The following is a 144179-nucleotide window of genomic DNA, read 5'->3' as shown; positions in this document are numbered from 1 at the left end:
ATTGCATGGGAAGATGGAAGGACAGAATCTTGGGAGCGACTGGCAGCCTCCTTATGCCTAGGAGGGACCACAGAATTATTTCAACATCAAAGTTACGGAACTGAGAAATGGAAAGGAAAACTGGGTCTCAGGCACAGCACTTGAACCGTGGATCAAGCCAACAACCATCCTGAACTCTGTTCAGTTACAAGAACCAACAATTTTCCTCCCTCCCTCCCTCTGTCCCTCCTTTCCTTCTTTCCTTCCTTTTTTTTTTTTTTTTTTGTTTAACCCAGTTTGGTTTGCACTTTTTGTCATTTGCAACTGAAAGAATCTTAAATGACACAGAGTCACTATAAAAAGGATGTTGGCAAGAAGTGCCTGAGGTCAAGAGAGTAGCCAGGATGGGCTACAGATAGAATAACAGAAGAGGCAGAAAAAGAACATCCTGCGCTCAGCCAGCTGTGCTCATGAGTAGAACAGTGTGACTGAAGGACAGCTCAGAGGGCAGAGGTGGGAAACGATTAAGGCTGATGCCAATTCAGTGAGTGGCTGATGCCAGTTCATTGAATGGCTGAATGATGAGTTTGGAATTTAACCTGTGGACCTTGAGGAGCCCTTGGATCTTTTGTGCTGAGAAATGACCTGATGAGGAGGAAATGTTTCCTTAAGGATCATCAATTTTGTCAATCAGCTCTTCAGGCCAGGCTGGCTTGAAAGGCAAGTGAATGCTTTGTTTGCTTAACCATCTTTTTTAGAGGCTTTTAGCACATCAGAGAATACTTTAAATTGTACTTGTTCCCTTTGGTGACAGAAGAGCAAACACAGCAAGGAACCCTGACCTTGCTCACTGAGGACAAAGAGCCAGGTGAATACACCATTAGCCCCCAAAGAAGATTGGCTGCAGCCTCTTAATAACCATCTAGGCTGCTTTGAAATTTTTCAGGTCTAACAACCAACCACTAGGCTGACTGTGTGTGAATCCTAGTCTTGAAAGTTTTTCTAGGACAAAGGGACATCAACCAGGGAAATGACCCAGATGGTAGCATCTTTAATAAGTTAAAGGATCCTTAAATAAGAGCTTCTCAATGCCTCTTTCCCAGAAGAACATAGAAGGTATGTTTTGGGCGCTTGTGGCTCAAACATACCTGATTAAAACCAGACCTACAACTTGTCTTTAGAACAGTCCTAAGTGAGTTGACTATCTCTACATAGTCCTGCTTATAAACTGGGGGCAGAAGTAGAAAAATCAAAGGGAATGTTTTAATTCCCTTTTAGAAGATCTGTAGACTCTCTGACTCCACCATTGGGGTAATTATCTTTCAACAGCAATTAATTTCAAAGTTATAAAACATATGAATAAGTGTTCTTTTTTCTGTGTAGTTTTCATTTTAATATACCATTACAAATAGTGAGAAAAAGGCCTGCTTGAAGATAAAATTCCAAAGAGGAGGAAGTTATTTCAGAGGGACTGTCTAAAATTTTGTAGGGTTTTAAGGACAACATGAGACTCACAATGGTATTATGTGAAAAAATGCCAGAACATCTGTTATGTTAAGAATAACAACAAAACCAAAATAAATCTCTAGTGAAGAAAAACCTCGTAATAGATTATTGTGGGGCTTCTGCCTTATTCAAAGGGAAACTGGCAAAAGCACTGCAGTGGGAATATGACAGGGAAAAAGTAATAATATGATATGAATGAAGTGATGCCAACTTTTAGGGTCTGCTAGCTCAGGCCTCTCATGCTTGGCATATTTGTTCAAGGAGTCCTCAGTTACCCCAGCCAGCTCCCAAGGAAACCCACTGTCAGTCACATACAACTTTGTTCTTCTGTGTTTTCTTCATTGTTTTCAATATAAGCATTTTTTTTCTATTAATAAGAAAAGCGTGATCTGATTGGTGACCAAAAAAAAAACAAAAAACCCACGTTGTCAAGTCAGTTTCCCTTCCTTCATTTTAATGCGTAGCCATGCTATTTGAGATGAAAAGACTTTAATCTGGCTAGATATTAAGAAATAAACAGACGAAATGCTAAAATCTTAGCAAATGTTTAAAATCCAGATTGGCTCAATTTGATTTATAAGGAAGTTTTTGAATAATTTTCAAAATGCAGCTAATACAAGCAAACTTTCATATCCTCAGGAAATAAAATGCCCCTGTTCTGGCTGAATCTGAGAAATCTTAGCAGCATTGCAATGCATTTAGAGTTTTGTGCAAATTTAAAACACTGTACTGTGGAGGGTATAAATCAGTCTAAAGAGTAACAAAGTGATACATTCCTTACATCTTTTTTTTTTAATTTATTTTATTTTATTTTTTTGACAGAGTCGCACTCTGTCACCCAGGCTGCAGTGCAGTGTCACGATCTCGGCTCACTGCAAGCTCCGCCTCCCGAGTTCATGCCATTCTCCTGCCTCAGCCTCCCGAGTAGCTGGGACTACAGGCGCCCACCACCACGCCTGGCTAATTTTTGTATGTATATTTTTCCTAGAGACGGGGTTTCACCGTGTTAGCCGGGATGGTCTCGATCTCCTGACCTCGTGATCTGCCCGCCTCGGCCTCCCAAAGTGCTGGGATTACAGCTTACATCTTAAAACACAAAAACCTCTTTAAATAATTGGTTACTGAGCATCGGGCAACTCTAAGTCAAATGTGAGGACGTGATGTTGTGCCACTTTTAATGTACAGATAGTATGTCCCTTTTGGAACAGAGTAGCTGCTATCTCAAAAATTTAGTAAATCTACATAAGAGAAGAATACCTAAAAGATCTCCAAAGAAATTTGTCACACATTATGAAAAGGAGGAGTCATAATGGGTTCTGTGTTTTTGATCTAGAGTATTCTGGCGATCTAACCCCGGCTGCTCTCTCCAAACTCATCTCAGTTCACGGGTGCCCCGGCTCCCTGGCTCCCCAACCTTTAAGACACACTGACTTTCTATTGGTTTCTTTTATGTGTCAAGTTTTCCTGCTACTCTCTCCGTCTGGAATGTTCCTTCCCACTCAACTCTTCATGACTGGCTTTTTCAAGACTTATGTTGTGTATGTCTTCTGGACATTTCTCCCCACTTCTTTTGATAACAAAAATACGAATCTTCATTGAGAGGACGAGCCTGCAACCCTCAGCCTCTGAGATTTTGAAGGAAAAGGCCGAACCCTTTCCCTGAAGCTGAAGGCACATGACTTAGCTACTGCCACAGTGATTGGTTCAAAGATTGACATGTGACTTATGACAGGCCAATCAGGGCCAGCCCCTGAAGTCACTCTGAAGCCAATGAGAAAGAGGCACTCCTTTACTTCCCTCCCTTCCTTCTTTCCTTTTTCTCTCCGTCTCCCTCCCTCTCTCTTCCTGTGTGTCTTTCTCAATTTCACCCTCTCTCCCTCTCCCTCCCTTCCTTTCTTTCTTTCTTTTAACTGGTTTGAATTTACTTTTTGTCACTTGCAAACTAAATATTATGGACTGATGAGCTTCCTCAAAGGGGACACTTCTGAGTACAATATCAAGCAATTGCCTGTCCCCTTCTCATTATTTTCTTAGCAGGCTGAGTTTTTAAAATAGCTCTAACCACAGTTTGAAATTACGTTGTAATTCTTACATGGATTTCAGAATTGTCATTTCTAGACACAGCCTAGGCAATTCCTTTACTGACCACCCTTTGAGAAATATTTTCACTATTGCTAAGGTATACGTTCATTTAGTATACAACGGGGAGTTTAAAGACATTTTCCTAAGAAAAGCCGAAGTCTGAGAGCGTAGAGAGGGCAGGCACCAGCATTTCCAATAAACAAGAGAAATCTTTTTCCTGTTTTCCCTTGACACAACTTCTTTCTGCCTCAGCTCTATCATTTCTCTAATGATCACTCTTAGAAATCCTTGGGTCCCTGGCTTTTTAAAAGTCCTTCCAGAGAAACTCAGAAATGCCAGGGTCATTTTCCTCTGTTATCCAAAAGAAGAAGGGGTAAAGAGTGCCTGAATTTATGAATGAGTGTCATGAAAACCAATAGAGATGTTTAACGTGAAGGATTAGTTTTTTCTAGTCCTTTCCCTAGCAGACATCACCAATCATGGCACCAGACATCACTAATCAATCACAACATTCATCTCCTCTGAGTCCAGGTATGGCCCCAGATCCCCTCTCATTCCAAGCAGCCAGCACCAATGAACTAGATTTGACAATGTGAGTGAAAACTATTTCCCAGGTATATCAACTGGGACAGGGACTGGGGAGCTGAGGTGAAGCAAGTGTAAGAGAGTTACTTTCTTCTAGATGAAGTAGAACCATTTAAAGGGTCACCCCTTTTAAGGATAACTTTACTTACCAGCTTGCCTGTGTTGAAAATAAACAGAAACCCAACACTTTCAGGGGAATGATATTATCACTGTCAGCTCCTTCCCTTGGGGTAGTTAAAACTCTGGGGCGCTAGAAGTAACTTGATGACTTTTGATAGGGAAAGTACTGGGTAACATTTATTAACATATTTAGCTCAATTTTACTAATGGTATGGGGGGCCTTTGTGAGCTGAGGGGGGCTTCTCCCTTTAGCTAAATTCATTAACTACTGTGGTTTCAAAGAAAATCAGGGAATTTGCATCCTTAAACAGGAGGTAGCTACTACATTACCTCTGAGATCAGGATCTCATTAAGATACAATAGCACATCTTGAAAATTGTCTCACCAAATTGACATTTCTCTGAACTCAGCTTTTGGCTCAAAAATGTCACACATGCTAAAACTCACTTGAAAGTATATTAAATTCCAAGACACTGCTGTTGGTTAGAGAGGTGGGTGCCTACGAGCCAGCTGATTCTGGGATCCAGAGCTCTGGTTCCAACCACAGCATTATTGAGCACTTCATCAGGGCACAGATAATTTCTCTCAAACACTAGCCGATCAGATAACTTTCTTATAACATGTTGGGAAGTGGGGGGTGGGCAGGGCTGGCAGTAAATCCAGCCCTTCCAGAGGCATGGACCACACTTTACAGTGTTAGTGTTTGAAATAGAAAAACAAATCCCCTGAACAGGCAAACAACAAAAGCCCCCTTGTCACTTTCTATAATGTTGTAAACATTGCATTAGGACGTTGCATTAGGATGTGTTTTCTGTTAAGAGCAAAGCTGGAGGGGGGATTACAACGACACTGATCAACCGTTTAGTAAATTTCAAGCAGGAAATGGCTCAAGTTGTGAAATCCATCACGTTTGTCTTTCAAAGAGAGACATTTTCCCCAATCAGCCACACCAAAAACCTGTGAGATGTGTGTACACACACACACACACACACAAATATATATAGAAGGCATGGAAGGAAACACAGTTCCTTCTGCCACACAAACACACAAATATTAAAGTGATCATCTTGTGGGTGGGGACCTGGATAGGAATGATGCCTGAAGAAGACTTTGGTCATTTTCATACTTCTGTTTTTCTCAAGGAAAACGGACACATTGTGAGTCGTGACATTAAAAATGTAAAAATATTCTCTATGATCTTCAGATGGACATGTTAGATCTAAACATACCCTTTTTGTGGCATCATCCTGGGTTTTACAGGAAATGGAAAAGATATTGCATCTACAAATTACATCACATGACAAAGAGAGGAGTGAGTGGCAGGAAGTCAGGCTGGCTGGGTGTGGTGAAGGCAGCTTGAAAACCAGGCAGAGAGTTGAACTCCTCTCTCTTAAGCTGTGCGGTTCCTGTGGAGAAGGAGAGAGGAGTATCTGGCAAGGGTGGTATATGAGACTGATCATTCTACAAGCAGCTGTGGGCTGTGGCTGGGATCAGAAAGCCCACATAGAGAGTCCTGGCAGGACTTGATGAGGGCCTGTGTCAAGCAGCAGGATAGAGGAGAGAGGAGAATGGATGGATGTGAGAGATATGTCCAGGTAGTTGTCTGGGTAAGACTCAAAGCTGACACCCTGGTTGTGAGTCTAAGAGACATGGAGACGGAGCGATGCCATCTAATCCAACCATGTGGGAAAGGGGAGCCTCTGGGAGTTTAGTAGGAAGGAAAGCCAGTGAGGAAACCAAACAGGGGCATTTAGGAAGCCCTTGGAAGAGTTATGGGTCTCACAGGCAGGAGTCTTGGAATGAGTGATTTGGGGAGGTTTATCAGCAGTTCCGTTCTACAGAGAGATCATGGAGAAAAGACAGAGACTTTTGTCTCCAAATACCAAGATCTAAACTCATGCTAGTAAGTCCCTGTTGCAGTAGCTAGGTAGTAGAAATGTTGACTTAATTTGTTGATATGCCAATTCCCCAAAGCTTAATGGGTCAATGCTTCAAAACTAAGATAGGACTAGCCTTCTCAAAAGTCTGCTAAAGTAGTGCTTCAGTCTATGACAAGAGTAAGCTGACAATTGGCTGAAGATGGGTGGGAATATATTTATGTGTATAAATACACACACATACATATACATATATTTTAAAATCAACACTGTATAGGTTAATCAAATACAGCTATAAAAATGCCCCATATTTTCTTCCCTCTGAAGTAATAATACAGCACATTTTATAGCATTAATCTTCAGGATTACTCAAACTTCATTAGATGCCATTTCCAGTTAGGAAGGGGAAGGAGGGTAAAAGCCAGACACATGACATTTCTGCTTGCTCAGTGAACAATTGAGATATCCGAGGTCTTATTCATATATTTTACTCTCATGAAATCAGTTGAGCTCATTGCTTAAACTGTCAAGTCTGTAGGTTATGTATGTATTTAAGAGACTTAAATATTTATCAGTATTTTTATTGAGTCATCTGAAAAATTGACTTGTACAGCTGAATATCCTTGGGGGACAGAGTCCTGCCCACCCCAAATGAACTAGGAATATTCCCCCATTTCCTCCTTTGCCCCATCTCTACCTTAACCCTTACCAAGAAGTACATGTTTCTGAAGAAAAAGCCTCAAGGATGTCAAATATGATATTATATTATCTCTGATGAGAAACATAAGGTGGGGGGAGTGGCACAGTGGCTCACGCCTGTAATCTCAGCATTTTGGGAGGCCCAGGCAGGAGGGTTGCTTGAACCAAGGAGTTCAAGACCAGCCTGGGCAACATGGTGAAACCCCATCTCTACCAAAAAAAAAAAAAAAAAAAAAAAAAATTAGCCAGGCGCAGTGGAGCACACCTGTGGTCCCAGCCACTTGGGAGGCCAAAGCAGGAGGTTCACTTGAGCCTAGGAGGTCGAGGCTGCAGTAAGCCATGATCATGCCATTGCACTCCAGCCTGGGCAGCAGAAAGAGACCCTGTCTCAAAACTAAAAAGCAAAACAAAACAAAAAATGAAGGTTGGTCGGGGGGGAGGGTGGTGGGGGGGTGCCTGAGGCAGACATTCTATGCTAAAGCTGAGGTAAAGCTGCTAAAAGCTGCTCTTTCTCCTTTCTCTCTCAAGCAGAATGATTCTAATTGTGAAGACAGCTCTATTTTCATATATATTTGCTTTGTAAACCTTTGGTAGATACAATATTATTTCAAATGATGTAATATACACTAGGTGATAAAACTAAATTAGCACCTATTCTATTTAGCCATCACTGCATTTAATACAAAGATTACGGTGACTCTATAGACCCACACCTTTGCGTCTGAGTACATCCATGCACTTAAGGCTAAGACATTAATGAAAAGCCTACAGCCCAGTAAGCATGCTCAGATAAAAATAGTTGTCATCTCTTAAGTGCCTACTATATGCCAGATATGTACAAGATATTTTATAGCCATTATCTCATTTTATAGCACAGCTATTTTAAGGTAGACGTCTCCCTTTTTTTTTCTTTTTTTTTCCATATGAGCTCCAACTGGTTAGCTGACTTACTCAAGATCACACAGCTGGTGAGTGTCAGGACAAAGATTCAATTCTGGGTCTAGGCAGAATAAGCCATGCTCTTTTTGTTTGTTTGCTTTTTTGAGACAGAGTCTTGCTCTGTCTCCCAGGCTGGAGTGTGCTGTGGCATGATCTCAGCTCACTGCAACCTCCACCTCCCAGGTCCAATTGATTCTCCTGCCTCAGCCTCAGCCTCCTGAGTAGCTGGGATTACAGGCATGCACCACCACGCCTGGCTAATTTTTGTATTTTTAGTAGAGACGGGGTTTCACCATGTTGGCCAGGCAGGTCTCGAACTCCTGACCTCGTGGTCCACACGCCTCAGCCTCCCAAAGTGCTGGGATTACAGGCGTGAGCCACTGCGCCCTGCCCATGCTCTTTTATCTCCCTTCCCCACCTCCCCACCACATTGTAAGGAGGAATTTCCCAAGCACCGATAAGCTTGTTACTACCTGCAGTTGACTGTCTAACATTTCCAGTTGCTTCCAGTGAGACCATGCCAAGAACGTAACACATCCTTGAACAATGGTTTTAGACCATATTTCCCAAAGTTTGTTCAGTAAGGTGACTTCCCCATCAACATACTCTTAACTGTTAGCAGAGTGAAGAGCCATTATCAGGTAAGGGAAGGTTTCTAGAGATTCCACCATCACAGATGCTCTTTGCCTTTCAGCTGATTCTCTAAGGCTACAGTGGTGGTCTCCATCCACAGTGACCGTCTCATTCTCCTTGTCTTTTTTCTTTTTTTTCCAGAAGAAATAGAACATACCCATTTCTAATGGGTGTTAACCTTTTCTAGACTTGAGCCTATTTGTAAAAGCACACAGCACCATGAGATGGCCAGAAACCAAGAAAAATCTCAGTCCTTTATTACATTTGCTTAGTGATCAAGGATTCCTAACTAGACGTTTCTTCCTGCATTGGTTGTTTGCATTGGATATGCAAATCTCTGTTCCCAGGCCAGTCTTGAATATATTTACAAGGTTATGGATGTCCATTATTCACTTAAGTATAGATTAGGAATACCGACAAATACTTTTATTCAAAGAGTTAGATCATTTTCAGATCACTCTTCATTCTAGGACTTAACCTTCCTCTACTCCCAACAACTTTCAAGTACGCATTCCCACAAACCCAGAGTTTCATAAAAATGTACTAAATAACCTTAAAGCCCTTTATGAATAATTATGAGTTTTTAAGTTTTTGTGAATCTGCATATTAATTCTGTCCCATAAATAAAACATGAAGCAAAAATCCAGCGTGTTGAGTGTCAGGGGGATAGAAGAAAAGAAGGAAGGATAATTATCAGTTTAATGTGGGAACATACTTAACCTAAAAGATTACCTCCAAAATTGGTGACATCCGAAGTATATAGAATGTACAAGGATGTTTTCATTTAAGTAAAAGGAGGAAAAGCTTTATATTAAGTTTCTGCCATTTCCAGAGCTCTCTCAACAGCCCATGTTTGAAAATGCAATTGTAAAAATTTGTATTTGCTAGGGATTAGGCTTTCTCACTTATTCAGTGTCTTTCATCTCTAAGCATTGTATGCCTTGTTGCCATATAATTCACATTTTCCTACTTGGTGTGTACGATTTGGTTATCTATCTATAATTACAGGTTTTCTTGGGGGGTGTTAATGAGATGTCATTGGTAACCAAATTAACTCCATTTTTCTCACTCTCAGACCTTATGCATGGAAAGGGCAGAAAGAAGCAGAGCTGGTGCCCAGAGAATTCCGTGTCACTCGTGCCAGCAGTTCCTGGGGTGGGCATATGGCAACCAAAGTGGAGCGGGTGGGGATCCATGAATGTCTCCTCTAGAACATGATGCCCATGGGTGGTGCCATTTTCATACCTTTAACCAGTTTGCAAATAAGGGAGCTGATGACTAACCCAAGGCTCTGTGGGCCCACCATGCCTGTTTGATCATTAAAACCAACCTGACTAAGGTATCTAACTCTGAAATGCATTTTTTCTATCCCTCTGAAGCTCATCATGTTTATAAATGTCATCTGTGAAGAGCTTGAAATCCTCCACAACTTGCACTAATCATGATTGCTTTCAGGCCTTTTTTTTTTTTTTTTTTTTTTTTTTTTTTTTGAGACAGTGTCTCCCTCTGTCACACCCAGGCTGAAGTGCAGTAGTGTGATCACAGCTCACTGCAACCTTGAACTCCTGGGCTAAAGGGATCCTCCTACCTCAGCCTCCCAAGTAGCTGGGATTACAGGTGTGTGTCACCACACCTGGCTAATTTTTAATTTTTCTGTAGAGACTGGGTCTCACTCTGTTGCCCAGGCTGGTCCTGAATTCCTGGACTCAAGAGATCCTCCTACCTCAGCCTCCCTTACTGCTGGGATTACAGGTGTGAGCTACCACCCTGGCCCTACCTCCATGCTTAATACTGGTTTTTGTCAAACAGGTGCTATCACCTGAGGTGGCTCCAAGCTGCCTGCCCCAGGACTTCTGATCCCCAGAGTCACATGGGGTGGAAATGGGTTTTGCCCAGGGCATTCTGCTGCTTGGTTGGTTGAAAACATTTCCAAAGATTTTTTGAAAGTTTGGAAAGGGCTAGCCAAGTGATGGTAATGGTACTATGGACCCCATAATTACTGAAAATGTTTCTTTAAAGGCATTTCTACTTAAAATGTCATTTTTATTTTCCATTTCCAGATTCCCACAGAACTGGTTGGGGCAGGTGCTAGGAAGGTCCTGTTGTAGGTGGGGACACCAAGACATGGAATTTGACACTCTATCACTAGTCTGTAGAGTGTAGAACACCTTTCTGTTCTCTTTGCTTTTTTCCCTCTCTTCCTCTCCTATGTTTTTCTTACCCAACTATGAGGAACTGGGATGCTTTAAAGTTTGTGGAAAGGATAGTTTCAAATAACACACAGACCAATGACTCAGTTTCACCAATTCTGCCTGCCCCCTGCAGAAAGACACATTCTCTATTCAGTTGAACAGCCAAGACAGAATCAATATAGAAATTCGTACCCACTGGGAATTTCTCACAAGAAACCATCAAAATGGTGATTTAATGTTAAAGCTCAACAAATTATACTCAAGGTTGACAAGAGGAGCATGAAGTTTGACCTGATTTCAAAATGGGTTCGATTCCCACCACTGCTCCATACTACCTGAGCACAGAGGGCATGTTACTTAACTTCTTGGAGCTTCAGTTTCTTTATCTGTCAAATGGGGATGTTTTGAAGAGCATTATGGGGACTAGAGGTTAAGTATGTAAGCATGTGACCTGTGTGTACCCCTGCCACCTCTCTGAAAGGGTTGTGTGTTCTCTGTTATGGTTACTTCTGGTGGAGTTCCCTAATGAGAGACAAGGCCTTTTCCTTAAAAACAGGATGATAGTTTAATTGTTCCATTTATTTATTTTTGAAGACTTAAATTCCTGGCATTGGGCTTGGTGTGTGAGAAGTTCAAAGTAGAATTAGACGAAGTTTCTTGCCTCTGTGAGCTTACAGGTTAGCCAAGGAGACAGAGACACACAGAATCCATACACGCCAGTGGCCAGAAGTTTAAACCCATTGAGACTAGAAATATAAGTTCTGCTTTGTGAGACTGGAGAAGGCTGGGTTGAAGACAGCACCTTCAATTGAGTCTTGAAGCCTGAGCCGGGTTTCCCAGGTGGGAGAAGGGGAGAGGGGAATTTGGCAAAGAACACAGAGGAGCAAAGTCGCCGAGGTGCACAAGTCCAGGCTCTGGAGGGAGCATCTCATGTTCCCTCATCCACACCTTCATTCTACAGACACAGACTGAGCCCCTATTGGGTACTGGGCCTTGCTCTGTCTCCTGGAATGCAGCAAGCAAGGTCTTTGTTCTCAGGGAGTTTAGGGTCCAGTGGAATGCCAGACAGTGAACAAGCACCAGGAGACACAACAAAGACAGGGAATGAACTAACCTTGGGTGATGAAGCAAGGGAGACTGGGGTCTGCCTCAGGTGACCGTGCAATCTGTGAAAAGTGTCATTTCAGCTGAGACCTACTTGGATGATAAGTAGGGGTAAGATCCAGGGAAAGGGGATTCCAGGAAGAAGTAATAGCAAAGAACAGAGAGAAGGATAAATATCTTCATCCGTTTCAAGACTGGGACCTAGGGAAATTCTGTGTAGAAGAAGGAAAAAAGGGTATCCCTGACTGATCCTGAAATCCAGAAGGAGTTAGAAGTTTGAAATTTGGGAGAAATCATCTTTCTGGCAACTCCTTACAACTGTCAAGCAACAACCAATAATTTTCACTACCTCCCTTCCACTAGTTAGAAAGTGGTAAACTGTTTGTCACTAATCTTGAAAGTTCATAGAATGCACAGCAGATTCAAACTACTCATAGGCACCAGTGAATTCTACCTGTTGAGAATATGAATATGCAAAAGTGGGATGAGCCAGGATATTGTCCAAATTCAGAGAATCTATTTTATAGAATGATAATTCCTTTGAATTTCACAATAGCCATTCTATACTTTTTTGTTTTTAAGCAAGGCTTTAGTATAGATCAATACTGGGCAACACCAGGTCTCTTCAGTGAGTGAGTTGCCAATTCATTAGCAAAAAGGAAGGTTTTTAAGGATCTGGGTTGAGAAGAGAGTTTGGAATTTTGACTAGAAGTACCTTTCCTACCCAGGTGAGGGGAATGACAGCAGGTGGAGTAAAGAAGCATGCATCTTAATAGAAACCTTTTTTAAAAATCATGCTTTTGTTTATAAAATCTGTCTATTAACAGCTAGAAATAGACAATAACATTTCTTCTTTGAGCTGTATTATTGTTTTCATTGCAGAAATCACCATTTTATTGACAGCACACAAATCGTACTTGGGCTGTTTTTTCTCTTTGTATTCTAAGATAAATCTTAGGTGATGAAACTTCGGTTTTGTAGACATTTTTAAGCTGTAATGAATTGCAAAGGCTATGCTCAGGACCCACCCCCCCAACCCAAAAGCAACATGCTTGCCACTGTCACATTAAAACAAAATCCGAAATGCATTACATAACTCAATCAACAAATATTGTGCTTCATTTGGAAGGATCTGAAGCCGTATTTCTCCCTCTGAATTGCGGTATTTTCAGCTAGACCTCGTGGTTAACAGCTTAAGTTAATTCTGCCATGTGTCAGACATACATAAACGCATGGACGTTATATTACAAACTCAGCTGCAGTTTAAATTATTGGGTAAACTCTTTTCACGGAGCTCCAACACAACAAAATCCACAACAAAAATAGCAGGCCAGCTGCCCACGCTACCAGAAGAGACCCTCATTAGATGTCATTTGCATTCCATTAACCACCAAGCAGTGGGTCAGTCATTGCCTGTCAGACGTTCAACTCATTCTTTTTGTGTTAATTAGCAGAGAAAGAAGGAGTTAATGAAGATCTTATGATCTGTGATGACTCATCTGGTTGTTTGAGCCGAATCACCACTCTGGGCCACTTCGTCGGACCCAGCTCGGGCGGCTCGGAGCAGGAGAGGGAGGCTGCTGAGGGGCGCTCTCAGGGGTCTTTGGCGTGGTGGGCTTTGTTAGCTCAAGATTAGAAGGAGTTAATTGCTTCAAGATTGCTGGGAGATTAGGTTACTGGGTAGGATGTATCTATGTAAGCATATGTCAGCGCTAGTTAGAAGATAGGAGACGCTTATTTTAATAAACTTATGAAAAGAAGAATTAATTTGTCATTACATTGAAAATCTTATTTTATTAACTTAATTTGAAAATGTAAAGCTGTCTGAAATGCCGGTTTTTCACTCACTTTCCTTCTGAATATGTATGAATCACAGATTAGTTGATGTGTAACACTGGTCATCCAGGTTTTTTTCCTGGACTTTTTCCCCCAAATCAGTTTGCTGGTGGTGTCTTACTCCAGGGGAGTGGGCTGGTTACCATGAGCCCTGGGTTCTTTCTCCGTAGTGAGTTGCATGTGGCCTCCAGGAGACTCCTTGGCAATTCTGCCAAGAGAAGAGAAGGACCTGCTTCTCTCTGCCTTGCTTCCTCCCCTCTGAGTGCTGTTCGTATACAAATGCTGTTTGTATTTGGGGCCCATGAACAGGATGGGGCAGAGACTGTGGGAGAAACCCCAAGGACCCTTCTCTGAACTGGCACCATCGAAGGTGTTTTCCAAATGCTCAGTTTACATTTCATAGTTGAGGCAAATGACCTCGCAAGGCAGGCTGTTCCAAATTGTCCTCATCTCCTAGAATCTTACAGGAGAATATAGGAGAAGGAGGCCTGTTTATTCAGCATTTACTATGTGCCAAGGACTATTCTAAGCACTTTGTTCTTAGTTCCCTTTTAAATCTTTACCACAAACATATACGATAAGGACTCTTAATTATGTCCATTTTTCAGGGGAAGAAACTGAGGCACAGGGAGATTCAGTAACTTGCCCAAGGGAACATAGTAAGAAGTGTCACCCATCCACCCCAGAGCCCTCCCTCACCAGTACACCGCTGTGTGTCTGTGACATAATTGAGGGAGCTTGGCTGTGTGACATCGGGAAGGGTGGGTGATGGCGGTAGTGACTCAGAGAGCTCATTCTCTGTCTAAACAGGGCAAGGGCTGTCCCAGCAGAACGTGGCCAGGTGGGGTGAATGTGGGCCTAGTGTCAAAAAAGCTTCTGAGGTTTTTGGTTTTATTTCTCCAACGAGGTTAAAAACCTGAAGTTTTCAATGAAATCTCCAGATTTTAAAATATTTTTCTGAATTAAAAAAACATACTGTGTAGGTCAAACAAGAAAGTTCTGGGGACAACTATTGGTGACCCTTGTGGAAGGTGGGAAGCCCTTTGAGATAAGTTTTCCCTCCAAAGTACCTTGTACGTAGGTACCCAGTAGTAACAGTCGGATACATCAGTGAATCCAGAAATAGGTCGCTGGCCCCATGGGCACATCAAACCACTGAGTTACAGAGAGTCGTCACCTCGTCACCCAGTGACTTCGACTCCCTGTACCCAGAATCCCTTTATCAGATCAGCCAAATGACCCATATCCAATCTGACCGTTCTTGCGGAAGACAGCGTGTTTGGATTATGGTGATTATGATTTCAGTAGAAAAAATTTGAACCCTCTTCCTGGACCACTTACAGGGTCCCCTTTCCTGACTGGGGTTAATATGAATTGGGCCAAAAATAATCTTTAAAATATTCAACAACTATATAGCCAAAGAAGTGGTAACACCTGGCTCAGCAGGGCCTCTGAGACCCTGCCACAACACGGCAGCCTCTCCGTTGGACAGTGCCCTGACATTCTGTTGTTAAATATTTTTAACATCATCTCTCCAAAACAGTTTTAAATACAAAGAAAAAAGGTGCATGATGATGACTTGGGGCCCTCTGTCGTCATTATAACTAAAGTTACAGCTCAAATTTTGAGAATCCTGTGATAAGGATGTATAAGCATTGTTTAATTTTGTAAACACTATAAAGTGGGTATTTTAATATTATTATCATGATCCCATTTTACAGTCGAGGGAACTGGGTTACTTCTCAAGATGACACATCTGGTACACTAATTTGAGAAAAAAAATCAACCTTGCCGCCTACAAAACCCAAGCAAGCCCCTATGCAACTTTTTCTATAAAAGGCCAGACACGTGGGCCATGGGGGTCTCTGTTGTGACTGCACGATTCTGCTGTGTAGTACAAAAACAGTGATAAACAATCTGTAAACAAATAGGCCTGGCTGTGCCCCAATAAAACTTTATTTTGGGTGTTTTTTTGTTTTGTTTTTATTTTGAGATGGGGTCTCACTCTGTTGCCCAGGCTAGAGTGCAATGGTGCAATCATGGCTCACTGCAGCCTCTATCTCCCAGGTTCAAGTGATTCTCCCACCTCAGCCTCCCAAGTAGCTGGGACCACAGGCACGTGCCACCATTCCCAGCTAATTTTATTATTTGTAGAGATAAGGTCTTGCTATGTTGCCCAGGCTGGTCTTGGACTCCTGGCCTCAAGCAATCCTCCTTTCTCAGCCTCCCAAGCTGCTGGGATAACAGGCATGAGCCACTGCACCCGGCCTAAAACTTTATGTATGCATGTATGTACTTATTTATTTATTTTTGAGATGGAGTCTAGCTCTATCACCCAGGCTGGAGTGCAGTGGTGCGATCTTGGCTCACTGCAACTTCCGCCTGCCAGGCTCAAGCAATTCTTCTGCCTCAGCATCCGGAGTAGCTGAGATTACAGGCACATGGCTAATTTTTGTATTTTAGTAGAAATGGGGTTTCACCATGTTGCCCAGGCTAGTCTCAAACTCCTGACCTCAGGTGATCCACCTGCGTCGGCCTCCCAAAGTGCTGGGATTACAGGCGTGAGCCACCATGCCAGGCCAAAACTTTATTTTTAAAAGCAGATAGTAGGCTGTATTTGGCCCACAGACCATACTTTGTCAAGCCTTGCACAAGGCTATTTCTCAATAATGGTTGAAGAAACTCCACCTGCTCAACCCTTCACCCTCCAGTGCCTTCAGCTTACCACAGGAGTTGTTCTAGAGTAGGTAGAATTGTGACTTTTCAATGCTTCTTTCCAAATTCTTAAACTTTCCCACGTGGTCCTATATGTCCTTACTCTGTCCTCATCAGGAACTCATGCCAGGGACTGATGCTTTTTGTCATATTGGATAAGCCACTGGGCATGTGCTGTTATGAAATCTCCATACTCAACATGTGGTCTGTGGACCAACATCATCAGCATCATCACCTGGGAGCTAGCTAGAGAGGTGGAATGTTGGCGTGGTCCCAGGCCTACTGTATCAGCCTGCATCTTAACAAGATTCCAGGTGATTCACATACACATTGAAGTTTGAGAAGCACTGGTGTAAAGAAAATTTAAAAATTGGACCTGCTGTGGCTTATTTGAATTTGGCTCCAAGTATGATACATGACATGTGACAATGAGACTCCTTTTCTTTTTTGAGACAAGGTCTTGCTCTGTTACCCAGGCTGGAGTGCAGTGGTGTGATGACAGCTCCCTACAGCCTCAACCTCCCCAGGCTCAGGTGATTCTCCCATCTCAGCCTCCCTAGTAGCTGGGACTACCACCACTTCTGGCTAATTTTTCTATTTTTTGTAGAGATGGGGTCTCTCTATGTTGCCCAGGCTGGTCTTGAATTCCTGGGCTCAAGCTAGTCACCCGCCTTGGGCTCCCAAAGTGCCAGGATTATAGGTGTGAGCCACTGTTCCCAGCCAAGAGTACTTTTAATAAGCTACAAATAGATGTTACAAAGTAGAGACTTCCCTTAACCTTATTAATAAGAGAACTGTTTCTGTTCGGTGACTGAAAAGGATACCTGTTATTGCCAATTCCTGATGCTACGTTAACTAAGGTTGTGTTCAGGCAATACATCAAAATGGACCATCTGTCTGGCTATATGGGACCCCTGCTGTGATTGCACTTTGTTCAAAATGGGCCTCTGCAAATATCAAGGAGAACCTGAGGCTGAGCTCTATGTCAGCTGGTGTCCGTTGTCCAGGTGGATGAGTTGAGCTCTGTACAGCAGCTGCCTCGTGATGGGACCCACGACCTGGGGGATGGAGGGGGGTTGAGGTGACTCTCATACCTCGGGATGAGAAAGGGATCCTCCTTTTAGAAAGAGACAGGCCCTTTTTCTGGTCAGTTTGTTTCCAGGGGATTTTGTGAACCACATTATCTTGACTATATTGTACAAAAACTGCAAAATCAAAATAGGTTTGAATTACAGTCCTTGCAAGGGGTTGGGGTTAATTTTAATCCCTCTCTCCCTCCCTCCCTTCCTTCCTTCCTTCCTCCCTCCCTCCCTCACTCCCTTCCTCCCTCCCTCCCTCCCTTCCTTCCTCCTTCCCTCCCTTCCTTCCTTCTTTCCTCCCTTCCTTCCTTCTTTCCTAGCAGAAATGCCATCAGGGTTTGAATCCCCACAGCTCCTCGCCAGATGCCAGTACCCAAGGTCACCCATCTTTCTCCATCAAGGGACTCTCTGAAGCTCTTGTCAAGTCCGTGTGTGGTAGGCAGCTGTGGGCAATGGCAACTTGCAGAGGGGATTAAATCAAGAGCGAACCTCGGCTTGGACTAGACCTTGCATCTGGCTGCTCTGGGAGAGCTACACAGGCTTTCTAAAACCTGCTTTCCTGGTGTTTTCCAACTCAGACAAAAACCGAGCATTTACTAATGTCAAAATTGCCTTGTCTTCATATTGGCAATATATTTAAAAATTCCAATTATCTCTGTAGCCTGCAGTCAAAAGGTTAGCAGAGGTGGGATGCAAGCTCTCTGCATTTCCAAAAAAAAAAAAAAAAAGAAAGAAAAAGAAAAATGAGTAGGAAAAGGAAAAGACTAAGACAGCCGCCCATCAACAGGGAGGGAACTTCCCGGAGGCTCCAGGACAGGGAATGCTGGCTGCTCATTTGCAAATAAACCCAATGGGAAGAGCTAATGTGGACATTGTGAACCGCTATTTTTTTCTTTTTCTTTTTGAGTTAGATAATAGGTCTCCTGGCAATTAAAATGTTCCAGTCATATTTAATCACTTTTCCATAAAATAACTGGCCCTGGACGTGATTTCTGAGATTCACTGATTTGTAAAGGACCATAAAATAAAATCACTGGGAGGTTAAGAGGCAGGGACTGAAGAGAGGTAAGATGTTATTTGCCACCTAAGGGAAGAGAATTGGCTTCCAGAATATCATCTATTTTCTTATTTCTTGACCTTTGTCAAGGAGGTAGAGACCAAAGGAGGCTATCAAAGGCTGAAAATAAATGATGCATGCATTTATTTGCACACAAACAACCATGGCTCAAGTGCTGGATGAGTTCTGGCAAAGTCATCATCCCCTCCCCAAACACATCTGTTTTAATGGACCATTTTGTAAAGTTCTGATGTCACTGTAGCTTGGTTTGCAGAGTCCTTGAAACAAAATTCTGAGAAGAAAATTGGTGTTTTTCACCTCCCTCCCCTAAAAATAAATCACTTAGTCCAAACAAACTAAGAAGGAACATTATTTGAGGACACTGGCTACTATCTTCGGAGAACTCATTCATTTATGGAGACATATTTTCTGCCCAAAACCCATGCAGAGTGCTGGGGATACACAATTGGCTAAAGATAGTCCCTGCTGTTGAGGAAGCCACAGCCGAATGGTGTGGAGAGACAAACATATAAATATTGATTTATTTATTCAATTAGACATTTATTTATTAAACATCTTCAAAGTGCTACTCCCTGGACAGGCAAGTTATAACAACCATACCACACCATAGTGTGGTTATTCTAGTGCACTGAGAGATATGTTTCTTGCCTATTACAGGTGGCACAGAGAAGGAAGCAAGAAAGGGAATTCAGTGTTTTGGAGGAGGTGACATGTTGCTGGAGGATGGGACATTTGGCAGACCGTCAGGAAAAATGACAGTTATCCGGTTGGGGAAGGGAGAAATGGACCTCCAGGTAGTAGGAATGGCAGGGAAGAAAAAGCACAAAAGAAAGAACCAGTGGCAAGCACTCAGGGTACTACAGACATGTCATAATTTTTAAGCCATAAATTACAAAGCAGAGGATGGGGAGGATGTTTCTGGGGCACTAGGGAAAGCCCAGTCCCCAAAGACTCCCTGAGCCTGCTGCCTTCAGGCCTGTTACTCTACCTGATGCCTGGTAGCCCTCACCACATGTGTGATTGTGCCTTTATTTCCATGATTCGGTGGTAAATATTTGTCTCCTCCATCAGCACAGGTCAGGCACATGCTCACATTTTACACCCAAGGCCTTCCACACTGCCCAGAACATGGTAAATGCTCAATAAATAATGCTGATCAAAGGAATGAGACAGTGATCAAAAACCAGGCAAAAGAAAGCTATTTAAAAAGTTAAGAAAAGGAGTCATGTGGTGAGATTTGTTTTTTAATAGATCATTCTGGCCGTAGCATGGAGAGAGGAAGCAAGGGACATAGATGGGGAGTGGGACAGTGGCTGAAAAGAGATGGTGGCCGCCAGAGGCAGTGTTGTAGGAAGGGAGGAGCTGACAGAGGAAGGGACATGTTTGACAACTATCTTGATGGCAGAATCACAGGACTTAGTCGGTGATTAACTACGTGGGGTTACTGAAGGAGGAGGCATCTGCAATGACTCCTAGGCTTGCAATTTGGGTGACTGAATGGATGATGGTGTCAATCTCGAAAACAGGACCTAAGGCACTGGCAAAGCAACAGCTTAGTTTTCAACAGGTTGAGTGTAAGGAGCCTACAAGACAAGCAGGTTGGGCTGACGGCTGAGGCATAGGGAAGGGGCTGGACCTGAGAGAAATACTGAGAGAAACTAGACTTGACCACGACTCATTGTGGCCAAGGAAACACTCTGTTCCAGCCTGCTCTTGGCTTCTCCTCTTGTGCTCTGCAAGTTTGTGTGATATTCTTCCATTGGCTTCTCCTCTTGTGCTCTGCAAGTTTGCATGATATTCTTCCATGGGCCTCATGGTGCTCTTCACCCAAACCCCGTGGGATGGAATTGGCTAATCTTCTACAGGGCGTGTGCCTCCAATTCTCATAACCACTCTGTAAGGTAGGTACACCACTATACCCATTTTAAGGATGAGGAAACTGAGGCTTTGAGAGGCTGAGGTACTTCCCATGACATGCAGCTAATAAGTGGTAGAGACAGGATTCAAGGCCCTTTCTTTCTGACTCCAGAGTCCAGGTTCTGTACCTCTGACTTCTTAAATACTCAACATTTAATTTGTAGGCTGTCCTTAGGCTGTGATGGTATGATCTGGAAGACTCCATTCATCCCCACTAAGTGCTGAAAATGCTGGCTGCCTGCTTTCTGGTCCCCTGGCTAGAGCACTTGCCCGTTACAGTAGCCGTGATCCAATGGCCCAGAGTCTGCTGTCTTAGTGTGCTGTGCAAGCCATGGTGATGAGCAGATCCATGCTGAATTTCTCTTTCAGTCTAAGCTAAAAGTGGATTTTCTCCCCATTTGGAATAACAGGAATGTTGTGTTGCTTCTCTGTGAAGAATCGGTACATTTTCCTGACCTGCCCACCCTTCACCCCTTTGCAGGAGCTCCTGAGGGGGTTTAGTTCACCTGCTTCAAGATCTAGTCTGTGTGAACTCCACTGTTTGTCCCAAGTGGCAAGACAAGATGTTGGAAAGAGCTTTGTGAGCAGCTCAAGTGGTGGTCAAGTGATTTTTTAAAATGTTTACTTGCTAGCAATCTACATTAAATCGTTCCTGTCTATAATGCAATTTATACAAAAGTTGCTGGATAGATTTTCTCCAAAATTGGAGGGTATATAAGGGATGTACGATGGGTAACAAAATAAAAACATGGCCGGGTGTGGTGGGTCACGCCTGTAATCCCAGCACTTAGGGAGGCCGAGGCAGGCGGATCACCTGAGGTCGGGAGTTCAAGACCAGCCTGATCAACATGCAGAAACTCCATCTCTACAAAAAATACAAAATTAGCAGGGAGTGGTGGAGCATGCCTGTAATCCCAGCTACTTGGGAGGCTAAGGCAGGAGAATCACTTGAGGCAGAGGTTGCGGTGAGCCAAGAGAGCGCCATTGCACTCCAGCCTAGGCAACAACAGTGAAATTCCATCTCAAATAATAATAATAATAAATAAAAACATTGTGGTATACAAAAATATGTTTTCTGGTTCCTGGGGGCACCTCAAATGAAGACACAGGAAGTTATCTTCCAGAGCACCAGAAACGGCCATCTACACCAAGGTGTCTGGGTGACCCATAGAGCCATATCAGACACGTTAAGATGCCATGGATAAAAAAACCAACAGGGTGTTCAAATATGAGCTGAAAACAGAAGGTCATGAGGATGCATGCTCTATAGGTGGAAATTCACAGCTTCTCATATGGGCAATTCTCTCTGTAGCAGCTTCCAGGGCACAGAGAAACAAGGATTTCTTGATGTATTTAGTGATGGTCAGTGGTTCTCCTAAGCAAACAGTGGGTGGAGAAGATAGCTGGCTACTACAATAAGTTTTTACTTTACTATGGAAGATGATACTTTTAGCTTTCATCTTAAGTAGCAATGTTGCTCCTTCAGGCTACATGATTGGAGTAGCTGTATAGAATGTTCTGGGTCCTGAGGTATGATTGACAGAAGATCATGTTAGGTCTTCCCATCACCCCTTTTCCTGGCCTTATGAGTGTGAGGATAAACAACCTCTGGAACTCTTCACCACCTTTTATTCTTAGGGTCACAGTATTAAATGCATTTATTTAGTCCCAGAGTTGGGTATAAAGTCATACACAGAGTTTCCTCCCTGAAATGAGATAAAAATCTCTCACTTCCCATTGAAGCAACATGCCAGAAACTCAGAACGGATGGTCCAGATTTAGGGGGAAGCCGATTATTCATGATGATGACTGCCTGGCAGCATCATGGATTGGTAATGAGGACGCCACTATCATGGAGGGATCAAGCCCAAAGCCCCGGGATAGCTGTGAAATACAGTATTGTGTTTACACACTGTAACCTCATCCCTCAGAAGTGAATGGAAAAGCAAGCCTTCAAATGTTGCTGCAGCTCAGAGTTCCTGTCTCCCAGCAGCACCCTGGCTCGCGTTGGCCATCCAAGGAGCGATGAGATAGGGCAGGAGGAAAAGACAGGCCAACCAAAACACTGCAAAGCAAGCTCTAGTGAAACTAGACTGTTAACATCTTACGAACTTTATGGCATAACGAACATGTAGTAAAAATCATTTGTATTCTCTGATTATATATGTCAGATTCCTAAATATCTTGATCATGTTACTTTGCTAAAGATATTCTGATGGTGGATCTGTATATGATTTACATAAATGAGGCATTTGCATAAATTAAATTAACAAATATAAAAACACATATAAAATGCTGATACCACTTACTACACTCATAAAAATAAATTATGAGGGATAGCATATGATAGGCCATGTGGTTTCTAGGCAATACTCGCATGTTCCTGTTGCATGCTTGGCATTTTGTTACTAGAAGGAGGAAACTCCAGCTCATGCATTTCTGAAGGTGTTGTTCTCCTAGGGAAGCTATGGAACAGACTTTTGAAAGGAGACGATGTTTTAAATGATTGAGAACTCAGTTCTGGGTAGTGACTAAACACATGAACACTAGAGCCAGATTGCCTGAGTTCAAATCCTGACCATCATTAAATCAATGTGAAGTTTTGGACAAGTCATCTAATCTGTGGCTCAATTTTCTCATCTGTAAACTGGGGATAGTAACAGTAACAACCTTGAAAGGTTGTTTTCAGAATGAAATGAGTTAAGCTCATGAAAGAGCTTAGAATAGTGCCTGGCATATGGAAAATGGGCAATAAGTATTAGCTCTGTTCATATTGCTGTTATGTTGTCACTTGACATGTTGGAAAAATCATTTTCCAAGGCCATATAGCTTCCTACGTACTCTATCTCTTGACCAGTGATGCTCAAACCAGTCTTGGAAGCCCTGGGATGAGAGAAGAAACATTCCCAAGGATCATGCCCTTTACCAATATTCAAATCACAGCCTAAATTGGGTGGCTGAGGTGACCCTCCAGGGTGTACTAGATCTAAGACATGGCCCGCAAATGATCAGCATTGCATCAGAGGCCCCAGTGGGCTGGTCTGGCTGGCAGATTACATGGAGAAGATCACTGATAATAGGTAGGTTACTCTCCCAGTTCTAATCAGGCCAGGGATGGGACAAGAGGAGGCAGGAGAACTTAATGCCCAGCCAAGCTCAGTCTTTGTCCCAACACAGCCAGACAGTTCACATTTAACCAGCTGCTACTGATGAAGTTTGCATCTGGGGCTGGATACTGATTCCCAGAAGGTTTTCCTGTAAACACAAAAGATTCACCAATGAGTTAACACTGCCCTCCTTGCCCATACCAATGGGAATGATTACTCCTGTGAAGGAAATTATTTTATTTTTTTCTAAATTAAGCTAGATTTTATTCAAAAAAATTTTTTTTACCAATTCTCAGAGATCAAATTACTCAGTCTTTTTATTGCTTTTTGGGTCACTGGAAAAAATAGTCTCCAGACTTTTCCTACTGAGCTGGGACTAATCAAAATATCCACTTCTGTTCATTAGCTGTTCTTCAGACCATAGAGTGCCTTCAGATGTTTATAAACCAACCTCGAACCTCTCTCTCAGGATTTTTTCCTATTTGAGAAGCCCAGTTCCCACAGTGCCCTTGTTGATTAGGGGAGGGCTGCATGTAGCCTTGCTGGGACCATAACCCCAGCTGTGGTGTCTGAGGGCACCAAAAGTCCCTCTGCCCTGCAATGATCACACTTGCTTTGCAATTTTGCCTCACACTGGCCTGGCTGGACTATCCCAGGGGGCAGTATACATGTTTCTGGGGTCAGAACGATAATTACCATAATAGCAGCTATCAGTAATCCAGCCTTTTCTATGGGTCAGGCCATATGCTTTACATATGCTATCTCAACCATCCTGGGAGGTAGCTTTGCATATTTGTGTTAGTAAAAATGGAATGCTGAGATGAAAGGCTGAGGTCCTATCACTGAGCAATGCACCATTTGCATTAATGGGAAAGTCTAACTCAACTTGATGGGCCCATTTATGTCCATCCACATTGAGCCTTAGTGTCTGGCAAGGGAACAGATCACACAATGTCTTAATCTCCTCAGGGTCACCCTAATATCCTAAAGTCCTGTTGCCCCCATCCTCCGCTCCCCAGAATCGCCATCAGAAACTCTGTCAGGGTACTCTTATCTGAAGACTGTGACACAACTTCTCATTAGACTGCCCTGGGCCTCAGCTCTCACATCTGTAGAATGGGAACATTGAGTTACTGCCCAGCATATTCAGAGAGTTATTGCAAAGATCAAATTTCCCCTTTCCAGTGTATTAAGAAATATACTTGTGTACTTTATTTCCCCTTTCTAGTGTATTAAGAAATACACTAGAAAGGGGAAATAAAGTACACAAGTCCAAGTCTAAAACTTTAGTACTTTTCCATGCAGATTTGTGCACATGTGAGAGGGTGTCCAGTTTGTCTAGTGATTGTTATTTAGAGAGTTGGACCACTATTGTGTGTTGCTAATCATTGACTGTAGTCCCAAAAAAGCCTTGTGAAAATGTTATGCCCTATGTAACAGCAGAGTAACATAAAATAAAATTACATTTTATAAATCATTTACTATGGCTTTGTAACAACTGCATACCCATATTTTAAGGGACAGGTGAATTTACTACTTTCTAAAGTTTATCGATACTTCCCTTCTATGTAAAATATAGTAGTGATACCTATATTTCTGCGTTGTGCATTGTGACACACTTGTCTAGGAATGCCTGGAAATGTATAAAATTGGACTGCATTTCTTAGAGTGTTTTACTATAGATCAGTCTCATGGGCCATCTCTTCCTCAGATGTAAATGATATCTGGTTAAGTGTTATATGGAATAAAGTGGACATTTCAAAACTAAAAAAAAAAAAAAAATTAGATCATGAGTGTGAGAAGCACCAGCACCAATGCTGGTTATTGGTATTATATTCCCATGCGGACAGATACACTCTCAGGCTTACATCTGAACAACTATTTTGTGGAAACTTACACACTGGAAGAAAATAACACATGATTGAAACTACTGCTTGAATTCTTCTAATTCAAGATTTCCAGCCCTAACCTTTCTCATAAGCTCCAGACTCAAATACTCAGCTGCAAGATGGAATGGCCCCTGGATGAAATGAATGACATTGGCAATGAAGTTTCATGTTGAAGGAGCACTAACTGAAGTGGCCCCAGTTTTCATGACCAGGAAGCAGGACATGAAAGCTTCCTCTTTCCCCTTCTCCAGTCCAAGACTGAGCCCAAGGTCTTCCCTGAAGATGTTAATCTCTTGCTGATCCCACATGGAAGTCCCAGCCTACGAAGAAGCTCTTGGTGGTTACAAAATAGTGCTAAGCTCTCAATACAGCAATAGTTCTTAATGAGTTGTCCCCCAACTGCCTGTATGAGAATCTCCAGGGATGCTTGACACAGCAGCAGATTCTTAAGTCTACCAAGTCAGAATCTAAGCATGGACCTAGGCACTTACATTTAAGAAGATTCTTAGGTGATTTTTTTAATGGCCTCTTTTCTACGTACACATAGAGACAGAAAAATCTCTGGTGTTGCTTCCTCTTCTTGTTCAGACAGCAGCCCTATAAAGATAGGCTCAAATACAGTCACCTTGGAAGTTAGAGCTTCAGTGTATTAATTTGGGGAGGACAAAATTTAGTCTGTAACAGTTACTGTAAAGATTCTTGAACATTTTTAATAGGTCTAATTATTTGTCTGTTCATTTTCTTAAGAGTTGAGAGCCACAGTGTTAAAATTACCACCCTCTTCTCTTCTGCACTGTTTCAAAATGACCCATAGTTATATTTTCACTAAACATTTATGAGAGAAGGTAAATGGTTTTTAAATTCAGTTTTACAACTTGCAGCATAAATTGTGGGACTTGAAGGCATTAGGAAATTGAAGGGCTATGAGAAAGGCTGTCAATTATGAAAAAATAAAATCTTCAAATCTATGATCATTTTATTGCCTTTGCTTCTAAGAGGAATTTTCCTTAAAAGAGCCCACAATGCTTACCTCCATTCATTCATTCATTCATTTATTCATTCACTTCGTACTTTTTTGTGTCAGATGCTAATGAAATAGATGAACAAGACACAATCCCTGTCTTTAAAAAGTTTTTATCTACTAGAGAAGAAAGATGACTACGTCAAAAAAGGCAATGCAGTACTCCAAGCACTGTCTCAAATTTTTCCTCCAAATATCCTGCCATCTAGCCAAACTGTTCCAGCCTTCACGTGGAACTGTGGGACAGTACCCATTTATAGCAATAATGACTTGAAACAAGCTTCTTCAATTTGTTTGATTCAACATAATGCTACAAATAGGGCCTGTACCTTATCCAAATAGTTTCGTCAAGTCATTGAATATAGCATATGCCAACCATTTCGGCAGCAGGTGTTTCATTTTAAAGCAGTCCCTGTGTTTTAAAGCTTACAACTATGACAATGAAGTGGTAAGACAAATATGTGGATGGGGTATCAGGCATGTGGCTGGGCTGGCGATGGGAGATGAAGATCAAGAATTCAGAGAGTGAGAGGAGAAAAGAGAAGAAAGATGATGAGAGGCAGAATGAAAGACAACAGCAGAAACAAAGGGGGGCGGGGAGACAGAGATATGTAGGGAATAGTTTTTAAAGGAGGGGCCAAGTGCTGACCCACAAGTGGGGCTGTCTCCCATTGCTACCCCCATCTCCTATTACAGGGTGTTCCCAGAGTAGAGTCTGCTGGTGACAATGACAGCAGTGCTGAGAAAGCCAGAGTGGGATGAGGCTGATCTTCCCCCCAGCCCCCGTGCTCTGTGACATCCATCAGAAAGGGCTAGCTTTTGAGCACTGAGAGAGGGGGGAAATAAGCAGAAGTAATTTATTCGGGATCTTTGAGAGGATAATAGCCAATTATTTGTTTATAACACTGGTTAAATTTTCATTAGGCAGATTAATGGAATATCATGTACTGTCAACATTGGACTGAGGGGTGGTCCGTAAGAGATAAACGGGCAAACAGGCGCCGTGTCTCTCTGAGTAAATTAGTTTTTGCTTTCCTGTTTTTCATATGAAAATGGGAAAGGTGGGCAAGGTGGTGCATTTTAAAACAGGTCTCGAGATGGGCCAAATTGGTTAAATATGAAAGCAATCCTGGTAATAAATACATTATAATAATTTAGCATCATGGCCATCATTTTGATTTCATGAAAGTCTGGGATAATGTCGATTTTTAACCTGCTCTCTTAATACACATTCCCTCTCCCTGAACTCAAACGCTGCTCACTGTGAGGTGAAAACATATTACTTTGGGGGGCCTGATTTGTCTGTGTAATGTGCTCAGCATTACAGCTGGTAAGTGCGAGAGGCTCCTTGGCTTTCTTCTGAGTTTGGGCATTGTTGTCGTGGATGGCAGGAGTGGCTCCCCCAGGGCTGTTATCAGGATCAGAATTCCCTGTGCTCAGCAAGCCAGGGGAAATCCCTTATCACTCTGGATGTAGACTGGAAGGTGCACACTCAACCGTTTCTTTGGTGCTACATCTCTGGTTAGGAGTGAAGCTCTAAATGGGCTGGGTTCAGAATCTTGACATTATCCCATGTACGAATCAGAAGGTTAAACTTTAGAATTGAAAATTCTGTTAGCAAGTTGGAAAGGACTCTCTCTCACTGAAATTGGCCATCTCCTAACAATTGATATTCTGCAGTTTTAAGAAAAGTAATTGGCAATAAAAATTTTTTAGTTAAATTAGTGTTGGAGAGTCGTTAAACTTCCCATATATAGAATGAAACTAAGAATACTCATTTGCAGCTCTACTCCGCATTTCTAAAAAAAGTCATTATTTAGAAGGCAGGTGGTAGAATATAATTTCTGTCATCATTTAAAAAAGGAGAGAGGAGAGGAAGGAGAGTTAGAGGAAGAGATGGAAGGAAGGGAGGGAGGGAGGAAGAAAAGAACATTTGTGGTATTGTGGAAAATCAACTAAATGGGACCTGTTGTTCTTTTTGTAAAATGCCAAAACTTGCCGCAAATGTCTGGTAAGATCTCTTTCAAAGAGGTAAGGCATTACTGTGAATTTCTTCAAACTGTTTTGCTGGTCTATATATTGATATATATAATCCTATGCCCCCAAAATACTTTCCAGTATGAACTGGTTAGAAAAGAATGTTTGTTTGCTTAAAAAAAAAAAAAAAGACATAGCACCAAAGATGCATCCCTACAGTTTACCCTGGTCCACACTGAGTGGCCCATCTGCAAAGTCCCATGACAACTCATCTGCTGCCCGCACAAGACTAGGGAGGTGGAGAAGATGGTAGATGAGGGAACTAGCTGTGTCTGTCCTGCTCCCCTTTCTTCTTGCTTGCTCTTCGTTGCCTCCCCTCTTTAGCAGCAGGAGAGTGGGATTGGATGAGCAGTTGCCTAAGAGCTTGGGTAGCTGGTGTGATTGGGTAACCAGAGGCTTCTAGGGAAAGCTGGTGTTTCCACCCTTCCTTCTGAGGAGTTCACATCCTTGCTTGGTTGTAGGTTCCAGGTCAAAGAACAAGGAAATGTGTTGTTATGGGATAAATTGCTCAGAAATGGGAAGAAGTGGTTGATGCCCTGAAGGTCACATTTGTCTGCAAGCTCTGTGAAGTGGCGAGGACCCTTTCCTGGCTGCCAGCCAGAACAATGACTTTTCAAAGCCTTTAGAGAGAGTCATGTCTTCAATATTCGACATCCAAGTGCTGCATATGGGCCTCCTTACTGGGGCATCTAGGCCACAGATGCGTCTGTTGCAAAACTTTGGGCAGAAATATTACAGCACATGTGACGAGTTCCATTGGAGGCGAAAGTAAGTGGGGAATCACTGTCAAGTCTCTGGGTACTCAGAACAAGCATAGTAAAATTGCCTTTAGATACAGTACCTGAGGACCTCAGGTCTCAGAGTCTGGGCTGCAAGAGGCCCTCTTAGGAAGGCCTTTTTGGTTATTCAAGAACTAAAACCCCTTTGGCTGGAGGGTCCCAACAGGCCCACCAAATGAAGGACATTATACTGCTTTGACTAGTGAGTTGAAGGGCAGTTGCCTGGAAAAACACAGAGCCTAGTTTTCCTAATTTGAAATATAAAAGATGTTCTCTGGGCTATTACATCCTTTCAGTGAATGCAATTCACATTCTTTTGGTGGTTTATCTTCCTTATAATGATCAAATCCTAGAATCAGAACTTCTAATGTAAACCACTTTTACAGCTGTAATTGGATCTAACGCAAATGCAACCACCAAGTGGCCTAAGACTCCTGGCAATGTTCAATCAGGATATGATATTGCTTATGAAAGTGATATCTTACTATTGATACTTCTCCCAAGAGCAGCACAAATTAGAGACATACTCAAATGATTCCAAAGCCTCACAGACAGCAGGAGAGTATGCCACTGGTAAAGTGGGAGTTCTCAAGTAGAGTATGACGCACATTTCATGTGGTCATTTAATGGAAACCCTATGAAAATGTTCTGCCGGGTCTGGGGGAAAAGAAGTTCTAACATTTAGAGAACCAGATGAAATGTGGTTCTTAAGAAAATTCAAGAACTGCTAATGCTAAAAGCATCTGAAAGCAGACTTTAGGGGACTGTGGGATACATGGTCTCAAAGTGAAAACACATGGACTTTCCCACCGTATCCACTTGGAGAGGACCCTGCTGTAAGCTCACGTGCACCCGTGCATAGGTGCACCCGTGCACACACACACACACACACAATTCAAGAGCTTGGAGAAGGCCTCTGAAGGTACAAAGGTATGAGCCCTATCAGAGGATGGCTTCAGCCCTCAGACATCTCAAATGCCAACATAATAAAAGCAGGTAAAAATCTCAGTCCACAAATTCAAGCATGTAGAAATATAATTGCTATGTTTATGTTTCATGTGTTTTAAACATCCATTTTATATATAATTTCTGATTTTAGCATACCCCTATTTGACCTCTAGCCTCCCCCATTACTGGATTATGCTACAATTTCAGGATCTTATGCAGTGAGGGGGGAGATGTGGAGCATCTGTTCTACCTGTCATCAGTCTACAAAGATTATAGCTGAGACATCAACTGTCCCTCCCTGGGTGGTTCCTTCAGGCCTGAGATATCACACTTGGAACGTGGGAAGTTTTGCCAGGTTGACTTTGGTCCTCTATGCCTAGACACACCCTACAACCCCTTCTCTCTGGGGTCTTGCTGTCTTCTAAGAGACATTGCCAGGAAGTGGGCCTCAGTCCCTGCTGCCACAGAAAGAAGCCCTGCCTGTTACGTAAACTCTTTAAATCTCAATTTCCCATGTGTACAATGGAAGAATAATAGCTATAGTAAGCACTCAATAAACATTAGCATTTAAAAATCATTATTAATAGATAAGTTTGAATGGCCATAAATGAAAGCAAAACATCCAGTCTCATAGGGCTTCCTGACTCATTAATGCTATAGGGTCACAACCTTCTAAATTCAATTACTTCACTGGCATTTCTAGAAACAACGTTGCTTGCTTACTATACATTCCTGGATGCTCCTATGGTATTTCTTCATGACTCTTTAGTTTTTTAAATTTTCTGTTGAATTATATATTACATTTAAAAGTACGAGTAGTCATTCAGCTCAAACATACTCCTGTAACCAGCACTGAGAACAAGAAACAGACATAACCACCTCCGCAGAAATCCCCCTCATTCTCTGTCCCAATCAGTATGCATCCTGCAAGGGGAAACGCTCTCTTGACTTTGACAGTGTAGCTGTCTTCTGCATCGGGTTTAGCTGTCTTTCTACCTTGTAGAAATGGAATCATTGGCTATGTGTTTTGTTTTTTGCATCTGGCTTCTTTCATTCTATTATGTTTGTGAGAGTCAACCATATTTTACAAGTATTTGTAAACATTCGGTGTCATTGCAGTGTAATACTCTATTATAGAGCTGATATGTCAGTTTACTTATTTTCATTTCAACACATTTACAAATGACAGCCTTGGAGCTTAGTGTCCCCACCTGAGTAAGTCTTGGGGCTACTAGGGGCCCCTGTATTTGAGATGCAGGAGCCTCTGCTTGCCTGGATGGCTCTGGGTGCCTGTGCCTTGGTGAGTTGAACTATTTCCTGTTAAGGAACACCTAAAGAATTGGCCAGCCTGGCACCAGGGCGGCTTTGGCTTGCCCCTTCTCTGTGTGCCACCTAACTCTTGGAAAAGGTCATCCTCTTCCAGCTTTTCCCAACCCATTAGCAGAGTATAGGGGCAGGACACAGGGAGAAAAAAACAGTCCCAAGAGGAAAGAAAACAGGGCAAGTGACAAGAGGGAGCCGAAGGAAGAACTGATGCAGGGCTGAACCTGAGGATTCACACGCCCCCTCCCTTCTCACCTTGAAAATCAGAAAGAGGCTGAGAATCCTAAAAGCCCATAATTGGAACTGAAGTTCCGTGGGATGCCACTTCAGATAAAATTGTAGAAACAGTAATGACAAATTCCTCGACATTATTTAGAACTAGAAATGGAAAAAGAGAAGGATGAGGTCTTGGATTGGATCAGCCTACCCACATATACTCTTTATTGTTTTTAATCTTCTGACTTTAGAAATAATCATGCTGCTCATCAGAAAGATGTCAAGCAATGTAGTAATGTGAAGAAAGTAAAAGTCCTCTAGAGTACACCTTCCACCCCAGAAATAACCACTGTTAACAATTTGGCATAGATTCAGAGTCATCCAGATCTTTCTCTATCTCTCTCTCTCTCTCTCTCTCTCTGTCTCTCTCTCTCTCTCTCTCTCTCTCTCTCTATATATATATATATATATATATATATATTCTCTCTCTCTCTCTCTGTCTCTTATAATATATATATAACGTCTTGGTCAACAAAGCAGAAAACCCATCCCGCGTGTATTTCAAACCACTGCATCTGAATCACAGAAAGCATGGAACTGCCAGTGGTCTCAACCCCCACAGGTGATGTCACGGAGATGATAATCTCCAAATTGCCTCTAATCCTATAATGGCTTCCAAACCACATATTACACCACACGTGACAACCCAATTACTAATACCACCATTTTCATGTATGCAAAGGACAGCTAGCTTTTCAGCTCCACGATTAGATGAAAGCACAGCTACAAATTAACTGGCAATTTCAGTGCAATATGAGGAAACAGCCATTCTTATCACATTCCAAAGAAAACCATAACCAAACAGCCATACTGAAAGCCGAGTGTCATCCAAGCATACTTGTCAATCAGCAAGGTAAATGTGTCTCCAGGGCCCCTGGCTGTGCCCTGAAGGAGGAAAACCCTCATGGTTCTTCATTTATTCAAGAGGCTAACAGGGACCCAAAGGCATCAAAATTCCAAGACTGCAAAATTGGGGAAGTGCAGAATTTCTCAATCAAATTGTGCCAACTCTGGGAAGTTGGAGGGAAAGAAATCAACCATTTGTGTCATTTTCAGAGCCAGGACTACGTAGTAAGTCTCTGATGGACCCTACAGGTCATCTAGTCTAGCCAAGACCCAGAGAGGCAAGAGTGCTCACATACGGCCAGGCAGCACTTGGCCTCTGCCGTGGCTCTGGACTTAGAGCAACAACCTGGGGCTGCCAAGACAGATTGAGAGCCAGTGAACAAATCTGGAAAAGAAAGGGAAGGGAATGATTCTCCCTAGAACAGCTCCTCCAAATCCTCCTCCGCCCATGAGTATCAGGAAGGTTCTCACCTGGCTTTTGACAACCTCCCCTTTGCCCGCCTGTTGGAATCAAGAATTTGTCAATAGATGCTCCAACTTACTTCTCCTTAGGCTTCCACAGCCTTTGAACCACTTTTCACCTTTATTTATTCTCACTTCTAAAGGTTCCTCCGTCAAGTGTCCCCTTTGTCATCCTCAGGGAAGGCTGACCATTTCTTCTCCTATACCCCTGCCTGCCCCAATATGGCACCTCCCACATAGTACACTTTAAAGAGATGGCTATCTCCCCTACAAGATGGTCAGCTCCCTAAGGCTAGGGGCTGTCTTGGACTTGCCTTTGTGTTCACACATCCCATGGCACATGGCAGGCACTTGATAAGTATTTGGTGGAAGGAAGGAAGAGGAAGGGAGGGAGGGAGGGAGGGAGGGAGGGAGGGAGGGAGGGAATGGGAAAAAGGGAAGGGGAAGAAAGGAAGGAACTAATCTCACATTCCATTTATGTGTGGCCTGGCATGATTCAGAATCAAGTGGAAATCACTATCTTTTCAAAATCATCTAATCTAGAACTTTCTTCTTCTAGAAATAGAAGAAGTATATAGATTTTAGACTTAAACATGTTCTTCTTCTTTAGGAAAATATGATGGCTCTCTGGCTGCTGTGAGGAGCTGTGTTCTCTGCACAGTGGATATATACAAATAAATTTAAACTAGAGATGGATGGTCCCAGATGGATGTGGTTGGGGTGTGGAAGAACATCTTGAACTATTTTTCAAACATTTCAGTTTCGGCAAAAACCAAAACATGTTTTGCCAATCACTTTCCCTTAATTTTAAAAACTCATGGATTTCAAAGGAAATTTAATCTGAATGTTTCTACTTCATTTACTTCATCTCTTCAAAATGTTCTCCTGAAAAAGTGAACTGATGTCCTGGACACTTAAAGGACCTTTTGTAGTTTGCTGGTTGCTTTTAAGCAAGAAGCCACTTAAAATTTTGGCCAGGATGGGGTGGGGGAAGGTCAAAAAGCCCTAAATCTTGAAGTTAAAGAAAAAAAATAGTGCGCATTGATTTGAATTTGTAGCTAGGAAGTGAGTGATATGTTTCTCATGCTGAAACAAAGAAAAAATGGTTAAAGTTAAAAATAAAAAGAAATACAATTATTTAAAAAGTGAATAAATTTTACTTGATCAATCAATAAAAATAAAGCTAGAAATTGGTACAAATTTTGGTTCATCTGCAGTACAAATGATTACAAGGATGATTACAGATATCGATTAATCTGTTCATTTAGGTTCATTTGTGATAGAGTCTGAACGTGTTTTGTCAATAACTCCTTAGTTGCAAGTACATATGACCACGATGCTGTGGCAGATGGATCATGACAAGGCTTTAAAGGGAAGGGAAATAGCAGAATGGTAGGTGCACAGCTCTCTCAAAACTCCTTATAATCTGACAATTGTCCCTCTGTCCATTACTCCATAACCCAATCCTTAGTGACACTTGGGCGGGATTTGTTTACAATCTGCTGCTCCCCATAGACCTTATCTGATATTCCTTTGTTCCACCAGATCCTTTCACTGTGTAAGTTACAAGCTGGGAACAGCTCAGGCCCCTGGGGCATGTATCTAATTCATTGGAGTCACTAGGGGAAATTTAGTGCACAGCAGAAATCCAGTCAACACCCTCATTCCCAATAGTTAATATACTGTTTGACACCACTGTGACCAACAGAAGAATTAGTCCATCTTTCGCAGACCACCCACGCTACTAATAGCTAATAACTAACACATGGGGAGACCATAGCTAATGATGTCCTTGGGTTCAGTGGTTCATTGTGTTTTTATTTTGTTTTTTCTCCCTCTTTATTAGCATTCACTCACTCAATTAACAATCGTGGAGTGTCCTCTGAATGTCAGGTGCTGTGCTGGGCATTTTGGAGGAGACACAAATGTGAAGGAACTATAGCCACTGCTCTCAAGGGTCCCATGGGCTCATGTTACCATCTTGGTGCTGTCCTTCATGCACTGCTGTGGCCAATGCAACATGCATTATAGAGGGTGCATTTTAAATTGGGCACTTCTACAATTGGAGAGAAGCCCATATAGGGAGACACATTTTGTCTCTCAAATCTCTTAGTCTCCAAGAACCCATCAATACTGACATCTTCATGCAAGGAGACCTCAGCAACACATACATTACGTGGATTTACTTGGGAAAATATAAAATAAAATGAAAATAAAACGAAAGCTAGAGGCATCCTCGAGGTACCTTCTGAAACATCACGGGAGTGCCAAAACAATGAAAAAGGCCAGTGTGAATAAGAAAAAGCATGCATCACGGATCTGCAACAAACTGATGAAGAATATCTCCAAATGAAAACTGCAATAGAATTTCGCCCATCAGCCAAGGCATCTGTCCTTAGACCAGAAGTCACTGACTGCTAAGAGCTTGCCAGTCCTAGTCCTGCCACGTTAACTTGCCTCCCAAACAAAGATTCCAAGAACCACACGTTTTTAATTATACAAAGTAAAGGTTGATGAATGATTCATACAACTAATCTAAACTTGGGCCAGGTTAAAATAATACTGTGTAATAACTTATATTTATACAGCTCATGAGAGCACTTTTCCTTCGAGCTTAAAGTAGATTTCAGATAGTATCTCGTCTCTTCTCATAATATCTTTGTGAAATAGGCATGGTGAAGGTGTCAGGGTGTCCTCTTTTCTTCCACAGACAGGGCAATAAAGGGCCAGAAAATTTCAGACCCAAGTCCAAGATCACACAGGATGGCAGACAGGAAGCCAGGACCATCTCTGCACTTAGGAGAGAAGTCATCTCAAGAATCTGGACACCATGGGACAGTGGCACTGGTCTTTGGAGCAGGCCTCCTCCTTCCTGAAGGCAACTGACCACAGTAACGCTAGAGTTTGGAATCACGACAGCTCCATGGCCATAACATTCCCTTTGTTTTGGTAGCTTTGGGGGATTAGAGGAAGATTTGAGGACCTAAGGACATAAGAAATGTCACTGTGAGTCAAACCTGTGGCTTGTCAACTCCTAGATTCTTCCTCCCAACTAGGAAATGATGATTGAATCAGCCTGGCTGTTGGAGTAGATGTCATCTCTTTCCCTGGCTCTCTCCGGCCTTCATCCTTCAGTCTGCCACTCTCTGTATCTTTGCCAGAGAGCTTTCTCTCCAGCCCTGGAAGTAAAGTGTCTTGCCCACTTCAAGCAGGCCAGGGTGCCTGAGCATTAACATCCCCCCGACTGGAGTAGTGTGTGAATGTCTGTGTTTCTCAGTGGGTGGAATAGTAACTGGTAAAGAGGTGAAATGGTGGGCGGCCCTAATGCTTCTCAGGCTCTCCCCATGGGATTAAATTCCAGGCACCCAGTGGTCGCTGGCTGGATAACACACACTTTACAGTAGCCTTCCCATGCCCATCTTATTTCCCAACAGACAGCCTGCCCAGAATTCTTGTCTCCAGTTCTGTTTCCGGGAGAACTCAAGCTATGACAACTGTCCTCTGATATAGTTTGCATGTGTGTCCCTGCCCAAATCTCATGTTGAAATGTAATCTCTAGTGTCGGAGGCAGGGCCTGGTGGGAGGCAGGGCCCATGATTGGCTCATGGGTACGGATTTCTCATGAGTGGTTTAGCTCCATCCCCCTTGGTACTATCTTCAAGATAGTCAGGAAGTTCTTGGGAGGTCTGGTTGTTTAAAAGTGTGTGGCACCTCTCCCAACTCTCTCTCTCTTGCTCCTGCTCTGGCCATGCGATGTGCCTAGTTTCCCTTTGCCTTCCACCATGATTGTCAGCTTCCCCAGGCCTCCTCAGAAGCTGAGCAGATACCAGCATCATGCTTCTTGTACAGCCTGCAGAACTGTGAACCAATTAACCCATTTTCTTTATAAATTACCCAGTCTCAGTATTTATTTATAGCAATGCAAGAACGGCCTAACACATCCTCTCTGACATCATCCTTGATGCCCTGATGAGTCATTGCAGAGCCACCATGCATGGACCAAGTCCCTATAAAAACCTGTATCTATGCTGCTGTCAGGCTGAGTTTCCCCCCAAGTTCCCTGCACACCGTGGGAAAAAGGAATATCATTAAGTCTGGGACGGAACCTGAGCAAAAAAGAATAAAAGTAGAACTGTGCTCTGAAAGCCTGAAAATCCTCTCAGACTTCATTTGGATTATTTTTTTTTTTCAGTGTCTGGTGAGGGATGCATCAGGAAGTTAGAAATGAATGGACTTTTGCAATTCATATCCTCATTTTTTTAATGTAGTTGAGATGAGTTTTTTATTCTACCTGTTGTATGGTCAGTGGCACATATGAGAGCTGAAATGTTGTTTGAATTCATTTTCTTAGGTATGTCAACCATATGTGGTACACTGGAGAAATGTATGTCCATGTGATGAGTATATTTGCCCTCTAGTGGCTTAGTGGTTGTTTGCAGAATGTAAATCCACTTCATTCATTCAGTCAGTCAATCAAGGTAGCCTAGAGCCCTTATTTTGTTCCAGACACAGTGTTGAAGGCTAGTGAAATAAACAGTGATAGTCCCTGGCTTCATGGAGCTTACAGTTTTGTGAGGGAGATGGGTGTGAAAGCAAGCTAACAGTAGGAATCAAAACACTGAAAAATGTGATTAGACCTATGAGGGAAGGCAGCATCGTGCTTTGAGAGAAAAGCAGAGCATATTTAATTTGAAGTAAGACAAGAGTCCGTGAAGGCTGTCTAAGAAGTGATGTTTGAACTAAAATCTGAAGGTGGAGTCATCGAGCAAAGGTTTTGGTGGGGGCAGGGGGACACTCTTAGCAGAGGGAACAGCATTTGCAAAGGTCCCAAGAATGGAAAGAGCTTGAAACACATTCTCAGAGGAAGGACCGCCTAGGGGTTAAAGGCATGTTGTGCAGAGCCTGGCAGGGTGGGTCCAAAAGGTCCTATCTCTATTATTAGCTCTGTGACACTGGGTAGGACACTTAACTTCTCTGTGCCTCATCTGTAAAATAGGGTTTTCAATAATAATATCTCATAGTGTGAGACTCAAATAATGGCTCACAGTCTGAGGAGTCAAACATGTTTACACTGCTTAGATTACTCATCAGAGCAAGTGAGCTGAGTTGGCAAAGAATGGGCCACGCCTTAGGAGGCCATTGGCACCACATGCACACATGCACGCACACATGCACACACATGCACGTACACACACACTATTCCTAATGTCCCAGCGCTTCCCTATCTTGAACGTCAACTCACTATTCTTCGGAGCCTTGCTGCTCAGAGTGCAGGCTGAGGACTGGCAGCATCGGTATCACCTGGGAGCTTGTTTGAATTGGTCCCATCTCAGACCATCTGAATTAGAATCTGCATTTCCCAAGCCCCGGGGGACTCTTTTACACATTCAAACCTGAGACGCACTTCTTTAGAGGCCTCCAACGCCAGGCGGCTCAGTGTCAAAACACCACCAACAACACACGTCCGTCCTATGGAAAGTGCTACCAGGTGACATCTCTTCCCTATTTTGGCTCCAACACTGTCCCCTTTAGCACACAGCTGGAATCTAAGATCCAAAGGAGAAGTTTCTTCTGTGGTTTACAAAGAGATTGAGAGGCTGGAGACAGGTACGTAGTTGCAAGATTTAGGTACTGAATTGTAGACTGTGAGAGAGGAAAATAATGATGTGAGGGGAGCTAATAATCCAGGAGTACAGCTTTTCTTTTTTTCATAGCCCCCAAATTGTACCCCATGTCTTTCTAAAAATGACTCTCTAAAAACTAACTGACAGTTCTCCCTTCCCTGATATGTTTGGGCACCACTAGAATGACCCACCCTCACCCATCCAAAACTTGTGAATGACACCACTATGTTGAGATGTGATCACATGTTTAATGATGCGGCTATGAACATATTTGTTTAAAGATGGTGAGCATATGAAAAAGTCATGCTGCCTTATGGAAAAAGACTAAAAAGTCTAACTTTATGTTTTTTAAACTCATTGACTTTTGATCTGTGTTTTATAAATAATCCATGACTTTGGGATGCTCCTAATATTATTTACAATGCAGATAAGTAAAACACAAAGGCTTATAAGCTGCTCATATTATCTGAACATCAAGCAAGAATTTTTAGCACCATTTTCCTCTTAAATGTACGATTTAGATTTTGTCGTATTTGTACTTACTTTGAACATTTCACACACACAACACAAAAGATTCTGATGCAACATTTCCTTTGATAGCCTATTATACTCAATGTGAATTCTAAATCAAATCTTGTTACCAAATAACACTGCACATTAAAGGTTTTCAGAGTTCATTTGCAAAATAAATAATAAGCCCACAATCATCTCAAATGGAAACAAATCAAGGATGTATTCCTCATAAATTTGCCTTATGTTTGATCATTTTTGTGATGAGATTTAGGTACCCTTAGCAGGGAGAAATTGGCTGAAAAATAGTTTATCAGCTGGACAGGCCAGTCTCTTCTTTAGTCTTTTAAACATGTCTTCTAAGTAACATCCATTTGATGATACGTCTCTACCTGTGTTTAAAGGCCACTCACTGAGAGTAATTGAAGGATTTCTATTAGGAGCTCTTGAGAAAGGATCTCTCCATCTCACCGGGAAACAAATCTATGTCTCTATGGCAGAAGATATAGGGAGGTTCTAACTTGTTTAAATATTGAATATACTTGACACTTTTCTTCCCTGGCCTCATGCTGGAGTCTTTTGAGACAGTGAAGATGTATGCACATGGAGGGGGCTTGAAGTTTGAGAATTCATTCATTCAAAAATGTGCATCATTCAATTCAGAGATCTGAAGCAAAAGGTGGGGATTGTATTAGAATGTAGCAACTAACCTGTACAATATTTTAAGTAACCTTAAATAATCAATACATGGAAATGTTGAGAAACTTCTCCCAAAGTCACACCATCCCATTTGTAAGGCCGCCCCTCTAACTGTACATTGCTATTGAATAGTTGCTGTTTTACCAGATTTGCAGTTTTGTGAATATGCCTACAGCTCTTTAAGGAAAAGATGCATTCTCTCATTCATCTTTGTTCTTTTCACATCTGGTTCCAAGTGAGTGCTCAATAGATACTGTGTGGGTACATGGATGGATAGATGGATGGATGGATGGATGGACGGATGGATGGATGGATGGATGGATGATGGATAAAAGGCAGGAATGATCATGAATGGCTAGATAGCATGCTGTCTCTCCAATTAGGTTTGAACTGTTGAAGAGCAGAGGTGAAGGGAAATGAAGTAGGATATTATTTTAGATTGTATTCTTTTGATCTTGTATAAAATTCATTCAAACTGCCACAGCAAAAAATAAAAACGTATGGGTCATGTAACTGAAAGGTGCAAAAAATAGATCCTGCTTCAAGCAGGGCTGGATCAATATGCTAGGATGACATCCTTGGGGGACTTGGTTGTTGCTGTTTTTTCTTTTTTGCCTCTGCGTCCCTCCACACTGGCTTCACTCTCGAGCATTTTTGGGTTTACATGGTCATTCAAGTACTTGCTGCTGGTTCTTTTCTTCCTCTGTTCCCCTCCTCCACTCCTCACTTCCATCCTAAACACACCACAGTCCCCTCATCAGTATAACATGATGTTTGGAGACAAGTATGGCAGCATCAACTTATGAGCAATAAACTGAAAAAATCATCTTAATATGTGTTCAACAATCAAAATATAGAATTTTCCCATGTAATCAAAGAGAAATTTCTATCTCAAGCATCTTTAACTATAATTTCACGTTTTTCCCATTTTAGAGAAATAACATTTTAGTGGTAATTGAAGCCCAGAGAGCCCAAACAACTAGCCTAGGGGCACACAGCTATTACGTGGCAGAGCTGCAGTGCAAACCTGGGGAGGCTGGTAAGCAAAGCTGAAGCTCTTATAACCTTTCTTCCCCTCTGCTAAGAGTATTTTGTCCTGTGTAAAATGGAGATAATAATAGTAACTACCTCTAGGGTTGTTGGGAGAATTCTATGAATTAATACATAGAAAACTCTTTTAATAGTGCTGAGCACATAGTAAGCACTCAATAAATGCCAAGTGTCTCATGCCCTCATATGCCTCCCTGGGCTGAGGATTGCAGAGAGGTGGGAGAGAAGATGTGCAACCAAAACTTAATTCTCTTAGAGTCTACTTAGTACATTTCTGGCTCACTGATATTAGATTACACAGTCATACTCCATTTTATTGTGCTCTGTTTTATTGTGTTTCACAGCTTTTGTGTCTTTTACAAGTTGAAGGTTTGCAGCCACTCTGCAGTAAGCAAATCTATTGGCATCATTTTTCCAACAGTATATGCTCACTTTAGGTCTCTGTGTCACATTTTGGTAATTCTCATAATATTTCAAACTTTGTCATTATTATTATGTCTGTTATGGTGATCTGTGATCAGTGACTTTTGATATTGCTATTTTAATTTTTTGGGGGCACCAAGAGCCATACCCATATAACACAGCAAACTTAATCCATAAATGTCAAATGCCTTCTAATTGCTCCGCCAACCAGCCATGACCTCCTCTTTCTCTCTCTCTCTTTGAGCCTCGCGACCCTTTGAGACACAATAATATTGAAATTAGGCCAATTAATAACCCTACAATGGCCTCTAAGTGTTTAAGTGAAAGGACGAGTCACATGTCTCTTACTTAATTAAAAGCTAGAAATGATTAAGCTTGGTGAAGAAGGCATGTCAAAACCCAAGATAGGCTGAAAGCTAGGCCTCTTGTTCCGATCAGCCAAACTGTGAATGCAAAATAAAAGTCCTTGAAGGAAATTGAAAGTGCTACTCCAGTGAACACAAGAATGATAAGAAAGCAAAACAGCCTTCTTGCTGATATGGAGAAAGTTTTAGTGGCCTGGATAGAAGATCAAACCAGCCAGAACATTCCTTTAAGCCAAAGCCTAATCCAGATCAAGGCCCTAACTCTCTTCAATTTTATGAAGGCTGAGAGAGGGTAGGAAATTGCCCAAGAAAAGTTTGAAGCTAGCAGACATTGGATTGTAAGGTTTAAGGAAATAAGCCATCTCCATAGTATAAAAGTTCAAGGTGAAGCCACAAGTGCTGATGTAGAAGCAGCAGCAAGTTATCCAGAAGATCTTGCTGAGATCATTGATGGAGGTGGCTATACTCAACAGCCTTTTACTGGAAGAAGATGCCATCTAGGACTTTCACAGCTAGGGAAGAGAAGTCAATGCCTGGCTTCAAAGCTCCAGAGGATAGGCTGACTAATGCCTTGTTAGGGGCTAATGCAGCTGGTGACTCTCAGTTGAAACCAATGCTCATTTACCATTCAGAAATTCTATGACACTTAGGAATTATGCTAAATCTACTCTGCCTATGCTCTATAAATGGAACAACAAAGCCCAGATGACAGTACATATGTTTTCAGGATGGTTTACTGAATATTTTAAGCCCACTGTTGAGAACTACTATCCAAAAAAATATTCTTTTCAAAATATTACTGCTTATTAACAATGCACCTTGTTACTCAAGAGCTCTGATGGAGAGGTGCAGGGAGATTAATGTTTTCATTAACACAATATCCATTCTGCAACCTCTGGATCAAAGAGTAATTTTGACATTCAAGTCTTGTTTTTCAGAAAATACATTAATAAAGCTCTAGCTACCATTGATCGTGATTCCTCTGATGGATCTGGGCAAAGTAAGTTGAAAACATTCTAGGAAGAATTCACCATTCTATATGCCATTAAGAACATTTGTGATTCATGGGAGGAGGTCAAAATATCAACATTAACAGGAGTTTGGAAAAAAAATTGATTCCAATCTTCATGGATGACTTGGAGGTGTTGAAGACTTCAGTGGAGGAAGTCACTGCAGATGTGGTGGAAACAGCAAAAGAACTAGAACTAGAAATGGAGCCTGAAGACGTGACTGAATTGCTGCAATCTCATGAGAAAATGTGATCGGATGAGGAGTTGCTTCTCATGGATGAGCAAAGAAAGTGGTTTCTTCAGATGGAATCTATTCCTGGTGAAAATGCTGTGAACATTGTTGAAATGACAACAAAGGATTTAGAATGTTTACAAACTTAGTTGATAAAGCAGCAAAAGGGGTTCAGAGGATTGACTCCAATGTTGAAAGAAGTTCTACTTGTGAGTAAAATGCTATCAGACAGCACTGCATGCTAAAAAACTACTTCATGAAAGGGTCAATAAACGGGGCAAGCTTCATTGTTATCTTAAGAAATTGCCACAGCCACCCCAACCTTCACCAGCCACCATCCTTGTCAGTCAGCAGCCATCATCATTGAGAAAATTGAGGCAAGACCCTTCACCAGCAAAAGATTACAGCTTGCTAAAGGCTCAGATGATCCTTAGCATTTTATAGCAAAGTATTCTTAGATTAAGGTATGTAGACTGTTTTTTCAGACATAATTCTATTGCACACTTAATAGACTACAGTATAGTGTAAACATCACTATTATATACGCTGAGAAACCAAAAGAAAATTTGCAAGTTGCTTTACTATGGTGGCCTGGAACTGAACCCACAATATCACTGAGGTATGCCTGCATTGAGTTGGTGAAAGTCAAAAATTCCCCTATCAGGCTTAATTCCGCACGTGTTTAAGGCAGCTCTGCTGTTGATGATTTTTACCCAGTGACTGAGCCTCATAGAGGGGGCTCCCTTGACAGAGACTGCCTTTTGGAGCCAATCACAATGGAAGTTTACTCTGCAGCTGAGGATAATTTTAATTCTGTTATGAAAATTGTATGAATACCATGCAATAGAAATCCAAATGTTTTACTTTGTAGTAGAAAAAAAACTAGTACCAGAAAATAAACATGTAGGCTTTTTAGGGAAAACTTCAGAAGCAAAAGAATGCAGAGCATTTAAACTTTGGACAAACAATAGTTTCCCCCTGTGTGCACCATACTCTCTTTCCCAGACCCAGGAACATGCCCCAGGGACATGCACCTGTCCTTTCTGTCTGGTGAGAAACTTGCTCCATAGCTGGCCATTAAAGACCCAGGCAATCAACGCAGCCACAGCTATCACACCTCTCCTCCAAAAGCCCCCGTTTCTCCTTCCACAAGAAAATGTTTCTAATGTCATCAAGTATTCTATCATAAATGATAGATTAATTCCTCACATGGGGACATAGGAGTCCCTAGCAATTCAGAATTACTAAAAACTTTGGGGCAACTCCCTAAAGAGGGGCACAAGCTCTTAACTGACATTGACATGTATTAGCAAAAAGGCCAAAGCAGGTGTCTTGCTTTGCCAATTCAGCACAAAAGAGAGGATCAGAGCATTATGATAAGGGGGCCATTCATGCTGCTGTAGGCTATAGTTGTGTGTTCACACTTCCATAATAAACCTATTTTCAGGGGCTTATAATTCAACCGTAAAAATCTGCTCCATGCTCAAACTTGGCAGAACAAAATCTCAGACTCTGAGCTCAAAATCCTTCCCTTACTTTAAAATATTTTTTAAAGATGTGTTTTGGATGAGTTTAAATTTACAGAGTGCCAAAAATATTAGGGATTTGAACAGCTATTTTTCTTTATTTGATATCTAGAGACAACTAATCCATGCCTGTGTAAAAGGAGTCTTGGCTTTTTTTGATCAGTTTTGCCTGAAAGGTTGTCAAGTTGAGAAAGAAGTTAAACGCCAATCTGAAATGAATTAGAGAGCATTAGACAATAATTAAACTGAAATTAGGGCATCATTTATTCATCAAGTCATCACTAAGAAAAGAATCCAATCCTCATAGATACTTTTAAAATATTTAGATCTTAATCTTAAACACCTTTGCAAGTAGGAAGAGAATGATGGAATTGTTTCTGCTCAAAGGGGTTTGCTGATGACAGTGACTGAATTTTAAATGCTGCTGAGCTCTATGGGCAAAGTGGAGAAATAAAGCTACCCTCCAAAAGCTGTCTTCCACTTGTGTTGACAAATGGAAATGATGGCTGATGGCAGGAAAACTCTCCCATCTCGATAAGATGTCCTTGATCACATCCCCGGGGTCATGTGGGGCAAAATTAGCAGGTGGGTGACATATTCCTCCTGCTTTATGCCTGAACTTTGGTTTTCCCATCTGAATAAAGCAGCGGTTTGTAAAGCTTGGATCCCGGGGTTTTGGAGAAAGCCTCCTGCACCATTCAACCTCTAATCCAAATGAACACTGAATAGATCCTAAAGGCCATTGATTTGGAAGAAATAAAATTTCGTCTTGTCCGTCTGTCTCCATCAGCCCTGTCCCCATCTCTCCATGGGGCTCAACCACTTCTCTTCTAGTGCCTCCCAACCCTAGGCCTCAGGAGGTCATCGCAGCTTGCACTGAACCCTACCCAGGTTGCCCTGTCCACTGAGTTGTACACTCACCTTTCAGCTCAGTCACCTCCTCCTTGAAGCCTTCCTGATACGCCCCTGTCTGAAAGAACTAACCGCCACCGCTTCTGTGCCCCTGTTCCCTGCCAAGACTTCCATCACAGCTTCCAGAGTCTTCTGTGACCTCTACCTCTACCAACACCTCCGAGGCAAGGACGAAATCTTCTTACCTTTTCACCAGGCCCTGCCTTTCTAGGCACTCAATACAAATGTGTCAGTCAATGAATGTGTGACTCCTCCACAAAGATGACCTGTTCCCTTTTCAAACTCGTCTGGGATAAATGCGTATTAGTACAAATGCAGAGCAGGGTAGGTCAAGAACGCAAGTATAATTCTGGAGCCCAAATAGCTAAGAGAGAATGCCGACTGAGGTTTCCCTGCAAGCCTTCCCTGCTGGTCAGCTTCTCTGTGGGACTCTAAACATTGTGAGCTCTCCCTCGTTAGGGACTTTGATTATTTTTTTTTATTTTTTTATTTTATTATTATTATACTTTAACTTTTAGGGTACATGCGCACAATGTGCAGGTTTGTTACATATGTATACATGTGCCATGTTGGTGTGCTGCACCCATTAACTCGTCATTTAGCATTAGGTATATCTCCTAATGCTATCCCTCCCCACTCCGCCCACCCCATAACAGTCCCCAGAGTGTGATGTTCCCCTTCCTGTGTCCATGTGTTCTCATTGTTCAATTCCCACCTATGAGTGAGAACATGCGGTGTTTGGTTTTTTGTCCTTGCGATAGTTTGCTGAGAATGATGGTTTCCAGTTTCATCCATGTCCCTACAAAGGACATGAACTCTTCATTTTTTATGGATGATTTTAACAGTGCTTCAGAGAGGGAAGGATAGAGGGGGCCCTGCAGAACTTTACAAAATCCCTCTTTTGTTTAAATGGAGAAACTGAGGCACATGAATGAGAAGGGAGTTGCTTCCAGCTTTCAGCCAACGAAGGTGGCAGGCTGCTCCGTGTTTGCTCATAGCCCATTATCTCTTCCTTCAAAATGATGCTGAATCCCACAGAAACCCAGGGTTGAAGAGGATTTTGAGTCATCCGGGCCTCTCTACTCAAAGTGTGGTTCCTGGACCAGCAGCAGTGGCCTCACTCTGGAGCTGCTTAGAAATGCAGAATCTCAGGCCCCACCCCAGTCTCACTGAACCAGAATCTGCATTTTTTTTTTTTTCGAGACAGGGTCTCACTCTGTTACCCAGGCTGGAGTACAGTGGTGTGGTCATGGCTCACTGCAGCCTCAGTCTCCCAGGGCTCAGGTAATCCTCCCACCTCAGCCTCCCAGGTAGCTGGGACTATAGATCCACCTCACCACACTCAGCTAATTTTTGCATTTTTTATAGGGTTGTGCCATGTGGCTGAGGCTGGTCTCGAACTCCTGGGCTCAAGCAATTCTCCTGCTTCAGCCTCCCAAAGTGCTGGGATTGCAGGCATCAGCCACTGCGCCCAGCCTAGAATCCACATTTTCACCACATGCCCTGGTGCTGTGTGTGCATCTTAAAGTCTGAAATGCACTGAGCAAGTCCACTGGGGCTCCCAAACATTCACCTAGCCCACAGGTGGCTGTAGTCAGCAGGAAATCCGTAAACATACTGATACCTGAGCCTCACCCCAGGCAGGTACAGCCAGGAAACAGGAATTGTTTTAAAGCTCCACCAGGAGAGTCTAATGGGCAACACAGTTTAAGAACTACTGATCTGGTCATGTCCATACTGGTCCACCAGCCTGGTCCATCTTTGGACAGTTAGAAGTTCTTCCTCCAATAGTAGAAAGCTCTTTCTCAGAGGTAATCTAACTGTCCAGAGTTCTCTGGCTGACTTCCTGGTCATTTGGTTCATGTCACTGCAGACTCGGCTGCTGATGACAAAACTGCACACCTGACACAGGTGTGCACGGGTCCAGTTTATCTTATATGACGTGCCTTAAATGCGTCATATTGTATTTAGAGTGGATGATCTCTCTGGTTGGAGTTACTATTTTCTCTTACAAAACAGTGGTCTCTGGGCCATTCCTAGGCATCTGGAATGGTCCTGTCCTAAGGGAACTAATTAGAATAATGGTGAGGAGGCTTTTTATCTATGGTTTTAAATTTAGTGCTGTTGATGGTTTCTTTTGCTTTTAAAAAATACTACATAAAGGAGATAAATTTCCTAAAAGAATCTTCAAATATTTTTGTGTAGAACCTTAATTCTTCGCATTATGTCATTTTGGTTTCCTGGCATTATATCATCTATATGACTAGAGGTTTCTGACTTACCTTGAAACGAACTCAAGAGCTTATATGCTGAAAAATATATACAGTGAGATTCAGTTAGAAGTGAAGGTGGGTAAAAATAGCTCTCTCTCTCTCTCCTCCTGCTGTTATTTTTTTCTTCATTTAGTGCTTTGATGACTGTATTTCCATCCTATCACTTCAGTTGCTGAATCGTATGCACTTGCAGTTGTGGGAATGTAGAGAAAGAAGACAGTCCCTTCTGGTGAGCTGTGAAAGTCCCCTCAGATGATTAACAGATGAGAGCTAGAAAGTGTAGCATTTCAAAGCTGCCAAAACTTTGCGGAATATTTTACATTTCAGTGGATTCATCTGTTTAACAGCCATTGCTGGCCTGGTGTGCTCCCCTTCAAGACATGTGCTTTTGGTTTGGGTCTTTATTGGTTTTGTCCTTTATTTCCACTCTTTCCTTTACATAGCCAGATAGGAAAGCATATTCATCAAGTGGTGTATGGCGTGAATCGAAACAAATATGCCTTTTCTTCTGAGGAAAAGACAGGTCTAAAAACAGTTTGAGGCGATTGATCCTCACACTGCTGGTGCTGCTTTTGATAGGCGTGGAGAAGGTGGTGGTGGGAGCAGAGTTGTGATTAAAGACCATCCTCCATTATGCTTCACGACACTAAAAGAGGTTCCAGAAAGTTTAAACCATGGTAATAGCCATGCAACGGCCATAAGGACCAAGTTGATAGATTTTTAAAAATTCAATCATAAATCCAAGGGAAAGTGTTCCCATTTCCTCCCCCCACTGAGAAATGTGGTAGGCATGTGGAAACTGGAGTCTTTAAACATATTCATTTGTGCCAAGGTTGGCATTTGTTTCAGTGGCTTCCATAGAAAAAGTCCAGATTCATTCTGCGGGTGTACATGACCTCCACAGATGCAGCCGGCATAGGGAACATGTAGGAATTTCTACTGAGGGACAAAGATGATACAGAGAACTTGGTGAGTGAGATCCCTGTTTATAGTAGGAGGATTTAAATAAAATGAATATCCTAAATATCAGAATGTGTGTCTGTGTATGAGAGAGAGTGGAAAAGAGAGAGAGGGAAGAGAGACTGTGGTAGACTGTGCACCAGTATGGAGTCCTGGACTTTTCATGAGCAGCAATGACAATCATTCTACTAAATTAACATCCTATCTTGACCAACTCATTTGGCAGCAACAAGAAGTTCACAGCCCAAAGCGGGTGCTGACCTCCCCATCCCCACTCCACCCACACTATATCTGTATAAAGTACAACGCTATACCTTGCTGCTCATAAGATGACCCGTCAACATTCCTTTTTCCCATTTTCCATGACCACGTTTACCTGGCCGGCTAGATTGTGTGGGGTGTGCTCCTAATTCTAAAGGCAGAAAGATTAGATGGTGAGGGAGGGGCACAAAGAGAGGGTAGGGTAGAGGCAGAGGTATTTACCTGAAGATATGGGGGCTCCTCTAAGATAAAATGCAATGCTTCATCCCTTCTCTTTATGGTGCCAGGTATTTCAACAGCTTCTCCCTCATCTTTACACCACCCCTAAACAGGGAAGATTATATTGAGTAATCATATACAAACAGAAGTGCACTAACAGTAAATGTTCAGCTCGATGACATTTCAGATTGTAACATAGAACATGTTCAACCCCTGAAAGTTTCTCTTATGCATCTTCCTCATAAATAGTCCCACTCAGAAAGAAAACATTATTGTGTCATCTGTCACTGCAAATTGACTTCAAAATGACAGAAAGTTAAATATTCTAGAGAGAGGCAACCAAAATAAATACATTCACTAATCATAATGATGGTAATAAAAACCATTTATGGATCATTTACCATGTGCAGGCACTAAGCCAAGTGCTTTCTTTTATCATCATAGTTTATCTTCATATCAACACTATGAGGAATACCTTATCCTCATTTAATAGGTGAGGATATTTCAGCCCAGAAAAATTATGTAATTTACCGTAGTTCACACAGCTAGTAGGAGGTGGAGCCAAGATTTGAACACGGGTTTGTTTTTGCAGGTCGTGAGCCCTGAATCACTGTGCTGTATCATCAAGAAGTTCACACTGGGTGGAGTTCAGATGATATTCTATCCAGGAAATAAAGGAAAATATTCTATCAAGCCACAGGCTTGGAATTTCTTATGGTCTTACCTCATTCCTTAACAAACGACAGATTTCATCAAGCTACATAACTAGCTTCAACTAACTAAAATGCTTGATTAACGTGGATTATTGCTAATCATTCATTTATTCATTCAACAAATATCTATTTGTCCCCTCCCCCCATCACATCAGACCCTGCGAGAGACATTAGGAATACAGCAGTAAACAAAACAATTTATAATCTAGTATATCCACTTTTAATAGTCTGGTCAAATGGAGAAAACACCTTTGTAAATCAGAATTTGTTTCTAAAAACCAAATCTTGTTTTCTACACCAAGACCATTTAAAATCTTATCATGATCAATATTCCAGCTGTCAGAGACTGAGCCTGTGATATTTGTTTTCCTGTATTTCTAAGGTAAGAGAAGTGATTAATACATTTTCCAAAGATTTGTCGCAAGTTCTTCAACAAAAATGCCCCATATGGTAAACCTTCTGGTTATTGGGGGTTTTGTTAAATAGTATAAACAGTAACTCAATGTTTTTTCAAATAGTGCTTGAATTCTTGACTCCAAACAATGGGTGCTGTTTGGCATATGATTTGCATATTGTTCCTATAATATCCAAATTAACTGACCTCGGTTTTCCCCACCCCACCACCTGCCTTGTACCCTTTGCTCTATCCCTTCCTTCCTTCCTTCTTTCCTTCCTTCCTTCCTTCCTTCCTTCCTTCCTTCCTTCCTTCCTTCCTTCCTTCCTTCCTTCCTTTCTTTCTTTCTTTCTTTCTTCCTTTCTTGCTTTTTCTTTTCTTTCTTTCTTTCTTTCACTTTAAGTTGTGGGATATATGTGCAGAACATGCAGGTTTGTTACATAGGTATACACGTGCCATGGTGGTTTGCTGTACCCATCAACCCGCCATCTACATTAGGTGTTTCTCCTAATGCTACCCCTCACCTAGCACCCCGCCCCCTGACAGGCCCTGGTATGAGATGTTCCCCTCCCTGTGTCCATGTGTTCTAATTATTCAATTCCCACTTATGAGTGAGAACATGCAGTGTTTGGTTTTCTGTTCCTGTGTTAGTTTGCTGAGAATGATGGTTTCCAGCTTCATCCATGTCTCTGCAAAGGACATGAACTCATCCTTTTTTATGGCTGCATAGTATTCCATGGTGTATATGTGCCACATTTTCTTTATCCAGTGTATCATTGATGGGCATTTGGGTTGGTTCCAAGTCTTTGCTAATGTGAATAGTGCTGCAATAAACATACATGTGCATGTGTCTTTATAGTAGAATGATTTATAATCCTTTGGGCATATACCCAGTAATGGGATCACTGGGTCAAATGGTATTTCTGGTTCTAGATCCTTGAGGAATTGCCACACTGACTTCCACAATGGTTGAACTAATTTACACTCCCACCAACAGTATAAAAGCATTCCTATTTCACCACATCCTCTCAAGCATCTGTTGTTTCCTGACTTTTTAATGATCACCATTCTAACTGGTGTGAGATGGTGTCTCATTGTGGTTTTGATTTGCATTTCTCTAATGACCAGTGATAATGAGCTTTTTTTCTTATGTTTGTTGGCCACATTAATGTTTCAGGTCTTCTCTGTGGTGGATCCCCTCGGTGGGCACTGATGTGGATCACAAAGATCTGCACATTATATGCTTACTCCCTTGGCCCATCCACATGCTTCTTCCCAAGACCTCTTTGTTTCTGATTTTCTAATCTTGTTCTTGTCAGATATTTGACCAACCAGGCAGACCATTTGCCACTTCCCTGGAGTCTATGTATATCCTTATTTCAGGTCACTTCTCCCTCCACACCAAGTTTGTGGCAAGGTATGCTTCTTGAATTTCTGCCCTTAATTTCAGGCCATCCCTTGAGTGACAGCATTCATTTTAGCATGCCATGATATATTGGGCTGACTTCTCTGTGAGCCCCAAACTGGGTTTTTCCTCCTCAATCAGCTGGTCCTTGGGAAAACTTCCCCTGTGTCCATAAGCATGAGCCAGGAGAGAGGTGAGGTAGCTGGGGGATTCTTTCCTCATCTCCCGACAGTCTCCTAGAACCTCTTAATTCCCTGGCACCTCAATGAGAATGTAAACCTGGGAACACTTAAGCAGAGAGGTTGCAGGAATTTGGGCCAGCAAAACAGAGCCTGCCACACTAGCCAAAACCAGTTATAAAATGGAAATTTTTTAAAAATCCTATTCACTATATTAACCAGGAATAAATTTAATAATAAAGGCATAGAACTTATATAAAGAAAGCCATAAAATCTTATTGAAGATCTTAAAATAAGACCCCCAAAATTGGATAGACATAGTATGTTCCTGGTATTGGAAAACTTTATACCATAAAACATCAGTCCTCAAATTAACTTAGAAATGAAATGCAATTCAAATTAGCGTCCAGTGCTTCTTTCGTGGACGTTGGGAGTGCATGAAACTATTTTAAAGTTTATATGTAGTAATACCTATCTGAGAATGACCAAGAGAAGTTTAAAAGGGAAAAATATTTGCGAGGTCCTCTTACAAAATTATGCAACTCACTATACTATTTTATGTATACGCATATATACATATACACACATATATATTATATATATATATACACACAATACTGAAGTACACTATAATCTAATACACCACTGACAGAGAAAAAGGTAATAGATCAAGAACAAAATAGGTTCAGAAATAGATTACAGTCTATATGGGAGCAAAATACATATAAAGGTGGCATTTTAATTCCATGTGAAGAGGACCATTCATATATGAAATGATGCAGGAATAACTGGCTGGCTATCAGGGCTGGATGGAATGCTATATCTCAAAACTCACATCATAAACAAAAATAAATTCCAGATGAAATACTCGAAAACTATGAGTTTGGAGAATGTTCAGTGCTACCCACACGAGAAGTAGGTGTGCTGGGCTCTGTCCTCAGGCAGGGAGTAATGCGAGCCTCATTGCTTCAAGCTTTGAACTTAAAAGCTTGAACTTGAAAGTTTCCCTGGCCAATGACTGGGATGATGAAGGGAACAGGTCCTGTGCCCTGAAGCACTTTTCAAAAATGAGCTTGTCCCCGCCCTGGGACAATGCATGTTTTGATCCCAGCTTGCCAAGATTAAGCTTTGTGTGCCTTGGAAAGTGACTTGACATCTCCAGACCTCCATTTCCTCACCCATGAAAGACTGTGGAGACTCAAAGAGAAGACAAAGGTAACACACTCAAAACAGTTCTTGGCACATAGTAAGCACCCGGTAAGTGCTACCCAATATTAGTTTTATTATTGTCATTAATATTGTTTCTGTTCTCCTCTGTTCAGCTGGCGAGTAAAATCAACTGGCTATTACCAGAAAACATCCTCCCTCAACATTCTGGGCATGAAGTGCTTCTCCTCTAATCATTAATACACAGGCAGCGGTCCTGACAGAAACAGTTAAACCAGAGTGGGTCACGACTGCATTTATTCCCATTAGCATCTGCTTTCTAATGCTTACTATAGTTATTATTATTATTGTTCTGCAGCCCCATGACTTTAACACATGGCTGTTTATTTTCCTTTATAATGTTTTTCAAAGGCTGTTATCCCACTCTTTGTGAAAGTCTCACCTAACTAGGTCTACTTGGAGCCTATCATTTGCTAATGTATTTTTTTTTCTGTTAAAGAAATTTTCCCTACTAACTTAGAAAAGGAAGAAACAGTGTCCAGCTTGACCTATCCAGTTAGACTAATCCCCATATCATGATTGTTCTGTTTTAATTAGACTTCCCAACAGTTTTCCCAGGTCCAAACGGAGACTCCTCAGGGATCCGTGAGATCTGAAAAAGATTTTCCATAAAGTAATCTTAGAAAAGCAGAAATCCTGAAACACATCTCCTTTTGCTCTATAACTGCAGAACTTGCCCTGGTGGGTGGCCCACTGTGGCCCCTCATACATCCCAGACTCCTCCCAGCCATGTCTAAGTGTTCATTTCCTAGGTGGTTTCAGATAGTGCCAATTCTTATACTGAATTAGGAATTAGAGATTCTCTTTGCTCACTTCAATGGATAATGGGCTTTCAGCAGAGGAGGCGAATGTTCATTAAACATGGCCAGGCATGGTGGCTTGCACCTGTAATCCCAGCTCTTTGGGAGGCTGAGGCAGGTGGATCACTTGAGGCCAGGAGTTGAAGACCAGCCTGGCCCACATGGTGAACTCCGTCTCTACTAAAAATGCAAAAACACCCAGCAAGCTAAATAAATGGTTATTGTTTTAAATTACTAAGTTTTCAGGGGCTGTTATGCAGCTATAGATAACTGATACAGACAATACCATGAAAATACTATAATAGTAAATACATAATTGGATTATGATGAGAATTAGTGAGATTATATATATGATACATTTAGCACCTAGCACAGAAGAAATCCTCTATAAATGTCTATTATCATTATCATCCTCCTCTTAATCATTCCATTCTACAAATGAGAAAACTGAGGTTTAGAAAAGTTTAGGAAATGCTCAGTAAACAGCTAAGTCTGGTTTCAAACACTATCTGCTTCTAAAGCTGTGAGCTATTCTCTGTGGAAAATTTCTTTCTGTTTGCTCTGTCTTCAAGTCATTGGTACACCCAAATGCTAAATGAATTCACCAGAATTCAAATAGGAAAATGGTTCTCACTCTACCCCTCTTCTCCTTTGAATCTGTAACAAACCTTTAAATAAAAGTTGATAACACAGATATTTTTGTATATCTATATATTCACACACGAAGAAAAGTGTTCGACATTTTCAGTTAATTGCTTAAAATGAAAACACTCAAATTAGAGTTTGGAAGGATACTCCAAGTTGTCTTCAAATTCTTATTTGTTAAAATATTCTAATAGAAACTGGTTCACATCTCAACGCAGAAACAGTCTCCAGTATGGTTATCTAGGCAGCAGTCCCCAACCTTTGTGGCACCAGGGAACGACTTTGCAGAAGACAATTTGTCCACAGACTGGAGGTGGTGGGGATGGTTTCAGGATGATTCAAGTGCATTACATGTATTGTGCACTTTATTTCTATTATTATTACATTGTAATATGTAATGAAATAATTATACACTTCACCATAATGTAGAATTAGTGGGAGCCCGGAGCTTGTTTTCCTGCAACTAGATGGTCCTGTCTGGGGGTGATGAGAGACAGTGGCAGATCATTAGGTATTAGATTCTCATAAGGAGACCGGGCACGGTGGCTCATGCCTGTAATCCCAACAGTTTGAGAGGCTGAGGTGGGCAGATCACTTGAGGTCAGGAGTTCGAGACCAGCCTGGTCAATATGGTGAAAGCTCTACTAAAAATACAAAAATTAGCTGGGCGTGGTGGCATGTGACTGTAATCTCAGCTACTTGGTAGGCTGGGGCAGGAGAATCGTGTGAACCTGGGAGACGGAAGTTGCAGTGAGCCGAGATCACGCCATTGCACTCCAGCCTGGGCGTCTGAGCAAGATTCCATCTCAAAAAAAAAAAAAAAAAAAAAAAAGATTCTCATAAGGGGCATACAACCTAGATCCCTTGCATGCACAGTCGTGAGAGGGCATTTGCACTCATATGAGAAGCTGATTCTGGTACTGGTCCATAGCCTGGGAGTTGGAGACCCCTGATCTATGGAATAGTCTTGTTGCTTAGAATGCTCGGCAGAAGTCAATCAAATGTTGCTGAGTAAAGTAATAAAAGGAAAGAAAATCTTAAAGGTTCTTAATAATTGTTAGTCCTACAACACCATATACTTTTTTTTTTTTCCAGGTAAGGGCCAAGGGTAAGGGTCATGAGCATGTGAGTAAGTTGACTTTGACATATTCACATGAATTAGTAGGCAGAATCCCATTGAAGACATGAATCGGCTACACTGCTGTGTACCTTTACCAGGAAGGCAGATGTGGTATGGGTGAAATGTTTGGGAAGGGGACACAGATGACTTGAATGTGTTTATCTTCCATTCTGATAAAAATCCAGTGATTTTTATACTGCCACGGATCAAATGGAATCATAGCTAAAAGGTGAAATTTACATCCTTGTGTTCATCTTCTTGTGATAATTCAATCATGTAACTAGGTTTATGGTCATTTTATAAATTACCACTCCCATTCCTAGAGGAGTGAGAAATACGTTCCTCATTATACCACATACACTGTGTGCCAGGGAAGGAACTGGAAGGCAAAAAGCCAGACTGATGGGTAAAGGATTCTTCAGCCACCATGGGAATTAATTAATGGAATTCTTTTCCAGAATGAACAACAATGTCATTCCTTATGGCAGAGACTGCAGGGATTCACCAGATATTCACTCTTTCTCTTTTCGTATCAACAGAACTGTATTTCCCAGCCTCCTGGCAGCCAGAAGTAGCCAGGTGACCAAGTGGTATCTAGGCAGAAGGCCTTTTGCTCTTCTGCTTCCTCCTGGAATGCAGATGTGATGGTTGGAACTATAGCAGCCAATTTGCAATTATTTCATACACAAGTGTTTTGAATCTCAGCTCAAGTTCCCTCACTTATGAGTTGAGCAATTAATCTCACTGTGCTATGCCTCAATGTCCTCACCTGTCAAATCCAGATAACAATAGTACCTGGTCATGGATAAGTTTAGCCACATAGAGGTCCTTGCAGAATGATTGTGTATAGTGAATGTTTGGTCAAAGACAGGTGCATTCTGTAGAAGTACCAAGAATAGAGGTAATAATGGTAGTCAGGGTAATTTTCTCAGTAGTAACAATTATAATAATAAAGTGAGCTGAGGGCCAAACTTAAAATAGCACTTAAAATGCTACTATGAAGAGTTTGGATTTTATTCCATGAAAAGAACATGTTGAATAATCTTAAACAGGAGAAAGACGTGACTCTATCCAAGATATAGGAAAGCCTTGGATGGATTCAATGTTGGAGATGGAATTAACTTCTCCTGATACCAACTGTTACATTGAAGGGTAAAGGGCATTAAATAAGAAGGATGCTTATTTGCTCAGAAATTAATTTGATGTCCTCAGTAACAATTACTGAAATGGTTGAATGGGGTGGGAGTTTTTTATCTAAATGACTCTGCTCTGCAGGGGTTGATTAAGCCACAGGTAGGAGTTTTGTCCTAGATATTCCTTTGTAGGGTGCTCTGGGCTTGACTGTTGGCAAAATTTCCTAAAGCAGTGTTTTCCTGCACTTTCAGCATAAGCACAGACACAGTAATTTTTTTGAAACTGTAGTTGGCCCCTAACTTACTTGAAGATTCTGAAACATTTTCAAATTCCAAGTGCAGCAACTGCAACTGATTGAGACATCAAATTACTTGGGTTCTTGGCATTAATGAGAAAAAAAGTATTATTTAAGTCATCTTTGGTTTCAAAACAGGGGACTATAATTTGCTCCCAAGTTTGAAACTGCTGTGTATTCCATCCCTCTTCAAGGAAACGGCGGGTATGTGATTTGCTATGGAAATGTTCTATGCAAAAACTGTAAGGCCTTAATGGACCATCCCGAGTTAAACTACATAAAAACCATTATTGAGCAGGATCCTATTTCTCTACTTATTTGGATATAACCAGAAATATAAAGTGACTATTATTATTCATTTAAAATCACTTCAGCTGGCTGGGCACATGGCTCACACCTATAATCCCAGCACTTCGGGAGGCTGAGGTGGGCAGATCACTTGAGGTCAGGAGTTCGAGAGCAGCCTGGCCAACACGGCTACTGAAAATACAAAAATTAGCCAGAAATCGATTGAACCTGGGAGGCGGAGTTTGCAGTGAGCCGAGATGGTGCCACTGTACTCCAGCCTGGGCAACAGAGTGAGACTTCGTCTCAATAAAACAAAACAAAATAAAAAAATAAAATCGCTTGAGCTGATAAAAAGCCTAATGAAAAATTTGAAATCATCAAATACCCCACTGCTGTTGCAAATTCATGTATTATCAGACATTTGTATTTGGACCACTTTCAGCCACTGGGATACCATATGCCCATTTCCCTCTTCCATTTAGGGGAAGACGAACACCTCCTTGTGCTCATCTTCTTGTGATAATTCAATCATGTAACCAGGTTTATGGCCATTTTATAAATTATCACTCCTAGTCCTAGAGGAGTAAGAAATACGCCCCTCGCTATACCACATACACTGTGTCCCAGGGAAGGAACTGGAAGGCAAAAAGCCAGGCTGATGGGTAAATGATTCTTCAGCCACCATGGCAATCAATTACTGGAATTCTTTTCAGAACGAACAACAAAGTCATTCCTCGGAGCAGAGACTGTGGGGATTCACCAAATATTCACTCTTTCTCTTTTCGTATCAACAAAACTGTGTTTCCTAGCCTCCTGGCAACCAGGAGTGGCCAGGTGACCAAGTGTTCACTAAGTGGTCTAGGCAGAAGGCCTAGATTCTACCTGATTCTACCTGGTGGCAGCTAAACTACTTAGGTGCATTCTGAAAGCTTGTTCCCAAGGCCTGTGATTATAGAAAACAGAAAAGGGGAAATGGGGTCCGGGAAGGGTTTACACGTGGATCATGATTGGCCAGCTGGTAGAGGCCTTCTGGAAGCCCATGCTGAAGATGCTGAGGCTGTGGATTCAGAGGCAAAACAGACGTGACTGATCAGTAGTGTCTACTGTGAGCCCAGGAGTGGGGAACAGCCCCATGAGGGCCAGGACTTACCATTCCTGAGGACCTTTATCTCAGGAAGGAGACATGGTGTGGAAAGGCTGTCAAATCAGCAGTCTCTTTTTAACTGGTCTTGGTTCAAAGAGGATTTAAGGCAACTTACAAATATATGCAATACATATGTGTGGAAATCCAAAACAGTTAGATCTGGGGCAGGCCATGCTTGGATTTTTACTATCCAAGAGTGTCCTTGGGGCAGTCATGTGACCTCTATGAGCCTCAGTTTCCTCATCTGTGAAATAGGGTGGAATGATCCAGACACCTTCTGAGGTCTCTTCTACCCCTAATCCATATGCTCTTCAAAATGTCCCACACAACCAAGGGAATGATCTTTTGTATGATCAAATAACTTCCAGAGAGCTTATGTGGAAGTCTCCCCGCTAACTATTGCTCCATTTAACCCTTAAGAACCCCTCTGAATGAGGTGGCTACTATTACCCCATTTTACAGATAAGAACACTGGGGATCCCAGAAAGTTAAGTAAATTGACCGAGATCACAGATATAGCAAGAACAAAGAAAAGGGAAGTGTATCACAAAGCTTGAGATAAATGAAAAGGCTGGGAGAAACAGCCCTAATTTCACAGATGATGTGGGTTATGATGAAGGAACAGGAACTTGAGTCCATGCCCCTGAGGCTGGTGGGGGTCTCCGCCCAGCTCTCCACTGAGGACGTCCAACAGTGGGAGCATCTCACCCTGGCCATGTCAGTTTCTCCTCAGGAAGTCCTCAGGCCTGGTCTCTACAGCAAAGTAAGACAAATTTGGAGTGATTGTGAAGGCAACAGAATTTGGCCAGGGATTTGGCCACATAATTTTCTAGTCCCTCCTTACTTTGTTTCTTTGGCTTCCAATATCACATGCATCCCTTTGCCAAATTTAGGCTTTCTGGTTTACCACAGAATGGCCAGGGTAACCACAGTACACCGATGGGGAGCCAGGAGGGGGCCTGAGGTCACACCAGCAAGCTGGCAGCTGCCTCTGGGGTGGAGATCCAGGCAGCCTTGGAGCTGGGGCAGCCACAGCCCTGCCTCTGCGTTCAGTTTGACCTTGAAAAGATGGTCTCTCCCCTCCAGAAAATCAGGGCACAGGCCCCTCAGCTAATACTGGGAGAGAAGCTGGGCTTTCTGCTAAGTACCTGGAAATCCTTTACAGGTAAGAGGCTTTAGGCATTGCTGCTTGAAATGTGGTACAAAGACCAACAGCAACAGCATCTCCAGGGAGCTGGTTAGACATGAAGAACCTCAGAACCTATAGAACCAGAGTCGGCGTTTGAGTAGGTCCCTGGGGGAACTTTCAGACACTCTGGAGTACCACGCAATTTATGGACATTGAAACAGTCTGATGTGTGTGCCCCAAACTAGGCCAATTAAATCAAAATCCCTAGGGAGGATGCCCAGGCTTGGGTAGTTTTTAAAGCTCCCCAGGTGATTTTAAGGTGCAGCCTAGGTTAAGAACCACTGATTTCTCATTCCTTGCAACCTCTCTCCTCAATCAAAAGCTGCACTAGCTGTTTCTAGACGACAGTTGGCAACTGAATCTTCAATGAAAAGAGTAAATGAAGGACAGTATGTTTTTTATAAACATAAACTGATTCCACTTAAAGGATTGGCTTTTCTATTGAAATTATGTCCTTACTGTTTTCTTTTGCATGTTTAAAAATGTTCCTTTTTAATGAAATGTTGGGGGGGCAGGTGTTGAATGTTATTCATTACAAAATAAAGAGCAACAAACCCTATTTAATACCCTATTTTTTTTTTCCAGAGATAGAATCTTGCCCTATTGCCCAGGCTGGAGTGCAGTGGTGCAATCCGGGCTCACTGTAACCTTGACCTCCTGGGCCCAAGGGATCCTCCAACCTTAGCATCCCAAGTAGCTGGGACTATAGGCACGCACCACCATGCTCTGTGCACCTGTAGTCCCAGCAATCCTATCACCTCAGCCACCGCACCCAGCCCTGAATTTTTGAAAAATCCAAAGCCTAAGAATCACAATTCTAGAAAATAGATTCAAATATTTCTGTGGATACAGTCTCCACCGCCCCCCTTCTCTATCCCAACTCCCACCTCCTCAAATTAAAACAAAAGTCGCTTCACTCAGCAAGGTACTACATCATGAGTCAGAACTCAGGAAATGATTCCAGCCTTGGACACAAGCATGTGATAAAAGGTAGAAAGACATGGAGTTAGGTTAAATAACACAGGGTGTCCCATTATGTAACACGCTAGATTTTTGAAACAAATGGTGATATTCATGATTAACATACACTGGCCATCTACAGAGGAGTTTCTTGGACACATGTGATTCTCAAATGTTAGCATGTCTCAGAATCACCTGGAAGGCTTGTTAAACCCTAGATGACCGTCTTACCCCTTGAGTGTTTGATTCACTGCGGCTGGGATGGGGCCCGAGAAATGTGCGTTTCTAACCAGCTCCCAGGTAAAGCTGATGTTGCTTATTCAGGATCACATGGTAAGAACCACTGCTTTAGATAGAGAGAAATTGCTAGAGAAAATGCATTTCTTGCAACAACAACAAAAATGTCTATTTTTCATTTAGTTTGTCTGTAGATTATGTGTATCTTCAGCAGGAATAAGTCAGTTGAAGAGAATGATTTGCAGTGATCTTATAAAATCAGTTGTTAAAACAGCATCATATTTGCTGAGAAGTCCTGGATGGGAAAGGGAATGTCTTGTGTTGGAGGTAGGTGAATAATCCCACGGAGCAGTGGTCTCCTTTGAGGCCTGAACTTCATGTCTTTCGGTGTCTCCCTGGACGTCTCGTCCTTCTCCCACTCCATCTGGGCCTCTGATTCCCAGAGCAGCTCTAATCAGATGCACCTTCCCGAAGGCGGGCTCCCTGTTGTCCAATGAGGACCACAGGCCCACTACATTTAGCGGAAGTGGGAAAAAAAAAACCCACGCAGCCCCACTTCGGGACACACCTGCAGCCCAGCGGACAGCCCACCAGCCTCCAAACAGTTCTGCGAAAAATTAGGCTATCTTTCATTAGCTATCTATCATGCGGCCTCCACCAGGCTGCAGGATGTGAGGGCCATTTAATTAGGCCCTGCACCACTCTCGGGTGTGAAAAGGCTCTCAAACGCTTTGATTCCCCGCTGCTTCGCAGCAGGAAGTTGTTGGCGATAATTGACATAGGATTTCCTTGTTAACCAGCAGCAGACACGCCGGATTAAAGCGACAGAGATCTCGAGAAGAAAGTGAAAGAGATAAAAAGCTCGGAAGACTTCTGCTTATTTGGCACTTGAGGATGGCAGGAAACAGCAATAACCTACTCAAGTGGAGACTCCAGAGTGGAAGGGCGTCCCCTTATCAGACCCATTTCAGCTTGGCTGATCAAAGATTGACTCCCCGCAAAATCACATAGGCCTGGGGTTTGTTAGTTTATTAAGCGGCAGGTTTTAGGAATTATCACAGGTTTAAAGATGGATTGCAGTTTATGTGAAGGGGGAGAGGATTATCGGGTTTTCATCTTAACAATTATAAAATATCACAGCTGAAAGCTTGCTTGCAAATGACATAATTTTCCACTGCCAACTAAACAGGTCATTGTGAGGCTGCCTGTGAGCGCACTCAACGAAGGAGGAAATACAGGCAAATTAACTCTGGGGAGGACCGGGGATGAGGGGCCTCCACGCCTTGTTCCACGTCGGAAGACGGTGCGATCTCATTTTGCCCTGTGCGATTCCTTAGGTAATTATATTTAATTTCTTACTGGGGCCATTAGGTCGGCTTGCATTAAAAGAGAGGGACGAGAGAAACAGCCCACTGAGATGATTCCTAAAATGCAGTTGTGAGAAATGATACTGAAATAGAGCCACAGGACTGGCGTGAAATAAATGTCCGCTTTGGAATACAGACAATTATTGTATATCACTTAATAACCTTACAGGAGTACATGTGGCATTAATAAAGGATGCGGAGCTGTAAAAGCATGTTATGGGACTTCCTTTTGACCACTCTATACAGGTCCTGGAATAGCGGAGCCGTGAGACAGGTTTGCAGTTCTGCTTGCCTGTGTATGGACTGTGGATCTGTGCTTCAGATAACTACATCAGCACAAGGGCTTGCATCCTTTCTGGTTTTTAAAAATAGCATTTGCTGGCTTTTGGGTTGATCTTTGTTTTTGTTTTTGTTTTTTGTTTTTTTTGTTTTTTTTTTTTTTTAGTTATCATAGAAATAGGTGATGGTGGCAGAAAATTTAGGAACTCCAGCAAAATATTTAGAATGAATAAAAAGACTACCCCTGTCCACCGAGTAGTAAGCGCTGGTAAAGCCCTCAGATTTTGTCGTTACACAAACACAAATACGTAATTTCTCATGAAATCGGGTTCAGTCCTTGTAATTTTTTGAAATGCAGTTTACTTAATAAGCCATGAATTTCTCCTATATTTAGGATATATTATTTGAAGGTATGATTTTGAGTTGTAGCATTACATATGATAATATAATTATTAACCTAAGTAACCCCCAATAGTTGGACATTCAGATTGTTGTCAATTTTTTGCTATTCAAAGCTAAAATGACCAGCTTTGAACACAACTTTTTATGTGTTTTACTGCTTCCTTGACAGAGTTGGAATTAAAAGTAGAATTTCTGGCTCAAAAAGCATGAGCATTTTTAAGGACACTGATACCCATTCACATTTGCAGATTCTCAGCATAACTTGGTGTTTTCCCGGTGTTGAAGTCAGAATCATTTTGTGTCTTCCATTGAAATGGGAGCATATGACAGCAGCTATTTTATTTAAAGATCAGTCATTCTATCTTGGGTTCTTTCATTCTGATCTGACCTTTCGCAGTTAAGCACTGTGACAATGACAATAAACAGTGGTTCAATAATCAAGTTAATAGGGCCAAACTCTGAAGATAATCATGTCAATGTTAACGACTTTAAACATCTTTTATCGGAGAAGTTCAAGTTCCTCTAAGAGCACCAATTCATTATCCTTCACAAGTGCAAAGGGAATTGGTTGAAAAAGCAACAAAAACAAAAACCTTTAAAGCAAACTGAAAGGGAGGCAGTGAGAGGGAGGAGGAGAGAAGTTGGTTCTGAATCAAGCTTCTTGTCTAAATAAAATAACTGTTAGGGCCTGATCTAGTATAGAAAAGATGGGTTTTTGGTTTTGTTTTTAAGTTTTGTTTTTAATTTGCTGCAAAAAGGCTGGAGCCTGTGAGCCATAGGTCTTTGAGAATCTACCTTGAAAACAGCAAAACAAAGGCATCTTTACGTTCTGTGCCCTTAACATCATTCCTGTTTGAACGTGGTTTCAGGTATAACATCCAATTGCTCCTCTTGGAAGGGACATTCTGCATGCAAATGGCAGAGATACTCTGGGTCACTCAAATATATTGTTCCTGAAAGAAAGGAAGTGGTCTGCAGAGGTAAAAGTTTATGCTGCTGAAGGATTTTTCTTCATAATTTTCTCCCAACGAGGATGTAAAAAAGATGCTTTTATTTAACCCATAATTCTTTGGAAAACATCTATCTATGAAAAAAGTACTCTTTTTAATATATCTATGTATGAAAAAATATGTATCTATGAATTGACCTATAGTTCTTTTTAAAATGTATACCTATAAAATTATTTTTGAAAAACTCAATGTAGGCATTATGTATCTGCTAGCATATTACAAGCAATATTTAATCATTCATTATTTTGAAGCCACTTATATTTTTCCATCTGCAGGTAAGGTTGGAAAATGGTTGTTTACCTGTCAGCACCAGAGTCTAAAGCTTACTACCTTGAAATTGCACCGAGCATGAACGCAGGGTACCATGCGCCAGAAATTAGCCTGTTTCTGATGGGGAAAAATAAACTGGCATGAAATTTATTTTTCCTAAATGTTCTCTTTTGTCCTTTTTATTTTGAGGTAACCCCTAATTATTTTATAAGGCAAAATGCAGTGAGGTCTTTATCCACAGTGCAACTTAGTAGAATGAAGGCATTTGTAAGTTCTGCTTCACGGTAACCCTGACTTTCAACACTTTTACTCATCTGAAGGGCTGAAGAGTAACCAGTCTCCTGTCCCCTGATCCTGCTGATGGAAGAGACTTAGAAATCATTTCATCAGCCAGGGCTGCTTTGCCCAGAGAAACATCTGTCCAAGAAGGCAGACAAACCAGGGGGGAGTATCAGTAACTGAAATAAAATACAGCAAGGACATCGCCTTCTCGATCTGTTCCTGGACTGTGCCTTGGGAAGGATTGTCCCTGGACCTCTTGTAATTTAGAGTAGAGAAATCAGAGTCAAAAGGGCCTTGATGTAATAGTTTTCTCATTACCATCTTGGAAAATTTCCAGCAAAGTTCTGGGAAAATAACATGATGCCCTGATGCTAGTAATATAGTCTGACTCGCAATTCCAGCTTCCACGGGACCGTACACATAAATGAAAACAAATTTCTAAGCTTGAGTTTAAGACTGTATCTATAAAGAATATCCACAGAGAAGGTCAGGGAGTTCTTTCTAAATACAGTAATCAACTCTGCTTTTTCAAATAAGGAAGAGTTTGTACTTCCAATCTTCTACAGAGAAGAGCCGCAATGCTCAAACTCTTGTAAGTTTTCTTTGGGGCCTAACAAAGCAAGGTTTGTTTTAAAAATCCTTTCATCAAGAAGACCCTCAGGACTGCTTTTATTTATTATTAAGTTGCAAATCCTTTATCCACAAGAGAAGGGACTTTATATTATATATGATCTATGATCTATCTAGAGAATCAATATTCAATATATGTGATGTATATTGAATATATATATTCCCATCAATATATATTAATATTCTATGTATATCATATATAGAATATATATATTCTCATCTATATGTAATCTAGATATATTCTATAGATCTATATATTTCATATAATTATATATTATAAAATTTTATAATACAATTATGTATACAATATATTATAGAATAATATATAATAAATATATATATAAATCATGACATGTTATAATGATAATATGTATAGCAAAGAAGAACAAAAAAGGACACATGGGCATTTTATAAATTGTCATTTCTGAATTTTTTTTCTTACATGTTTCTATAGAAGATACTCTGCTAGAAGATTCCTCTGTGAGGCTGCTAGTACTTCTCCAGCAGACCAAGCCAGGAGAGCTTTCTGAAAGGTGAGCTGATTTTCTCAACACCCGTAATGAAAGTCAGTCACTCACATACATCAGGGACTTCCTGTGTTATGTCAGGCATGGTTTTAAGTGCTTTGTTATATGATCTGATTTATTCCTCATACCACCCTATGTGCAAAACAAATTTCCAAAACTAGAAGTCTTCATTTACTCATTTCTTTAAAAATAAGCATTTATTAAGTGTCTCCTATTGGTCAGGCTCTGCACTGAGTGTTGAGGATTTGAAGGCAAAAAAGACACTGAGTACATGTGGAAAAATAGGCCTGTAAGTCAGTAGAGTAGAACACAGTCCAGAAGGAGGCAGGGTACTGAGTGGCTGGTGTACTGGTTTCTGATTCAGAGGAACTTGAATTGGGATCCCAGCTTCATTACTTCTATTGAATTTCCTTGGGCAAAATATGTGACTTCTCCAGGCCTTGGGTGTCTAATCCATAAAGTGGCAATAATAATACTGATTTTACCAGTTGCTTCAAGGATTAAAAGACACCCACATGTCACTCACATAGTAAGGAGCTGACATCTAGTATGTACTTAATAAATGGTACTACCTACTCATTATTACTGTTCATGCTGTAACCATTTAGTCAAGTATTTTAGTATTACAAAAAAATTTCAGAACATGAAGTTTTCATCTCTAACATCAATCTCTCTCCTTACAGATTTTACCAGATTTTCCAGGGATTCTCAAAGATTGTCTGCAGACCAGCACTGATAAATGATTGCAGCTTCTTGAGTCTATAGAGAGAGACCTTTATGCTCTCTCTACTAGGAAGTAATGCTTTTTTCCCTGAGATTATGTTCTTTTAAAAATTTTTATGTGCTTTTAAAATTTCATGTGTGTATTAACATGTCCTTTCTTTACAGAATGTTGAAGACAATATATAAATTTCTGAAAAGATTTGAATGATTTGATTTGGCAAAATAAAGAATTGCCAATCCTACATAGAGCTCCATACACCAATTTTTAAAAATCATTTTATTGCTTCACAAAATCTGGGAACCACTGGATATATGAAGTATCTCTTTTAGCTAAAGCCAAGTCAACTCTCATCCTAGAAAAACGTTCATTTTTTGATCTGTTTTTATTTTTCTGTGGCAAAAAGTGCTTTTGTGATGCCTCTTTGAATAAAAGACTCATTTTCCTAAGTGATGCATCTGCTTTTAATGTCTTAAATGCTGGGATAGAACAGACATATCTTCCCTGGTCTGGGTTTTCTTAAATAGCCAGAAGCCTTCGTGATGAAGACAAGCAAGCATCTAACAGAGAAATAACTCCAAGACAAAGTGCCGTGGCTGCACGGTGTCGCCTCCCTGACAACCTATAAATGGACCGTATTGATGAAGTGAACAGGACTCTCTCTGGTCATTTTCAACTAGAAACTAATAATCCCCGTCATGATATCAGGCATGCAATAACCTCGGTTAAAACTGGGTTCATCAAATAAATCACTCAGGAATTTCTCTATTTCTTTCTCTGGACACATTGCACATCTGCTCAATGAAAGGAAGAAAGAAGCAATATTTCTTTGATCAGGAATTTTTTTTTTAATATTCTTGTATCCATCCCTTGGGATACTATCTTTTCAAGTGGGTGCAGATAATACATCACTTTCTAATGAATGTGGAGAATTTATGAATTTAAGCTATAAAACCAAATATGAGGGATTTTAGTTTATCTCAATCTATATTTTACATTGTCATGAGAAAATAAGCTGGACCACAAAGCCGTATTGTGCCTAGTTCACTAAATCTCCTGATCTCTCATGACCTTTTCAATGTGTTCCATTTGTGGCCACATGTGGGAGGGGGATACAAACAGATGATCGCTTTGTACTTTTTCCCAATATGTCTAAATACATGTTACACTTTTCATATCCTCTCAGCCACAGACAGTAAGGGCTTGGCCAGAGCATCAGACATCAGCCTCAGCTAATATTGTTGTATGTTAACATCTTACTGACTCTGTTAATACAGGTATTGGGTGAATTTGGAAATTTGGGAAATGGATATGCTTGTCATTCTGTGTCCTGGAGATCTTAAAAGCCCTAGGTCAGTTCCCCGAGTCTTAAGGAATTATAGACAGAAGATGTTTTTTCTGCATGTAAAACAGAAAACTAAAAGCTGCACAGCTAGGTTAGCTAAGCTGTCCTGAGTGTAGAACAAAAAGTGAATGAAAAGGCAAGGCCTCCAGTCTGCTCTCACTAGCCTATTCTACCAGTCTTAAGTCAATTATGGTCGAGGGCACTAGGAGCCAAGTTCAAGTCCCAGCTGTGCCATCTGGCAGCTTTGCGGCAGGACAATCACATAAACCTTGAGTTCCTCATGGGTGAATTTGGGATAAAGATATTGATCTGTAAGGAGTTCAGTGAGTTAAGGTTGAGGAGATATTTGGCACCTGGACTGCTACATCAGTGGTCCCCAAACTTTTTGGCACCAGAGACTGGTTTTGTGGAAGACAATTTTTCCATGGACCAGGCAGTGGGGGGATGGTTTGGGGATGATTCAAGAGCATTACATTTATTGTGCACTTTATTTCCATTATTATTGCACTGTAATCTATAATGAAATATTTATACAATTCACCATAATGTAGAACCAGCAGGAGCCCTGAGCTTGTTTTCCTGCAACTAGATGGTCCCATGTGGGGGTGATGGGAGACAGATCATCATGCATTAGATTCTCATAAGGAGCACGAAACCTAGATCCCTCGTATGCACAGTTACAAAAGGGTTTGCATTCTTATGAGAATCTGATGCTGCTGCTGATCTTGACAGGAGGCGGAGCTTAGGCAGTAACACGAACAATGGGGAGTGGCTGTAAAGACAGATAAAACTTCACTCACTCATCCACTGCTTACCTCCTGCTGTGTGGTCAGGTCCCTAACAGGCCATGGTGGTCCATGACCTGGGATGGGGACCCCTGTGCTATGTGGTAGGTGCCCAATGAGTATTAGTTCCCTTTCTTTTCCTTGGTTCAAAGCCCAGACTTACGACTTGCTAGCTGTGTGATCCTGTGCATGTTACTTAACCTCTCTGACCTTCAGCTTCCCCCTTTGTAAAATAAAGACAATTATAAAATGTATCTTGTAGGGTTGTTATAAATCAGCACAAAGTTCCCAGGACAGTGCCTGAGATATAGTTGTTACTTGCTGTTGTTATGGTAACTTCTTAAAAACTCTTACTATTATTTCTGTTATGGCAACATTACTGTTATTTTTCCTCTTTTTGATTCTTTCTCTTGGACTTCTGTTTCTTTATCTAGAAAACGAGGGGATTGGGCCAGATAATACTTTCATCTTTTCTAGCTCTAAGCTGTTATGACTCAATATGTGAAATAATGTTGGCAGGAGCCATTTAACATCTTTGAATTGCTATGCAATGTAAGATGGAAGTTTTGTAATTTGCTTTTCCTACCAATGCTTTCTCCTCAAAAGAATAGTAATAATCATCATTTATTGAGTGCCTGCTATGCATCTGGCATGTTTATTTTTAAATAATTTTTTAGTTTGAAATGGGTATAGCAGCTGGGTGGAGTGGCTCACTCCTGTAATCCCAGTACTTTGGGAGGCAGAGGTGGAAGGAGTGCTTGAGCCTATTAGTTCAAGACCAGCCTGGGCAACATAGTGAGACTTTGTCTCTACAAAATATCAAAACAAATTAGCTGGGTATGGTGGTGTGCACCAGTGGTCCCAGCTACTCGGAAGGCTGGGATGGGGGGATCGCTTGAGCCCAGGAGGTCAAGGCTGAAGTGAGTTGTGATCATACCACTGCACTCCAGTGTGGGTAACAGAGCGAGGCCCTGTCTCAAAGCAACAAAAAAAGAAATAATTAAAGATTTACAAAATTTGCAAAGAATACAGAGTTCCTATAGACTCTTCACCTGGCTTCACGTTCTATTAATGTTACCATCGTACGTTACCATGACACATCTGTCTAAACTACGAAACCAATATTGATATATTATTCTCACCTAAATTCCAGACCTTGTTTGAATTCTGCCAGTTTCTTTTTTTTTTTTTTTCATGGATGTCCTTTCTTTGTTCCAGAAAATCTGTGACCATCTCTCAGTCTTTTCTCTTTTTTGTGGCCTTGACAGTTTTGAGGCACACTGGTCAGTATTTTGTAGAATGTCTCTCAATCTGCATGTGTTTGACATTTTCCTCAGTTAGAGTGAGGGTTCGGTGGGGAGAACGCCACAGAGGTGAGGTGCCCCCATTGCATTAGTGGGTATTTCCTGATATTCATGGGACATGATGAGTGATGTTATCTGGCGTACCTTTAATGTCATCACCCATTGTGTGGATCCTCCATTATCTATTCCACAGTTGAGGAATATCTGAGTTGTTTTCAGCTGTTTGTGATTATAAATAAAGCCTCTATAAATATTCGCATAGAGTTGTTGTGCGAACGTAAATTTTCCTCTCACTTGGGTAAATACCTAGGAGTGGGTAAGATCGTTGAGTCATCTGACAAGTGTGTGTTTAACATAACAAGAAACTACCAAACCGCTTTCCAAAGTGGATGTACCATTTTGTATGCCAACTAGCAATGTATGAGGGTTCCAGTTCTACCTATCTCTACCAAAACTTGGTATGTCCATTTTTGTTTTTTGTTTTTTTTTTTAGCCATTTTAAGAAGTATGGAGAGGTGTCTAAATTATGGTTTTAATTTACATTTCCCTAACGGCTAATACATATTTTTATAACTTTATTTGCATTGTGTATCTTCTTTGTTGTTATTTCTATTCAAATATTTTGTCCTTTTTTTTTGAGATGGAGTCTCACTCTGTCACCCAGGCTGGAGTACAGTGGCACAATCTCAGCTCAGTGCAACCTCTGCCTCTGGGTTCAAGCGATTCTTCTGCCTCAGTCTCCCGAGTAGCTGGGACTACAGGCACGCGCCACCACACCCAGCTAATTTTTGTATTTTTAGTAGAGACAGGGTTTCACCATGTTGGCCAGGCTGGTCTCAAACTCCTGACCTTGTTATCCGCCTGCCTCGATGTCCCAAAGCGCTGGGAATACAGGTGTGAGCCACCTCACCCAGCCCCATTTTTTAAAAATAGGCTTTTGTGTTCTCATTGAAATGTGAGAGTTCCTTATATGTATTCTCTGCATACAAGTATTTTATTAGATGTGTCATTTGTGAATATTTTTTTCTGATGTGTGGCGGTTTTATTTTTTATTTTTTTGTCTTTTGAAAAACACAAGTTTTTATTTTGATGAGATCAAATTTATTTTTTTCTTTGATGGATCATCCTTTTGACGTTGTACCTAAAAAATATTTTCTGCCCAATGAATAAAACCTTGATGGCTTTACGGCAAAGTGATGTTCTTTTGATGTCTTTTAACAGCCTTATAGTTGTATATTTTATATTTAGATCTGTAATTTGTTTTGAGTCAGTTTTGTGTGGAATGTGAGGCCTGGATTAAGCTTCATTTTTAGTACATGTATATTGAATTGCTCTAGCACCATTCATTAAAGAGACCATCCTCTCACCATGGAATTGCCTTTGTGCCTTTGTCAAAAAAATCAATCAACCATGTATGCGCGGGTCTGTTTCTGCACTCTATATTCTGTCCAATTGATCTATATCTCTGTCCTTTCTCTATCATTGTTTTTGTTTTGTTTTGCTTTGCCTCATTTGCATTTGGGCCAGTTTCACTGGCCCATCGACAGATAAGCAAACCTATCTATCTCTAAGCAAGCCAGCTTCCATTTGAAAGCCAGAACTCACAACTGAATCTCGTTTTATCGTTCTTGGCCAGTGAGGAAATCATTCTAAGTTTCAGTTAAACTAAGCAATCTCATCACGAAATTCCAAAAAACATAGGTTAAAAACAACAACAATAACACAACACACACACACAAACACACACACGAGTGTTTTTGAGAATGTGGTCCCATAATGGAGCAGAGTGGAGCCTGGAGTGTCTGTTTCCTCTGGCTTGCCTCTCCTGCCCTCTAAACACCGTAAAGGCAGAGGCCACATGTTCTCCCTCCAGTGAAACAGGGATGTCACAGCTGTGACCCTGTGAGGGTTATACCATTTCTTTTATAACTATCAAGAAAGACTCTTGAGCAAAACTTCACAAAGATAGTGTTGGAAAAAATACCTCCAAGGACCTCAAAACTCCTTTTGACATCATTATTGCATTCAGAATATTATGCCTTTTAAATGTAAATATAGTGACCAATGTAAATTCATTTGAATTAGTCTGGCCGAACCATGTATCAAAGCACTGAAGTTCATTATACGCTCACATTTTTAAAATAAGATTTTTAGGCATAGTTGTCTTTTTCTAAAGGTACTACAATGTTTTAAAATTCTATAATTTAACCAAAACTCCATATTCATATTTTTTCATGCAAAGCAGCTGCACCAGCTAACTTCTGGTAGGTGTTGAAAATATAATCTCAGACCTCAAAATCCAGTCTTTGGTTAAGAGCTTTCACTCAAACAAACCCATTCCAAAGGGGAATCTTGTCAAGTACAAAGAAATAACAGTTTTTAAAAATCATTAAACATTCAAACCTCTCCAATTTGAACTGATGTTAAAGAAAGATACATTTTATCCTTTTGAGTTCAGAAGAGGGCTGTAACAACATCTCTTTGCCTCATATGGTTTTGGCTATGGTGTGAGGCCAAGTGTGTTTTCTGAAATTTAAGCATTTTCAATAAGAACCTGATATGGCCTGACTGAGCTGTAAAACACCTGTTAGGCCTGTCCCCCAACACCAGACGACAAAGGAGGTCCGCCAAACACAGAGGGCCTTGAAACCATCCAATAGAACACACCTTTGTGGGGGCCCTCAGGGACTCTGGCTTAATGAATAAAAAGAAATGATTTATAATTAGCCCGGCAATTGTGCTGAATGGGTGTTTGCAACAGGATTGAAATGTGTGCCTAAACTAAGTTCAAAATTGCCTATAATTCTAGTTACATGGTTTCGTGGTTTTTTTTTCTGCTTGGAAAACTGTTTTCTATAGACAAAAAAAGCAGGGGTGGAAAATGTCTATTTCTTATGAATAATACCGGCATGTAGCACTCATCACTTCCTATTAGCCTCACAGAACCCTTGAGAAGTAGACTCTAAATTTCAAATGGGTAAGGCTCATAAATAAGGTTTCTATGTCCTCTAGAAAAATGACAGCATTCTCTAGCAACTCTATCTGCCCCACAGGTACGTGCTAGCCCATAGGAAGTGCTACTCAAGTGTTCAATTAGCAGACATACCTGGAATTTCAGCACTGTGAGTCTTCATCCGAGTTAGATAGCCCACTTGTCCCCACTCCTTGCAGCCCCTTGCTCTCTGATGGATGAGATCAAATGTTTTTATGATATTCTTACCACAACCTGGCCCAGTGCCCCTTACAAATGTGAAGTAGTTTCTGAAAACCACCTCCAGAGAGCAGCCAAATTCAGTTCCCATTGCCAGTGAGCAGCTGTACCTGCTCATTGATATCCATGTCATCCCTTACTTAAAATCCTGCTGTGGCTGCCCCAATCCCCACTGAGAATGACATGCAGGCGCTTTGCCGTGGCCTCTAGGGCCCTGCACGGCAGCTCCTGTTTCTGCCTCCGCCCTCTGTCTCTCAGTCTCCCCAGCACACCGACCCCTTCCCTGACCCAGGGCTGGGCTGGGCGGTTCTATTCCCTCACGTCAGTTCATCCTTTCTTCCCACCATGTGTCCTTTCTCATGCTTTAGCTCTCAGCTTCAATGTCACCGAGTCCCAGAGTCCTTCCCTGACTACTTCAATAGGTGCCCCTCCTCTTAGGGTGTTTCACTTTGTCTGTTTCCCTTGCAGCATTTATTACTATTTGCAATTATATAGTTATGTTTGTATACTTGTTTTGTGTGTGTGTGTGTGTCTGTGTGTGTTTGTGTGTGTGTGTGTGTGTGTGTGTCTCCCCACTAGATAGAAACCTCCAGTAGGGGCAGAATCTATATCTATTTTATTCCGTGGTTTATTTTTGTTACCTAGGATACATAGCAGACACCCAATAAACATTTGCTTAATGAACGAAAAAGAACAGACATGCAGACATTGCTATAGGATAAGGAGAGCAACCAGCACCAGAGAACAAGTATACTTTCCCTGGGAGTGATTGCTCTCCTCTTCATGGGTGTAACTGGAAATCATTCCAAGTTGAGTTATGTCACCTTTTTGCATCACTGCAGGCTCTGGCAGTAAGCATCTCTCCCTGGGGTGGGAGCTCCGTGGACCTGACAGCTGCAATTTCTCTATGATGGGGATTAGAGAGTCTCACCACCCAAGATGCAGCCCCTGTTTACTCTCAACTTTCTACATTTAGATCTGAAGAGTTCTGTGCCAAGCCATGGGCCCAGGGGTCTTTTATCATCTTCTTCCCACAGTCAGATGGTCAGCCATGGAAAGCCACCTGATGTCATGCTTGCTGCTCATAATGCCTAAGGAAGGACACCTTAGGGGCCTATTGAAACTTTTAACCGATCCAGGACAAAAAACGGGGAATGGAGTCTTCCAGCAAGGAGAAAGAGAAAATGGAGGAGGAGGAAGAGGAAGAGAAAATGGGAGGAGAGCCAGGGGTGAGGAGGAAAAAGACAGTAGCTAGCACACCAAGTGCTTTCTATGTGCAGTTTACCATGCCAGAAATTGACATATATATTTCGTGTATGTTTCCTAACCACGTAGGAGTTAAGAGGAAACTGAGGCTAATAGAAATAAGATGCCTGAAATTACCCAGTTACTAAATCAGAGCTAAGATCAGATTTATTTAAGATAATGCAATTTTTTAAAAATCAAATCCCTCCTGGCTGAGAAGCCAACACAACGGTTTGCATCTGTCTCCTGTCCTCTTAGCTCTGCTTTTGTACACACAGCCTTTTATGCAGCACACACAATCCACCCTACAATTCCAGAAGGGAGCTAAGAGAAGACTCAGACACAAAGGCGCTGTGAAGGTTAAAGATGCCCAGTGGAGGAAATCGAGGCTGGGATTTGTTCTATGGCAACTTAGCCTCCCTATTCCACCAGGAAGCTGGCTGCAGAAATGATAATGATGGGTAATGGTTATAATCTTTTGATTTAATCAACACTCACTATGTGCTAAGCCCTAGAAGTAGGGACTACTAATATTGGCCCCATTTTGCAGATGCAGAAACTGAGGTACAGAAAACCACATAGCTAGGAAGCCTCAGGACCTACTCAGTGTACCCATAGTGGGAGCCCCATGTCGCTACCCCACAGTGCTTGGGGGAGTTGTTGGAAGAAAGGCTTGTGACACTGAAAATTGTTGGTTGTTGCCTAAGTGCTTGGGGATGGGGCCTCCAACACATGATGTCCAGGAGCCAATGGTACCAGGCCACATGCAACACTTGAAGCAAAGGATCCCAAACCTTGCCATCCTCTAGGACCCACCTCAGCTGCCACCTGTTCCTGGAAGATTTCCCAGAGCCCCAGCTGGCATTAACTCCTCTCTCCTCTGGGCCCAAAGCAGGTGATGACTTGCTACTTTTTATTCATGTTTCTCTGTCATCTCCTACTCCAGCACACAATCTGGTGGTTTTCACTTTGATATGCCCTGCATACCCTGTGGCCCATGTGGGTGCAAAGAAAATAACTTCTGTGAGGATGAGCTCAGGAAGGGATTCAGGCACAGAACCCACAAAGTGGCTGCCATTTTGCTACCCAGCCATGCGAAGTTGTTACCTTGTCATGATGCTGTCAGCTGGGAGCCTGAGCACCAGTGGTTTTGTGAATACCATGTGTGCCCTTCAGTCCCAGGCTGTCTGTTTCTTCTCTAGAGCCATGTGGTATACAGGCTTTGCATCTGACCAAGCTCTTGGACCCCACTCTGCCCCTTCTTGGCTTATTGGCTTCAGACAGGTCATTTATATTTTGCCACTCATTTTGTTCATCTGCAAAATGGGCCTAATGACATGTGTCTCATAGGTGTTGTGAGGATGAGGTAAGGCAGTGTATACAAAGCAAGAACAGCTGCTGGCTCATAGGTCTCAGCGGTTGACGTATTTGCCAATGGAGCCACGCAACCACCTTGTCCCTAGGAAAATCTAATGGGCTGGGTGGCCACCCCACCACCACCAGGAAATCTGACCCAGTGCCCACAGAACTCCCTTCAAATCCTGTGGCCCACAGCAATGGCTGCCACCCACCTTGCCAGGCCCAGAACCCCTGCATTGTTCTGGCTTTGTCTCCCAGGCCAGGAGTGAGGCTGCCTGCCCTGCCTTGGAGAGAGGCTGCTGCCAGCTCTGGGTTGTAGGATTTGGAAGAGAAGGTGGCCTGAGTGACATACCCACCTGTAGCACCCATCCTGGGGAAATTCCCAAGAGTAAATTCTGGGCTGACATTTTTGTGATGGGGGGTTGGGAGTTGGGGCTAAACTGCAGAGCAAACCAGACTGAGTGTGAGGAGGAGGCTGAATCCTGTTCCTGGGTTATTTTGACACCATCTCCAGCAGATTCATTCGTTCATATCACAAGCCTTTCTCAAGCACCTACTATAGGCTGAATGCCAAGTATCCCCCAGTTCAGAATGGAAGAAAGGCAGGTAAAAAACTAATTACAATCTGCCAGGCATGGTGGCTCATGCCTGTAATCCCAGCACTTTGGGAGACCAAGGCGGGTGGATCACCTAAGGTCGGGAGTTCGAGACCAGCCTGACCAACATGAAGAAACCCCGTCTCTACTAAAAATACAAAATTAGCTGGGCGTGGTGGTGCATGCCTGTAATCCCAGCTACTCAGGAGGCTGAGGCAGAAGAATCACTTGAACCCAGGAGGCGGAGGTTGTGGTGAGCCGAGATCACACCATTGCACTCTAGCCTGGGCAACAAGAGCAAAACTCCATCTCAATAATAATAATAATAATAATCATCATCATCATCATCATCATCATCATCATCATCATCATCATGTAGACAGGTGGGACTGATTTAGCTAACAGGGTAGGGAGCAGGCAAGACGTTAGAAAGGGCTCCTGGAGAAGGCATCTCTGAGACTGCATCAGTTCTTTTCTTGCCCTACTTCCATGAACAGCTGATTCATACACAGGGAATGAGGTGTGTTAGGCTGTTCTTGCATTGCTATAAAGAACTACCTGAGACTGGGTAATTTATAGAGAAAAGAAGTTTAATTGGCTCACGGTTCTGCAGGCTGTGCAGGAAGCATGACATTGGCATGTGCTTGGCTTCTGGGGAGGCCTCAGGAAACTTACAATCATGGCAGAAGGCAAAGGGGGAGCTGGTATCTCACATGGCAGAGCAGGAACCAGGTAGTTGCGTGGGGAGTGTTACACTTAAACAACCAGATCTCAAGAGAACTCACTATCTCGAGGATAGCACCAAGCCATGAGGGATCTGCCCCATGACCCAAACACTTTGCACCTGGCCCCATCTTCAATGCTGGAGATTACATCTCAACATGAGATTTGGTGGGGCATCCAAACTATATCACAAGGAGAGCCAAACTCCTGATTGTTCCACCATCTTGGCCATGGGATTTTGCCTGGGGTTAAGAATCAGGGCCTGGAGTCAGGGACACCACGTTGGAATCCCTGTTCCACCGCTTACTAGTCCTGTGGCCTTGGCCAAGCACCTTGGCCCCTCTGAGCCTCCCTGCTGTCACCTACAAAGTTAGGACAACACTAGTGCCTGCCATACCTCTACATAAGATAATGTAGGCAGTGTGCTGTCACATAACAAAGGCTCAATAAATGTAAGCCGTTTTTATTAGGAGTAGCAAGCCAGCTCTTTAGGGCTTTAAACAGACCAGGTGGGACGCAAACAGTGAACTTCTGCCAGTGAGACTGTGGGACCCATCAGACCAGCTGAGCCCAGGGAGGGAAAACACAGTTGGGAGAGCTGGCAGGAAGATGCCTGCATCCTTCAGTGGTGTAGAAGGGAAAGGCTTATGGAGGCCACATCAAAATGATGGAGTGGATGAGAAAATAAGAAGGGGGAAAAGAGGGAGCCCCAGAAAGAGAGTTGGAGTGAGCTGGGGGAAGCACAGTGTGTGGAGACAGGAGTGGACATATGAAGTGTGATGGAAGATTATGGGCTGCTGAGAGCCGGAGTGCACAGTGAGGAGACAGACGGTTAGGAAGGAGAGGTAAGCACTTTGCTGCAATAACCAGATGGATCAAAGGTAATGAAGCGCCAAGGGGAGTGCAGATGGGTGGAGAGCGCATGAGAGAAATCCAAGCTTTGCTGGCCAGTGTGGTCCAACTGAGAAGCCAGAGAAGCAGGACAAGACAAATAACTTCTGTGAGCATGAGCTCAGGAAGGGATTCAGGCACAGAACCCACAGAGAAAGTGGCTGCCATTTTGCTACCCAGCCATACGAAGTTGTTACCTTGTCATGATGCTGTCAGCTGGGAGCCTGAGCACCAGTGGTTTAGTGAATACCATGTGTGCCCTTCAGTCCCAGGCTGTTTCTTCTCCAGAGCCATGTGGTACAGCCTTCTCTGGAGCCATGTGGTACAAAGACTCTGTTGCGTGCGTGTGCATGCCCGTGTGTGTGTGCCGGTACATTCACAAGCACATATATAAGTGTGCATATGTACCCAGGCAGTTCTCAACTAAAGGACCCAATGTGTATAACCTCAGGGGTACAAGAGCATCTTGAGCTTTTGCGCACAACAAATATCAGTGATAATAATAACAGCAGCAACAATGATAATCATTGCTAACCACTTATTATGTGCTAGCCCCTTTGCAGTAAGCCTTAAATGCATCATGTCAATCTTCACAATAACTAGGTGGAGTTGAAACTATTATTTTTCCATATTAGAGATTGGAATTGAGGCTCAGGGAGCTTAAGCTATGTGCTCAAGGTCACACAGCTGTAAGAGGTAGTGCCAGAGTTCAATACTACTTCTGACTAGCCAAATAGCTGGTATCATTAAAAAACATTCCAGGTGACAGGTATTTAGCCACGAGTCTAAACTCCCTTTAGTTGACATTCTTTTGAAATAATGTCTTAGTTGGAAAAGAAATAGAGCTGGTGAACACAAGAGGTAACTGGGCTGGCTAGGATTTTGCAAGTTAGGGCCAATGTTCTGCTCATCCCCGTGGGGGTCCCAGGGTTTGAAAGTGAGTCAAGTCCATGTGTCACACTGACATCTTCGGATCATTCAATGGATAAGGACAGCAATCAGGTCCAAGACTGCTCTTTGGTCTTTAAAGAGTGAAGCCAGCAACAAGTTTGCAGGCTGTCCATCTGTCTGTCTTGAAAGCTACTGGCAATAAATATTTTAGTGCAAATGTAGTCATACCCGTTAAGCATAAGGGCAAAAAAAAAACCATGTTTTAATAATGCAATACTAATTTTTCTGAAAGGGCTTCAAAGGAGGTGTTTACAGGAGATATTCTACTCTGAGGGCTATATAAAGAGCTATTTGAAGCCCAGTGTTAGATAGCAGGGTATTGTCTGATGCAGCCCTGGAAAATCACAGCTTTTTCATTCCAAATCAAATTCTAATTGCACCAGCTGATGGTGGTTCATTCTTTCACAATCTCCACCTTCCATCTCCATCAATGTCTGGCATTTTCTTGTGTCTCTTCGTTGGGGTGAAGCATGAATGGGTTGGATCCCAAATCATGATGATCATGAGTGTTTTAAAGCACGTGCCAAGGATCAGCTGTGCTGGATTAGCTCATTCCATTCTCTTCCCCACTTCCCAGATGAGGGTCAAGTCTCACTGTTCAACCATCTCCTCGGGGCCCTGTGATAATCCTCATAGGCAATAGGGCAGGAGGAATAATTGGCACTTGGCAGGTTGGGAGGCAGAGCTTCTGTAGTGCACTGAGCATTGGCTTTACGGTGTGGCTTTGGGCAAACTGAAAAATGAAGATAATAAAAATACCAGGCTGGGTGATGTGACTCATACCTGTAATCCCAGCAATTTCAGAGGCCAAGGTGGAAGGATTGCTTGAGCCCAGAAATTTGAGACCTGCCTGGGAAACATGGAGAAACCCCATTTCTACAAAAACTACAGAAATTAGCTGGGCATGTTGGCATGCGCCTGTAGTCCCGGCTACTTGGGAAGCTGAGGTGGGAGGATTGCTTGAGCCCAGTAGGTAGAGGTTGCAGTGAACCCACATCTCACTACTGAACTCCAGTCTGGGCAATAGAGCATGACCCTGTCTCAAAAAATAAAAAATAAATAAAAATTCTAACCCCACAGGGCCACTGAGGGGTCTATGAGACGATCTAGGGCAAGGGTCTGTCACAGAGCCCTGCACTGGTTGCTTGGTCCACAAGTGGCGTGAGTGTGAGTAGAGTCATTATAATTTGCTTCCTGACGGTTTTGGTGTGTTGTTGGCCAAGGCTGTACACTGAACAGTATGCTCCTGTTTTGATTTCATTAGGTTGTTATGTTTAAGGGGCCATAGCTGCCAAGGTGAATAGCATATGGAATATGCCCTTAAAATGGTCAATTCTGATAAAAAGAAAAGCCTGACAAATAGCTATAAAAATGAGAGCATTATAGAATGGAAGTGGGATTCTTGGGAGGGAAAGATAACTTCTTCACCAGGCAGTTAGGGAAGGCTTCCTGGAAGAGGTGGTCTTTCAATTGACTGGAAAGAATAAACAACATTGCCATGAATGGAGGCTGTAGTAAAGGGAGGAGTTCCAGGAGTACGAATGAGATGACCAAAGGCACAGAGGCAGGAATCCCCTGGTTACTCAGAGAAGTCCAGGGATTCTGCCCACAAGTGACTATTCAGAGAATCTGATTTATTCTGCCTTCTCCATGGGATTTTCCTCAATACTGATCTCTGGTACACCTATATTAGTCAGGATAGGTAAATCACTGTGTAACAAACAGCCTCACAAATAGTAGCTTACCTAATACAACTAAGTTCTATTTCTTGTTTCTGTCACACTCTGTGGGGAGGGGCCAAGCTTCCTGCTGTCTGGTGACTTCATCGTCTCAGGACCCAGAGGATTCCACTGGATCACATCTGGCTAATGGATGAAAAGAGTGTGTGGAACCTGCACAGGAGGTTTTACGGGCCAGGCCTGGAGGTAGCAACCTCACTTCCATGGATATTCCCCTGGCCAGAACTCAGTCACATGGCCCCACTTAGCTGCAAGGGAGGCTAGGAAGTAAGTCTTCCTGTGCATCCAGAAGAAAAATAAAATGGGCTTGGTGAACACATGGTATTCTCTGTCCCTGCCACAGTTTTCTAGATCTAGACAACTTAGAGCCAGCACCAACTTGGAGATGAGAATAATAAACCCTTGAGTTCATTTAAGTATTCTTTCAAGTTTATAAAGTGACCTTGCTGTATGTTTTACTCTCATGCCAGGAGAGCCCTAAAATGTTTTGCATTACCAACTCTGTACAAGTCCTGTGTCAATTCATTGCAGACAATTCATCATTTAAACTCCTAAGTGGTAGACAGGACAGATATTAATACTAACCCCATTGAACCATCGAGGAAGCTGAGTCAGAAGTTAAGCCCCAGTCTCAGGACTCTTTTTCCCCTTTGATCCAACCCCACCCATTCCAATGAGGAAAGGAGGCCATGGAGGAGGTCCCATCCCCTCTCTTGTACCTACCTTTAGAGCAATGGTTCTCAAACTGGGACATTTGGCAATATCTGGGGGGAAAATAGGTGGGGATGCTCCTCAGATCTGGTGGGGAGAGGCCAGAGGTGCTGCTAAACATCCTACAATGACAGGGCACCCCAAAAAGAATGATCCAGCCCAAAACATCAATAGTACTGAGAAACCTGGCTTTAAGAATGGCTCTGAGAGAGGACCAGGAACTTAAAATAGTTTCACATTCCTATTGATTTTCAAAGAAAAGCAAAGACCAAAAGAGACGTCTGTAGTCAGAGGATGGTGTGGGGACTGCTTCCAGAGTCTGTGAGTGTCAGGACATGATCAGCACCTGGCTGTTATGGTAAAAGCCGTTGGCAGCTGCTGCCAAAACTCTGTGTCAAATGCCCACACTTCAGGATTGTAATCCCTATTGCCAAACCAAACATGTTAGGAAGCAAGTCAGACCTCTTTGATGAGATGTGTCCATAACCACAGAATTTCTCAAAATACGTCATGCGACTCACAGTGAGCAGGTTGTGCAGTGCACTGTAGCTATGTAAAGATGCACAGACAGAAGACTGGGAGGAAACCAATTGTTCAACATGGTTGTTTCTGAAGGGTGAGAATACAAGTGATTTTCTTTTACTTTGGCTGCTGTATTAGTCTGTTCTCAAGCTGCTAATAAAGACATACCTGAGACTGGGTAATTTATAAAGAAAAAGGGGTTTAATGGACTCACAGTTCCACATGGCTGAGGAGGCCTCACAATGATGGCAGAAGGCAAATGAGGAGCAAAGTCATGTTTTACATGGCGGCAGGCAAGAGACTGTGTGTAGGGAAGCTCCCTTTTATAAAACCATCAGATCTCATGAGACTTATTCACTACCACAAGAACAGCATGGGGAAAGACCCATCCCCATGATTCAATTACCTCTCACTGGGCCCCTCCCACAACATGTTGGGATTATGGGAGCTACTATTCAAGATGAGATTTGGGTGGGGACACAGCCAAACCATATCAGCTGCCATGTGCTTTTCCAAAGCAGTAATTTTCCAAAATTATTGAAATGAGTCTGTATTTTTTAACTTCGTATTTTAATGTAATTTTAAACTTGCAGAGGTCCTAAGATAGTACAAGAAACACCCATAAACCCTAACCCTGTACCCAGATTCATCAGTTCAGTACATTAGACCCCATGTGCTCTGTTATTTTCTCCTTCCTCCTCCCATTTAGAGTAATTGGAGACATTGCACCTCTTTACCCCTAAATATGTGAATTATATACTTATCCAAATCAAGAAATTCAACATTCATAGTTCCCTTTTATGTAAAACAGTAACTTGACACTTTTTGCATTTCTTGATCTTGACATTTTTGAAAATTATATGCCAGTTATTTTGCAGAATGTCCATCATTTTGGGTTTGTTTGATGTTTCCTCATGATTAGACACAGATTATGCATTTGGGGCAATAATACCACATAGGTAACATTGTGTCCTTCTAGGATGCACTATTTTCTTAAATAAAAAGGAAAAAACTATGAAAAAAGAAATGGCTTGATCAATGAATCAAGCCATTCCCACTCACTAATCTCCACTCCCCACCTCCTTTTAGGGCAGGCACCACGGCCATGTTTTACTCATTTTGATGTGCTTTGTGTGCATAGTAGTCATCTTTTTCTCATTTTACCTCCTTCATTTGCTGAACCTTTCGACTGCAGAAGCTCTGTGCTGATCCTGGGCCTGGACTGTGTACTCTGAGCATGATAGGCAGTCAAGGATTCACTGAGTTGTATTACAGGTTCCTGCCTCATCCTAGAAATTCTGTGCAGCCGTCTAGGGTGTTTTTCCCTCTTTGGTGGCTACACAGCTATTACTTCCTACCTCTGTCTCAGGACTTATGACATGCAGTTAAAACAATCTGTTTGCTTGTCTCCCTGACTTGTGTCTGAGCTGCTTGAGGAAAAAAACCATGTTGCATTGGTCTCTGGCTCCAGGGAACCTTCCCCAATGTACCAAATCAGTGTTTAGTACTCATTTCCAAAATAATGGCACTTAGATAACCATTCAGTGTGGATGGGTGACTTTTCACTTAGAAAGAACTGCCTGAGAATGTTCATTCTGTTTAGATAGATCCTTAAATTATAAAGAGGCAGAGAGCCACGCAAATAGCAGAAACCCATACACACACACACACACATGCACACATGCGTTCTGGGGGGATATGGAGTTACTATCCAGTTCAGGGTGTATTTTTTAAATCAAAATGACCCATTGTGCCTCAAATTGGCTAATTCTGTGCTTCAGGTATCTAGGAAATTGAGGATCATATCGTGTTATTCAAGCAACGTAATTTGAGAGTAGCAGCTTCTCAGCTGCTACCATGCACTCAGAGCCTCCAATCTTCATTTTGTAACTACCAGTTATCCTGGCAACTTTCTTTGCTTGTAACTCTAAAACCATGAAAAGTAAATGAGAATAAGCCACTTTCAATTAAATATGAGCAACAATTACATTTTGACAGTTTAATTGCATTCTTTCTCCCGGTCTTTCTAAACAAGGCACAGGACATACCAAGTGTGCCAATTGTATTTTTAGATTCTTCTGCAATTAAGAAAATATCCTTAAAAGACGTAGAATAATTGGTGGACTAAATCGCTATTTCTTGAGGGAACTATATTAAGAAACGAGTGCTGAGCCATTGCATCCATAGTAGTCAGCTTTCAGCCACTGTGGACACGTGGAAACTCCTTCTCGAAGACAGAATCCTATTCGTCAAGCTCTCCCTTCCGCTTTACATGGCTGACCCAACTGCGTGTCAAGAAATGCCTTGGCTGGCAAGGGGTGGGTGGGCTCATTGTCCTATGGTCTGGAGGTGTGCCCCAAGGTGAGCTCCAGAGGTAGCCACATCTGTGTGACCACCCAGGCAGAAAAGTTACTGGGAAGTGACTTCATTTGAGAACGATGAGTGCGTTTGGAATATGATATGGCCTCTGTTAGAACTTTTTTTTAAAGAGAGATTCAAAATACACAGTGGGATAGGAGAGGGGGATACATTCTTAAACTGAAAAAAAAAAGTAAATCATAAATGGCATAATCTCATGTAGTACCATCAAGGCACACACATGTTGAAGCAAGGCTAAACAAACAACAGGCATCCAAATGTTAACTGCGGAGGGGTGGGTTGAATGGTGAGCTTTCCTTCTTTATTGTATTTTTATAATAAAAAAACTAGATGTTTCCCACAGCTCTACGGTCGAAGACAAATTTGGAATAACAATGCTAGGAGTGTCTATGTTTGATGCTGCGTGTTAAGAGCTGAACTGTACACCCCCGCTTCAAATCCATATGTTGAGGTCCTAACCCACAATGCCTTAGTCTGTGGCCTTATTTGGAGATAGGATATTTTAAAAGGTAATTGAATTAAAATGAAGTAACTAGGGTGGGCACTAATCAAACATGCCCAGTGTCCTTTTAAGAAGAGGGTATTTGGACATAGCTATGCAGAGAAGGGAAGATGGTGTGAAGACACAGGAGACAGGGGCCGTCCATCCACAAGCCAAGAAGAGAGGCCTGCAGCAGATTCTCCCTCAAGGCCCTCCGAAGGAACTAATCCTGTCGATGCATTCATCTTGGACTTGCAGCCTCCAGAACTGCGAGACAATCCATTTCTGTCGCTCAAGCCACTCCGTGTGTGTTGGACTTGGTGACAGCAGCCCTAGGAAATGCTTCAGTCACAGAGTTCAGTGGACTCAGGGTGGGGTTGATGGAGGGGTGACCCATGCAGCTACACAAAGCCCAGCGCTCAGAAGGGCCCTGCACATTCTCAATGCTCTGCTGTTGCACTTGGTCAATAAGTTATTTAGTCGGTCCTGACTGTATCCATTCTTCTATGCATGTCTCCACTCTCCAAGGCAGAGCAAATAGATACTCATTTATTTACTAAGTATTTATTGAGCACCTGCTGTGTGCCAGGCACTTTGCTCTGAGACACAGAAAAGAGTTAGGCTCAGATCTTGCCCTCTGGGAACCTGAACTGAAGAGAAAGAAAAAGTCTTATAGACAGTGCCCACAAATGGAGGAGGCAGAAGCCATGGGAACACCGGGGAAGGGGCAGCCTCAATTCAGATGGCTTCACACCAGCCTCAGTCACATATTCCACCCCATATCCATTCTAAAAATAAGGAAATGGGCTGAGCTGCCCAAGTTCTGCCAGCTGGTCAGTGACAGGCTCGAACTCCATTTATACATCTCTTTCCACAATGCCATGCCACTCCCAGAAGCACTCTATATGATTTCCCATGGCGTTAACACAAATACCAAGGGAATATGAGCAGGTTCGTAGCATACTCACATCTGAGGATTAGCCACGGCTGCAGGTGCTTTGTAAGGCAAATTGAAAGGCTTCCATTTTCAGAATGGGGCTCCTGAATCCACCAGGTAAGAGGGGGACATGAGTGCAGAGCCGAGTGTGGGATAGAGAACCTGAAACCAGGGAAAGTGCTTCCTAAAAGCGAATCCATACTGGCTCTGGATAATTTTAATTATCTTAGAAGCAATTGCGTCTGGATCTGTTCCTGGGGTCACAGGGGCCCCTCTTTGGGGAATAATAATGGCCACTCTCTCTACCAAATCTTGAAGTGTCTGCTTAATCATTTGTTTCCCACTATTGACAAAATAACTGATACCAAAAATTCCATACTCAGAAATTAGGCATGAAGACGATGTTAAAGTCTGCGTTATCAGCCAATACAAAGTACACGGTATTATTTCCATCAAATAAAGACCCTGTTTACCATGGCCCCCCACTCAACTCCCCAGTCTGATGGGTTTTGTTCTACATCTGAGAACGTCTCTCTCACCGGCTCAGAGAAATGCTGCCACTCCAATAACCTCATTATTTAAGATGCCCATTTTTTAAATATGGCCAAGAGATGGGTAAGAGTAATTCTCATCCAAACTTCCAAGCAAGTGAAAACTTTGTCATTTATTAAAGCCGGGCTGAAAAACCATCCACATCTGTCTGCACTAAGCAGTCCTGGAATCAGTGTTCACCCGGCCACAGACTCGCCGTGGCTTTCTGGAACACCGCTGGCCAGTTCAGCACTGTTCAGCTTGTATGTCAAACTCACTCAGGCTGTCAGCCTGAGTGCCCCACAGGCCGTCAAAAAGAGGTACCAAACTCCATTATAACGTCTCTTAGCACTTTCTGCACTTCCACGCCACGCCAGTGGGATACCTGGCTGTGCGAAAGAGGACTGCAAATGGGATTAGAGACATAACATCATCTTGCCTCTCCCTCCAGCCGGGTGAGGGAGAAGGAAGGTCATGCCAAGCAATCAGTGACATTCTTTGATTTTCTCAGAGGGCTTGTACCTGGCCTGTTGCCCCTTAAGTTCCACTTTGATGGATGAACCAACACTCCCCAAGCTAGGACTGCCACCTGGGGCCCCTCAGCTCAGGTAACTGGGGAAACTGAGTCATGGTGATGTGATTCAGAGCATCTCTATGCACAAGCAAGGTTCTGTCATCTTCTTCCAGGTTTTCATCTTGAGTCATGGTGGTGATGTGCGTATGTGCGTGAATATATTTTCTTTCGGTTCCTCCTAGAACACGGCGGCCTAGAGAGAGGGTACATGGTGTTCCAGGAGGCAGAGGACAATCAGTTGACCAGGGCATCTGGGCCAGGCTGGCAGAAAAAAAAATGTCTCAGCAGTTTATAAAAGAAGAAATAAATAAACGGCATGATTTGAGTCATCAGCCTTGCCTGTCCGAGTTCACCAGAGAGTTGACGACTCAGAGCTTCGCTTCATGCCATTTGGACCTTGCCCGAAACCTTCCAACTGTCCCAAGCAGCAAAGAATAGGCCCTCTGCTAATTACCCCAGGGGCCAGCTTTCTGCTGCTTTGAAGAGCTCTCTTTGATGTGATGCAATTCTGCTGCCAGGCCCGGCTGTGCCCAGATTAAGCACATAATGAGCAATTATCAGCTGGGCTCTAGGAGTGTGGCTGAGGCAGCCGAGTGGAAACCCGGTCTGCACTGCAACTATTCCAAGCTGCCAGCACTCCTTCTGGGGCTAGAGTAATTCCCTTACCCACTTCTCTCTGCACCCCTGTCCTCAGTGATGTCCTTCCCATCTGTAAAATGGAACCTAGGAGGCTTAGGGATTGGGGGAGGGGGTGGGGTTTAGGAACTCTTCTTAGAATGCACCCAGTGACTGGAGCAATCAATTTCCTGGACACACCACGCATGAGCAAAAACTCACAGCATTAGAATAACAGTTGGAAATACAACCTAGGATAGCACAGAGCCTAAGGGGACAGGCTCTGCAAAGTCACCGATGTGAGCTGTGTGACTTGTCCAGGGATTAATCTCTCTAACTTTGGTTTCCCTCATCTGGAACAGCAGGAGGATAAGAGAACTCGACTGCAGGGCTGTCGAGAGGGTCCCTGTCTCTGCATCAGCTGCTTCTCAATAAATGCTCGCTGGTGGGATTATGATTACATTCACATGTATGAGCGCGTGGGATCCTCGCTCCCACAACATACAATGGGGCGGGGATTAGTGGATTTGTTATAAGAGAAGGCAACTGAGGCATAGGTAGACTGAGTGACTGGCAGGTCTGTCTGCCTTAAAGGCCAAAGAAGGAGATTTGAGAAGCATTTCAAAGACATTAGAAGGAAGCAATGGGCACTTCGGTGACATTTTTGTCCCATTTACTTCAAAAGGTCTTTAGAGACCAGACCTGGGGATCCATTCCGGTTTTATCTGCCAAAAGGCTGAGTCCTGTACTGACAGGTTTCCTCAAGGCACAGTGCAGGTCTCCCAGGAGGGAAAAAAAAATACCTAACCAGAGGGAAGAGGCTTTTCTGTTTACAAAGAGCACAGGCTCTTCTTCCACCTAAAGGACCCCGGCCTTCCAAAAGCCTTCTCTTCCCTGCTTCCTAAAATTCCTTTTGTCCTCCTGCCAGACATCAGGCTTGAAAGACAAGGCTCTCTGGAAAGAGGCAGGGGACTGCCTGTCCCAGGTGGTTCCTTTAGCCTATCCCCAGGCCCCCTTCTGCAGAAAGCCACCTCCCCTTGCCTCCCATGGGGTCTTCCTTGAATTCCCATAATTCTCCTTGTGGGCCTTACATCTGGGGTCATGCAGACGGTTCTGAGGGGCAGTTTAAGGAGGCTGTGAGCATCCTGGGACAGAGACCACATCTTACTCATCTCTATCCCTCACAGGTACACAGTAGGAACCTTTTTTCTAAATTTAAGCCAAGGGCCTGCGATCATTTCTTGAGAGCAGGGATGGTAGAGAAAGGGTGGAGGAGACAGCCACAGTGGAGAATGCTGAGGAGAGGCTGCCTCAAAGTTTTGTGGAAAGCCAGCCTTTGCCATCTTGGCAAGTTCTGGAATGTTCTATCTGTCTCACGCTTGGGGACGACTCTGCCCTCACCTTATCCCTTCTCCCAAACCTTCTGGTAAAAGAAAAACTTCAGCCAAATTAAATGTAAAAGAGTTTAATTGAGCAATGAACAATTTGCAAATCAGGCAGCCCCCAGAGTCACAGCAGATTCACAGAGACTCCAGTGCAACCACGTGGTGGAAGAAGATTTATAGACACAAAAAGGGAAATGACGTACAGAAATTGGAAGTGAGGTACAGAACGGCTGGATTGGTTACAGTTCGGCATTTGCCTTATTTGAACAGTTTGAACACCTAGCAGTCTATGAGTGGTTGTAATATGGCCGCTAGGATTGGACAACTCAGTTATTGTTACAGGTGCATACTCCTAAGTTAGGTTTTCAATTTTGTCTTTTTTATTTTATTTTTTTTAGAGACAGAGTCTCAATCTATCGCCCAGGCTGGAGTGCCGTGGAGTGATCTTGGCTCACTGCAAGCTCCGCCTCCCAGGTTCAGGCAATTCACCTGCCTCAACCTCCTGAGTAGCTGGGACTTCAGGCGCCAGCGCCACCACACCTGGCTAATTTTTTGTATTTTTAGTAGACACGGGGTTTCACCATGTTGTCCAGGCTGGTCTCGAACTCCTGACCTCAGGTGATCTGCCCGCCTCGGCCTCCCAAAGTGCTGGGATTACAGGCGTGAGCCACAGCACCCAGTCTTATCTGACTATTAAGCTAGATTACAGTTCATATGCAAGGACGCAAATATGGAAGTATGGAGTCCTTCTTAGGCCACATTTAGTTTGCTTGACTGCCTCAAATGAAGCGATGGCTTCTGTCCCTATCCCTCCACACAAGCTGCATTTCCTCCTCTCCCTTCATCACTTAATTCCACCTCAATCCTTCAGAGCTCAGCTCAAAAAATCCTTCACAGAGAAGCTGCCTCTGGCTGCCTGGTTCAAATAGGGGGCCCATTCAGTGCTCACTGCAGCCTTGACTTCTGCTTCATGGCCCTTGGCCCAGTTTTTCCTCCAATGCTTATTTATGGGAATATTTGATGAGTACACACCACTGACACCCAGGAGTCTTTACAAGTCAAGAAGGCAGCAAGTGGTCCTTTCATCTCCGCAGCTCTCCCAGGGCCTGGGGCATCATGGGTACTCCACAGAGATTTGGTAAGTAGTGAATAAGCAAGGGTTAACAACGTTGTTTGGGTTGGGTCATCAGTTCTACCCTGAAGCCCAGGATATATGCAGCATCCACCACTAGGAAGGGACGGGGCTGCTTTCTGTCTGCCCACGTGTCAGCCCCAAACTCAAGGGCACCTCAGCTACCACCACACCTTTTACTCACAGGAAACTCGGGTGTATGTTCAAGCCAGATTTTAACAACAGCCAAAGCCAACAAACATTTCCTTAAAATATAATCCTCTCCTCCTTCCCCAGGGGGAACTTTTCTGACATTTACCACCTTTGGGAATAATCATCATCCTGTGAGGCAGGTGGACGACTGGAGTAGCCTTGCCCTCCATGAAAGCCAATGTCGCATCCAGCGAGGCCAGAGGAAAGGGCAGCAGGGGGGAAGTGGGTGGCAAACAAGCAGTTTTCACATCTCAGGCTCTGACATGATTGCCTCTCTCTCTTCTCCCGGTGGGTGGGGAGGTGTGTTATGAGCCGGTGACTTCAGGCTGCGCCTAGAGAGGGAACGAGCCCCGCAGTTGTCAGGAGCAGCTTAGCAAGTCCCTCCACACCCTCACAACTGAGGCCCGATCAATCCACAACCCATCAGCAGGTATTTAGGTCGGGCTGCAAGGGCCAGTCAGTGGGCTGCCGGACCAGAGACCCGGGAGGGGCCTGCTCTGCAGAAATAAATGCATATAATAGCACCCATGAAGGAGGATCAAGCAAACCCCTGCTCACCATGTGGCCAGCTACAAGGCAGGGCCACAGAGGATGGTCCCCACAAAAGCCCCCAGACACCAGGGGAAGAAAACATGTGCCACCCATGAAAACCCTGTCTGAATGTCTTTCCCTCCAATCCACGGCACTAGGGCCAGGGCCTTGCACACAGCGGCTTCATGGAGCAGCTTAACATAATGAAGAGATGCTGACTTCAGGGTCAGACAGCTCAGGGTTCAAATCTGAACTTGGTCACTTGCTGGCCAAATGACCTTAAACAAGCCCTTAATCTCTCTTCACCTCATGTTCCCATAAGGAGTTAAAGACATCCTATGAGGTCGTTGGGATAGTTGTGGGTGCACTCCACACATAGCTGTGGTGCTCCAATGGCCATCGTCCTCACATAATGACAAAAACATACTGTAGGCAGAGAGAAGAGACCATGGCCTTGAAAGTGCTCTCTCTCTTTCTCTTTGTCTCTCTCTTTCTTTCTCTTTCTCACTAGGATTCAGGCCAGTGTTCCCTGTCCTTGTCTTTGAGCCTGGAACCCACTATAATCCATCTGAGAATTCACTTCCCTTTGCCCATCTTCTCAGTTTACTAGTGTGGATAGAAAAATTACAGTAAATAATTAGGCTGAGAATACACGCAGAGTCTGAGTTTTGAAAAGTGTTTCATTGTTGGGAAAGCATTTTTATGCACAGTGTCGCTTGACAACACGGAGCCTTGTTGGAAATGGAAAACACAAAACAGGTAGGAGGAAGTAAATAAATGGTCTGAGCTCAAACCCTGACAGTGGGAAAGCAGCCCCGGCTGTGCAGGGGTGCACCTCTGGCTCCACGTGTTGGCGGCGGGGCTGGACTTGCTCTGCCAGTGGTGCCAACAGCACCCAGTTGCCTTGGGAAATGCTGGGGGGGGGAGGTGTGGGGCAGGGGCAAAGCGAAGGGACGTGTAGTGGTTACCAATCCCCAAAACTCCATCAAGAGACCTGTCTAGTCCAGCTGCTATGTTGTCAATGTCTACTTTCATACCCTGCCTCTTTAGAAAGGATTTGGCTTGGCTTAGTGACATATATATATATATGTGTATATATATATATATATATATATATACACACACACATATAAATATGCTGAGTTTGGTTGGGGTTCGATATAGATATAAATATATCTATATTCAGTATGTAAGTCATGCCAAATCGTTTCTAAAGAGCGGAAAGGATGTATATGTATACACACACACACACAGAGTTCACAATACAACAAAATAAGTACATGAAGAAATCAAAGTGAAAGGGAAATAGAACTAGTAAAATCAGATTAATCAAGGATTCAGGCCATGGAACCAAGAGCTACAGGTAGGGCAACTCTGATATTAACCTATGGGGGGATGGGGAACTGGGCTTCATTTGTAAACATGCAAAGACTCTTATTTCACCCTCAAATGTTACCCCCAGAGCTGCCTGGACACACCATGGACGCTGATCACAGATATCCACATGGTACGTCTCGCCTCACATCACTGTTTTACACTGAATTTATTTCCCGGCATGAAACCCAAACACTCTACCTTCAGGAGTCGTGGCCTTAGTCACTTTTCCCCTGGGAATTAGCCCAGGTATCAAACAGCTTCCAGGTCTGGGAAGCGATATGCCTTAGCCTATTGAAAAGGGTCAGGATAAGCATCTTTGGAAATTTTGGACACCGCGAAAGAGATATTTACTCGGTGAAAGAAATATTGTTCAGATGTTCATAATTCTGTTGTGTGCTTACAAGCCTGAGTGCATTTATCCATGTGGCCTAGGCTTGTGCATCCTCTGGATTTGAGAAAGAGCCCACTCTGTAATCTACAGAGAAACCAGTGCATCTCATCAGCAAGGCACATGGAGCATTTCCCTTTTTCCTTTCTTAAAGTGGGAACAAGATGACTTCTTATCCCAACAGATTTTTAAAGATAAGTTCACTCCTGGAGACGATAGGAAATGAAATTGTACAATTTCACTGCTTAACAACAAATCCAAATTCAGCAGCTTCATCCTTTATTTCGTGGCGTGGGTAGGGGCTTCAGGGTTTCCACCACACCTGTGGGACTTGCCATGTGAACTCAGGCACAGCCTAACCTCTCTAAGCACAGACTTCCTCACCTGTAAAATGGAGTCATGGTAATCCCAGATAATAGAGTTATTGGGAGGATTCTGAATGTGAGAATGTATATTAAGTATTCAGTCATTTCTAGCACTCAATAAATATTTACTGCTATTATTCATATTATTAATGTCATGCTGACGATGAGTGCGGTAATGCTTCAAAGCAGTGGTTCTCGACCAGGGATAATTTTGCCTCCCAGGAGACATTTGTGATTGTCATGACTGTGGGAGGGGGTGCTGCTGGCATCTGGTGGGTAGAAGCCAGAGATGTTTCTCAAAATCCCACAATTCACAGGACAATCCCCCCACAATAAGTAACAACCAAGGCCAGGTGCAGTGGCTCACGCCTGTAATCCCAGCACTATGGGAGTCCGAGGCGGGCGGATCACTTGAGGCCAGCAGTTGGAGACCAGACTGGCCAACATGGCGAAACCCCATCTCTACTAAAAATACCAAAAAATTTAGCCGAGCATGGTGGTGCACACCTGTAATCTCAGCTACTCAGGAGGCTGAGGCAGGAGAACCCCTTGAACCAGGGATTCAGAGGTTGCAGTGAGCCGAGATCATGCCACTAAACTCCAGCCTGCGTGACAGAGTGGGACTCTGTCTCACAAAAAAAAAAAAAAGAGTTCAAAATATCAATAATGGCAAGGTTGAGAAACCCTGCTTCAAGGTATAAAAAATATCTTATTTGAAATTAAATTCTTGCTTTTTAGGAATTCTATTACATCAACTCAAGAAACCACACTTTCCAAAACAGGAAGGAAATACCTTTGCCCTTTTGCTTAACTGGCTGTGTCATTTGACTTAGTCTGCTGATACCTCAGTTTTGTCATCTGTAAAATGGCCAGATTGTATGAGTTGATTTTTAAGTTCCCTTCAGGCTGTAACCCTCTCGGACTCCATGACTCCAACTCTCAACAATCCTCTTTGGTGTCCGAGGGAAGAGGGGCCGGGCAGAACCCTGCCATGCTCTGGATAAATACGAGCACAATAGAATTCCTTGTGGAAATAAATCATCTTTTCATATAAAGTCTTCTGAAGACCATTTCAAGAAGAGTAATAGGTCTGCCAGTCCAACACCTGCAGGGTGGGTAATAATTTACTTAGCCCACTGACTTGGGGGCAGGTCCTGCTCTTGATAAATGGCCCAATTAAGCATCTGTTAATCACGGCATTATCTCATCGGAAGGTGGAATACCTACTTCTCTCTCAAGCAGTTTTTCAGTGAGATAACATCACGAATTCCCCAAACTGTGAAGGGAAGGGCATGTAACAAGCACCGGGAATGATGCAGGGCCCCTCTCCGGAGCTTCGGCCCCTATAGTTGCTGGGAATATTCCCTGTGCCCCATCCTGGCCCTTCCCCCAGCAACCTTCCTATAACCTCGGCTCCTGAACTCTCGTGTTCGTCTGAGGCCTTGATAATAAAGCAACATCTGCAAAACCTACAAGAACTTTACTGCAGTTAATTGAGTAATTGAAGCAAGATGCAGGGAGGGGTGATCTATGGGCCTGGGTTGAGGGCCAAGAAGGGAGACAATGGATTTATTGCAAAGGCCGTGGGCGGCCTTGGGTCCAGGCCCTGGTTCACGGGAAGTTTGAGGTCATGTGGGATTAAAATATCTTTAGAAACAAATGGAATAATTTGACTGAAATATCAGGAACGCTGTGCCAGTTTATGCCAGGAGATCAGGTGTGATTTATTTACCTGTGCCCAACACAATTTTTGATATTTGACCCATTGGTCTAAATTTATAGACGATCCGGCAAGTGGATATCCCCTGTGTCCATCTGTCTGTCTCATCCTGATTGTTACATGAAGCCAGGCTTTGTATGGTTCAAGATAAGTAGAGTTATGCCTGAAAGGGCTGGAGGCCCAGAAACTATCCAGTTGGTAAGCAGGATCAAAGATATTTACAATCCAGCAGTTGTATTTGCTCAAAAATGGCTTATTAAAGCAATGTGCCATTGGTGGTAATATCTTCTTGTAATCTGAATTAATCCATAAATCTACATTTAAGTACAATTCACCACCTAGAAGTCATCGGGAACAATGTAATTTATTTGCTAGCCTTGCAGATGCCAGATCAATGTATTATAGATACAAAAAGTTGCCCATGCAAGCACCCATGCAAGCACCTGGCATCAGACCTGGCCCCAGCAACTGGCCTGAACACACGCCCCCAGCACACAGGAGGATTGACTGTTTGGGAAGGTTATTGCTCCTTTTGTAGTTTCTCTGTTGCTTTATTAAGTCCCCAATTCCTTGCAAAACTGTACAATTTTAATAACTCAAATCCGTGTGCATCATAAAGCTGTCTAAATATACCTCACGCCCTGGGTATCAGACAGATCCTCCGGTGATGATGTCACTGGGCCTGATTAACCGGAACAGGTCATCCACAAGATTTTATTACAAGTGTCATTTAGATTTCTGACAGCTTTACAAGGCTTAATGGCTTTTTATTAAATACATTGTGTTCAGGGAAGCTGACAGTTGTGGATGCCTTGTAAATACAATGCAATGGAATTTCCTTAGAAGCTGCGTGAGAGAAAGCAGAAGGGGCAGGGACATCCCTCCCTGTCCCCGGGCCCATTGCTCAGGAGGCCCCGAGTTCATCGCCTTCCCAGACAAAAGACAAATGACCTCCTGAAGACGCCACCCCCACCAGCTCTTCCAACCGAGCAGGTCTGCTCCAGGTTGGCCCAGATGTTTTCTTCTGAAACTCTCCAGAGAATCAAATTCCTCAGGCCAGAGGGTGACCCATGCCAGCCTCCCACCCCTTATCCCTTCCCCAACACTGGCTTCCTCCAGGACTTCCTGAAATTAATGTTCTCCATAAACTGGTTAGCTAAGTTTTGTTTGTTTCTTCCAAGCAGTTTGTTGGACCCACTTGGAGGGAAGACAGGAGGAAGGATGGATGGACTTATGTGCCCTCTGACCACCCCCAGGTGCTGGGTACTGTGTTTGATGCCCTTGGTAAACTGCCTTGACCAATTTGTACAACCACAACCACTTTGCTAAGCAAATACTCTTCAGTTGCACCCATAACGGGGGTTTGCACATAGTAGGTAAGCCCCTCCTGCAGCAGCTTAAAATCGAGAGAGTGATTGTGCAGTGTATCTCTTGTATTTGAGATTTTGGGTATGTGATTGGCCCTTGCCAGGCCTTTTGAATCTATGAAAGAGCATGATGACAGCCACCTTGCTGGGCTGCAGCAAGGAAACAATGACATCATAGGGTACAATGAGACCTTAGTAAACACTGGTTGTGACAATTACTGCCTTTCCATTACTGTGGATGGTGAACCCAGCAGTTATGTCCAACCAGAGCCCTAGAGTGGTGGAGAAGGCTGCAGATCTTTGGGGTACACTAGGCCCCCCAAATCCTACATGTTTCACAATGCACATGAAAGTGGAGGCACATGTGTGATGTTCCAGACCAAGGCAGTCAAACCAGAGACTCAGTAATATTCCAGGAACCACCCCCAGAGAGACTTGGGGTTGGTCCGGAAATTACTCCCATTTAACGCGGGGCTGGGTCTCCGAGGACCCTGCTGCATCCCCCTGCTTGGCAGACCTGCTGTTTCAGCTGGGTTTCATTGTGCTTGAAGCCAGGCTTCATGGAGAGCTGGCAAAAAGAGCCATGTGGGCTGGGGAATTTTCCTTCCTTCCCATCGCCCCACAGCCTGCGGCCTGGAGTTGGGTAGCCAGGATCTCCCTTTTTAACTCGCTATTTCTGATCTTGGGGAGTTGGGTGTATAATTTTATGTGAGGGCTGTGTTGCTCAGATTCCAACATGCATGGACTCCATTTCAAGGAAAATAATTCACAGATTCTAGAGAATTAATTCATCTTGGATCCCAATTTGAGACACAGAAAATGAGTCTTATTCTACAACAAAGTAAATTATCGTTGCAACAGAGGTGTGTCCAGATATCTGGTTAAAGACTTATTTGTATATTTTTTAAGTGTGTATGAGACTTGTGGCTTCCTGAGATTTTGTCCATGGTCTGCGCCTGGGGAGTCACTGAATTAGGGAGAACTGCAGTGTTGGAGGTCATTCAGAAAAGGCAGGGCAGCCTGGAGGAGTGGCCTAAGCATCCCCTGTCTCATTCATCCATCCTGTCACCTCTCATCCTCAGGGAAGAGACACCTGGCTTGGGCCCCCCTCTGCCCACCCCCAGCATTTGGGTGGTAACTTGCAGCTAATTCTCATGGTGCAAAATCTGCCTCCCTGGCTTGGCAAGCTGGGACCTGTCGTTCTCATTTCAGTGCAGTTAGAGTTTGCCTGTTTGTTTTTTCCCTCTAGAATAAGTGCCACCCCTGGATCGAAATCTTAATGGTGGTAGGTTGAATTTCCAACTGGGCTACTTGGGAAATACTCCATGTCCTGAAAATTAGAGAGTACATACTGCTTTTATGGATAACAGAATCCATCGAAAATGATGAAAATTTGCTTTCCAACACATCTAAAATAGACCGTACCTGCCTAAACTTTCTCTGTTGTGTAAGGCCCCACAGCCACATGGAAAGGACACCCCTTGGAATGAGTCAGGAGTGAGCACGCCACTCCACTGCTGACACTGTGGACAACGTGTTCAATCTTCAGCCACAGTGTCCTCTGTAAAATGTGGGTGCTATTAGTTAGCCCAGAGGGTGGCCAGGGAGGCTACATAAAATAACCAAGGTGCCTGGCAAGGGGCTCAGCACAGAATGCAGGCTACCCTCCACCTACACACCCATCATCATCCCTGTAACTCGGTATGAAATCAGAAGTGGGGATCCACTCTCTTTCTGGCCACCCCCAGGGCAAAGCAGTCTGTCTGCATAATCACCCAAAAGGATGCTAAATGTCACCTTCTTGGAGATGGTGCCAGAATGTTTTGGTTTGTGCCCACTGAATGATAAGCAACATTCTTACCATTTCATTCCATTTCTCTAGGGCCAACATTTACCATTGTCTGTTGTGGGCCAGCCTCCCGTCTCCATGGCCTTGGGAATCCCTGTAGAGCAGACAACAATGACAGAGGTGCAATTTGCCATGCCTTTCCTGTTGACTCTCAGCAGCTTCTTCACCGCTGGGCTCCCCCGGTCCACCTGCCACAGACTCTCCACGGAAAGTGGTTTGAGGTGGGACAGGTAAGACAACCTCTCCCCTTCCAGGTTTTCCATGCAGGCAGCGCCTCACTTGGTTTCTTGCAAAAGGTAGGTAAGTAGATTCATCTGAGTGAAAAGTGCTGGTCAAAGTGCTGGGAAGATGTGCAGAAATCAAGAATGTGCTACCTCAGCTGATGGGCACTGCCTTCCCATTAAACAGCCTGGTAAAGAGAGCTGCCAGCTGGCAGGGCCAGAGAGCAGGACTCTGCACACAGAGAGCTTCTAGCTTCTCCCAGGTACCTCCCTGCTTGCTCATGTTGCCGAATGCCACTGCAGAGCCCGACATTTCACCAGCTCCCAAATCTATGCTTCTCCACCCCTGCAACCCTTAAAGGGTGTCCCAGCCATGGCTAGATTTACCTGTCACACTTTGATAATTCCTGACACTTATCAGCCGTGTGACCCTGCCCCAGTGATTTACAATCTCTGAGACTCAATTTTCCCATTTTTGATAATGGACATAATGAAGCCTACTTGTCAAGGGATGGGGAAACTAAGTGAGCTAACACGTGAAAGCATGCAACAGAGCTGGCACATAGTAAGTGTTCAATTAATTTTTTTTACTGATCAATACATGATATTCGCATTAAAATCATTTTTGTGAAAGAAAATATAGTCTCTAACACTAAGGCCAAGACGTTCTGATGCTTGACAGAAGTTATATGCTACCTAGGGTCACCCACCATGGTCACCTGGTTGTGTGCACAGCCCACACAACTGTCCATGGCTTCCCTGGGCCAGCTCTTACCTGATGCATGTCTGGAGTCCAAGGAAAATTTTTTTTCTGAGTTAGTTCACTTAGGATACAAGGGAAATTCTTTCCTCAATTTTCTGTCCCCAAAGCTATCCAACAGTCTTATGAGACTTAAGACAGGAGCACTCTGCCCTCCATCTGTCTTCTGAGCTCTTTTCCCCTGGCTATCTTTACTTCCCAGAGAGTTTTCACCTCTGAGGAGGGGCTCAGTGGGCTCAGGCTCAGATAGATGCCATGGGGCCTGCCTTTAGTGGCCCTGGGGGCTCCTCATGTTCTTCATGGGGGGTTTAAGGGCAGGATATCCCTTGCACCCCCTGACAGCACATACACTCATGTTAGGCTTTGTTTAACCCAAAATGCCCCCACCGGCAGTATCCCTGTTAATGTCATACCCCAAGCTGGTCTCTCTGCTTCCATTCTTGCCCATTCTCCCGCCCTCTTCATGCTTTGACCTCTAGAATATGAATCTACTCCTGTAACTCACCCTTCCTTAAGACCGATCAATGGCTCCTCTTGCCTTTGGACAAAATTCCAAGCTCCTTCCCAGGGTTTAGAAGTTCCTTCTTAGCTTGCCTGTGCTTTTCTGCCCATCTTCCAGCTACCTCCTACCCTAGCTTCAAGTCTCAGCTTAGGCATCACCACCTCTGGGAAGTCTTCCTTGATTGCCCCACCTCAAAGCGCCCACGGCTGCCTGTACTTCTGCCTTCGGGCATGTATCAAGCCCCATGTGCTGCAATTGCCTGTTCACATACCTGTCTCTCTAACTGGTTGGAATAACTTACTCCTCCCAGTGTCTCAGTGCCTAGCCCAATGCTGGAAATGTGTGCAGAGCTAATGAGTTAACAGATTCATGATGACTCCTTCTGGAGACACTACCCAGCTCTTTTTCAGCATCAGGACAAGCAAGCAGCTTAGAGCTCCTGCAAGACTCCTGGAGACATCAGAACTCTCCATCCTGTGGCCCAGCAGAGGTCTGTGGTTTTTACTGCTAATGGAAATTGGACGGACAGATCGAAGGCAATGTCTCCTATAGCCCAGATTGCCAGCAGCCAGCACTATCAGAATATCAGTTGAATTGGTAATTCAAAATTAAGCGGATTAATGATGGACATCAATTTGTAAGACCTGGCCTACCAGCTCACCTCCTGCAAACAGGGCCTTTCTTATTCTGGGTCAGCTGGGAGCATGGAGCTTCCCAGATGTTGAGCTCTAGCCATACGCTGCCCCCCCCCCCATCCCAACCCTGATTTTAAAGGGCCTCTGTTCTTAAAACTACGCCATTCCTGTTAGATGTCTTAGAAAAGTCTTAGCACCTGAGATCACTTTTAAAGAAATAAACTCACGAATTTAAGCCAAAAGGGAAAAGCCTGGTACAATTTTGCACCTGTAACACATGAGTCACTTGATTAAAGAAATACTCAAATATCAAGTTTGTGATTCTCTCTGTGTGGGCAGGAAAGTGGAGGGCATGTGGAGGGTGAAAAATGCCTCAGCTGCACTAACTTACAAATCCTAACCAAGGTCTAAATATTCTGGGGCTGTCCACGTTTTGGAAAATGACTTTTCCCCTGTGAGTGCTTTATTTGATGGTCAGAGGAAGACTGAAGAAGGGAACAGCTGCCGGAAGATTTCAAAGCCTCCTCCTCTGGCAGGTAAGGCTGGTTCCTTCACCTTTGTTCAGAAGTTGGGGAGGGGAACAGGGAGCTGCGGGTCCCACCATGGCAGATGAGGGCAACTCTGCAGGAGCAACCTCTCCTGCAAATCCCCTGGTAAACTGGCATTGTAAATGCTCGGACAATGCACTGAGAATCTGTAGAAGGAAAATGTCCCTGGCGAAGGCAGCTAACCCTGCTGGGGGTCTCTGCACTGAGCTGCAAGTCCAGATAAGGCACACGCTGCTCAGTCCACCCACACCCCCTGGCAGGTTCAGTAACATCATTCCAAGAAGGCTGATCTGGGCTTAGGATGCCGCCTCCTCCTGAGAAGAAAGGACATGGGCAGCCCTTGGGCCCGACCCGCTGCTCCTCTGTTTCTTCTTCCATTAAATGGGGACAGTCATTCCTTCCCCTGAGGCATTGTCAAGATTCGATAAAATCATTTACCTAGAGCAGGTGGCTGAGGACCTGACATCCAGGGATGCGCCCAGTATCCAGCCCTCTCCCAGCTCTTCTGAGAGGCAGGCATAGGTGTCTCAATGACTGTGACACCCAGGGCACCCGGGGTCACTCTAGGAATGCTTTTTCATACTGTTTGTCTTAGGCCTTTCTGGGAAAGGGACAGGGGAGATGGAAAGAGGAGGAATGCAGCTCCATTGTACATCGGGTGTACATGGGGAGACTTGGAGGACAGGTCGGGGTGGCGGTTGTCTCCTTCCCAGAGCTCTGCTGGGGTTGGACGGTGTGGACATGGGAGGCAGGAGCCCAGGAAGCCACCTCCAGCCTCCCTTGTGCCCTTTAGCTCAACTCTCCTTCCAGTTTGTTATGAGCAAGAGATCCTGGGCTGCATATTAATAAAACAATGGAATTTTTATTTTTCTCATAAATTACATAATTCAAACCTTAAAACACCTTTAATGAACAGTGACTGGGCATGTGACACTTAATAAAACTGGGCTCAGTTCAGTTTCTGCTTGACAGGCTACCAGCCGAGAATGTGCCTTACGAGTAAATGATTAAGAGGCGGAGATCTTTCCTGGGCTCTACTATTAAACACTTCAAAGGTTTCCAAAGTCAGATAAAATGAAAAGCAAATGTGTTTCACTGCCTCTCAAATGCCTCAAATGTTATAGCAGGTGCAAGCAATGAAACCTTCCATGGTGACAGCATTTTAGGGTCTGCAAAGTGCACCCGACTGAATTCTGGGAATTCTGGGCTGGCTTCATAAAAATTCATGATTTCCAATGAAGGGAGATGATCGTCTTCAGAGCCCATCTACATATGTGGCACAGAAGGAAAATATCACAGGGTCCTTTAGGTCATGAGTCGGCTTAACCCTTTTTGTTCTGGAAGAGACCCCAGCCAGCATGTTCAGCCTTGTGCTGGCAAAAAGCGGGCAAATCTCTGAGTCAGTTAGATTTTTCTGGAAGAACATTAATGGTCAGGTCAAGCCCAGGTCCTCTTTTTGGAGGCATGGCACATTTTTTTTTTTTGTATGTATACAGGCTTGGCACATATAGATCGTGTGGTTTTGTGCAAATTATTTAACTTCTCGGTGCCCCAGTTTTCCCATCTGTAATCTGGGGTTAATTGTAGCACCTACCTCACGCTTTTGGGGAAGATTAAATGGGTTAACATCATAGAAGGACTTAGATCCCACAGCAGAATGCAATCCATCTTCTCAATTCCCATTATTGTCCCGTTAGGAAAAATGAGCATGAAAAGTTAGCATTCTGCAGCTTGGCCGTTTGAGATTTTCATTTAAAATTTGCTATAACTTAGCTTTATAAGTCATAGTAATCTCTCACATAGACATATAATATTTTATAGTTTACAAAGGACATTCTGAGACATTACCTCATTCCAACCTTTCAAGAGTAAAGCGTCATCCATGGACAAAGGATGAGTTTCCAGCTCTGCCGTGGTTCTCTTGCGTAGTGATGGACCCATCCCTTGGACCCTATGTCCCGAGGGCACCCATCTATGAACTGGGCACAGACAGGCTGTCTCTGAGGCACAAGCCATACTTAGGAACTAGCTCTACCAACATCTGCTGAGCTACCAGTGCTCACTGGCCCCATTCTCATCCCACATTTTTTTAATTCATGGAGGCACTCAAATGGTCTTTGTGTATTATCTCAGTAATCTTGCAAGCACTTGTTTATGAGACTGCGATTTTTATTCTTCTCCTTTGCTAATGAGGAGGGCAATGAAATGGCATTCCAAGAGTCAATGAAGGAGAACCCCTTAGTTCTTTCTTCAGGGAATGACTGAGTAGCGATTGTTATCAAAGAACCTTCTCTCGATTTCCAGGCAACCACAAGATTACTCACCTCCCCCCTCGACACCACCGCTACCCAGTACACATCTGTGAAAGCGTCTGCAGGTTCTGCAGCACTTGAAATTGGGACATGGCTCATGAGTTCTTCACCACTTGGTGGAGTCTTCAGGGAACATTGCTGTGAGCATCTCATCTGCTACCTGCCCCTCCCTGCTCACAGGCAGAGCCAGCCTGAAGCAGAGATGCCCTTCTACAAAATCACGGTTAGTGTTTTGACTCAGATACCCCCTTCTCCCCACACACTCAAAAAACATGTTGGACCCAGCCTGGCCTCTGCCCGCTCTCTGCTCTTAGCATACACCACCCATTTCTACTTTTCTAATCATCACAATTAAGGATACAATTTTAAGATGCAAGTGAAGAGGTAATTACCAGGATGTTTATCACAGTGTTATATATATGAGTGAAAAATACAAAACATCTTAAATGTGCAGCATTAATAAAATGTGGGGCATGCATATGCCAAATAAATCAGCAAGCATTTTAAATGAGATTGAAAGTAACAAGAAACTCATATAACATGTTAAGTTAAAAATAAGTATATTGTAATGTTTTATTTATATATATATATAGTATGATCCCTTATTTACTAGAAGTACATATTTTATATGTAAGAGATACTAAGAGATATGTATGCCTATTTTAAAAGGCCCAAGAGGCTTTACATAAGTTTGTTAATAATGTTTACTGCTTAGAAATAGGATTTCAGATTTAATATTTTTTCAGTTTGATTTTTTTGGCCTGCCTGTATTTTCTGATTTCTCTATTTAAAAAGCATGATTTTTTTGTTATGTTAAAAATACGTTTTTATTTTTAAAAAATTACCTTAGAGTTTCATAGTTGAGAGTGGCTTTGGAAGGCATCTAGTATAATGGTTTTAGTCCAAGCAGGTAAACTGAGGCCCAGAGAAGTAAGATGCCACACAAAAGTCTTCAAGCTATTTGGTGGCAGAGCCATGATCAGAGCCCAGGCCCTCTCACTTACCCCTGTTCTTTCCATGATGTCCTGTGACATTTCTGGGATTTCTATAAATGTACGGGGACCTTTACCATGGAATTGACTGCATGGAACCACTTTTCCTCTCAGTGAAACTATGAATTTCTCAACTGGATCTAAAGCAAATGTACCTCATCCTGCATCTGTGTCTCCATCTCCCCAGGTTCTGGCAAGCATGGTTAAAAACCAATGGCACCAATCACTGTGTATGTACCAGGACAGGGGAAGAAGGGTTATGCCAGATTTCAGCACATGATGCTTGGCCTAGCTTTCATTCTTGTTATGGTCTGAATGTTTAAAGTTCATATGTTGAAATCCCCCCCTCCTTTTTTTTTGATACAGTGTTTTGCTCTTGTCACCCAGGCTGGAGTGGTCACTGCAACCTCTGCCTCCCAGGTTCAAGCAATTCTCCTGCTTCAGCCTCCTGAGTACCTGGGATTACAGGTGCCCACCACCACTCCTGAGGTAATTTTTGTATTTTTAGTAGAGATGGGGTTTCACCACATTGATCAGGCTAGTCTAGAACTCCCAACCTCCGGTGATCTGCCTGCCTTGGCCTCCCAAAGTGCTGGGATTACAGGCATGAGCCACCAAGCCTGGCCAATACGTTGAAATCCTAACCCCCAAGGGGATGGTATTTAGAGGTGAGGACTCTGGGCAGTGATTAGGTTAATAAAGGCACAATCCTCATGAATGTGCTTAGAGCCCTTACATTAGATACCCAGAGAACACTCTCGCTTTTTCCTCCATGTGAGGACATGGTAAGAAGGTACCATTTAGGAACCAGAAAGTAGGTCCTCTTCAGACACCGAATATGCCAGCACCTTGATCTTGGACTTCCTGGCTTCCAGAATCATGAGAAAGAAATATTTGCTGTATTACCTAAATAGGGGACCAAGACCATTGTTTATGCAGGGCTAGTATTTGAACACTGGCCTGACCTCAACCTGCCCTACCCCTAGGCTCAGACTGGTCCAGCTACATGGGTAATGAACAACATTGCCAAATTAATAGGTTGCGATTCTATCAGCCTTTTTTTTTTTAATGGTATGGTTCTATCTAATTACTTATTTTTCTTTTTTTTTAATGTTACTTTAAGTTCTGAGGTACACTACAGAACGTGCAGATTTGTTACATAGGTATACACGTGCCATGGTGGTTTGCTGCACCCATCAACCTGTCACCTACATTAGGTATTTCTCCTAATGCTATCCCTCCCATAGCCCCCTACTCCCCTGACAGGCCCCTGTGTGTGATGTTCCCCTCCCTGTGTCCATGTGTTCTCATTGTTAAACTCCCACTTATGAGTGAGAACATGCAGTTTTTTAAACAAAGATTCGCCCTAAGCATTTGTGGTTTTTTTCTTCTCACCCATCATGACTCAATCATTTGTTGATGTTAAAATGAAAGGTGGCTGTTTTGCTCAATTGCAGTAATTATTTCCATCAAGGAAAAGAGAAAACCTATGTTTCAAGCATCCACTTTGAGTGAAGCTAAATATCCTGGCAAGGCCACAGCAGTACATATGGATAGGAGATAGAGGGCCTTGTTGGAGCTGAGCTTCCACCAAGGCCTCCAAGAGAGCAGGTTCAAACCGGTGCAGTGTCCATCCCTCACCTGGATGTAACACCTCACAGCCTCCAAAACCTTCATCTCCTAAAAGTTTCATGAAGATCCCACAGCAACCCTCTGCAGCCCACTTGCTAGATTGCTTTGAAGATGGGGAGACAAAAATGTGAAGAGAGGCTGGGTGACTTTCCAAGTAAGGGACCCTGCCTCCTGCTGCGGAATTTGTTTTTCCTATACTAGCTCCAGTGAGAATTTGAGTAGTTGAAGGTCAGAGCAGTTAGACTGTTCTGACTCTAACTATAGGAGGCAGAAGGAACACTTAGAACCATTTAGGAATTAGGATGGAAAAATTAAACCACGGACGATGTCCCAATCTCCCAAGCTCCAAGCTTAGGGCTTACATCACATGCACCATTTATTCACCTTCTTTTTTTCTTTAAATTTTTTAAGTTTTAATTTTCCCAAAGTCTCAGAATCTTCACCTCTGGGAATGTAGTCCATAAAAATAGAAGCACAATGACCTAAAGGTATGGATCTAGGAACACACACACAGAAGTGTGTTTAGTATAGTACTGTTGTCAGGGCCAAAAAAGAAAATAAGATGAATGCCATTAACGGGAGAATGTTCAAATAAATTAGGGTTAATTCCCACTATGAGAAAACGAGAGCTCCATTATTTGATTTTTTTTTTTTTTTGAGACAAACTCTCACTCTGTTGCCCAGACTAGAGTGCCGTGGCATGATCTCAGCTCACCACAACCTCCAACCCCTGGGTTCAAGCAGCCTCCTGAGTAGCTAAGATTACAGGTGTGTGCCACCACACCCGGCTATTTTTTTGTATTTTTAGTAAAGATGGAGTTTCACCATGTAGGTCAGACTGGTCTCGAACTCCTGACCTCAAATGATCTGCCCACCTCGGCCACCCAAAGTGCTAGGATTACAGGCATGAGCCACTGTGACTGGCCCATTATTTGATTTGGGGGGATTTCTGTGACATATTGGTGGGTGAGAAAAGCAAGGTGCAGTGATGCATATAAAATATGTCTTAGCTAGGTGTGGTAGTGCATGGCTATGGTCCCAGCCACTTGGGAGGCTGAGGTGGGAGGATCACCTGAGCCGAGGGAGATGGAGGCTGCAGTGAGCCCTGATTGCACCACTAGGCTCCAGCTTGGGCAACAGCGTGAGATACTGTCTCAAAAATAAAATATGTCTATATGTTGGATGTGTGTTTTTATTTGTGTGTCTGTATATGACTATATGAGCCCAGCATAGAGGAGAGAAGGACATGAAACAGGTTGTGAACCTGAATTTGTGGAGGTGGGTGGTAGGGAAACTAGTGAGAGGAAGCAAGTCTGAAGCAAAGCTATGCACAAAAACATCATGTGGAATAAGATCTGAAATGTGCAAATTATATATATGTGGGTATGTATAAATATCACAGAAAATGATTGGAGTAGATTCAGATTCGCTGACTTGTAGAGCCATCAACTATACAAAGCAAGATAGGTTGAGAGAAATTTAGAAAGCAAGATTCCATCTTTATGAAAACAAAATTCTTAAGTCCACACATATCTGTCACAGCCATGTGGGAGCCTCACGCCAGCCCAAGCCTGGGTGCTCAAAGGGAGGGTGGAGGTGATGAAGACGGTCAGCTTTTTCTTTATGCATCTTTGCCTTGTCTCACTTAATGCTTTAAAAACTGATTTTTTGCGGGGGACGTATTCTGCAAAGTATCAAATTGTCAAAGTTTTTAATGCTCCATTGTGCTTATTCTCTGGTGATTTTAAGTGAAGCATCAAGTAATTCTCTGTTGCCCAAACAGGTGGCCTTCTGAGCCGCCGGCTGTCCTTGAGTGTGGGGAAGGCCGGAGCCGGGCAGTTGGGATCTGCCTCCGGTAACCTGGGTGAGGGGCTGCAGGTGTCTCCTGTCAGAGGCTAGGTGAGGCCCAGATGTGGTACTGGCAGAAACGCATTCCTCCTGCAGGCCCGGGGAAGGCAATATGCCCTTTGGGGTCTTTGGTGGCTAGACAAAGCCAACATGGCGCATTTCCTGGGGCTCAGTCCAAGGCGCCATCTTGTGAGGAGGCAGAATTAGGGTCCTTAGTGAGTGACTCAGCTCAGCTTGTGGGGATTTCTAGTTTCAGCCAGTCCGCTGGGGTTGTTGATTGCGATCACGCTGAGCAGGTGAGAAAATGGGCAAAATAAAGGACCAACCTTAGTTTTAATACCCAGGAAGTTTGCATGTGAAAGAAAAAGCATGAGGCAAAAATTCTCCAGACTCAACTCTGACAACTGTAATGGGAAGGAGAGGGGTTGAGGTCAGGCACGAGAAGTCCATAACCGCTGTGCCAGAGAGAAAGGCGCAAGGTTGTCACAGGGCTGCGAGGGGGTCAGCCGGGGTCCTCAGCTGAGGTCAAGGCTTAGAGCTCTGCTCAAGCACAAGCGTTCACAGGGCAGCCCCTCCACCCAGCCCCACTGCCACTGTCCGTGCCCTTCCCTGCCAAGTTTTCTCCAGGACACACACCACCCTCTGACGTGCTGTGTGTTTTAGTCCGTTGTAGTCTGTTTTCCCTTCGCTAAAGTGAAAGCTCCCTAAAGTCATGGCTGTTGGTCTGTTTTGTTCTCTGCTATATTATTACCTAGAACAGGGCACAGGGAGCTGCTCAACAGTGACTTAATAAGTGAACAAATAAACAGTGAATAAGCGAAGATGACGAGGGCCAGAAATAAAGTGTGGTACAGCCATGCAAACAGATATTACACAGTCATCAAAAATGCTTTAGATGATGGCGTGTGCCCAAAACTGTCTACATCGATTCTCTCTGGGGGTGGATTTATGAGAAGGATGGGACCTTTACCTTTTCCTAATATGTAGTTCTGAAATATTTCAATTTTGTTACTTTGTACAGTCTTTCATTTGTAAAGACAAAAAGAAAAGCTTGTTTTGATGTGGAAGAAGTTTAAAAGATTTTTGTAATGACATGGAAAAATGACTTTGCAGCAGCTTAAGTTAAAAAACAATTGGCGGGGCATGGTGGCTCACGCCTGTAATCCCAGCACTTTGGGAGGCCAAGGCAGGCAGATCACCTGAGTCAGGAGTTTGAGACCAGCCTGGCCAACTAGTGAAACCCCGTCTCTACTAAAAGAAATACAAAAATTAGCCGGGCGTGGTGGTGGGCGCCATAATCCCAGCTACTCAGGAGGCTGAGGCAGGAGAATCACTTGAACCCGGTGGGTGGAGGTTGCAGTGAGCTGAGATCGTGCCACTGCACTCCAGCCTGGGCGACAAGAGCAAAACTCCATCTCAAAAAAAAAAAAAAATCAAGGTACAGCTGGGCATGGTAGCATATGCCTGTAATCCCAGCTACTTGGGAGGCTGAGGCAGAAGAATTGCTTGAACCCGGGAAGCTGACAGAGTTTGTGGTAAGCTGAGATCGTGCTGCTGTATTCCAGCCAGGACGACAGAGTGACACTCTGTCTCAAAATAATAATAATCAAGGTACAAACCTTTATAGAAATGTATAGAAAAAAATTTATATATTTGTGTCCAAAAAGAAAAACTAGGAGGTAACTTCAACAGTGATTTTTGTCTCAATTCTTTCCTTCTGCTTTATCCTTTTTTATATTTTCCAAATCACCTGAATAAGCACATAGTCAGATCAAAGTTTATTTAAAAGTAAAATTTAACTGTAGCTGTATTTATGAGAAATGTGATTAGCCAGAAAAATAAGATAGGAGACAAGAAGAGAGAGGGTTTTTGTTTTTATTAATTGTCAGTTCAAACTGTGTCTCAGTCCTCAGTGAAGGCATCAGTTATTTTTCAAAGGACGGAGTCATGAGGATTTTCAGGATAGGACAGATTCTGCAATCTTAATCAGAGGATTGTTGTCATGATAAATAATCTTTCCTTCAAGACAGCCTTCCTCAGGTCTAACTGAATTTCCTCCTGCTTCATCAAAAGGAATGAATAAAAAGTCCACCACTCTTATCGGTGGAAATGACTCTTACAAGCCACATACTTATAAAAACCCTCTGCAGACGTAAACATGGTTACTTATTATTAAGTCTTTCTCCCTCTCTCCACATCCCAGCCCTCTCTCTCCCTTCCCCTCCCCTACAAAGTGCAAAATACTTTTAGCTCCTTTAACCCTGCTTTGCAACAATTCCACGTGATCGTCACCTCCCTAGGGCCTCTTTTCAGGGTTTCTGCATCGTTCCCCAAACAGTTGGCCTAAAACCAAAGTCAAGAATGGACTTGGCCAGTGTGGAAATGGCTGAGCAGTTTACCTCATGGGTTTTGCAGAGCCTCCCTCCTGTGGATCTCTCCCTGTGTCACTGGCATAAAAGAAAACAGTCCTTCCCTATCCATAGACCACTGTCAGATTCTCCAGGTAGCCTGGCATTTGAGGACTACCTTAGTGTCCCTCCTTAGCAAGGCCTCAAAACTCTGATTCCTGGGTCTCTTCACTTTCCGTCCTCTCATCCATCCATCCAGGGGTTTAGGATGGTGGCATTCACATGGTCCCTATCCCATTGTCACTGCTTGTTGCAGTCAGCAGCCATAAATTCTGGCCTACCAAAACAGCTGCCACTGAGCCAGGTGGCATATCCAGAGGCACCACTCTGCTGCCCAGGAAGATCAGATACACTGGGCAACTGTGCAGGCACTGCTGCTCCCAGGACAGGAGGACTGACACTGACATTCACAGAAACAGACAGCGTTTCCGTGAATGGGCAGGTGGGCGCTGTTCAAATGCAGGGCAGCTTGTTTCAGAGTGGTGATGTTGAATTGCATGCACGCACACGTGCACACTCTGCTTATTGTTGCCTTCAAAAAAAAATTTAAAACACATTTATGGAGTTAACAGACTGAGAATTTTTGTTTTAATAAACTTAATCTGTAAAGGTTTCACGACCTTAACAAATGATCAATGAGTCTTTCATAATTGACTTAAAAACTTCATTAAGTACACAGTGTGGCTTTCTTATTAACTTCTGTGGATTCCAGTTGGGCTTTTGCTGCGCTCGGGTGGATCCAGGAAGAGGAATTTCTGTAGTCTCCCAGGTTTGAATCACATCCTGGGACTGGACCCCCTTGCTTCAAGGCTTTGGGCCAGGATGTCAACCCTGGGGTCAGGCTTAGTTGCCTTCCATGCCAGGGAAGAAATGGGGTTGAGTGTGAAAGGGGTTTCAGGAGACTCGGGGGGTCCTCTAGGTGCCACCTGAACCTGCCTCATCTTTCCCAGAGCATCCCTTATAGACAGCAGGCTGAGAAACTGTACTCCCCATGCCCACCTCTTCTAGATGGGGGCAGGGCTGTCCTCAGCCTCCAGCCCACCCAGAAATCTCCCAATGATACTTTTTCATCCATCTATCCCTTCACCTATGCAGTCTTCCATCTAATGTTCATTGAGTGCCCACTGCATGCCAGGCAGTTGACTGCATACTGAGAATTCCACTCCTTATTTCTCTTCACTTTTTTCTTTCCCAAGAAGGGGACAAAAGCAGGAGCCCAAGGGTCTCCAGAGAGAGTGAGCTGCCAGCTGGTGACCAGTAACTGCCAGGACTTCCTGTCCTTTGGGAGAAATTTCTGGGAACCAATCTAGGCTTCTTAGAGGTCCTGGCAAAGGGGCCCCATTGCCTATCACTCTCCCCAACTTTGTTTTCTTTTTCTTTATAGCATTTATTGTCCATGGCAGTCTACATTTATTTGATTTCTTATTTATTGTTTTTCTCATTCTATCAAAATGTAAGCTCCATACATGTAGAGATTTTGTTTTATTCACTGCAATTTCCCTATTAGCCTTATCGGTGCTTCACACATGGTTGGCACTTAAAAATATTTGTGATGGATGGACGGATGGATGAGAGGACAGATGGTTGAATGGATGAATGAATAGATGGATGCATGGATGGGTGGATAGATGGATGGAGGGGTGGATGGAAGATTGGATGGATGGATGGATGGATGGATGGATGGATGGATGGGTGGGTGGATGGATATATGAGAGGACGTAATCACTCCAACTAGATGGAAAAAACTCTCCGGATGGATGGATGGGTGGATGAGCAGACAGATGGTTGAATGGATGGATGAATAGATGGATGCAGGGATGGAGGGATGGATGCATGGATGGATGGATGGATGGATGCATGAATGGATGGATAGATGGATGGAGGAATGGGGATGAATGAACAATTAAATGGAGGGATGGATGGATGGGTGGATGGATGGATGGATAGATGGATGAGACGGCAGATGGATGAGTAGATGGATGCATGGATGGATGGATAGATGGATGGAGGGAGGGAGGGAGGGATGGATGGATGGATGGATGACAGACATGGTTCCTGCCCTTGTAGAGTTTTTAGCTTTGTGAAGGAGACTATTAAAGTCATTAAAAACTATGTAAAATTGCAATTGTGTCAAGTGCTGCAAAGGAGAAAAACTCATTGAAGACTTTAACAAAGGACTTTGGCCTGATCTAGTGTGGGGAGGGGAGCCTGCCTCAAGGAAGTGAGGACTGAGCTAAGATGGGTAGTGAGAAGGAACCATTAGCAGATACAAACTGTCCCTCTACATAGTTTCAAGTTGTGTAAGCCTTGCTCTCATGTCATCCTCTCTGCCTGTTTCTCCCCCAGGAAGGCATCATGAGCAGGAACCCAGGTTTCTCAGCAGGCCATGGGCTACCAACTGGTAGTCACGACTCCCAGAGTAGACAGACAGGAGCTTGTGGTTCCCACTTCCTCCCAGTGATTGCCTGGATATGATGGACTATGGTGGGATCACAATGCAAACTTGAGACTATGATGTTAACCCAGTGGTGCCAGCCAGGATGGGAGTTCTCCAGGCTTGAACAGAGCTGGTGAGGGCCTTAAAATCAATAGAGTGTCTTGTTTTCTACTGGCTCCCTGACAGAGAAGGACAAACACTCAAAATGGAGTCAGCACTGCCTGGTTCAAATCCTCATTCTGTCATTCCCAGTTCCTTGACTTTGTGATAGTTATTTTACCTTCTTGATCTCCATTTTGTCATCAGTGGAATGGAAGTGATAATTGTGAAAGTGCTTTCTAACACAAGCCAGTAAGAGCTGTGTATATATTTACTGTTTGTATTACTAGTGGTCAATGATCCTCAACAAAAAAAAAAAAAGAAAAAAGAAAACTGGATAGGTTCACTGGTGCCAGTTCAAATGCATTTGTCCTTTCACTCAAAAAAATAAAACTCTTGGGTATTTTCCATGTTCCAGTACTGTACTGGGCATAGTAGGGCCATGAATATGAGCCTGGAATGAGTCCTGCCTTCAACTATATGACAATCTAGTAAGGAAAATTCATGGGAAGTCACAGGCAGAGCAGATAGCTCTACTTGGGGATGAAAAGAGAGTTCAGAGGGAAGTTCAGAGGAAGGCAAAAATATTTCAGTAGAGGGAAGCCGAGAGGGCTTCTTAGATGAGGTGACATCAGAGCAAACCTACCTTTAATTCCTGAAGCCGTACCTTTCTCCGACTTTCATGGTCTGCGTCCTCAGTGCTGTGTGACCTTATCCCCCAGGCTCTTCTCAAAACACAAATAGTAGAAGGAGTGATAACACAGCAAGCCAAACTGTGGCAGATACTGACTCTGTCCTGTGTCACATCCCTCAAGCTGTCTCTGACTTTGTCTTTGATACCACCAAAAGCAATGGGTAGTGTTCTGCATGCTGGCAGGGTTCTATCTCAAGGGCCTGATGAGTGTCTCCACCTCGGGCTCTGCTTTAGAAACTTCTCCAAAATAAGGGAATCCCATGGAGCCCACCTACAAGTTCAGCGTGAGGTTGGGGGAGAATGAGCCCTGCTGGTGCAACCCTTGAGCAATGAAGGATGGAACCTGTGGGTAAATGCTCTGGTGTCCTGTCCTTTAGCCAGAATATTCTGGAAGGCAGTCTGCAGGCTTCCCCAAGTTTCAGGCAGCTGAGCCCCCATGACCTACAGCAGCAAACTCAACAACACACCTTCATGCTGGGCACCTCCTCCCTGTTACACTTCCCCTCCCCCTCGCTTATCATCATTATCATACAATAATTTGTATAGGATATTATAATTTGTACAGTGCTGTCAAACACAATACAACAAAACCTCAGTGGTTGAGCACAACGAACATTCATTTTGAGCTCATATTCCATGTCAGTCTTGGTTGGGGAGTCTGTTCTGCATTCTTCTCCTTTGGGGACTCAAGGCAACAACAGAGCCTCCACTGTGGAACATATCCAGTTTGTGGCAGGGGAGGGAAACATGGTGAATTGAGCACCAGATCTTCAAGCTCCTGCCAGAAAGTGACCCTCCTCACTTTGGGCCACATCCCACCAAAGCAAGTCACTTGTTCATGTCCAACTTCATCTAGGAGAAAAAGGCAGCCCAACCTTCTCCTTAGAGGGAAGAAAATGGGACTGCAGAGGAACAGCCCCCAGGGCCACCATGTTATTCTCCCTGAAAAGCCAGCTCTGTGCCCTACACTGGACCAGAAGCCCTTGATGTCATGGGGATGAAGGAGGGAGCAAGATACAGTGTAGAGGGAAGCAGAAGACCCCAGCTCTGTCCTCGGGAGCTCCCAGAGTCTGGGTCCTCTTTTTGCCTCAGGCCCTTGTACCTGCTCCTCTCTCTGCCTGGACCTCTCTTCTTGCTCACTCGTGGCCCCAATTTTCATTCATTCTGCACATCTCAGGACAAATCTTATATCCTCAGAGAGCTCTAGCTGCCCTCCCCACCACAACTGTCGAACACAGATCTTCTCTCTTATTCTCTCACATTCTATTTTTTTTCATCGCAGCACTCATTACATTTGTAACTGTATATTGAATGTGGTGGTTTTATTGGTAGGCACCCCACTAGACTATAAACACCATAAAAGCTGAGACCACACCTGTTTTTTCCTGGTTGTATCTCTACCATCTACCAGTCACACACATAGTAGATGCCCAGTAAGTATTTACCAAAAGAACTCATCAGGGAGACAAGAAATACATGAAATGAGCAGAAAATAATTTAAAGAAATCTAAAACCCCCTTTATGTTTATATATTTGATTCACATTACCCTTTGCTAAACCCAAAGGTAGATGTAAAAACTCTCGGGAAGGGGCTGGGCGTGGTGGCTCACACCTGTAATCCCAGCACTTTGGGAGGCCGAGGCGGACAGATCACAAGGTCAGCAGATCGAGACCATCCTGGCTAACACAGTGAAACCCCATCTCTACTAAAAATACAAAAAATTAGCTGGGCGTGGTGGTGGGTGCCTATAGTCCCAGCTACTCGGGAGGCTGAGGCAGGAGAATGGCGTGAACCTGGGCGGCAGAGCTTGCAGTGAGCTGAGATTGCACCACTGCACTTCAGCCGGGGCAACAGAGTGAGACTCCGTCAAAAAAAACAAAACAAAACAAAACAAAAACTCTATGGAAACTGGAGAGCCTTCCATGTAAGTGGTTAATTATTATTCTTTCCCATAGTTCTACTTATTTCCCCAACATTCCTGGTACAAGGACTCGGGATTTTTATCCCCATCTTAGAGATAAGGAGTCTCAGAGAGGGGCAGTGACCTACTTAAGGTCACCTGGGTAATATTCTGATTTGCAGTCCTAAGCTTCTGCCTCCATGTGACTCTTCCTAATGCAGGCTCCAACCAAATGCTTGTAATCTGGTTGTTTGATTAAATGTGGCTGCTGTTAAATTTAAGTCCATAATTAGAATGGCTAAGACATATCGCACATCCTTCGAGTTCATGATCTTGTTTAATTTTTCTCAGCAGACTCTTGCATTGCTTCCTTTAGAAAAACATGGATAATTGGAAAAGGGCATGAGGTTCTCAGGAAGGGAAGGCCCTGAGTGCCTGTAGGGTTTTCCACCAGCAACCCAGCCACGTGGTTTTATCTTCACTGCTGAATTTGGTCAGTTTTGCATCTTTACCACACCTGAACAGAGTCAAGCTCACATTTAAAGCGTCTGTGTAAGGGCACATCAGAAGAGAGTATAATAACCCTGGCCTGGTGGTCAATTTCCTGATTTCTCTTTAATTATAGCTATTACCATTTGTTGAGTGTCTACTGATTACCCTTCTATAGAACAATATGTGCACTAAGTCACTTAATGCTCACAGCCACCCTCTGAGATACTCTGTTGGGGGCCAGCAACAGAAACTCAACTCAAACTGGCTTATGGGTGGGATAAAAGGAAAATTTGGGCTCATGTCACTGAAAGGTATGGGGGTAAGGCTGTATCCAGCCCCTTGGGATTCTGCCTCTCCACATCAGCTCTGTTTTGTCTGTGACAAGAAGGCCTTCTTCATGTAGTAGTCCTGACTGCTCCAGGATTACATTTTCTAGGATCAAGTGCAGGGGGTGCTTCTTTCTAGATTACTCTGGCTTGATCCCCAGGATTGGCTCTGACAGGTTCTCATAAGGCCCATTAGTGTTCAGAGAGATAGGATGCTCTGAATGGCCAGGCCCAAGTCACATGCTCAACCCTGGAGCCTGGGGGTGGGAATCAGCTCCCACCAAACCCTGTGATGGACAGCCAAGGAGCAGCGCTTCTGTATGGAAAATCGGAGGCTATTACTGAAAGAATGGGAACTGGCTGTTCAACAGGACAAAGCAAATGCTTTCCATAAAGAGCTCTTATTATTATCCATCCAGCTTTTTATAAACGAGAAAATTGAGATTCAAAGAGATTAAGCCACTTCACTTTCCCAAAAATCACACAGAGTGTTGGGGAGAAACTCCCTGCATTGCTTAACCATTGTTCTCCAAATAGTTCCATGAAGCTTGGGTCACCTGCTGCTGTGTCCTGAAAAATCACCATTTCAGTCTGCAATCTCGGGAGACTAGGTTCCAGGAAGGATGTTTGTAACTAAGTAGGCTTTAGTCTGAATAACTACACCATCTGCCTTGTGGGCTAAAGAAATCTCCACATCCTTCTCCATGAATAGAGCTCAGAGTCATCCTCCCTCTCCCCTTTTATTCTTTTTACTCTTACTGGGTTGGAATTGAAACATTATTGTAGTACTATTAGTTTCAAGGAAAAATTGTAATTGCTTCTAGATCCACTCACTGGTTTCAAGAGTGCTTTAACCTTTAACATTCTCAGTACAAAGGGAAGCTGGCTGTGCAGTGAATCTAACAAGACCATCATTTATTGCTGGCAGAGTTCATTAGTCAATTGTAACAGTTTAATTATTAGCATTTTAATGCATGAGCATTTAACTAGACAGAACAACAAGCTTTGGCGTGCAAAACAAGACTTCTTAAATGGAGCTGAATTAACCCGCACAATTGTTTGTATTGTGGTGTGTTATTAAAACGAGATGATTAAAATGCACGAAACAAATGGATCCATATATTTAGCCAACAAACCAGCACTTGGCTTAATGGTATTGAGAGACTGCTTTTTTAAGCTTGAATTTTGATTTTAAAATATTTGCTTTATTTTTTCTGCTCTAAATTACGGATTAAAATGCTCTAAGGAGGATTCACGTTGCTCCACTGATTGTGGGGGCAGCTTTAGTGAAGAAAAGGGAGATACAAAGGAGACAGCCCACAAATGGTCCTGAGTGGCCCAGCTGGGGAACACTGTTGCTGTGGGCTTCATGGCCCTCCACTCAGAAGAATCCCGTGGGAGATTTTTAAAAACTGACCCATCCTGGCTGCACCTCTGGAGATTCTGACATTCTGTTGGTCCAGAGTGGTGCCAAGATACGTTTTGTCATTTGTTTGTTTAACTTCCCAAGCCATTCTAATTTGCAGTGAGGATTGAGAACCACTGCTCTACCTCCATATGACAAGGTGGATCCTTTCATCACACTTGTCAAATGAGAATAAGGCTTGGCAATGTTCATAGCAGCACTATTCATAAGAGCTAAGAAGGAGAAAGAAAACAAATATGCACCAACAGATGAATGGAGAAACAAAATGTGGTATATCCATACAGTGGAATTTTATTAAGCCTTGAAAAGGAATGAGATGCTGACACATGCTACAACATGGATGAACCTTGAAGACATTATGCTAAGTGAAAGAAGCCAACCACAGAAGGACAATGATTGTATGATGCATTTATATGAGGGACCTAGAATAGTTAAATTCATAGAGACAGAAAGTATATTCAAGGTTATCAAGGTCTGAGGGGAAGGGGGATGTGGAGTTATTATTTAATGAATACTGTTTGAGATGATGAAAAAGTTCTGGAAATGAATAGGGGTGGTCTCACAACACTGTGAATGTACTTAATGCCACTGAATTGCACACTTAAAAATGCTAAAAATTGTAAATTTTATGTTACATGTACTTTCTCACAATAAAAATATAAAGGAAAAAAGAATAAGTCTTGCTATATTAACTTCATAGAATCAGTGTGTATATCAAGTGAGATTGTGGATAGAAGCCTTTTGCAAGCTTAACATGATGTACATATTTAAGGTGGTAGTAATATTCTTTAATTATTTGTTTTAATCACATTGTTTTAATAAAAGGCTACAATATAAACAGCTGAGAAGGTTCATTAATAATGTCAAACCTAAACGAGTGTAATTAATGTCACTCAGCAAAGGCCTTCACTAGACTCGAAACATATTTTCTCTCTGGGGTAATCTTGGCCTGATTTTTCTATCTAAACAGTTTCTTCTTTGATGGAGAGGCAGGGACTCTTAGGGAGGGTGGGGAAAGATGGAAATCTTATATTTTTTATCTGATTCTGAAGATCACAGTGTGGTCCTACATGATGTCAATGCCACATCCTGGCCTTGGAGATTTGGGTAGAAAAGAAAGTTTCCAAGTCCTGGAATGGCCTTTCCAATGACAGACATTGAAATGGACAAAGCATAACAAGTACTAATCATAACAGACAGCATTAATGGAACCTCTCCTACATGCCAGGCTTCTGATGGGAATATGGTTGGGGGTAGTTAGAAGGCTAGAGAAGAGGCCTTCCCTCTTGCCCTCTTTCCGTGGGCAAACAAAAACAAACTCAGCATCCCGAGTATTATGCTATTAGTTCCTTACTTCTGATTGAAGCAAGATTGTCCAACCACAGAGACTCTGCAGGTCGGTGGGGATTTGGGCTGATTGCTAGACTATGAAGTCTTGTCACCTGAGCTTCAGTGAACAGAGAGAGCCCCCTTGTTCCTCTCCGGCTATCCTCCGGGAAGTGAGGCCTTAGTGGGCAGAAGAGGAGCCCATTCTCCCATGCTTTACTTATTTTGATAAATCTAAATGGTACTTTGTTGCTTTCCTTCCTAAAGAGTTTTAATGAAGCTCGCAAAATTGGACACACTACAATGGAAAATAATCTGATTAAATAAGAAAATTAGGTGAGCTATGAAACAGGAAGAAAAGCAAATACCTCAACGTCATGCCATATGGAGTAAAGAAAGGTACTGGGGGTGGGGGGATTTACAGATAGAGGGGATTAGTCTCCTCTGCCCTTATTATTCCATCTAGAGGAGTGTCAGGGCCTGGGAAAGGCTGGTGAGCACACAGTGGGTCTGTGTTCCAGGGGAGGGACCCTTCTGGTCTGCCTTCTTCCCATGGAAGCATGGGCATGGTCCTATAGAGCTTGGGAAGACACAGACTATGTATATGGCTGAGCTCAGACTTTAACTGTTTGTAGCAATTGCTGGGAAATGCCACCATCCAGGACTTGGAAGCTGTGGGGGCCTGTGGGGATTGTAGCCTCTTCTAATGGAGGAGAGGCTGTGATCAGTTAAGTTGGTAAAACCCCTCCCACTGGAGGTGGGAGATTTGGGGGGCGCCCAGTCTCTGCCAGACTATCTGAGATGAATACCCATTGCGATTTTTAGACAACCTTTTGTGCCCCTCCACTTAAAGAGGAAGTAAGATTGATCCAGGAATGAAGCAAAACATAAGATGGATGCTACGGAGCCCCCCGTAGTTACTTGTAAGAGTGGGTGGCAGATTTGGATCTTCATCTTCCAACAACTGATGTGGACAGAGTAATATGATGATATGGTGAATTGCAGCATCCTTGAAGTAAAAATCACCCTAAGTAAGGCTCAGTTCTTCCTGATCTCAAAACCAGAAATAATATCCCCCATGAATCCTCATAGAAAGTTCTAGGTGTGAAATGAAGAACACCATTCTCAACCAACTCTGGTAATGAAATGTAGGTGGTTTTTGTAGTGATGCTGCTCAAGGATATGTGTGGATCTGCCCTTATTTAGAAGTAGGTTTTAGAGCTGTGCTCTCCAATGCAGTAGCCACCACCCACAGTTGTTATTTAATTTAAATGAAATTAAACTAAAAATGCATCTCTCAGTCACACTGGCCACATTTTGAGTGTATAATAGCCACGTGTGGCTAGTGGCTACTATATTGAACAGTGCAGAGAGTACAAAACTTTCACCAGAATGTTCCATTTGACAGCATTGTTTTAGGGTCTCAGTGATAAATTGCACACCCATCCGATAGTTTGCTCTAGGTATGATGTCCCTTGGCATAATTTTTGACAATGAGTAGCCATCAGCTTGAGCTTTTATTCCCTGCCAGGCACCCACTATTCCAGATTACCAGTTGGGTCCACAGATAGGGGCTTTAACTATCAGATGAGCAGAAAGAAGAGCCACCAATATCCTCCTGTGATACCTGGGGGGCCCTGACTAAAGCACATTCCTGAAAGCGGAGTCATCTTATATCTGTTTAGAGGTGAGCCTGGGAGAGCTGACAACAGGGACAGAGTATCCTTAGAATGTGACTTTGTTCCAGGTAGATAAGTGGTACAGGTTCAACAAGCCCACCATCTAACATGGCTACTAATTTTGGCCAAGTATCATAAAGCATGTAGAAACCACGCCCCACCTCAGTCATACCTGTATCTCAGTAATGTCCCCATGTCCTGTCTACATTTGGGCAATTAACTTCCTGAGAGCTCTCCAAAGCAAATGAGTTGCAAAATGAACCAATACATAGATTTAGGATGTAGGCATCACATATGGTGATTTTTAATTTTCCCCTTTTCCATTTGCTGATTTTTTTCCAGCAATGTTTCCCTAAGGAATAGAAGTGGAAAGACTTTCTTTTTCTGCTAACCCTAACAACACTGATGGGCTGTCCTTCAGTATTGACTGAACCATGGGACCAAAATGTATTCTTCGGGATGACACTGGCCCAGTAGTTACTAAAGTCTGGGTCTATGACTTGGACAGTGAGTTTCCTGCCTATGACTACAGAGAGTTAACATTTTTCATAACTGGCATTTGCAAAGATTAAGACCCACATTGCCACCCTTCTAAATTCCATCAGCTCTCAATGGGTTGCAACAATGGTCAGTTCAGCTATTCCCTCTACTGGAACTCTAGAATGTGTCTTCATCCTATTGCTTGAGCACATGTGAGTCCTTCCCCCTGAGAATGCTGGCAATTCCCCACAGAAACAGAAAGATCTAGCTCAAGAAACTGGAAAAGCTTCTGTGGCCTAAAAGGGGCTAAAAGAAACAGAAAAGGCAATAATGCCTCAATGCTGAAGCTAATTTTTCTTATATTTGAAGTCTAAACATAATTTAGAACCAGCTGTCTGGAAAAAAGAAAACCATCCACAATCCCAACATCCTCATACAATATTTTTGTGTATGGTCTTTCACATAATATTTGAAAACATGATTTTCAGTATGAAAACCATTCCTGCTTCACAGGAAGTGTCCATGTCCCAAGTGTATTGTCTTCCCAAGGTTTGTCTGAACCATAGAATCTATCTTCTAAAAGAAATGTATTTTGCATGGTTTTGAGGGTCTCAGGCCAGCCCACAGCAGCCTACTTAGCCCATTATGTGGTCCAGCTATGTGACTAACTCAATCACAAGCCCACCTCCCAGCTGCTCACTCTGCATTTTGCACATTCTGCACACATTGGAATCTCCTCCCACAAGCATAGTTCCCAGGGAAGGCATCTGTCCCCTCACAGAAAACTGGACAATCCTGGAGGAAGATACCTGTCAAGATATCAGGGCGCCAGGTCCCCTGTCTGGTTGGAGAGGAGCTGGAGTTTTGGCTACTGTTATACAATGTACTACTGACCACCTTCAGAGGTTTTTGACAAATGATAGTGGGAGAGGATTTCAAAGTGTACTCACACTCTCAGATAGATAATATTTTCATTGTCAGGAGAGCATCCTAGCTCATGAATTGCCTGCCTTAGAGGTGCATATGTGTGACACATGCATTTACATTAAAATGTAGGAAGGGTCAAACACCCTATTGTAGCTCAGAAAATCACACCAGCTATTGAGTTCTTTTGTATATGGGAGTTGTTTTTTTTTTTTTATTTCGTGTACCGCACCCCCACCCCCAACTTGCCATTCATTTTTGGATTTCAGCTTAAAGCATCACCACTTTGGGGAGTGTTTCCAGAACACTCCATGTGCCATCCATCTAGACTAGATGAAAACCGTTTGCTGTAAGATCCTCCTCTTTTCCTTCACAGAATTCACCATATCTGAAATCACTTGTTCAATGTCAATGTTCCCTGTTAGAGAGTAAGAATCATGGCAACAGGGATGGTTTCTAGAGAGTCCACTACTCTATCTTTAGCATCTAGAAACACGAATGACAAATAGAATGCACTCAGTATAGATAAACCCATCAGCTTCCATTTCTGAGCATCTCAGCTTCCATTTCTGAGCATCTCAGCAAGGATGGGCAGATGGAGAAAAGAAGCTAGAGGAGAAAAATTTCTGATGTGTGAAAAGAGAGGACTACTCTGATGAATCAGAGAATATGCTTTCTTGAAAAACTGATACTACAAGGAGCAGGAGAAGCTTTTAGGAATTGTCTAATTTGTATCGACACCATATCAAGAGCAAGCAATAATTTAAAAAGAACATCTGAGATCGGGAAATTTTATAAAATGATGAGAAGTACAATTACTGAATTGAAAGCAAAGAATAGCAGCTTGAATACTTGTAAAATTTTAAATCAATAAAATACAAAATAAGGTCAAGAAATTTTCCCAGAGCAAGGAGATAAATATTTTAAAATAATTTTTAATGATTTAATAGACTCAATTATTATCTATTAGGAATGTCAATGGAGATAGGAAAAAGATGGAAAATACAACAATCTAACAAGTAATAGAAGAAAACTTCATAAAACTAAAAAATGTCTTTAGATCCAAAGGGTCCCATGAAGATCAGGCAGTATTAATTAAAATAGCCATATGCAGTAATATTCTGGTAGTTATATTTTAATTTTAGGTAAGAGAAAATCCTATAATTCTACCCAAGAAAGACAATGTGTCTGGCCTCAAGATTCTCAAAAATATAAAGTAAAAGGAAATATAGCACTGACCATTGAGGTTATTTTTTCTTCTTAGAAAAGAGTGAGAAACGATATACAAAATTAAAAGTACACAAATAATAAGTGTACAGCTCAATGAATTTTTGAAAACACCCATATAATTAGCACCAAGTTAAACAGAACATGACCATCAGCCTGGAACACCTCTCATGCCCCTACAGTAGAATAGTTTAGCCTATTTTTGAGCTTTGTATAGGTGGACTCATATTGTGTATAGTCTTGTGTCTGGCTTCTTTTTTTGAACATTGTGTTTTTGCATGTAGTTGTGGTTTGTTCATTCTCATTGCCATATAGTATTCCATTGTATGACTAAACTACAATTATCCATTCTACTGGTGGACATTCCAGCTAATCCACATTAGCTTCAAGTGGTACTATGATGGCCATTATTATATATATGTCTTTGGTGAACATGTATATGCATTTCTGCGGGGTATATCCCTAAAATTGAAATTGCCACATCATGGGTAGACATATGTTTAAATTTAATAGACACTGCCAAGCAATTTTCTAAAGTTATTAAACCAATTTATATTCCCATCAGCAATATATGAAGGTTCCAGTTGCTCCAATACTTTCCTCCAATACTTGTTACGTCTGTCCTGAATTTTAGTCATTCTGGAAACTGTGTAGTTATATCACATGTGGTTTTAATTTGTATTTCCCTGATGACTAATGAAGCTTAGAATGACTTCACATGTCTATTGGCCATTTGAATATCCTCCTTTTGAAGTGTCTGTTCAAGTCTTTTACCCTTAATGCTCCTTTGTCTAAATTACTATAGTTTTATAAGTCCAGATTTCTGATAATGTAAGTCATTCACTTCTAGGTTTCCTCTTCAAGATTGCCTTCATTCTCCTTGGCCTGTGAATTTCCATATAAGTTTTAGAATCAGCTTGTTGACCCCACAGAAAAAGGCTTGCTAGAATTTGTTTGGGATGGCATTTAATCTATGAATGAATTTTGGGAGAATTGACATGTTTACAATATGGTCTTCCAATCCATGAACATAGTATATATCCTTCCATTTATTTATGTCTTCTTTAATTTCTTCCAATATGTGTTGCAGTTCTCATAGTACAGATTTTACACACTTTTTGTTAGATTCATTCTAACAAATATATTTATATCTTATATAAATATTATATAATGTATAATTATATTTATATTTTATATAATTATATAACGTATAATTATATTTATATTTTATATAAATATATAACTTATATTTATATTTTATATAATTTATAATATTGACATAATATATAAATATGTAATTTATATTTATATAATATGTAAATATACAATTTATAATTATATAATTATAAATATATAATTTATAATTATATAATTATAAATATATAATTTATAATTATATAATATATAATATAATTTATAATTGTATTTATATAATATATAAATTTATATTACATATTATGTTTTTTGCATGTGGTAGTAGCATAAGGAGAGACACACAGACCAATGGAAGTTTTATTCTATTCTATTCTGGAGTGTTAGAAATATTTTATATCTTAACCTGGGTGTTGTTTATACAGATATATACAATTGTCAAAACTAACTGATCTATAGTCTTAATTAGTACACTTTATTCACTTTCTGTATGTTTTACTTTAACAAGCCAGTATGAAAAAGAAAGCATTTGATTTATACGGACAGACAATTCAAAATAGAAGAAATATACTACTAACAAAAATAGAAATTACAATAAGATAACATTTTTTGTCAAATTAACAAAGTTTTCCTTTATTGATAACATTATCAGTATAATAACTGTAGGGTAGAAGGACACAAGTACTTTTATGTATTAGTGGAAGCATAAATTGGTATACCTTACTAGAGGGCAAGTTGGTGAAGTACTTAAAAATATATGTGTAAGTTCATTCAAAATTTTACTTCCAGGAATTTATTTTAAAGAATCCATTATTGATTGATTGATTGAAGCAGAATCTCACTCTGTCGCCCAGGCTGGAATGCAGTGGCACAATCTCAGCTCACTGCAACCTCTGTCTCCCAGGTTCAAGCAATTCTCGTGCTTCAGCCTCCCGAGTAGCTGGGACTACAGGCACATACCATCGTGCCTGGCTAATTTTTGTATTTTTCACAGAGACAGGGTTTCTCCATGTTGGCCAGGCTGGTCTCCAGCTCCTGACCTCAAGCGATCCACCTGCCTCAGCCTCCCAAGTGCTGGTATTACAGGGATGAGCCACTGCACCCAGTCAAGAACTCATCATTGATGTAGCACAGATTTCACTATTAGAATGTTCATTGAAAAATTGTCTGTGCTAATAAAATATTGAAATCTACCTATTAAAAGGGAATTAATAAGATAAACTGTGGTATGTAACAATGAAATAATGTCAACCATTAAAAATTATGGCATAAAAGAAAAATCATATAGGAAAGTATTCTCAATATAATATTTGGCAAAAGAAAGTAGTCTACAATATTGATCACTCAACAAGATCTCAGTTTAAGCTTTTTAATTTATGTATATATTAATTGAAAAAATGGTAAAGATATGAAACTAAATGTCAGCAGTGACTATCTTTGTGTAATTATACCAATGATATTTTCATTTCTTCTTTTTGGGCCTTCACTTTTTCTACATGTTTAACAATGAACATGTATTACTCTTATACTAATAAAAATAATATTTTAAGAAATTATAAGAGAATACTACATACAACCGCATCCTAATACATTTGAAAATCTCAATGAATAAAACTGTTTTCCTGGAAAGAAAAATAAATTGGCTAAAGAAAAATTATATATTTATATACATAGAAAAGCACACCAATCCTGAAATTGTGGGTGACTTCTACTTTCTTTCTTAATATACATCTTCGGTTTTCAAGCATTCTCCAGTAAATATATATATTCATTTTATAATTGGAAAAAAGCCAGGAAAACAAAAAGGGAAAACAGCCATAATTTTCCATGCTGCTGGAATATTGTACCTTGTGTAATCTTAGAGACATCTTGCAAAGAACCCTGGACACAAATGCAGAATCATTATTTTTACCCAAACTCAGCTCTGGTGCTTACACACTCTACCAGCAGCTTCCACTTAAATTTGCTCATGTAAACTTCACCACAGCCCATTGATGTTGGCATTACTCTTTTTATTTTTACAGATAAACTGCCCAGAGAGGATGACCACTTACTTAAAGAAACCCAGGGAATGTAGAGGAAGAAGGGATTTGAACCTAGGTCAGCTCACTTTCAAAGCCCATGCCTTTGTTTACTACAAGAGTATTTTCCAATATCATATTACAACCAAGACCACCAAAAAGTTGTTATAAACTCTAAAGCCACAATGCAGAGGGCCTCCTTCAAGACAAACACAATCTGTTTGGAATGCACCAACTTTATTGAAAAATATTACTGAAATCAAAGCCTTTTGCACTACTTTATTCATTATTTTTATGGTGCTCCAGGATTTTTGTGGGATTTGTTTTTCATTTCACTTCTGTAAGCCTGCCAATGCTTTAAAGCAATATTTCAACTGGGGGGGAAAAGTAGTTTTCCTAGCAAAAACTCAACAGTGTTTTCCATCCTTCTTTCATATGGTTTTGGGAAATTCTCTGCTCCTACTTTCCCTGTTCCTCCTCCCAACTCCCATAAAGTACAAATTTAATACTCATGCTACTTTTTAAACATCCCCTAATGTTCAAAAGAAATTAAATTCGCAGTTGCAAAATTTTGAAATGTTAGTTTTATCACCAGCAGTTCCACCTGAGAAGTCACAAGTCATCCTGAAACAAAGGCAATGAAAACACAAGCTCAGTAGTCCCCAAGCAGTTGTGGATGGTCGCCTTATAAGATGATGAAGTATTACAGGGAGGTGTGCTCAGGGGCTGGAGAAGCCCAATCCCTGAAATAAAATAAACTGTTTAGCCCTTTCATTCACTGGACAGACACTTGTGTCTTCAACAGGTACCAGTACTGCTTGCTCTTGAGAAGTTTACAATCCAGGTTTGGTTTAGGACAGGTAAATTTTAGAAAGTAAATTTAATTCTGCAGATGTTGAGCAGTTCTGCAATGCTTTGGTTTCAAACTGCCCTCTGAAATTCTAGGGATGCCTCAGAGGTGCCTTGGGGGCTCTGGAAAGGAGAAGAAGAAGAGGTGAGGATTCTAGGCCCACAACCTCATCCCTCACTTTAACCACAGTTGTTTGCAATGTTTTGTTTCATGCACTTAGATTCCCCATCAGGTTTATTTTGGACAAGGACAATGTTGTTTAAAATAAAAGTCTGGGAGTGGCATGGGGGGAATCCCTGCTTCAGTGCTTGAGATGGGGCTGAATGAGAACAGAAGGCTTCACGCTCATCTGAAAGAGTGAAAGCATTGAAAAATCCTCAAGTGCCCCGAACAACCCACCTCGGTCTAAACACCTCCTTTAATAGCTGAGAAATTGCAGACCAGTCCAAGGGAGGGCATGGCCAGGGTCACAGAGATGTTCCTGGCAAGTGCCACAGAGAAACTTCAGAAGTTTCAGTATTGGTGGTCCATCCAGACAACTCAGACACAGGACTTTTGTAAGCAAATCACATTTCCAAAATGCACTTACTCACTTATATCCTGCTTCTTTTCAAAACAGAGATAAACAGGAGAGGTACTAAGAGCAACTGCGACTGCAGCCTATTATCATTATTTAATAATAATAACATTATTATTAAATGTTGACATTAATTTTGAGCTTCCTGCCACTTGAGTAAAAAGAGAAACCCACTATGTCCCACAGCTTTCATCGATGAGGAAACATCCATTCTTTTTCGAAGAGATTACTTCACAAAGAAATGTCCGTATGTAACCTCACAGAGGAGAGGAATTGCGCCCCTTTTCTGAGGAAAGATGCCAACAAGTCCAAAGATACTAACTTTCCCATCTAGACTGACTCATTCGGCCAGTTTGCACATTAATGTGTGAACTCACCCACTGGCCACTTCCACTGACATTATAAATGAAATCACTGGTTTTGTAAATTGAGAAATTGAAAACTCTTGTTTTTCCTGTTTTCATTTTTCAGAGTTACATCTGCTACTCCAAACTTTGCATTCCGTGTAACTTGTGTTTGCAAAAAAGGAATATAAACTCCATACACAGAAGAAAAGAGCAGAGAAAAAAAGAATCAAAATATTTATTATTTGGGAGACACCCACTATTTCATATGCCATCTCACGATATGAAAACTTGATTCTGTGCACTCTGGGTCACTCACTTCCTGTACTCAGTGAATCCACACTGTATCTCAGTGAATCCTTACCACAACCCTTTACAGGGGCTTTTCCTTAAAGAGAAGGAAAAGCTGAGAACTCACCAGGGTCAGAAGCTTGCTCTGGTTACACAGATAGATATTCATTCAAACACCTGCTGTAAGCCATGCACTGTTCAAGGTACTCTAGATCCCTGCATAACACCCATTGAGCCCCTGCCTTCAGTAACCTCTGTCTCATGATCCAAGACAATCAGTAGTCAATAAACAAGAAAGAACAACCAACAAAAACAAGCAAGAGAATCACAGATGGTGTCACATTTTGGGAAGGAACCAAACTACAGAAGGAGATGGGAAAGTAATTGGAGGTGGGAAGAGAAGCCATGGCGCATTATGTGGGCGGTCAGGGAGGGTCTATCAGAAGAGCTGACAATTCAGCTGAAACCAGAAGGATGAGAATGAAGAACCAGGGATCTGAGGGCCAAGTGGGACCAGCAGAGACTGGGTCTCCACTGGGCAGTTCAGGAAGCCTGGGCTGCCTCCTATCTACCCTCTCTGACAGCCCTGCCAGGTTGGCATTATCCTTTACTGCACAGACATGCACACGGGGGCTCAGAGTGGTTAAGTGACTTGATCAAGAACACACAGCCAAGAACAATGAAGCAAGATTATAATCAAGGAACATCTGGCCCCAAACCTGTGCTCTTAGCATTGACCTTATTTGATTTGACCCTTGATTGATTCATCAGCTACCAACACTGACAATACAATTTACACTGGGTCAGTTAGTTAATTAGTTCGTTGTCTATACATTATTACTCATACTTGGCCTCATTCCAAAAATAGTTTGACACCCCCCCCCCCCAAGATTCTCTGTACTTACCGGAGTCTCCTTCAAACAGAGTCCCCTACTCCAACTAGATGGGTGGTACAGAAATCCTATGACGATGTCTTCTCAAAATACAAGTTCAGACTCTTTAAGAAGTTCTTGCAGACAAGGGTCCCTAACCATACAGCTCACTTCTCGTCCTGGGGGTACTTGGGAACCTTCTGATCCTTTGATGGGAGCTAGGGGCCTCACCAGATCAAGAGCTTCACAACACCGTGCTGCTGTCATGAATCTTCCAAAGGTCCTATGGACACCTAGAAACTCAAGCTTGCATTTACCAAGACAAAAACTAAGCAAACAAACAAAAACACTTCTACTTCCTGTGATGCAGCCAATGTCCCCCCGGGAGTCGGGTGAAGAACATGTGATCCACTGCTCCACCCGTCTCCATGGCCATCATTCTGAACATGGTGTCATCATGGAAGCATCCTTTCACCCTCTCCCCAATCCTGACATAAGCTGCACCTCCGTGAAAGAAGTCTATAGTGGTAGAAAAAGCTCCTTCTAACCCTATGGCTCATTTCCAAGCCTGCTGGTTGATGAAACCCATTGCAATGACCTCCACGAAGCACAGGAAAATGGGTCACTCCCTGAATTGCCAAGTCTGCCAAAAATAGGTACGTTACATCATCGCCACACAGGATCTGACTCTTACTCAAACAAGTGTGCAATTTAGGGGGATTTTCTGAGTAATTTGCCAGCCATAAAAAGAGGCTGCCATTCAGGGAGCTCTTATTATCTCAGAATAACAGGCAGTACGTGTCTAGCCTTACCTTGTGCTGGGAGCTATTCTCGACCCTTTACCATATTAACTCATTGATTCTCACAACTCCATGAGGTGGGTATAACTGTCATCACTATTTTACAGATAAGAAAATCAAGGCACAAAGAGTTTGTATCACTTATCTGAAGTCATCCAGCTAGAAAGGAATAAGGACTGGATTCAGGCTCTTAACAGCTCACTCTGCAGGGTCTCATGCAAAGCCATATGAGATGATGCTAAGTCTGCAGCGTTGGGACCTGAACTAGCAGCTGCCTGTCCCACGGCTCTGGTTGCCCCATGGTTTGCAGGGTTACAGTTCTCTTCCCCAGCCCTTCAGGCACATTACAGCTTGGTCCACCAGACAACTTTCTAGGTGACGGCATTGCGTCCATGGGCATTGCCAGGGCCTCTGCCCGCCAGGTTCCTAACCACTTAAGTCTCAAAGGAAACGCCTCCCCCGGGCAGCCATCTTTATTTTGGACGGTGATGTAAAAATTCCAGTTCCCTTAGCAAGGAGCTCTGTGCTGAAGACAAGGTTTGCCTCTGTCCAGAAAGGCAGTTTCGAGGGAAAAATTGAGTATCCCTAGAGTGACAAGGCATTTTGTCTCCCATTCATTTTGAGAGAGAAAAATGGGGAGAAAGAAGCAAAGACAAACGCACAAACTGCCTCCTCACTCTTCACCCCTGCCCCAGGCAGAAAGGAAGCTAAGGAAAGCCTAGCGCCTCTCTCCCTCTCTCTCTCTGCTGGCTGCCTTTAGCTGTGGGAAGAAATAAGCTACAAACATTCCGCAGGAGATGCACACGTGGACAAGCTTGTATGTCATCTTAGAGTGTGCACGGGGTGCTCACATTCAGAAGGGACCTGGGAGATGACCCAGTTCATCACCGTCCAACAGAAATAGAATGTGAGCCACATACATCATTTCAAATTCTGTAGAAGCCACAGCAAAAAAAGAAAAACAGCAATTTAATATATCCAAAATATTATCATTTCAGCATGTCATCACTATAAAAATTATTGGATTATTTTACATTCTTTTTGTTACATTAAATGTGTATTTCACACTCACAGAATTTCTCCTTTTGGATTCTATTAGCTTCCTTCCAAATGCTCAGTGTCACCTGTGGTGAGAGGCCACTGCATGGGACAACAGAGGCCTAACACATCACTCCATCTGATGGATGATCACAGATCTTCTTCAACATCCTTTAAGGAATCATCTAGTTCCTTGCTACTCATATATGGCCAATTGGCAGCAATAGCATCACCTGAGTTTGTTAGAGATACAGACTCTCAGGCCCCACCCAGAACCTATTTAAATCAGAATCTACTGATGCTTTTCTCAGGTGATTCATCTGCTCCTGCACGTGAAACTCTGAAAAACCCCATTATCTCCTCTTAAGCACTTTCCGTGGCAGGGAACTCACCATCCCATCCCCAAGGAAGCCCGTGCCATCTTTAAATGGGTCTAGTTATTAGAAAGGCATTTATCCTTTTTATCCTTCCTTTATTGACTGCTGCCTATGAGCCTGGCACTGTGCTAAGCACATCCCGTGAATTATCTCATTTAAGCCCAGCACAGCCCTAAAAGAGAGGAACTAATTTTGGCTCCTTTCATATAATTAAGGGAAGAGAAGCCCCATAAACCTGGATAACTGGCCCCAGATCATGTGGCTGGCCAGAACTCTCTGTGCCTGTTTCCTGAGCCACTCACTGTACCAGGGTCTCCCTGTCCCTTCTGCCCGATGCCACACAGACCCCAGGAGTCTTTTCCAGTTTCAAAGAAAAGCGTTGTTGGCGCTCGGGAGAGACGGTCTTTAGTACCAGACTTTATATTTTTGTGGACTTCATTAATTGCTGATTTCATTCTTTCATTTGTTTTCACTCAGTGTGTCATTTCTTGCTTAAATACACTCTGTTGGTACCTGCCCGCTCAGCATTTACTTTCCTCATCAAGGTTTAGAACAAGTTTAGAAATGTGCAACTAAGCAAACAGACAGAAATGAATAAAAGTCATATGATGCCATTAGACCACTCAAAGGTTCCTGGTTTCCAATTAAATAAGGTACATGGCTGGAAAAATCAGGTAAGCTGCACATATTAAGGGAGGGACCCCAATTATATCACCACTCGCATTGAGGAAGATACTGAACACACCACAGAGTGTCATGAGACAGCAAGCCGTGGAACACGATGGAAGTACAGTCAGGTGGAAAATGAAACTAACGAGAGGAAAGCAAGTTTTTAGGAGTTTTCCTTCTTCACCGAGATGTATCAGTGAAACTCCCCGAAAACAAGAATGTCACTTTCCATCTGTGTTTCCACTCACAGGAAGAAATCGCCGACGGCCCAGTAGAGGGTTGAACGTCTATGTGGAACTTGTACTGTTGTTTTGGAAGTAAATTATTTCTCAATTCAAAACAAAACTCTTTTGTCTTGAATATTAATGGAAATCTTATGGTAAAACTTTGGTAAAGAATTTTATTATTATTAAATGAATGCCCTATTCTTTCACTATCCAGAAAATCAAAGATCACTGTGCATTTGAGGGAGAGTGGAAGTGGGAGAAGAGAGGAAAGGAGTTAATGGGGAAAGGATGAATTAGAAACAAAGAAAAATAGGTAGCACCAAGCAGAAGCCCTCCACAGTCAATCTTTGTAACATACCTTTCCACCCATTTGTTCCCACGTGATGTGACGTGCCTGCATTGATTTTCTCTAAATCAGAAAATATATTTGGAATGCCCAAACTTAAGATACAGACTACATGGCACACACAACATTCACCTGGGTGGTTACAGGGGATCCCAAAGAAACAGTTGTCCTCTTGAGCAGCTGATTATAAGGAGAGACCTTCAATATCAGTTGATAAAGAAATGTCAAATATATTGAGATGCCGCAGAGAAAATAAGCAGTAGTTTCAAATACGAGTCTTGATTTAAACTCCTAACAGCAGAACATCTTTATTGCAGCCTATGATTTCCCATCCTGATACTTCTGACATGGGCATTTCTACATGGCCAAAGGCACTGGTCAATGTAAAAATGGTAAATTATTCTCCAGTGCAATCCTAGCTTATGAAATAAGAACCAAACCCCTTCGCTGGCACCTTCCCAAGCAGCCCAAACTCCGCAACCATCGTGTTCCCTTCATTCATCAAACACTGTTCACATCAGGCCAGGATCTCCAGAATTCATAAGATTCCAGTCAGCAGGAAACCATAGTTGGTGATGCACTTCGGATCTGTGTTCCCACCTAAATCTCATGTCGAATTGTAATCGCCAATGTTGGAGGCGGGGCCTGGTGGGAGGTGATTGGATCATGGGGGTGGTTTCTCAGGAATGGTTTAGCACCATCTTCCTTGGTGCTGTCCTTGAAATAGTAAGTTATTTCGAGATCTGTTTGTTTAAAAGTTCTGGCTCACCCTTTGCCTCCCACCATGATTGTAAGTTTTCTGAGGCCTCCCCAGAAGCCGAGAAGATGCCAGCATCATGCTTCCTGTACAGCCAGCAGAACAGTGAACCAATTAAACCTCTTTTCTTTATAGCCCACAGTAAGTATACTGGGTATTCAGTATAAATTTGTCAAAGGATTGGCTGAATGACCGTCCTGGAGGCCTCACTCCCATGTTCTGAAAGTCTTCATTTCCAGCAGTAGAAATCACAGCAGTTGGCCAACATGGTGAAACCTTGTCTCTACTAAAAATACAAAAATTAGCAGGGCACAGTGGTGCATGCCTGTAGTCCCAGCTACTTGGGAGGCTGAGGCAGGAGAATCACTTGAACTCAGGGGATGGAGGTTGCAGTGAGCCAAGGTCGTGCCACTGCACTCCAGCCTGGGCAACAGAGCCAGACTCTGTCTCAAAAAAAAAAAAAAAAGAAAAGAAAGAAAGAAAGAAAAGAAAAGATATCACAGAAGTTAATATTTACTGGAGGTTGACTTTATCTCAGACACCATGCTAAACACTCTACCAGCATTACCCAATGGAACCCCCCAACATCATTATCAGCCTCAGACTTTTATTTCTATCTTACATACAAGGGAACTATGACACAAAAGATTAACATGGGCTGGGCATGGTGGCTCATGCCTGTGATCCCAGCACTTTGGGAGGCCAAGGCGGGCAGATTGCTTCAGGTCAGGAGTTCAGTACCAGCCTGCCCAACATGGTGAAACCCTGTCTCTACTAAAATTACAAAAAATTAGCTGGGTATAGTGGTGCACTTATATAGTCCTAGCTACTCAGGAGGCTGAGGCAGGAGAATCGCTTGAACCCAGGAGGCGGAGGTTGCAGTGAGCCGAGATTGTACCACTGCACTCCAGCCTGGGCGACAGAGCCAGACTCCGTCTCAAAAAAAAAAAAAAAAAAAAAAAAAAAATTAACATGTCCCATGTCCTCCTGCCAGTAGGTGGCAGAACCAGGATTCGAACCGAGATCGGTCGGCCTCCTTGTTTCCAACCATCTCACTTGATGCCTCATTCTTATTTTCATTCTCTGCACCCAGAAGCCCACAGTAACCCCAAAATGCTCCTTCTCTGGGGAAGAAAAGGGAAGGTCATTCTGCAGCAGGGACTGCCACCTTTGAAATGTCCCTGCAGCAATTCCATTCAAAGGCCAATGCATTCACTCATTCTGAAGTTGGAAAATTTTTTCTGGGCATGGGTTCTCTGCCAGGCACTGGAGATACAGTGATGGATAGTTGGTAGTTCCTCTGCTCCACAGGCATGTCTGGGGGCAAATGGATAGACTTATAAGGTCAATACAATGTGGCAATGAAACAAACATCTACTGGACTCTGCCAAGCCAGCATCACCAAGCTAGCACCAGGCAGGGTGTGGGGATGCCACAGACTCTGTCTGCCTCTGGAAGCTGAGCAGCCCACACTTTGGACCAAATGCATGGTCAAGACCAAATGTGTTGGAGGCATGCAGAGGGAGTGAGATTATTGCAAGTTGAGGTTGTTGCCACTTCCAGATGAAAGCAAAGCAACCCTAACAGATACACTCTGAGTGTCCCTATCATTTCTAAGTATGTTTCAGTTGGCATATTCCCTGGGGATAGTTATTTCGGAGGCCTGGGAAAGTAACACTTGCCATGGCCACATCTGTTCAGCAGCCTGAGGCTGAGGGATCCTGTGGCGGCCTTCAAGCTGCTATAGTTCCACTTTGGTTAGAAAAATTTGGGAAAATATTGCCGTGGTCAAGAATAAACAACACTGGGCTCTTGTTAGTGGCTGGGGATTGCTGTGGTTCAGCGAGGTTGAATAAGCCTCCCGGACTTGGCTGTGACTCTGAACAACACATCTGAGCTGTTTAACACTCGAAAGCGTAGTGTCTAGTGGAAATAGCCCGGAGGTATTTCTCCAGGAGGGCCACACGGGCAAACCCACTTCTCAGAACCCTGACCAATGCTCAGGGGAATTCTCTGAGCCTTCACTGAACCAACTTTCCAAAGTACTGTGTAATTAATGACTCCCAGAAGAAATTCTCTTGTCACCAAGAAGGGAGAAATAAAAGCATTCCTGCAACTGTTTTATACCTTGGGCAGAGCAGATTCATTTTTAGCCAGTTCAAATAAAGTATTATGATATGAATCTATGATGTAAATAATAATAGAGGCCAATATTTTATAGGATAGCTCGGCAAAGGCCCCTCAAGTATGTTCATCACTTTATTTTTATTCATTTGTTTATGTTTTGAGATGGAGTTTCGCTCTTGTTGCCCAGGCTGGAGTGCAATGGCATGATCTCAGCTCACTGCAACCTCTGCCTCCCAGGTTCAAGCGATTCTCCTGCCTCAGCTGCCCGAGTAGCTGAGATTACAGGTGCCCACCATCACGGCTGGCTAATTTTTTTTGTACTTTTAGTAGAGACAGGGTTTCACTATGTTGGCCAGGCTGGTCTCGAACTCCTGACCTCAGGTGATCCACCCTCCTCAACCTCCCAAAGTGCTGGGATTACAGGCATGAGCCACCACGCCCGGCCCATGTTCATTACTTTTGAAATGTAAAAGAGTCGACATAGAGTTTGCAGGAGATGTTGTTGCTATTAATAGAACAGTTTGGGCTGTTTTTTTTTTTCTTTTTCTGTGCAATTTCTGCAAGAGCATAGCTGGTTTAGTCTGTGTGACAGCTGGCATGGGGACTCTCAAGTATAATTTGTTTCTACACAATGGGCGGATCTATTCATTTACTCACAAATATTTATGAGGCACCTATTAAGTGCAAGACATTCAGATAGATGGTGGAGAAAAGACAAAGCCCCTGCTCATGGAGCTGGCATTCCTATAGGGGAGACAGACATTGAAAAAATAAGAAGACATATCTGTTTAATATGATTTGTGATAGATGCGCAAAAAATAGAAACAAGAAGTGATGAAAATTAGGGAAGAGGAATATTTTGGGTTCAGGCTCAAGAAAGACCTTCCTACAAAGATAACCTTTAGAGTGAGTTCAGAAAGACGCTCTTGCAAAGGGCAGGGGAAGACCTTTCAGGCATGAGGAAGAGCTTGTGCCAATGTCCTAGGGCAGACAGAGCACAGCTGAATTGGAGAAGCTGGGAAAGAAGTGGTGGGGCTGGAATGTGATGAGTGAGGGGGAGGGGGCTGTAGGAGTGGGCAGGGGCCAAGTCAGGTGTTCCCTGCTCTGAACGCAGCATCTTTTTAAATCTTCTGCCTGGCTTCACTTAGCAACTCCTTGCAACAGACCAGTGCCTGACCTCCTTTCCCTTCCCCCCACTTAGAACCCTGGAAGCACTTTCTTAAGGTTAAAAAGAAAAACCAACACACTGTGGTCACCCTCTGCTTCGTTCCAGCAATGTCCACAGTGACGAGGAAGCAGGCTCCTTAAAAGGGTGTGGGTGATGTTCCCCCAAGGACACATTCTTCCCACCCTAGCCAGCCAACCCAGGGTGGTTGCACTCAGAATGCTGCCTTGGTCGTTGATAATAATTGTTGCATTAATTGGTGCTGTCCAGACCAGACAGAACGTAAAAGATCCCACTGTGTCCAATAATTAATGTTTTTCCCTCACTGCAACGCCATTAATAAGGGGCTCTTCCAAGAAAGGAGTAATTGGCTGGTTGGGCGTCATTAGGGTATTTATAGATAAGCTTTGGTCTGGAGACAGAGAGGAAAGCTGATTATCTTTATTTAGACTCTATTATCTATCGCTAATGTGTTATCCTGCGTTCCGATCGTCCCCATTCTCTGGGTCGTAATGATGCAGGGCACACGCACAATGTGATTTCCATGACCTACAACACGGCTTTCTCCCTGTTGCAGGAGAGAGAGGGGGCCACAGTGGGAGGCTGTTCACAGGTTCTGCTCACTCCCACTCATCCACTGCGAACCTTCGCTTTCCTCTGAGAAATTTAGAGCAAGGCTCTCGGAAGTACCAGAAAGACAGTTTCTCCTAATTAAACCTCAGAGGAGTGGAAGTTTCTTGGGTCTGTGATTATCTGAAGGGTTTTTGAAAGTGCAAATCTGGTTGGGGAAAAAATAGAGGGAGGAAGAGGAGGCTTGAATTTGAGAGGAGGTCTCAGTGGTTACCAAGAAGTCTCAGGGACTGATGAAATCTACTAGAAATGCACATCTTCCTGGACAAGCTGATGTGCATTCAAGCAGTCTCTGGACCCTGGGAACTGGATGTGGGTGGTGCTCTTTCCCCTCAAAGCCTTTGATTCAATTATTCTTTGCTAGGATTCTCAGAAGATAATTTTTATTTGTTTTTTTAAGTATATCTGTGAACAACGGTGTGAATATACTCAATGACACTGGATTATGCAGTTGATTATTATTAAAATGGTAAATATTACATTATGCATATTTTACACAATTAAAACAACATCACTAAAAGAAACAGAAGAATATAATTTATAAGCAGAATTTAGAAGCATAAGTAAGGAATAGGGTTTTAACTTTATAATGTATCAAGGATTCATTTTATCAACCAAATAACCTTCCAAATCATCCGGTTAGCACACAAAACTACTCTCAGGTTAAATTTTTTAAACTCTTAAATTAACAACAGTAATTCAAGAAAACTATTTGGTCAATTAAATCAGTTGCATCTGTGGGGCTGTGGAGTGAACTCAACCTTATTCGTTTTCACCAACTTCCCATTCAACTTGTTCTGAGGACAGCTTTTTATGCACTCCTGGCTATAATCTCACATGAGTTCAATAGTTGTATCTGTCACTTATAAAACAGAGAACCCAGACCCATCCAATAATAATTTTTTAAAAAGTATAGCTGGATGTGCATGTATATGTATTCTATACACATCAACCCCCTTCATGTCTCTCACTGCACTGTGTGGTAGAAAAAAACCTAGAGACCAGGGTTCAAGCTTATGCTCTGCCCCATGTCCCATGGTGTATAAGGGGAATGGAAGACACATGGCCTCATTAGGCCTCAGCTTCCACACCTGTAAGATGAGGATGACACCAAGGCACACTCTGCAAGGTTGATCTCAGAAAGAAATATAATGGTGTCTGCAGAGGTACCTGGGACACTCAGAGAAGGGGCCCCATGAATGTCCATCATTTCTCATCTATGAGAGGGAAGGGAAGTACTGGCCTTGAGTGTGTGAAAGCATCTGACAGGCCTCCACAACCTCCCCTGCCTTCTCTGCAAAGGACACCCTCAGGGTCCTCGACCTGTCGCTGTTTTCGAAATCAACTGCCAGAAAGTTGACCTGTGCACAAATGCGTGATGTAACTTTGCAAATTAAATGTGTAATGCTTTTAGAACAACGATGCCCTTTCCTCCCCTGCTCCCCACCACTGGGACCAGGTAATGTGCAGGCACATCTGTTGTAGGTGTTGGGAATACTCAGAGATATTTTTAGATCCTGGCCTGGGGTCCAAAAGTAAAGAGGCTGGCTCCTGGGACCCAGTGATGCCTGTGGCATTGGTCAGGTAACAGGGACCAGGTGGGAAGTTCTGTGAGCAGGGTGGACAAGGGCAGGGTGGACCAGGGGAGGTGGCCTGAGGCCGGTGGGTAGAGCAGCAAGTAGAGAAGTCAAAAGGAATAGGACTGACTGCTATTGGGGCAGTGAAGGGTGGAAGCGCCCCCGTCCAAACACACACACACACACACACACACACACACACACACACACACACATACTTATCAGATCTTACTTAACCAGATATTACCTAGCTCAGGAAAAAAACTTAACCCCCTGAGCCTCAGCGACTTCATTTGTAAAGTAAGGAAATGGACCCACTTAGCTCTTCTACTGAGATTGTTCAGGCTGGCAGCACTTTAATTTACAGAGTGTCTGCTGGGTACCCAGCTTTGTACCAGGTGCTTGAGGGAGAGGGTGGAGGATCAAAGAGAAAAAGAGGAGGTGTAATTGTCACTGTTGCCTGAAAGAAGCCATCACTCTTCTGCAAACATTGTCATGCTCTTCACGCTTGTTAGAATAAAATCCAAACTCTTTATCAAGATCTACACAAAACTTTGGGATCCAGCCCTGGTACTTCTGTTAGACAATATTTTGTAATGCTCCTTTGATATCCTGAAACAAAATTCAGTGATTGTATAATTGATCTACACACAAGATGTCTTAATAAATATAATATCTTAACTATAATATAAAAACAAAATAATACAAGATATATATTTAATATTATACTAAAATATATTATTTTAATATAAATTAAAACAAAAACCACAATAATGTAATATACAAACAAAAAAGAAGTAATTTGTCACAAAACAGCATGCATTTCAATGGGTAAATCCTCTGACATGATTCTCTAGTGAACACCAGAAAGCAATCAGGTACCTATGTTTGGGTGTAAAACCATAGAGAATGCCACAGCTACAAATACAGACTGACAACATGTATGTTGTTTTGGCGATTCAAATACCAAGAGTGATGTTACCATGGGTGACCTGATTTTCCCAACATGGGCAGCACTGCTTGTGAGCCTTCTGAACAAAACACAGTGTGATCTTCCCTTAATTTACATAGTAGTTGCATTCCTAGACAATTCCACATATAATTGAAACTATGCTAAAAAATCACTTTCTGTTTATATGAATAAGAGAGTTAAGTCCAGGCTCAGATTTTCACTAATAGGTCTTTTACCTATGTGAATATCCACCAAGACATCCTGAAGTCAGGCAGGACCCAGGACAGTCACCGGTTGTGTGGGACTGTTACCTGTACTGCTTGAAACCTTGCATCCTCCCTGGCACCTGCCCGCCGACCTACTGCCCCTGAAATATCCCAATAAACTTTAGAGGTCAATACTGCCCCCCTTGGGAGCCCCTGCTCTGACTCCTGCCCACCTCCCTGACACTGGATCTGTCCTACACTCCGCTTGTTCACTACATTCCTGGACACCTAGCTTTTCTCCATGTCACCAGGCACACCAGGGGACCTTTGCACATGCTTTTCCCTCCACCATGAATGCTCTTCTGCAGATGGGTATGTGGTGCCCTTCTCATTAGTCATTTCTCAGCTCACATAACATTTCCCTGACAGCAGCTTTCCCTGACCACCCTATCTACAGTAAGGCACATGTTCCCACTCTGCTGTCCTCATCACCTTGTTCTTTTTTTTTTTTTTTTCTTTGAGATGGAGTCTTGCTCTGTCACCCAGGCTGAAGTGTGAGTGCAGTGGCATGATCTCAGCTCACTGCAACCTCCACCTCCTGGGTTCAAGCGATTCTCCTGCCTCAACCTCCCGAGTAGCTGGGACTACAGGCGTGCGCCACCATGCCCGGTTAATTTTTGTATTTTTTAGTAGAGAAGAGGTTTCACCATATTGGCCAGGCTGGTTTTGAACTCCTGACCTTGTGATCCGCCCACCTCGGGCTCCCAAAGTGCTGGGATTACAGACATGAGCCACCACGCCTGGCCTGCCTATCACCTCGTTCTTATCCCTCTTGTCATATGTCATTGCTGTAATGATCTGTTTCTAGCTTGTCTTCCCCATTAGACTGGGGTCAACAAACTTTTCTGTAAAGGGCTAGATTGGAAATATTTTAGGCTTTACAGGCCATATGATCTCTGTCATGACAACTCACTCAACTCTGCCATGCTAGTTAGCCACAATGCATGAACAAATGGGCATGGCTGTGTTCCAATAAAACTTTATTTACAAAAATCAAGAGTCAAGCTGCATTCAGCCTGTGGGCAGCAGTTCACCAGCCCCTGCCCTGGACTGTAAGCTTCACATCTGTCTGGCTTGCTCTTGAATCCTTTGGGTCTAACATAGTACAGGGAAGATGATGAGAGCCGAATGCATGTTTGTTGAAGAAATGACTCTGTTGTCCAGTTGGAGTGAGGAACAACAGAAAACATGAGAAAGACATACCGATTCTTAGCACCTAGGGAAGTATTGACATGTTGATACCACAGCCAGCACTGCAAGAGTCCTGAGAAGGAAAGGGCAGAAGAATTCAGGGAGGGCTTCCTAAAGGAAGTGACCCTGAATGGGACGTGAAGGAAGGATGGGATTTGGACCATGATAATCATGGCATTTACGAGTTCAATCATTAATTCCTCCACTCATTCAGGGACTTTTTTCAAATGTCATATAGGTGTTTACAAAACAAAGATGAACATGCAGTGCTCTCAGGGAAGAAGGAGACTTTGAGCCTGTTGTCAGGACAGTCTGGAGATTCCAGGGACTCTGTGGCCCAGTCACACTTTGGGTGCCTAATGTGTACCAGAGAGACGAGGGTCACATCCCGGACATGGTGCAGTAGTGCCACAATTGGCACTCCATCCCACCAGCCATCCACAGCATCCAACTGGCACTGTGCCATGCCTGTGAATTTAGTGCATGCTTGTTCTCAGCCTCGGCCCAAACCCTCACCCTCCAGCCTCACCCAGTCCCAGGGCCCCAGACTTCTGCACCCTCACACCTTAATCACAACCTGCTCTTGGATCCTCCATTCACCCAGTTATATAATCATACACTCTCCCTAGGAGGGAGGTACAGTCATGGTGGGTCTTCAGACAGAGGCCTGGGTGGACTTTGAGCCCAGGTGCCCCAGGTCTTCAGAGCATCATGGCACACCTGCCAGGCAGTGTTAAGTAACTGCGGAGGTATATTTCAGCACCAGGATTGGCACCTTAAGACCATACCTGATAATTCTTTGATCTTTTAAGGAGTTATTTGAGGTTCTTTTTAAAACTGAATCAAGATTATCCCCATTTTTCCGTCTCTGTTGTTCTTCCCTCCAAAGCTGCAGGCCTTGCACCTCTTAAGAACCTCAGAACTGCTTTTCCTTCTCTCTTTGCTTTGGCTTCTAAGAAACTCAAAGCCAAATGTGTAGTTCCCATTTGGCTTTGAGTGGCCTACCTGTTGTGCAGTGAGTCCTCACTCGAACTTATTTTCCTGCCTTATTTCCCTTACATTTGTGGTTGTACAGGATGCATTTCTACAGGCCAACTCAAGTCTTATCAGGGACAAGCCAGGTGTCCCTTGTGTTGAAAAAAAAAAAAAAAAAAAAGTTGCAGAACGGTCGTCCTGTCTCCCTACCCCCTCCAACCCTGAACATATTTCATTATTTCATTAATATCGAACTTAATTATTTTGCAATTTAGTTTGATCTAGACAGCCAAGCATTTCATAAACAGTACATTTCATATCTGCTAATGAGGGGTAAAAATAGATCAACTCATTTCTTGACACAGTATTGATATTGTATCATGAAAACATCCCCTACAGGAAACTCTCTGCCAGGGACTCCTCCCTGTCCTAGTCTTGGCTCCGTGTCCTTGTGGAGACCCCGACCTAATGTGCTCTGTAGGGCAGCGCACAGCATTTCTGCACCCGGGGAGCTGGGGACTGCAGCCCAGAAGCGACTAAAGTTCACACATTTTTTAAATCCCCAAAGGGCTGCTCTTTGTGGAGTGACTAAGAGCTGGGCTTTGGGATGGGAGAACCCCTCCTTCATTCCTTTGTTAGGCATTCAATAAATGGAGCACTGGCCGGGCACGGTGGCTCCCGCCTGTAACCCCAGCACTTTAGGAGGCTGATGCGGGTGGATTGCTTGAGGTCAGGAGTTCAAGACCAGTTTGACCAACATGGTGAAACCTCGTCTCTACTAAAAATACAAAAAATTAGCCGGGCATGGTGGTGGGCACCTGTAATCCCAGCTACTCGGGAGGCTGAGGCAGGAGAATCACTTGAACCTGGGAGGCGGAGGTTGCAGTGAGCTGAGATCGTGAGCCACTGCACTCCAGCCTGGGCGACAGAGCAAGACTTCATCTCAAAAAAATTTTTTTTAAATAAAAAATTTAAAAATTAAAAAAAAATGGAGCACCTTTGGGGGCCAAGCGTCATGCTAACCACTGGGGAAGCAGGGTAACAAGGTGAAGAAAGTCCATGCCCTCTCGGCCCTCACCTTGCAGTGTAGTGAGACCACAATCAATGAGGAAGCTACCGAATAAAGCAGATCTTTCCAAATTGAACTAAGGTAACAGTGAGCAGCCGGCAGGGGGGCGGCTGGAAAGACCTCTCAGAAGAGGCGGCATCTGAGCTGGCCATGAGAAGAGGAGGGGGAGGCTGCAGTCATGGAGAACCACAGCAGAAGTCCAGAGCAGGAATGAACAGGGCACACAAAGGCACCGCAGCCTAGAGGCCAGTGAGGCTTCCACCTGGCCTCCACGAGGAGGCTTGAGGGTGGAGAGGCAGCCTTCAAGATGCCTGGGAAAACTGCTTGGGGCCTCTGTGAATGCATCTATAGTGACAAGACAATGTCACCCCACTCACAAAATGCTGATGCTAGACATTGAAAGAATCGAGAGAGAACAAACAAAAAGTGGGGGTAGAAAGTGGGGCCAGAGACTCCCTTCTAAATAAGCCAGCAGCCTCCGTGCCAGTGGGCACTGTGGAGATGCCAAAGCCTCCAAGAGTCTGGTCCCTGGCAGGGCCATCTGAGGACCCCAGGCGTCCCCGCCAAAGCCTAGCGTGGTGGCTCTGTGTGGTTTGCTGGGCTGTCGAGATGACCACAGAGCTGCGTTGAGAATCGCAGACGATCTTTTCTTAGCTGACAAGTGAAAGCTCTTTTCTCTCTGCATTTGGCTTGAGATAATGCTGTTCTGGGCCCGCCTAGGAAGAGAGAAATCTACTTGACAAACAGCAAGGGCTTCTCGCCCCATCCATGAGTGGGTGACGCTTTCGAACCCGGCAAAAAAGGTTCTCCACGCCAGCAATCTCGGGGTGTTCACTTGAGGCCTGCTGGCGACGTCTGAGCACCAAGATCGCACAGCGACAAGCCGGGAAAGCACAAAACTCTACCTTGCCACCTTTTTAATGAGTAAAATCCTCTGGCTGCTGCCCGGGCCCTCAGAGACCAGCTATTAATGAGCGCTTAGAATAGACCGTGCCTGTTTGATCCGTGTACGGTGGCCTGGGAGAGACACTTCAATTTCCATTTTACATCTGCTGCCATGTTCAAGTGTCTCCTTAAGGGCAGGAAAACACTTTGCAAATTTTGTCTTTAAAGAGACAAGTTCAAAGACAGCATCCTCTCCCCGCAGCCACATTCTATATGTGAGCACTTTTCAATTTTCAAAGTATATATTTAGATTATGTATATCAAAACCCGAGAGACGCTGCCGGGCCACAGGGCCTCCGCTGCACACACACTTCTCTTCCTGCCTCTTGGGGCTGCGAGAAGAGGGCTTTCCGGGTTCGTCCTCAGTTCTGTGTCCTCACTCACCGGGATGGGGATGGGTGCAGGAGACAGAGACAGCTGGTGTTTTGTTCTGACTTGCAGATCTTGGTCCTAGGCCCGCAGGCAATGTGGACCATACCTTGAGTACCATGATTTCCAGACACTTAATCTGCAGTTGGGAGTCAAGGCTCCCAGGAAGGGAAGCTGGACTGGGTGCCCAAATGGGCACAGCAGGGC

The 144179-nt window shown here is 43.0% G+C and overlaps 1 long non-coding RNA gene across 4 annotated transcripts; it reads right to left on the bottom strand.

The window, feature by feature from the left end:
• Nucleotides 1-45882: 45882 nt before the first annotated feature.
• On the bottom strand, nucleotides 45883-129045 carry LOC103891736 (uncharacterized). Of its 4 annotated transcripts, none has more exons than XR_008510650.2 (5): nucleotides 128526-129018; nucleotides 53468-53603; nucleotides 49625-49753; nucleotides 49097-49198; nucleotides 45883-48592 (listed from the first exon to the last, which is right to left on the bottom strand). It is a non-coding gene; the product is annotated as an uncharacterized LOC103891736 (long non-coding RNA). The 4 variants fall into 4 exon arrangements; XR_008510649.2 differs by having other exon boundaries at nucleotides 45883-48589; nucleotides 128526-128994; XR_010141628.1 differs by lacking the exon at nucleotides 53468-53603 and having other exon boundaries at nucleotides 128526-129045.
• Nucleotides 129046-144179: the final 15134 nt, after the last annotated feature.

Source organism: Pongo abelii, chromosome 8 (assembly GCF_028885655.2).
Source record: "Pongo abelii isolate AG06213 chromosome 8, NHGRI_mPonAbe1-v2.0_pri, whole genome shotgun sequence".
In the NCBI taxonomy this organism is placed as follows: Eukaryota; Metazoa; Chordata; class Mammalia; order Primates; family Hominidae; genus Pongo; species Pongo abelii.
This window is presented reverse-complemented; position numbering and strand designations above follow the sequence as displayed.